The following is a 144,179-nucleotide window of genomic DNA, read 5'->3' on the forward strand; positions in this document are numbered from 1 at the left end:
TGATGATCGAATGAAAACTGGTCATATGTGTCTTTGTTTTCTTCTCTGACGTCGCTCTTCCGTCGTCGCTGTTTCTCTTCTTCTTCTGACGTAGCTTTCAAATGAGGCATATTTATTATAAAATGTCACAACACATGAATGTTCCAAGCACCTGATTGGCTGGTCTGTCAATATGATGGATGAATTTTGCTAAAACTCTTTGAGACTGTTAGACTGTAAACCAAATTGTTGTCCCAGATGTCCATCCATAAAGTAATCAATATCCCGAGGCATCGGCTAAGTCTCCTTTTCCCAGGCTGTCAAACCATTTTAGCACTATGCTCTGAACAACTATTATAAAAGTAAGGTGTAAGGGAAGAGGAAATGCCTTTTTATTATAATGCCTCCTACATCTGAATTCATCTTGTTGAGATTGAGCAAAATATAATACAAATATAGAGAATAATTTATAGATTTTATACGTCATAACAACACTATTGACACAGGAAGTGCTTCTTTTACTCGGGGAACAAGCCAATCATGCAACATGTTGCTCCCTTACACTAATCATGACTAATGCTGGTGCATTCTGCACAGATGCTACACTCAGTCCCCGAAAGGCAGGTATCAAATAGGCAAGTAGCCTTTGCACTTCCTTCAGACAAGAAGATACGTTCTACAAAAATAAGTTACTTTTCTTATGTAACCTTACCATGGAAATTTCTCTTGGGGATCCCCTTCTCAGACTAATGCATGCATGTACAACTTTAAACTAAAACGATCCACACTTTTCTCCTTGCTAACACCTTTATGACGGGGTACTCACAGTGTCCTCCAGCTTGCCTGACCTGGAGGCATGCACTACCCGTCGCCAGGGCCGTACCTCACTTAACTACTGAAGGTAAAGTTAAAATCCTTGCAGAAATGCATCCTCACACTTTGAAAATTAAAACATGTTTTTCTTTTTGTTAGGTAAAGTCGACTTTTGTTTAAATTGGTAATGCATAGCTTACATTACCAATGTAGATTTCCACATGCATGTATGTTGGAGAGGTTTCTTATCTGGGACTAAATCCTAGCATGAGTCTGCCACTGTCACTAAGAACTCCAGTTCTCCTCAGCCTTCAGCAATGAAAAGAACATATTTATAAAATCCAGAAAACAATGTTTAAAATTTTACTAGTATTTTTCATCATCACTCCAACAAATATACAGAAAAACTAATGAATAGTCTTTAAAAGATAAAAGAATGCTAGGCTAAATAATAACGTATACATGTTGCGGGGCCAGGTTTTGTTTGTTGCACTTTATTTTTCAAAGGAGTTCAAGGCAAAATGGCCATTGCCATATTGGTTAATTATAACATTTTACAGAATTTTATTCGATAGCTTTTATTTTTGCACAATACTTTTATTTTATTTTGCACAAAACTTTACTTCAGTGACAATAAACAGTTTAATGCCAAGGTCTGTGTGATAGCTATAAGAAATGCTTTAGTGTAAATGTGTGTGTGTGTGAGGGTGATCTACTTTTGACTGCTGTCCTGTCATGAGCTATTGCACTGAGATCGCTGCTAACCCTAACCCTAACCCTAACCCACTAAACTTCAGTACTCCTGTAAAATTATAAGTCTGTTGATATATACAGTAATTATTGGTGACTTTTATGTTTTTTTTTTGTTTTTTGTTTTTTTTTTTATTAATACAATCAATACATAGCAATCAAGTTTTTACAAAAAAAAGAATTATGCTAAGAACAGATCGATCCCCACCCTTGAGAGAGAGAGCAAGCCAAACGGTGTAAAATTTAAGGCTTTTAAAAATACCTAAATCAACAAATTCTCTGTGCTTTATAAAATCATTTCAAAATATTACTGATTAGATCCTGCCATGTTTTGAAAAAAGTCTGCACAGATCCTCTAACTGAGTATTTGATTTTTTCCAATTTTAAATAATATAACACATCAGTTTCCCACTGACTTAAAAGAGGAGAGTTTGGGTTCTTCCAGTTTATCAGAATAAGTCTGCGTGCCAACAGTGTAGTGAATGCAATCACAATTTGTTTGTCTTTCTCCACTTTAAGACCCTCTGGAAGAACCCCAAACACAGCTGTTAATGGGTTAGGAGGGATTGTGAGTCCAAGACTGTCTGAGAGGTAATTAAAAATTTTTGTCCAGAATAATGTTAATTTGGAGCAGGCCCAGAACATGTGACCTAGTGAGGCTGGGGCTTGGTTGCAACGCTCGCAGGTTGGATCATGCCCTGGAAACATTTTGGAGAGTTTTAGTCGAGACAGATGTGCTCGATATATAATTTTGAGTTGTATAATTGTATGCTTTGCGCATATGGAGCTCGAGTGAATTCTCTGCATTGCTACTTTCCACTCCTTTTCTGATATATTAATTGAGAGGTCATTTTCCCAGTGTCCTCTTGGATCTTTGAAAGGAAGGGATTGTAAAAGGATTTTATATATTGTAGAGATGGAGTCTAACTCCTTGAAATTGAGCAATAATTTTTCCAGCGTGGATGAGGGTGCAAGATGAGGAAAATCTGGAAGGTTCTGTTTAACAAAGTTCCTGATTTGAAGATAGTGAAAGAAATTTGTAGCTGGAATGTTAAATTTGGAATGTAATTGTTCATAGGATGCAAAGACGTTGTCTATATAAAGATCTCTAAGCAAGTTAATTCCAAATTTTTCCAGATATTAAAACTGCATATGTTTGTGAGGGTTGAAAGAGGTGGTTCTTTGCAGGTGCCACAGAAAGAAGCTTCTCCGTCTTAAAATGCTTTCTACATTGGTTCCAGATTCTAAGTGAGTGGAGCACAATTGTTATTAGTGTATTGCCGATAACGTGTGTTTATTGGAGCACAAAGCAAGGAATACAAAGAAGTACTGCAGGATTTTACTTCTATTGCGGTCCATGCCTGTGTATGTTCTTCTATTTGTGTCCAGGTTCTTATCGACTGTATATTTGCCGCCCAGTAATAAAACTGGAAGTTAGGTAGAGCCATGCCGCCTTCTGCCTTTTGTCTTTGTAGGGTCGCTCTTTTGATGCGTGGATGTTTAGAATTCCAAATAAATGAGGTTATTGTTGAATCTAATTGCTTAAAGAACGATTTATTAATGTATATTGGTATGTTTTGAAATAAAAAGGAGCTTAGGAAGAATATTCATCTTAACAGTGTTAATTCTTCCAGCTAGTGTGAGATGAAGGGTTGACCATCTATGCAAGTCTTGTTTAATTTTTTCCATACAGACGACGAAATTTTGTTGATAAAGAGCTTTATGTTTACTTGTGATGTTTACCCCTAGGTATTTAAACTGTTCTGCAATGATAAAAGGAAGGGTGTCTAATCTAATATTATATGCTTGCGAATTCACCGGAAAGAGTACACTTTTATTCAGATTAATTCTGAGACCAGAGAGCTTTTGAAATTCTGTGAGTGCTGCTAAGACTGCAGGCACAGAATTTTCTGGGTCCGATATATACAGTACCATGTCATCTGCATATAATGAGATTTTCTGTTCCAGTCCTTCTCTGCTAATCCCCTTTATCTGATCAGTATTTCGACAATGTATTGCCAGTGGTTCAATGGCAATTGCAAACAGCAGTGGTGACAAAGGGCATCCTTGTCTTGTGCCACGTTCTAGTTTAAAGTAGTCTGAGCAAATGTTATTGATGCAAACTGAAGCTTCTGGGTTAGTATACAGTAATTTAATCCATGCACAAATGTTCGGGCCAAACCCAAACTTCTCCAAAATAGTAAAAAGGTATTTCCATTCAATCATGTCGAATGCTTTTTCTGCATCCAATGATAATAATATTTCTGGGGTGTTTGATTTAGTTGGTGAGTATATTACATTAAACAGGCGTCGAAGATTTGAAGATAAGTGTCGGCCCCTAATAAATCCAGTTTGGTCTTGTGATATTACTGAGGGGAGCACTTTCTCCATCCTTCTAGCTATGATTTTAGAGAGTATTTTAACGTCGTTATTCAGAAGTGAAATTGGACTTTTATGTTTTTTAACAATGACGTCTGGATAATTTCATTGTGTTCTGATATAGGCTGTAAAGGGAAAAACTGACTCACGTTACCTTTTAAATACAACAAAATTTCCAGAAGTAAATGCTTTGTTATTCAATCTGAATATACAAATGAACAAAACCTCTTTTTTAATCATGTAGGTTTTGCAAATAAATACAAAATTGAATAAGTTAAAATTGTATTGAACAATATTCAAATAGATAAATAAAAAATGTTGAAATGCTCAGCACAAATTCATCTCAAATGGACACAACCTTCTTAGTATCTAAGGGGTCAGGAGACTGCCCAGGACTCCCATACATTGCACTCTTAAATAATCTGCCAATACAGTATTTTTACTTACATGGCCAAAGCATTCTATACAAACAAAAATTCTAGTAAACAGTTGTTTCCTCAAAATAAAATTTCACAAATTTGTAAATGTACCAACAGTGACTTTATTTGTACTAAAGTTAATTATGTTTTTATCTATAACAAAAAAAGCATAGAAAAATCATTAACCACAAGGGAAGGAGGAAGCTGCTTTTTCATTAATAATAGAATATTCAGTAAGAATCACTTTTTGGAGAACATTTTGCAGTATGGGGCAATTATTCAGAAAGATCACTGAAAAAGAAATAATTATGACTAGCAGGATAAAAGACTACATAATGTGTGAAGGGCAGAGGTACTGGCAGATGAATATCAAGGTGTTTAATGGATACATGATCCCTCTGGGGTAGGTCATAAAAACTTTAAACTGAAATCCATATTCCTGGCTAGTAGCACATATTTTGATTCGAACATACAGTTTGTTAAAACACTACTGTATATGTAAATGTTACAACAAAATGTTTGTGAAGTCAAAGAGCAATACTGTGTTTAGTAACAAGTTTAAAAGATTAATGGAAACAGCACCATATAACAATTGTCTATAAGCTACTAAGAGATTATATACCTTTGGAAAGATTACAGCGTTTAATATTGGGTAAGTTCTTTTATAAGTATACCAAATTCAAATTACTTTAGTCTGCTGTTTAATTAGGACTGTTTGAAAGCTGCTCATTTTAAAATGTTTTGCTTTTTTTAAAGTTTCTTGACATCAGTTGAGAATCACACATGGAATGCAATTACCTGACTTAGGTATATAACTACCACCCATTAATACACGGCCTTTACCATTTTGAGATGTTCAAATACACAAGTTCATTCTGCAAAAAAAAAAAAATTGTGAAAGTTGTTCCAAAACACATTAGCTTTTTTCTACACTTCTACTGCATGTTTTATTTTTTGTCGAAGAACGACAAAAGATGGCATGTTAATGACTGTATGACATTGTCATCCCTATATAATTCACAATGCGGAAATTCATTTTTGCCTACTACTCACACACATATGCAAGCATGCAGTCAAGTAGAACAGTAGAATAGTTTCTTGATCTAATCAGTTCTAGTGCCTATAAGAAATTATGCATTAGATTTTTTTTACATTTTATTATTAAGCAGCATTGAATCACAGTAGCTTGCATTTGGCTTTTTTCATATTGATCACAAATCTCTGAGAAATCATCTAAATTAATTACAAATACAAAACAAATTACTGATTTACTGAGAACCTCATTATTTAGTAGATTCACTTTTGGCAACCGTTAAAGACTTAAGTCTGTATGCACAAGTCTCTGTCATTTTTGCTCATCTGGACATTATAGTTTTTTTCACAGTTTTTTGCAAAACTGATTAAGCTCTCAGGTTCTGTGGGAACTAGATGCAGACACTCCAGGGGCCTCATGTATAACGCCGTGCATAGAATTCGCACTATAACATGGCGTAAGCACAAAAGCCGAAATGTGCTTACGCACAGAAAAATCCAGATGCCGGAATCTGTGCGTACTCCAACTTCCATGTTCTTCCGCTAAATAAATCCTGATCAGCGTGAAAAGTAACGCTCGTGCACGAGCTTTATGTAATGCCCCAACCCAATACCCAATATGCAAATCAATATAAATCACCCTTAAGCTCCGCCTTTTGTGAAAAGACAATGGGAAAAGCACGGGGGAAAATATATGAATTTCAGCGAATACCAAGTGGAGGCAAAGGAAAAACATACTATTTGTTTAATTAAACTGTGGTATAATCAACAAAAGGAAGTTGATCGAGTGACATAGCATGTTGGAGAAACTTGAAAGCTCACGTTCACAAAGGCGCACAGTGGCGGAAATAAAAAACAACTTGTCAGATATCAAAGTCGCCGTGAAAAGGGTACAGAGAAAAAAAAGGCACACAGTGGGGAAAAAGCACGAAATGTCAACTTCAATCTCGAAATTTCCACTTTAATCATGTAGTTTATTTTGTCATTAAAGTAGAACATCATAAACTTCATCTTAAAATCGTTTAATTAACCAGTTTTTTCAGATCACATCGTAATTAAAGTAGCACGTTAAATGCTTTATTTTGTATGTGATCTTCTATGTACTCTATGTATGTGTGTGAATCACTACTTGCTTCTTAAACAGGCTCTCTTCCTCCGACTGGACACAGAATCCATTACATTCATGATATTACAGCTCTGAATAACTAAAATACTGAGATGTATACGTGATATCATTTTCATGATGATAGGAGTTAAAGCATGTTATTAAACATGCAGTGATTGTGTGCGACCTTCGATGAAATTATTTATTGCAGCAGTACTCAGGGGAGGCTCTAGGCTTGTGGCTGCCCTGGGCAGAAAAAAAATCGGTGGCTTCTTCGCCCGGCAATGTCAATATGGTATCTTATGCACGGTGGATGGACACATCCGTTGCGGACACTGCATAGCCGCCTCGTGCTCATGACACAAGCATTTAACTTTTGCCGAAATTTGTCGCTGCGTTTTTAGCTGTGGTGCTATTTTCTCTTTCTGTTTTATATTCAATATATATTGGCTTAGCCACCCCTGCAGTCCTTGCTTTTCTTTCTCCAAGTAACCAATCGCCGCACAATCAGCTCTGTAATAGACGTTAAGCCATCTGTAAGCTTAGAGCGCCGATTCTTCAAAACTTTTAAGGAACATTAAAATATCTTCGTAGTACATGTTTAATTATTCTATCCTTCACGACAGTCCCAGTGAAGAATATAGATTATTTAAATGAAGTTAAAGTTTTATCTGTATAATATAATAAACATATTTTGTTGCATTTCATCTTAAAAATGATACTGTCATATGTAAATACACGCTTTATAAAGTGGCTCGGGTTGTGTAATATTATAACTGTAGTGCAAGTTTATAGTGGGGTAATTGTACTTATAAGTACAGACAGTTCTACAAGGAGCACTTGATTGAGTACGTTTAAAGTTCTTGGGATGAACCTGTTTCTGAACCACGAGGTCCGTGCAGGAAAGGCTTTGAAACGTTTTGCCGTGGCTGAAGCAGTGTGTGCTTGATGCTGTATACCGATAATTCTCTTTCCTATCAGCTGCTGCTGTGATTCACACTCAGATACAGTGATATAAATACTCCGAGGGGTGCAGTGAGAGTAATATGGAAAAAGATGATCCACTGTGGCAACTCCTAGAGCAGCTGAAAGAAGAAGAAGGTGCAGTGAGAGTAACAACGCTAAAGCAGTTATGGTATTTGGAATACTATGGCTATTCCCTGGACCATTATATTGTTACAAGTTAATTACAATCAGATGCATTACACTAATAAACAATATGTGGTTAGTTTCAGTGTATTTATAAAGCCGCGTCAGGAAAATAAGGAGTAACCACACGGGAACAGTAGCACTGCTTTGACGCTGGGTGCCACCAGTCTGCAACACCGAGCTGAGAACTTGTGTACAACAAGGTATGAGGTACCGTGGAAAAGTGCGTGGCTTTACGCCAAGTGTAGGTTTTATACATCACGATTTGAACATGGAAAAGTTTTTATGCAATATTTCTGTGCATACGCACCGTTTATACATGAGGCCCCAGGGCATTAACACTTTTTGTGTGGCTTTCTCTTTATGCTTAGGAGTCATTGTTATGATGGAAAAAAATCCTCCCCCAGACCACAGGTTTCTTGTGAACTATAGGCTTTCCTTCATGATTTCCCGGCATTTTTCTACATGAGGAAATTAGATTCAGATATGCTAGCGTACAAGTCCCCAATTTGTACATGAACTTGCTATTAGCACGTTGTCCAAACTGTGACATTGTTCTAAATGACTATGCACATATCTAACTCAAATGGTAATTTAAACAATGCTATTAAACCAGTCCAGACCTGTTGTAACTGGTCTACAGACATGCTGCACTCCCCTCCACAACAATTTGTGTGTAATCTGATCTCTTACTCTCCTGCTATATCACAGTTCCGGGAACTTTTTGATTGCCCCTCGATTATTTGGCTGATGGCTTTATCCAAGGTGGCTCACAACATTTGACAGATACAATTTGTTACATTTGTTTTATTTTTGTCCAGTTGGAGCACAGGTAGGTGAAGTGTCATGCTAATTTACTCAGTAACAGGATTTGAATCCACATTCTCAGGAGTGTGTGTCCAGCGGCTTCACCACTACCATTTAGTTTTAAGACACTCATTTATTTGAATATTATATTGTTATGTCCTGATTTAAGAACATTTTAAGTGCATCCATCCATAAGAGCTGATATTCCTACATTATGTTTGTGCCAGTCAAAGTGAACTCTTATCTTATCCCACCATATTTTATGCTGTTTTCGTAAACCAGCTTAATCTAGTTTGGAGCCAAGATGAGGCTGAAGTGTATCCTACTGGGTGCAGGACAGGGACTAGCAATTGACAGGGAATCAGTCCATTTGCAGGATCCACTAACCTAACCAGCATATAAGTTCTATAAGACATAGGCATTTTGCTACCATAAATAAAAGTTCAAAAGATCAAAAGTTATTATATTCTTTAAATGCTTGTGTGTTAAAAATTCAGAAAAAATGTAACTAATCATTTCTTCTATTATTCTGTTTGTGTTTGTGTATACAGCATTGTTAACTGGCAGACTTGTAGTATTAATTCTGTTTTTTATACATAAGACCACCTTGGATACCACAATCTCTGCCTACGGTATATCTCAGTGTACCACTTTCAATCCATGTGCCATTGTCACGAGCACACAATCATTAGCAGTTGTTCTTGAGTAAGTCCAGAGAGTTCCCAAGTGCTCCCAAGCTACATAAGAGATTTTCTTTCCATTTTTTGACTTGCTGTAGGTCTTCATCCAGCGGTTAATAGTTATGACATCACTGTTTTACTATTTTGAGTCTGCATGTGTTTCAATAAACAAAATGCACTTAGACAATGGTGCTTTATTTTTGTACTTGAAATGTAGCTAAAGATTGTGTTCAAAATATGTGTTTGTGTGTACACACACACTTTCATTTGCACATCATTTACACATCTCCTTTATAATTGCAATAGTTTAAAAATGAATGTTGTTTAGTTTAGCTATTTATGTTATTTGTTGTGATGCTGTATTCTGTTATAAACAGCTTCAAAGCTACCAAGTTAAATTGTTGTACATTAACTACTGACAAATAAAAGTAATTCTAATTCTGACTTAAAGTCACTAAAATCTAAAATTAAGGTTGTTTGTTTGCTTGTTTCACTGCTAATCATGTGCTTCTTGCAAGTATTTTTTTTTATTCTTGTGTAAATTAGGAGTTTCCATCCTTGGAAACAAATTGATGCTTTTCAAATCAATCCAACAAAAGGATCTTCAGTAATACTGCATTTTGGATGGTAAAGAAGAGGACATAATTTTTTCACTCAATAAATATAACAAAGGAACAATTCATTGTTTTCTGATGTCCATTGTTGCATATCTGTCACAATTCTTTAAGAACCAACATCCATCAAAGCCATTAAACCAAGATTTTTACATCTTTGTTACAGCCTTCTTTGATTGCTCTAAACCACTGGAATAACATCAATTGCCTATAAATTGTTTACTTTTCATAGGAATAACTGTTACACTGCTCCAAATACAGTTTCATTTTTGATCCTCTTTGATATCTTTAATTTCTTCATGTGTTGTTTAGAAAAACATGGAATTTTTAATCTTGTGTTTACTTGGCACACAAGATTAGAAGAAGTTTCTTTTTTCAAATTTAGCTAAAGTGTCATGGGTTCAATTTGATCATAAATGAAAATATTCTGCTTTGCATCTTAGCTTTATAACAAATTTTGTAAAAAAGCTAATTACATAAATTACATGTTACATATATTTAGATTTTTGGTAATCTATTCTTTCTTTAAGTAATTAAACTTATTTCAAAAGTCACAGACCGAAGAGGACCACTGTTATACCTGACATTTTTTTTCAAATACAACAAAAAAATGTTCAAGAAATGGAAGTCTGATTATAAAGCAAAAGAAGTAGATTGATATGCTGCAGTAGACCATACTGAGTGATTTTCTTGAGTATTCATTTCTAGCTGAATTAGTTTTGTGTTTCCAAATGCAAAATTTCCTGCTGGCTTATACCTTTTTCAAAATTTTTCACTAACCTATCTGACTTCAATGTGTATTTATTTTATATGTTACTGTTATATATTACTTTTTGTAAACTGTCATTTTGAATGCATGTCACATGAGGTAGACCTCTAAGGACTCTCTTTTGAGGAGGCCTTGTTAGGTTTCTCTTTTATTTGATGGCAAAGAGAAATTTCAGTTCATTTTGGCCTGTTTCAAGAACAACATAAAACATTAAATCAGTTTGGAAAATGTTATGATATAAAAAATGAAGTAGTAAAAGTATGGTCCACTGATTTAATATTTACATAACAAACTACAAATATTACACTATAGACTATGGGATGAGAATTAAATTGCTGCCTTTTTAAATTACACATCCTTTTACCATTTACCACTGTAATTTTTATTTTTTTATATTTTGGCAATGCATATGATAACATTTTTAGATAAACTCCCCACGTATGGATATTTAAAAGGAAGTGATATTGCAGTTCCATACTTAATACCCTAATTTAACTATACATACAAAATAAATGTACATACTGTATAATAAATATTAAACAATGACAAAATTATATCAGTTTATGTCATGTTTCAGCTGAAGAAATAACAAACTGCACCTGCTCTACATTAAAGATGCCTTCAAACATTAAAGATGCCTTTAAACATAAACTACTAGTACCTTTAGGCAAATCTGACCACAACTTGATTCATCTTATTTCCAGCTACAAGCCTGTAAATAGATGGTAACCTGTTAAAACCAAAATAGTGAGAGAGTGGAGCCTGAAGCCTGGTAACAAGCTTCCAGGTAACAAACTGGGAAATGATGTGTGAGTCACATGAGGATACTATTAAGGGACTCCGTCACTGCATCATAGACTATATTAGCGTTTGCTTCAACACTTTATTAAACTCAAAGATAGTACATTGATTTCCAAACAACAAACCCTGGATTACTAAGAAACTAAAATGTCTCCAGAATGAGGAAAAGAGCATTGAAATCTGCTGACAAAGAGGCTCTGAAGGACTCATAGCAAGTGCTGAAGTTAAAAGCTGAGTAAAGCAAAGGAAACTTGCAGCTGTAAAATAAAAAAAAAAAAACCCTAAAAGGACCAGATGGTGTCCGTCCTTGAGTACTGTGCTGCCCAGCTTTGTATTGCCCTCTGTTACATGTTCAGTCTGTCCCAAAGGCTCCAGAAAGTGCTGCTGCTGTGAAAAAAAGCCTATATTGCCTTTGTTCCAAAGAAGGCAGTTACCTCTGCATAATGACTACATACCAGTAGTTCTTACATCTCACATCATTAAAACCTTTGAGAGACTGGTCCTGACTACATGAATCCTCTTGTGGTAGACTGCTGACTGCAATTTGATGATCAGACAAAGATTAGAGTGAAGGATGCAATTATCTCTTTGCTCCAATACTAGGGTGTTATACTGTGTTAGCCGTTATGGATGTAATACGAAGTCAAGCAAAATGACACCTTTTATTGGCTAACTAAAAAGATTACAATATGCAAGTTTTCAAGGCAACTCTGACCCCTTCTTCAGGCAAGATGTAATATCTTCTCTTTGCTCCACAAAGCTTATTCTCCACCTGGACAAATCTGTCAGCACTGTGAGGATTTTCTAATAACATGGAGGAACTATATAAGAAAGGACAGAAACTCTTAAGAGACTGTGTTCATTTTATATGGCCAATGACATTCTTCACATCTTCTACAACACTGTGATAGCTAGTGTGATTTTGCATACTGCAGTGTACAGGGCTGGGAATATCAAATAAAGAGAAGCTTGCTGAATCAACAAACTACATAAAATGCAGTCTTAGTTATGGGATGTACTGAGGACCCTCTGGAGACAGGGGCAAAGAAGAGAATTTAAACAGAACTGTGTCATTATGAACATTGTTGCACATCGTCTGTTTGTACAGAAAAACACGGTGTAAAGGATAACCAGTAGTGAAAGCACTAACAGCAATATGCCTGCATAATGCCACACTGCAATAGAGAGTGTCAGATATTTTTCCTTCTTTTTAATTTTCTTCCTTTTTGTCATTGTGGTGTGCGTTCAGACCTTAGTGTGTGTGTGTGTATATATTACAATACGTGATTCACTGTCTTGCACTCCAAAACACAAGGCTGAGTCTCAGTACTTTAGCAAAACCAGCTTTATTCTAATTGAAACAGCACAGTTATTTATTGTAGCAGGGTCTACCACTCACCTATACATAGACACAGCAAACGTGCAGGGTCGGGAACGGTCAGTGGCCAAGTAATACTGTTCACTGCATTTATAATGTTCCTTGCATCACCCATCAACCGCAACCGGCTCGTAGTTTCTTCCTCATTGTTCTGTGCTGTTGTGCTGCTGTGCTGCAAACCTGCCGTTACCTCGGCAACAGATAAGCAACCCTGCACAGACATGCCAATCGTGCTTCGACGTGTCGTCCTGTTGGGGGGGATGGGGTCCCAAAAGAATTCAGGAACCTTTATTTTATATTTCTTTTTTAAAAAGCTTTTGTAAAAAAAATTTATTTATATATTTGTCAAAATGCAACATTAAAATGCTAAATTTAGACCTAAATTGACTTAAATACATTTTGAGAATGTTATGTAGCTAAGCTTAAAAAAAGAACTCCAAAGGCCAAAGCACATCTTTTTAACACTAGTATTACCAGAGCCGATGAAAAAACTCATAGATCCATCCCACCTTAAATCGCTTTGCACTTCTACGTCATCATTTTTTGTCCTGTAAATGTGTGGATAAGCAGCAAACAGCAAGTAGCCTGCTATCACATCCCCCACCCCGCACAGTTTTCTCAGCTGAAGTCTGTTTACCTGTGTGTCAGTTGCTTAGAGTTGTATAGAGTGAGAAGTCAAGCAAAATGACACCTTTTATTAATACTATATCGTTATTTGGAAAACTTGCATTTCATGTGTGTTCCGTGTCTACAACGATCTATGTAAACACATCGTTAAAACAGAAACGTTTTTCATGTTTTAGTTATAAGTTTATAATGTGTGAAGCCTGAATTCCAAATATCAAAGAAACACTTTTACAAAAGGTACACATATAACAGAACAAGAGCGTTTTTATTCAAAAATATATTTCTGCAGTTATATTTTTGAATAAAAACGCACTTGTTCAGTTATATTTGTACCTTTTTTTATTTATGGCTCCCCTTTCCTGGTCAATTCTATGTCATTTCTTTTTTCTTTTTCCTTGTCAGTGGAAGAACAGGTTCTAAAATGCTCAGAATTTAGATTATTTACAGCAGAAGAAATTAAGACTTTTTCTATTACCAAAGATAGCAAGACCTTAGGAATCTCTGTTGTTATCAAGGTAAATAGGATTTGCCATAATTGAAGGTTGAGGAAAAAGAAGAACAGATTGAAGATGAAAGTATTTTATACAATAGATAGATACAATAGAATTTATTGTCTTATATCATCCATGGATAATTCCTTAGAATCTTTTAAAAAGAATTTATAAATACTACCTGTATCATCATCAAAACTAGCTAGTGCTGCTTCAAATGCATTCACTGATGGATAGTACAGGAGGTCAAGTAGGTTACTTTTGACAAAGTTTTTAATTTTATATTTAAGACATACAGTGAACCCTCGTTTATCACGGTTAATCCGTTCCAGACTCTACCGTGATAAATGAATTTTCGCGAAGTAGGATTCTTTATTTATAAATCGAATATTTTTGCAGTTAGAGTATAGAAAACCTGTTTACGACCTTCTAAATACATTTTTTAACATTATTAGAGCCCTCTAGACATAAAATAACACACTTCAGTCACCATTACACTCGTATTACCCAAAATATTAGACCAAATAAGAGAAAATAAGACAGACGTTACAAATATCATATTATTACTAGACTCACCCGCCTTTTAAGGCGACCGACTTTTATCCTCAATTTGTGTGCGCTTCATGTGTACATCAGGCATGTAAGTGTAGAGAATGAGAACATTAAAGTGCCCATTCATAACATCTCCCGAAAACCTAAATTTTTTTATCCCCTCAAGTGCCTGTCCAGTGTCGTAAAATGTCAGCCCGAATCTGTACTGCTAAAGACGGAGTTTCATACACTAAATAAGCTATAGATGAGAATTAGCAAGCACCATCTCCCCTTATATTTACTACGCGGTAAGGCATTTGTACTCCATCAACATAAATTATTTCCAGAGACATCATTTTGTCTATTTTTCCAGCGCATCGCGCACAAAAGCAAGGTAACGATGGGAGCACCAGAACTCTGCTCACATCGCGTTGCTTTGCACCGCAAGTAGTAAGTGTGATAAGCGGAATATCGCTATACTTTGCACTCACGGGACGGAAAGACAATCCCGACCGCTTTTATATAGTAGATTATTGTACTGTACATTTAATTACACACACACGCAGTTCTTACACACAACCACTAACCTATGAAGGCACAACCTCAGTAGGAGAGTCTTCAGGTGGTGCAGTATCTTCAGCAGGTGCATCGTTGTCTTCTTCCGCTGAAGGAGTACTAAGAGTAGGCAGTGGGTATCTGGGTGCGCGGCTGAAGAACATCTTGATAGGCAGTTGCTGGCGCTGTCTTTTCATATGCGTAAGGAGGCTTTTGTAGGGTATGGCCATCTTTGATCATATCCAAGAGTTTCACCTCCTCCTGGATAGTAAGCATCTTCCTCCAGCATTTAATTTTATTGTCAGAAGGCTTAGAAAAAGCAGCACGTTTAGGAGCCATCGTGGGGCTTAGATAAAAGTTCTCAGAAAGCGCATGCGTAGTGATGTAAGCGTGTATGAGAAAAAATCGCGATAGAGTGAAGTATAGTTTAAAAGATACTGTACATATGGATTATAAATCTATAAAGTTTTGGAAACATGGCAAATTCCATAAATTAATTATAGTAATGTTAGGCCTGAAGAAAGGCATGGCCTTAAATGTAAAAAGTATTACAAAAAGCAAAAAAGAAAAACAAGTTCAAAGCAACCATACATCTTATACAGTTATCCCAATATTTAAATAACCATAGTGCTGCAGTGCCTGCAGCCAAATAAGTCATGAAGTAAGTTTCAAATAATGAAAAAGATTAATCAAACCATAAAAAAGCTATGTCAAAAAGAAAATTATCTCATCAAAAAGAGCAAAATATAACAGTTAAACAGCTTTAAAATGTAGAGAATTGTCAACATACATAGGATAAACAGGGCTGGCGAGTCTTCTGCCTTAGAAATCAGAGGTCAGCGTCAACAGGTGGCATTAGCCTAATTTAGGATTCTGCGGGTAAGGACCACAAAACAACTAAAACAGTGGGTTTATAGGAATGCAGCATATGCTCTGAGACAAGATGTCACTGTAGCTGCTTCTTTGCATGTGTAGGGGCTCATCTTCTGGCTGGGATCTCTTACCTCAAAAGTGCCCATTCAAGTAAGATAGCATGTTTTGATTAAGCAACACCAGATTAAGATATCTGGAAGACAGATCGAATGAGAGAGCCTCCTGTAATGCTACAAGTGTGGATACAGCTGCCAGACCAAAAAGTGGATTTTAGAGGTCCGCAGGCTGCCTTCACCTGAAAATTAAACTGCTGCTGCTGACTCATTGAAGATTTCAGTCTAACTTTGTCAACAAAGTCCCCAATTGAATTAGATTTCTCCGGAAGCACGTACTTTAAAACATCTAGTACCTCTCATTCTAATGCAGTCGTGAGATGAATAGCCTAGCCTATTCCGTAGCCCGCGCTCATTAATAGTTTTACTAGCTGTAACCATGGTCTTAACCACCAGGGCATGTACAGCTGCCCTAACCTGACACCGACAGACAGAGACACAAGTGCGGCACACAACACACTTTTATTTCCATGGGGAAGCGCTTTTCCCCCACTTGCCACAGCAGCACAATACAAATAAGCATCAAAGCACAGTCCATTTCTTCTCTTCATCTCTGTCTGTCTCTGCCTCCACTCCTTTCCCAGCAAGCTTCGTCCACCTCCACCCGACTCTGACTCTTTTAATGGAGTGAGGCGGCCCCTTTTATGTTGCTCATTAGCATTACCTGGAATCATTCCCAGGTATGATGGACGTTCAAGATAAGGCACTGCAGTTACCCCTGGTGGTCCCCAAGGAACCCAACAGGGCTGCACCAGAGTTCAACTACCAGCATTCTCTGCAGGAATCCATCGTGTTAGAGCAACCCAGAAGGGCTGTCCTCTAGCATCCCAGGGGAGGCAGTGCTTCACAGATTCTCTCTCCCCTGGTCCTTCCATCCAGCTGGCTTTCCCAGCAGGTGATGGCCGTGGGCGCCCATCACACAACTAACCAGATAGCAAGTAACTATAACTGTGAGTGTAGAAAATTCATATTGCAAAGGTAAATATGGTTCTATTGCACTACGATTTCTGAAATTTGTAGTTGACAAAAAAGTTTGAAAGTCACATTCATGCCAATTATAGTTTTCAAAAACTCTCTTAAAATTAAATATTAGTTGTAGATATGGGGTTCTAAAGATGATTGACAACAATGTTTTTGCATTTTCTTATCATATGTTATCTTTTTGTTATGTTTCTTGCCAATGTCACATTGCTTCTAAAGACCTTAGGCTAATAATAAAGTACTCATAATGATGCTATACATTTAAAGTTATCATATACTGTCTCGAATTTCTGTGTCACTGTATTTTTTTGCACCTCCACAACAGCATCAGAATGCAAATAATTTTTATTATTAACATCTTTCTTCCCTTAACTCACAACACAGCAAAAACATTGTTTCACCCCGTGATGATTTCTCACACTGATACCTGGTGGATTCCTCCAGATTTACTTAAACTACGTGCACAAGTATAATCAGTACATAGCTTACTAGCAGCATCCTCCAGCTTATGCGTCACATAGTATTAAGTATATCCGCGACTTAAGGGCTAGCATATCCAGTGAATAGAGGTTTCAAATTGCATAATGCATTTGAAGGAGACAGACTTATCATTGTGTCTGTTTAAAAAATGGGTTATTCTACTATGCTAGTTTAGAATAGCATATTAAACAATAATTATTGAACTGCTGCTAAATGCAATGCCAAGTTTAACAAGTTTTCTGAATACACAAAAATAATGCATGAAATTCAAAGTGAATAATGATTTAAGCTGGCAATATTGCACATATTAACAATGCTCAAAAAGGTTTAACAAGTTAAAATATACAGTATAATAATCTGCTAAATAATGATACTACTTGGCATTCTCTGCTCTGTCAAATTCATATAATGTATGCACATGGTAAATAATGGTATTATATTTTTGTCATTTCATGAGGTGGCATTTGAAATAAATATAACGATTTTCAAAAATGAAATGTACATCTTAGGCCCTCTGCTTTTGCATTTTGACATGACACAGTAGGTGCATAAATGACAGTGCAACATATGAAAAACTAAGACAAGTGTTATGATTGATTTGTCATATGCAAAAGTTAGTTTTCAAGCTTTAGAAGTAGATATTTGCTTTGGGTACTGTAAATCATTAAACAGGATAATTTGTGTCTAAATATGAAGGGTAAATGTTTTATACTCTTTGGTGAATGTAAGTGTTCAAAAATTTAAAACATGTATTTAACATTACTAGTTGTAAAAAGTTTTTAAAACAAACTTTACAATTACTAGATAACTGTTATAAAGTTTTGATTTTTTTTTCTAAATGGCTTAATGTAATATTTATTTTTTCTATGTTAACTGCTGTAACACTGCTACATATCCTTAGGATCAATGCAGTATCTATCTGTCTACCTCTCTATTTATATATCTATCTGGCTGTGTATATTTCAGAAATGCATTTTAAAGACATTATTTTTACATCAAGCAAGTGCACAGATTCCTTAAGGTGCACTGGAATTTATTAGTTCTACGTTTACAGAATTTTGCATACTGTCCTGTGGTAAGTTAATGTTTTAATTTTAATATATGATCATTTGTGAATGTTATGTTAAGTGTGACCTACGGTGTAGTTTAAATGCTGTCCCGGTCTCCACATGGGTTTCTCCAGATGCCCTGTTTATCCTGCACCCCTGAAATATGTTTGCTTGTTCTAATTGGCTCAGTTTAAACATGTTACAGACACTCAGAATGGAAAATAATGGCAAGAAACACAGCCAAGATATGACTTTTAAGACCAGAAATAAGTTCAGAGTGAGCGGGGGTCAAAACCAGGAACAAAAAATTGATACAGATTGTACATACAGTGACCATTTTAGAACATTGTCATTGTTCACTTCTTCAGCAATCAAACATCAGTATTTCTCACAATAAATAAAGGAAGAAATTCAGCTAGAAGTGAATGCTTGCAATATACTCTAAAAAGTGATACTCCCCATAAGCAAATAAATTGCACATGTCATAAACATACTGATTTGGGACATTCGTTAATTTTCCTAAACCAGTTATGTAAATACAGAGGGTGTCTGAATCTTTGTATTGGGAGCAAATCTATTTCAGCAGCTCTGAGTGAGGTATAGGACCTGGCTCTGGCGGAGCGCAATACTATACACATGTACTGAAGCAATTTAAAGACACCAGCGCAGCTTTTTGGATATGGTTCTGTTTCTAGCTCATTTCTCCATATCCCTGGCTTGTAATCTTGACTCACACATGCACTTTGTGTGTACAATTTTCAGGTTCTCTCTGTGGGCTTTCTTCTGTTTTTCCCTTCTTTTAAAAGAAGCCCTTAACCTGACTGGTGACTTTAAACTGATCCCTTGTAAATCCTAGCATGTGTCCTGCAATTGGCTTGCTTTCTGTTTAGGGCTCACCTACTGCTGTCCACCACATCAAATTGTGTTATAGGAGTTAATAAAATAAACGTTTGAGTAACAGTACAAGATGCTTCATGAAAAAAGCAAGAGGCATTGTGACATTGCATGAAGTTCACAATAACAGGCCGAGTGTGTAACAACTATGAACACTCATACAGACCTGAACACTTCAGTAATGAGTCTCTTTAGAACAGAAGTGACAACAAAATGAAGCTCCCTAACCCCCATGTAATTAGCTATCTCTGAACCACACTTTACTTATTTTTTAATGTAATTTTTTCCTTGTGCTTACGAGTTTCATGTATGAGATATGCGTACAATTTACACCTCTCAGCTTTTTCTGTTTTGGCAAACAGAAAATAAATCAAAATGATATTTATAATGATTGCATTTTCTGTTGTCCATGCCATGAGGATATAGCAATGGCAACAAAGAAGTATTTGATTGATATTTCAATAAACAAATGGGCTGTGTTTATATATTATAAATCTACATTCTGCACACCCTCTGGTGTTGCTCACACTTATTAGGTCTAATAAAAAAGACTGAAAATGACAAGTGATGTGTTACACATGAGGAGTGACAAGTAAACATGAGAAGTACTAATGATTGATACCTGATGAGCAAACACTGAGTTCTGAGGACTGATGCACGATGAATGATAAGTAAGTACTGAAGAATGATGAGAAAGTAGTGATGAGTAATTAGCAACTATTTAGTAGTGACAAATTATGCGTTATGAATGATTTCATGATACACAGCAATACTGATGTTTGATGACTACAGAAGGAGAAAATAATGATGTTCTAAAATAAACACCGTACAAGAAAACTGTAATCATATGGACAAGAAATCATGGTTCAAAGTCAAAAAGGAAGTCGTACCAAAATTCAAAAAAATTCTTCTGCTAGGCTAGCTTGGAAAATGAAACTAACTGTCATTAAAATTTTCAAAAATGTCTATATCCCTCAGTGGATAATCTAACAAGTATTTAGGTCACCATATTTATATTTATATGACAAAATTCAAAATGGCATTGCAGTTAACAAAAAATAAAATAGTAACAAAAGTCAACTTTTTTGTTTTCAAAGGTAATCAAAAACTAATGTCAAATTTTGAATCTACACATATTAAAAAGTCTATTAATAAGCAAAAATATATGTGTAGAATAGCATTTCCTAACCTTTTTTCTGTGGAGGCACTGTTTTTGTAACCAGAAACCTCCCAAGACACACCATTATTCTACTAACCACAAAAACATACACATGCTCAACTGTCTGAAGGGGTCAAACTAACAGAGAAGTTGGTAAAAAAAGCAGTTCTGAGATCAGTGTTTACAGCTTCATCCCTTTGCCTGTGTCTCTGAGGCAATTCGTATGCCCATCATCCACTGGGTCTGTGATATTTGCTGGTGACCACACACTCAGGCAGATGGACAGCCAGGAGATGTGTCCGAAGTGCAGTGTTTGCAACATATCAATTGTAGAGCTACTTTTATGACAGATTTACAATATCTAAAAAGATTGTGTCCACTCCCAATCATTCAGCATTTTTCTTGCAGTTTTCTAATGGCAGAGTAGAAGTATTTGATTGATATTTCAATAAACCAATGGGCCATGTTTATAAATTATAAATCGACATTCTGCACTTTCCACTCTGGTGTGACAGTAGTTTTTTCATCCATATTTTCTATAAAGGAAAATGAGCATGGATTGTAAATGTGTATATGTAATTGTGTCATGTTGTGCAGGCGAAGCAGCATAAATTGCAGCTATTGAAGCCTGGACTATCTGAAAACAGGTTCTTTTTTAACAAAGACACAGCAAAAAATGAGAGACTGTACTATATTTCCTTTAAAGAATACACTTTGCAGCTGCAGTTCCCAAATTAGGGATGTCAATCAACTAGGATTGCATATTTATAAGAATCGCTATACAAAAAGATCACTCAAGCTTTGATGGTTTTTAGAATCTCCACAAAATACCATCTTGACTAACTTGAAATTTAACTGAGCTTCTGCTGCATTTTTTTTTACTTTAGTTTGGTACAGTTTGTGATCTTGATGGCAGGAATACATTTTCCACTTTGAATGTAATCAGAGAAAATGGGAAGAGAGTCAGAGAGGTATGAACTGAAATGTATAAAATGTACAGTTTCTATTGCATGTTTATGAGATAATTAAAGTGTACACAGCACATATACATAATATCAGCATATTTTGCGGCATGTATAACAATTACTACTGCTTATTTTGGATATCTGCTTTTGTTTGTTAGTGTTTCTGTGGCCCATGCTTTGCATGATAATGTGATGTTGCCACTGTCATGCACAGCAGCCACTTTAGCTGAGTCTGTGGCCACTCTATCCAGTCCTAAGACTTGACCAAGGATCCAAATCTTCCTTTGAAACAGGTCACATTTTTTAAGATGAAGACATAGACGATCACGGTGAATAGCCATGAACACCTTGTACAAGTCTTTAAATATTAAAACATGAAAAAAACCCTTATTCATGTAGGCTATAAACTGATTACAGAATTTGCCAACCACATCCTTCTCCATTAAATGCATACATATTGAGAGTGCTGTAGTGCTGAACCATCCACAGCCCTCTTCTAGCAACAATGCCATGTTCACTTTGAACCTAACTCTACCTAGTTGCTTTTAAAGGTCTCTGCGAACTCCTCCCACATCTGGGTTTTTGCTTCCCTGACCACAATGGCCACAGACCTTTTGACCTGCTGTTTTGGGAGTTTCCTATGCTAACCATGCATGAAAGGTTTCATTTTTCGGACTGAAGGCATCCTTCACATCTTTTGTCCACCATTTGGTCCTTGGGTTGCAGTTATGATCCACTGATCTGTAGTGGTGAAGAAGGATATGAGCCAGAAGGCAAAGCTCTTAATTTACCAGTCGATTAACACCCCTTCTTAACACCTATGGCCATAATGTTTGGTTAATGACCAAAAGGATGAGATCGCAGGAACTTTCTCTGGAGGATGGCTGGGTTGTCTGTTAGAGATAGGGTGCTTCCCAGATGCCTCCCTGTACAGGCACGACCAGCTGGGAGGAGACCCTGGGGAAGACTCTGGGAATGCCACGGGATTTGAAAGCATGAGTTGGCAATTCTGGATGGTTAAGGGACATATTTCACAAACTGCTAAGACTGCTGCCCCTGCAACCTGGTCCCAGATAAGCAGTGGAAAATTAATTCATGAATGCCTAGCATCAAATTCAAAAGAAAGGCTTTTTAACATGCACAGGCCCCAAATAGGGCACAGGCTTTTAAATAATAAAATCTCAAAATGCCCCAAAATATAAAGAAAAGGAAAATCATGGCACCTCTGATCCAAGCCAAACCAAAGCAAGTTTCTTTATATTTAGAGATTTTTTTTAGGACTGAAGAGGATCACAAAAAATAAGTTGAGACAAAAAGGAACAGAAGTGTGTATACTTTTTCTGACTTTTTTATCCCAGTCTGGTGCCATTTGAGATTATTTTTAACAGCCTCGTTAAGACAAAACAGGTTTTATATAATTTACAGTAACATTAGAAAGATAAAGCAGAAGAGCCTCTGCCAAATTAAATATACAAAAGTTGAAATTAGAACAGTTTTTCTAGCTGAAACATCCAGTGAATGCTCTGTCATATTTTATGTCATTTAACAGGGGGGTATTATTTTGCTTAGACATAAAGTATATCTGTCCAAAAGCAAGTCACAAAATCAGCAAGAAATCATAACTAAAGAAAGGAAAATATCTTATCAAGCATAAATGGCATACTTAAAAGTGAAGTGCAAAATGCTTATGCAGCTGGCCGGAGTCTCGTTCATCCCGTTGCCTTTGAAATCAGTAAAGTGATGTACAGTGGTAAATGTGTTCCTCCAGCTTGAAAAAAAAATCCACTTTCTGTGATGGTTGTAGGGCACAATAATGACCTGACACAATACATTAAAGGTCAGTTAAATGATCTAGTCTTGCACAATTAAAAACATTGAGCTCCAGGTAGATGAATCATCTGCTAGAAGTGGGTCTGCTTGGCCATTTGTATTTGTGACACACTGCTTTTAATACATTTAATTTCATATAAATGTTAAAAGAAACAACTATGGAATGGTAGGAGGCACCAGTTACGACAATGTTACAAGGGAACATGGGAAAAATGATGATAGATTTCCTAAAATAAGTTATATGTATTTATTTATACCTTACGCCAGGGGTGGGCAAAGTCAGTCCTGGAGGGCCACAGTGCCTGCAGGTTTTTGTTCCAGCCCAGTTGCTTAATTAGAAAACAATCCTTGCCAATAATTTAATTTCATGGCTTGTTAATACTTTAAGTCTGACATGTTAGGTCATCCTTGTATCCTAGATTTTTTTTATTCCTTTCTAAGGATATCATCCAAATGATTTGAAGTCTAAAATGAATGAATATTTCTCAGTCCTTCACTTTTTTCTCTTCACTTTCCTTCCAAGTATTTATCCATCCATCCATTATCCAACCTGCTATATCCTAACTACAGGGCCACGGGGGTCTGCTGGAGCCAATCCCAGCCAACACAGGGCACAAGGCAGGAAACAAACCCTGGGTAAGGCGCCAGCCCACTGCAGGGCAGGGCACATACACACACACACCCGGGACAATTTAGGATCGCCAATGCACCAACCTGCATGTCTTTGGACTGTGGGAGGAAGCCGGAGCACCTGGAGGAAACCCACGCAGACACAGGGAGAACATGCAAACTCCACGCAGGGAGGACCTGGGAAGTGAGCCCAGGTGTCCTAACTGTGAGGCAGCACCACTGTGCCACCTCCAAGTATTTAATTAATCCAAATAGTATGTGATAAATACACACAAGTATAAATAGAAATAAGCTAAATCTGTTGTCATTTGTATCTTATTGCTAATAATGAACCATTAAAAACCAAGAATACAGCTGTTTAAGGCTAAAATAAGTAATAAGAGTTTAAAATCTTAAAGAGTGAGTCAACTAAAATAAAGCAGAAGTGTTACTTGAGCAGTAATTGCTTCTTATTAAGTAGTTGGGTTGGAACAAAAACCTGATGCCACTGCAGCCCTCCAGGAACGACTTTGCCCACCCCTGCCATACTGCAAGCTGCTTCATTCTTCCTCCTTCAGCGATTTTTATTATTTATTTTGTTGGTTTTTCTTGATGAATTTTCAAAAAGCATGTATCAAGTTGAACAGTATAATTTAATATTTGCATTTTACAGAGATTTGAAAAAGTAAAAAGTAATTACCAATTTGGTGCAATGCTATTATTTATTTAGTTACGAGTGTCACCATTTTTGGAACAATCACATTTCTGTTGCCATGGCAATCTATCCCAGAATGCCAGAGAATACAGGACATGTAATGTTACTGTATTGACCGCATAAAGAGTATAAAGAGTGAAGCATTTGTCCCTTGTCTTTCCAAGTTTTGGATCAGAATAGTAAGGGGGGAAATTATAATTCTTGTTAAAAAGACTTCCTGGTATTCAGATTGCTTAGTTTCTTTTGAATTTTGATTTTGCCATGAGCTTTGAACTTGACAATTGATTGTTTTGACCCTGGCATGAGCTACTGACTACGTTCTAATATGCTGATCCCTTTCATTAAAATTTCACTGTCAAGTTCTGATTTAGCACAAAAATTCAGATCATAAAATATGGAATTCTGAGAAGAAATTAATTTCTAAAATAAAAGTAATTAATTTAGCACAACAAACTGTGAAAAAGCTTGTGACTGAACTGACTTCTAATTGCTGTAATGTATGTTTCATGTGATAATCTCTCTGGGTAGGAGATATAAAGCAGCTTAAAGAAACACAGGGCATTGGGGAATGTATTAAAGAAAGGAAATCTTCTATTAGTATTTGGAAGAAGGCTTTGAACAATCAATCTTTATTTAAGAATTTATTCATGGTGCCAATAGCGATAAATGAGCACAATATGACTGGATTAACTGATTCATAAGCCACAGAAAATTTTATTAGCACCTTTCTTCTTCACTAACTAACAATAAGACAATGTCCTCTCTGGTTTAGTCCTCAAACACTCTAAATTAATGAGAACCCCATTAAGTACTGGAATTTGCCTCACCACCACTTTCAGGTATATACCTACACATCCCATATATATCTTATCATTGTCATCCCTGTTTTTCTGAGTTTTGCTTTCATTGGCCATGTTTTACTTCCATACAGCATACTTCTCTTCAGACTGCTTATTAAATTTTACCAGTCAATGGCAGGGGGCCTTCTCCCAGAATTTCTGCCATGCACCTCTTACCCAGGTGTTGTGGTGTGAAATTTTGTATATAAGTTGATAAATATTTTTTATGTCTTTATTTGTAACTTAGACAAAGTAGTGTAATATTAGTGTTTCATTGGTGAGAAGCTTTCATGTTTAAAGAACCCCCCCACTTCCCCCAGTCTTTAGGACTGAGTGAGGAATTTTATGACAGAGTCAGGGTAAGTGCCTGAAACCAGTTTGGCAAGTAATTCTCTGCAGGACTTTCTCAATCAATCCCCCAAAGGAAAGCCAGACTACCTAGCTGGCCAGTATCAGCTCAACAAATGGTTTTGGGGGAAGGTGTGAAAAGTTCCCATTGGTCTGAAGTATGGCTGTTTGAGATTGGTTTGAATCAGAGGCCATCCTGTAGCACGACACCCCATTGGTGTAAGAATGTGGACAAAGAATGTATAAATTTTTTTTTTAACCCTCCCTCTTTCTCTCACACCATCATGATAAAGGAGCATCTCACACACCATGGACTGAACAGAAGACCACATGAGAAGCACAACTCAGCAGTCATATTGAGAAGAAAGCTGGCCAAAAATGATGACTGAACTAGAGACATTTTAAGTAACTAACAAGCCTGTGTGCCACCTGAAACTACAAATCAGCATTTATCAGGTTGTATGGTTGCCAATATTCAAATGTATTTTGCTTATTGTTATTATTTCATGAATATTATCAATATTACATTGTTTAAAGTTGTAACTTTACTCCTGTTTGTGTTTTACTTATGTAATTGCCTGAGGTTACAGATGTAGATGGAAAGGTGGGGAGAAGTTATAAAATACAATACCTAATTAACAGTGGTAAGTCTATGGGATTTGAGGCATTCTGATAAAGGCTACATATTAAAGAATACGAAAGGAGAAAGCAGACTAGAATAGAGCTCTACCAAGACTAACCACCAGGCTACCACTGCTGTGTCTCAATATTTCATCTAAATAGCAGAACTTTACTAACTTCACCAAAAACAATGCCATTAGCATTCTGCAACTCTCTCACATACTTTCTACAAGCAAAATTTGTACTTGCTGCCTGCAGTAGAAGTATCTTGTGTTATTGTTTTTGTTTAATATGTTTCAGAAGTCTTTTTTTGTAAATTCTGATTCCTGAATCCAGTTTGTCAATTATATAACCACACAGTTACATAATAGGTAAAAATAAACATTATTGTGTTTCTGACTTGAGTACAAACAGGTTGATTATGAGAGTGTGCCATCTGTAATATCATAATAAGAAGTATATATTGTTATGCTATTTTCAGATAACGTATAGTTGTTTCTGAATTTTATATACAGTATATTTGAGGTTTATATCATTTGTTGTTAATTTTGCGTTACTTTGTTTTGATGGTACATTAATCTTTCAATAGTATGCATTAACAGTATGTGATTTTCAATTACAGGACAGTATTAATGGCAATTTTTTTTTTTTGCTTTTGAACTTACTGCTGTAATATTTGAACATAAACACATATACACAATTTTGCTGCATGATAAACTTTTTCTTTAGAGTCTTAAAATTCAGGCGAGGAAAAATAATTGTAGACTGCTATCGGTGAAGGAAACAATGTGCTGTGGTCAAAGTCACTTGTTTCACTGCTTGTTGTTACAAAAATAAAGGCAGTGGCACTTGCTCAGTTCTTTGATCCTTCCATCTGTAAAGACTTTTTTTATCCTTACCTTCCATTATATATCTGAAACATTTTGGATCATCCACTCTCAAGACATGGCAAAAATACCAAAAAGGACTCAACAAACAGCAATGAACTATCTTGGATTGTATTAAAACATTTTTTAGTCTTATTTGGTGCTTATTTTCAATGACAAGCCTTGTTTTTTGATAAAGGCAGATGTTATTTATACTGAGTGATCCATTTCACTTTAACTCGCATTTTTGTGCTGGTGTCTTATTCATTAAATGAGTCATATCAACTTTAAAATAGTCATAGACTGCCTTGCACCCTGTGTTGGCTGAGATTGGCTCTGGCAGACCCTTCTAACCCTGTGTTATGATATAGCGGGTTGGATAATGACTGAGCTGACTGACTTTTCGCCAAGCATTAATTATCATCTTTCCTAAGAAAAATAAGGACTTATTGGAGTGTGCATCATACAGACCAATCTCTCTTCTGAATAATGATAATAAGATACTCTGCAAAGTTCTAGCCTGAAAGATAGAGAAAGTGCTTCCTTCTGTAATATCACAAGATCAAACCAGACTTATTAAAAGCAGACACTTAACTACTAACATTCAACGTTTGTTTAATATACTATATTCAACCCATTAAGTCTAACACCCTAGAGATCTTATTATCTTCAGATGCAGAAAAAACATTTGAGTTTGTGTTAACAACATTATTTCTGACTTATGTGATACTCAATAAGGATGCCAATTATCACCTTTGCTCTTTGTAATCACCATTGAACCGCTGGCTGTCTACTTTTGAAATGCACCAGAGATAAATGGGATTTTCAGAGAAGGACTTGAACAGAAAATATCACTATGTGCAGATGATATGGTACTGCATATATCTGACCCACCAAATTCTATGCCAACAATCCTAAAAGCATTAGCAGATTTTCAAAAATTATCTGGACTCAAAATCAATTTGAATAAAAGTGTACTCTTTCCAGTGAATTCTGTTGTTCACATTGTTGGACTGGATTCTTTCCCATTTATTTTAGCAAATCAGTTTAAATATCTAAAGGTAAACATCACAAGCAAATATAAAGTTCTTTTTCAACAAAAGTTTGTTGTCTGCATGTAAAAAAATAGGCGAAATGTGAATAGATGGTCTACCCTCCATCTTACATTAGCAGAGAGAATCAACATTGTTAAGATGGCCATCTTTCAAAAGATTATCTTCCTATTTCAAACCATCCCCATTAACAAATAATTTTTTAAGACATTAGACTCAATCATAACTCAATCGTGGAATTCAAAACATCGATACATCCAAAGGGCGACTCTACAACGACCTAAAGCAGAAGGTGGCATGGTACTTCCCAACTTTCAATTCTATTACTGGGCGACAAATACACTAGCTATAAAGAGCTGGACATCAACACAAATCGATGAATTTTCACAAGCCTAGTATGCAACAGAAATAAAATCTATTCCTGCTCTATGCCCCAGTTAATACAAATTACCATTAATGCAATAATAATCCAATTGCCCTTCATTCTCTCAGAATATGGAACCAATTTAGGAAGCACTTCAAGACAGAGAAGCTTTTATGTGTTGCACCTCTACATGACAACCACCTTTTTCCACCCTCTCAAACGTATACACTACTAGCAGAATACCCGCGCTTTGCAGCGGAGAAGTAGTGTGTTAAAGAAGGTATGAAAAAGAAAAGGAAAAATTTTAAAAATAACGTAACATGATTTTTAATGTAATTGTTTTGTCATTGATATGAGTGTTGTTCTCATATCTATCTATATATATATATATATATATATATGTATATATCTATATATATATATATATTGTGAACCCGGCCCGGACACAGACAGGCGGACATTTTGTTTTTCAAACCACCACACTTTTATTTACAAATATTTACAAGTATAATGGGTCACACAGACCCCAGTCAATGGTCACTCAGACCCAGTCACGTGCACAAAAACCCCAAATTAGTCCTGGCCACACAATGCCTTGTCTTCGGGCCGCCTCCACAGCTCTCCTGAGCTTCATCCTTCCTCCTCCTGACTCTAGCCTCGAATGAAGGGAGACGGCCCCTTTTATATATGACCCGGATGAGCCCCAGGTGTTCCCGGCATTCCTCCTCTAGCCACGCCCCAGCGTGGCGGAAGTGGCAGCTGTCCTCCCGCAGCTCTCCAGGCGCCGCCCTATTTTCCCCCAGCACTTCCTGGTGTGGCGGAAGTGCTGGGGTAACAGGTCCCCAAGGCATTGGGGCGCCTCCTGGCGATGACCACGGGCCCCTACAGGGTGGAGCTTCCATGCCCTGTACCCGTGGCCCCCAGAGTAACCAGGAAGGCAGCTCCCACGTGATCCAGGGTGGGCGCAGAACCACATCCGGTCCCTCATGGCTTCCCGGCCGGGTCATGGCCCCTGGCATCCCTGACACTGCCCCACAGCCAGCGAAGACCACTCGGGGGGAAGAGCGACCCGTCCCGCAAGGGCAGCGCAGCCCCGAAGCGGGTCCTACTCCAGGATAGTCGGGGTCCGGCCCCGCTCTCCAAGCAGGGACAGGGGCGGAAACACGGCCTGAGCACCACCACTTGGTGCTCCCCTGCGCCGCACAGGTTGCGCTCCCCGCCTTACCGCACCCCGGGCCTCCTCATTCGCACCCGCCGAGGCTTCCGCTTCCTTTGGTCGGAGTCACTCGCTCCCTTGCAGCCTCCTCCAGCCGTGGTGGCAACCGTGCACCAGCAGAGAGATCCTTCCGCAGACGGTCCGACATCAGAGGGCAGGTCCCCAATGAAGGGGGTCGTACTGCTCGCCCGGGGTCCGTCCCTACAAAAGAGAACAACACGGGCAGAACCGCTGCCAAGGCACCCTTCCTGTGCCACGCACTGGCAGCGTTCCTCCCTCCAATCGGCACCCCGGCACTTGCCTGTTCGGCACCCTCTTCGCAGCTTCCGTGTCCCTCTTGGTGGAACTGCTGGCTTCGCCTGCGCTCTCTCCGCCGGCCTCAGGGATTCCCTCTGCCCCTGCAGAGGGCGGCCAGCACCCGGACGCGTGCACCCAGCACCGCATCCCAACCTATCGGAGGTATCGGCACCCAGCCTCTTATTCCTCCCTTCACTCTGAGACGCCATGACGGTTTGAGACTCCTTATGGAAAAGAAGGCGCCTCTTTCCCGTCTGCGTCCCTACAGTGCGGCGCGAGACTGCAGCCGACTCGGGGCGGAGGGTGCTAGGACCCGGGGCACTTAGCAGCCCATGTCCATTCAGCGTCCTCTCGGACTCCCCCCTCGCATACAGCCCGCGGCGCCGCACCTCCTGTCGGAGGGCTGCTTACTCGAAGCTGATCCTTGGCATCACAGCCATGTTCAGCAGACCCTCCTGCATGCTGTACGGAGTCGGTTGTACTCACTGTCTCCGCCGTACCTCCCCGGCTGGAGATTCCAGCGTCGCGCCGTCTCGTTGTCACTAACGTCTTCAGCGCCGCGAGCGCCTTCCTCTCCAGTACCAGCCCATCAGCCTGGAGGGCACGTAGCATCTGTAATAAACGCTGCTCCGCGGGCTGAAGGCATGCCTCCAGCTCCGCCAGAGCAGCCGGCAAAGACAGGAAGTTAACCGACCTGGAGCCTACCTGTCTGTCAGCCTCCGACGCCGGCCACTTCCTGTGGGTCTTCTCCTCCATCCCAATCGGGTCTCCCCCCTGCCCGTGATGGACATTCCTTGGTCCCGTCTCTCTGCAGTCATCGGCGGGCACACAAGACACGGGCCCCTACAGGGTGGAGCTTCCATGCCCCCAGAGCAACCAGGAAGGTGGCCCCCACGTGATCCAGGGTGGGCGCAGACCCACATACGGTCCCTCATGGCTTCCCGGCTGGGTCATGGCCCCTGGCATCCCTGACAATATATATATAGCAAAATACGCACGCTTGGCAGCGGAGAAATAGTGTGTTAAAGAAGGAAAGAGAAACAAAAGGAAACATTTTGAAAATAACGTAACATGATTGTCAATGTAATTGTTTTGTCACTGTTATGAGTGTCGCTGTGATATATATATATATATAGCAAAATACCAAGGCCGCAGCGATGTCGTGTGTTAAAGAAGTTATGAAATAGAAAAGGAAACATTTTAAAAATAATGTAACATGATTGTCAAAGTAATTGCTTTGTGTATTTGGCAGCAGCGTCACGAAGTTGTTTTCGTCTAGCTGCATCAGAAAATGTACCACGACGTCTGACACGCCTCCTTTTTACTGTTTTCTCACAACTTGGATTGCTGCTGTCATAATGGGTTTGAGTCTACATATATATATATATATATATATATATTGTCACACACGCGCGCATGGGAGGCAGCTAAAGGGCTTGAGTGAAGGCAGTTCAAGGGCATGCCGGGGTGTGGCAGAGTGCACTGACTCTTTTCTCCCTTGCCTGTAGACCATCCCCGGGATTTCACCTGGATCTCCTGACATCACTTCGGGACTGAGCCAATGGAAGTCGGCCACACCAGCTCCAGTCCCTCTGATGTCACCTCCGCTCTGAGCCAATGGTGGAAGACCACGTGCCAGATCCATACGACCTCACTTCCTGTCTCCCCCTTTAAAACCTGCCCCTTTTCCTTTGTTTCTTTAGTCTTGTTTTGGACTCGGTTGTGTGCACTTCAGTGCTCTGTATTTTGTTAAAGAAAAACGACTTTTGCAGCCAGGATACCACAATATACGGGTGGCTGCTCCAACTCTTTATCTGTCAATGTCTCGTTCTTGTGACAGTGGCGTAGCGGCAGGATGGAGAAGTCCCGGAGGAGAAGGGGACAGGACCTGCAATATACCCAGGTGGGAGCGCATGCGGGCCGAGTATTCAGGCGGGGAGGGTGCCCGTGGTTCGGCGTGACCCGGTGCGGGCTCCGCTCCCGGCACTCATAACTAGCCCATCTGGAGTGGCCAGGGAGGGTGCGGGGGGGGCTCACAGAATTGGGCTGCCCTGGAGGGGGGAGGCAAAAGGGACTCAGTATGCTCTCTTGGGGGAGAGTGCCTGCCTCCCTGCAAAACCAAAGCCCCATTTACCACCTAGGGGTGCCCCAGACTGGCAGGTGAATAAAATAAAACATGGAGGTTGGACCCTGAACGCCAACCAACAAACAAGCCTGGTCCTTATGGGCAATGGTAGGGCATTGGCTACGCCATTTGAAAACACGCCCTACCAAATAATAGAGCAGGTAGCTTGCTATCTGCTCCTGGAAGCGCTTCCCCGTGGCTTCACCCAGCCGGTTTGGGGCGAGCGGTTCAAGAACATGGCTGAGCTCATAGAGCTTATGGAGACGCAGAGGGCGGCCTCACACTCTAGGGGAGCAGAACCGTCCTCATGTCAAACTCAGCCGGGTATGCGTCCAAGACCTAGCCCCACCCTGTACAATCCGGAGCTCGATTGGCGTCCGCTGGGCGGGCGCAAAACCGCTTGGGGCAAGGAGGAATGCAGGTGGAGGGTGAGGAGGGTTGGTGTGCTCTGGCTAATCCGCTGGCGGTCCCACATACTGGCGTGGGATCGCCAACGGACACAAGACCACAGGTTTGTTCGACCGCAGCAACATTTCATTGTTGCCCGCCGCTTTGTGCAACCGCAACAGTGGCTAAATTTAAGACCGGTATAACCTGTGTCCACGGAGACATCCGCTGGTACAGGTCCGCCGCTGTGTCATCAGTTACGGAGGGTCAGTTCGTAAGCTCACCGTAGCGTCCTACCTGATCCTCCACACCCGGTGATACTAGGGCGGACTGGTCTAAAATCAAAAGCGTGAGACACATACCACTCCCGGGTTAATTTGGGCCTCGTTATGGACGGAGATAACCCGTCTCAAGCTGCCTCCACGCCTGTAATCAGCCGGCAGAGAGAGACGAAGCAGTCGCCCTGACTGACGTGGCAACTCCCGGGCCGTCGCGGGCTAACACGTCATCCACCAACGCCGCGGCGGAGCGGAGGAAAACCACGCCCATTGAGGTCGACGCTGACCCTCTCTCCGTGTTGCGGTTCCAATTTAAAGAAACGCCGCTTCTTTTAGAAGGGAGCAATGGAATGATGACTCCCTGAAGTTTGTAAAAAATGCAGTGGTCCTTGTCAATGGCCAGCGCACTAATCAGTCGATGCCACAGGGCCCCTACTTTGTGCTAGATAATGACCTCCTTTACCGTGTAGCAATGCATGACGGGCAGGAGACGAGGCTGCTGCTAGTGCCGCGCACCTTCCGCGGCAGGTCTGTGAGCTAGCACACGCCCACCTCCTAGGTGGCCACCTGGGCACCGAAAAACTCTGGAGCGGATCAAGCTCCGCTTCTACTGGCCAGGAATTAATGAGGAGGTTCGCCGCTTTGGCGCTTCCTGCCCGGAGTGTCAACTGCGACAAATTCCTAGGAGGGACCGTGTTCCTCTCATTCCTATTCCACTGATTGACGCTCCTTCCACAGAATCGGGTCGACCTGGTGGGACCCTGGAGCCCTCAGCCCGAGGACACAAGTACATTTTAGTCCTCGTGGATTACGCTACACGATACCCGAAGCTGTTCCGTTGCGCCAGCTACCTCTAAAGCCATCGCACGGGAATTACTAGGGTATTCGCGTGGGGATCCCCAAAGAAGTCTTGACAGACCAGGGGACCCCCTTCACCTCGGAAACGTTCAAGGAGACTGCCAGATTACTGAAAATAAAGCATTTAAAGACCTCGTGTATCATCCTCAAACCGACGGATTAGTAGAGAGGTTTAATCAAACTCTCAAGCAAATGCTGCGTAAGGTGGTCAGCGAGGATGGAAGGAACTGGGATCAGCTCCTCCCCTCGTCCTTTTGCCTATCGGAAGTCCCACAAGCCTCCACGGGTTCTCCCCTTTGAACTACTATACGGGCGACAACCTCGGGCATATTAGATATTTTGAAAGAAGGCTGGGAAGAAGAGGCTCTTCCCTCCACAAACATACTGGAATATATCGCGCAGTTACGCGATAGATTTGGAAAAATTCGGCCTGTCCTTAAAAGTCACATGGAGGAGGCTCAAGCAGCGCAGGCCCGGTACTACAACCGCGGCACGTCTCTTCGGGAGTTCCGCCCGGAGATCGGGTCATGGTCCTAGTGCCTACCTCCCACTCTAAATTGCTTGCCCACTGGCAGGGCCCCTACGGTTAAGGAGAGGAAGGGACTGGTCGACTATTTGGTGAGTCAACCCAATCGCCGGCCAAAGGAGCGGGTTTATCATGTGAACCTGCTGAAACCGTGGAAGGACAGGGACCCCGATCCCTCCTCCCGCCAGCCCCGCCACTCTTCGCCACACACACGACCTTAACTTCGCACGGACTTAAGTCCCAGACAGCGGCAGGAGCTGGAAACAGTTATCCGGACCGCTCGGGAGGTAGTCAGTGAGAACCCGGAAGGACCTCTCTGATTGAGCACAACATCGTGACAGAGCCCGGGTTGTTGTCCGAGAACGCCGTATCGCCTTCCCGAGGCAAAAAGGCTGAAGTGGAGCTTGAGATCAAGCGCATGCTGGAGCTAGGTGTGATTGAGGAAAGTTATAGTCCCTGGTCCAGCCCCATTGTGCTCGTCGGTAAGCCTGACGGAAGTTGGAGGTTCTGCAATGACTTCCGTCGGCTTAATCAAGTCTCCCAATTTGATGCTTATCCAATGCCACGCGTGGACGACCTCCTCGAGAGGCTTGGACAGGCTCAATACCTGACCACACTTGACATGACGAAAGGGTACTGGCAGGTTCCTTTAACGGACTCCGAAGGTAAAACCGCGTTTAGTACCCCTAGCGGACACTGGCAGTATCGTGTCCTTCCATTTGGGTTACACGGGCTCCAGCAACCTTTCAGCGTCTGGTGGACAAAGTGCTTCGGCCTCATAACTCATACAGTGCTGCCTACCTGGATGACGTGGTCATCTATTCCAGCACATGGAAGGAACACCTACAGCATGTCCAAGCGGTATTACGGACACTTGGTGAGGCGGGCTCGGATTAATCCCAAGAAATGCTTCTTGGATTAAGCGAGCCAAATATTTAGGCTACCTGGTGGGTCGGGTACCGTAAGGCCACAGTGCTCCAAAATTGATGCCATTCTGAAATGGCCCCGTCCGCGAACCAAGCGGCAAGTCCAAGCCTTTCTCGGGTTAGCCGGGTACTACCGCCGGTTTGTACCCGGTTTTGGAGAGAGCGCGCTTGACTGATTTAACAAAGAAGAGGGCCCCAACATTGTGGTATGGACTGAAAAACAGGCGCTGCATTTGGTGACTTAAAGCAGGCCCTTACGTCCACACCTGTTTTGATGGCACCTAACTTTTCTTTGCCTTTCATCCTCCAGACGGACGCTTCGGACACAGGCCTGGGCGCCGTGCTGAGCCAAAGCGTCGATGGTGTGGAGCACCCCATCATGTTCCTGAGCCGGAAACTGTTGGACCGGGAGACCAGGTATGCTGCGGTGGAGAGGGAGGCTCTGGCGATTAAATGGGCGATTACTCAGCTGAGGTACTACCTGTTGGGCCGGGAATTCACCCTTGTCACGGACCATGCACCCCTACAGTGGATGGCCCTCCACAAGGAGTCGAATCCGCGGGTCACCCGGTGGTTTCTTGACCTGCAGCCGCATAAGTTTTCGCCGTTCATCGCCGGGCGCTCTCCACGCCAACGCTGATGCTCTTCTCGGGTTCACGACCTCTCGGTTAGGTCGCCCACCCGCCGGGTCTGGGCTAAGGGGGCCTTGTCACACACGCGCATGGGAGGCAGCTAAAGGGCTTGAGTGAAGGCAGTTCGGAGGCATGCCGGGGTGTGGCAGAGTGCACTGACTCTTTTTCTCCCTTGCCTGTAGACCATCCCCGGGGGATTTCACCTGGATCTCCTGACATCACTTCGGGACTGAGCCAATGGAAGTCGGCCACACCAGCTCCAGTCCCTCTGATGTCACCTCCGCTACTGAGCCAATGGTGGAAGACCACGTGCCAGATCCATACGACCTCACTTCCTGTCTCCCCCTTTAAAACCTGCCCCTTTTCCTTTGTTTCTTTAGTCTTGTTTTGGACTCGGTTGTGTGCACTTCAGTGCTCTGTATTTTGTTAAAGAAAACGACTTTTGCAGCCAGGATACCACAATATACGGGTGGCTGCCCCAACTCTTTATCTGTCAATGTCTCGTTCTTGTGACAATATATATATATATATATATATACATACATATATACATATATATACACATACATATCTTCATATCTATATACATATATACATATCTATATACATATCTACATATAGACATATATATATATATACATACCTATCTACATAATATATACACACACATACATACATACACACACACAAATTATATATATGTGTGTGTGTGCATGTATGTATGTATGTATGTGTGTGTGTGTATATATATATATATATATATATATATATATATAATGTAGATAGGTGTGTGTGTGTATATATACACATATATACAAACATACACAAAGGTATATATATGTGTATACATATGTATGTGTCTATATGTGTGTGTATAGCTTTGGTCACTGAGTGCAAGGGAAAATAATAAAATATAGTCTATAAGTTATTAAACAGTAAAACATTAACGTTTTAAGAAGTACAGGTACATTGAGCACTACTGGAGTGGTTGCAGGTAAACTACATTTTAAAGACTGTGTAACACAACAGGTAAGTAGTACTAACAGCAGTTAAAATGTATATGGATCATCTCTCAGTAGTTGATCCCTTTTGAAAGGCGCTACATGACGGCTGTGGTATACAAATGACATTTTCTATGTGAACGTTCAAATTTCTGCCTCTGGTAATGTGCCTTACTGGCATTACCAGCAATTAAAGAAAATTAGTTTTGTGTTCTCTGCAGTGTTAAGAGAGAAAGACTTTGGTTTGGGATAAAAGGAAAAAAGGTGTAAAGAAAGGAAAGTTGCCTTTTTCTTTTATATAGTATAGATAGATGTGTTCACTGACGATATGAGCGCCTTTTGGGGACAGTCGCGGTGGGTCTTGTGTAGACTGGTGAGACGTCCCTGCTATTAATCGGCTGTGATGGCACTGTCAGTCCTCCACTCCTGTGCGTGTCTTCATAATCCGAGCTGACGACCTCATAATCGTATGCGTGCAAAAGAAAGTGCGAATCGCCTTAATATTAGTTTGCCGCTGTGTAGAAAAGGGGTCCCGTGTTTGCACTTGTCTGGGCTATAGCTCAGGGGGAGGATGAAAAAAATTAAAAGTGCTCACTTTGACTGAAGGCAGAAGCGCAGTCAGCGTCTCAAAGGCCGGCACAGCTATGCACGCGTGCTGGCTGCTCGACTTTTGCTGGGCAGGAGACCCCAGTTTTTGCAGACACGTTCAAAAGTCTCAGTGCTCTTTGGAGGTCATTCATATATATATATATATATACTGCTCAAAAGAATTAAAGGAACACTTTTCAATCAGAGTATAGCATAAAGTCAATGAAACTTATGGGATATTAATCTGGTCAGTTAAGTAGCAGAGGGGGTTGTTAATCAGTTTCAGCTGCTGTGGTGTTAATGAAATTAACAACAGATGCACTAGAGGGGCAACAATGAGATGACCCCCAAAACAGGAATGGTTTAACAGGTGGCCGCCACTGAAATTTTTCCCTCCTCATCTTTTCTGACTGTTTCTTCACTAGTTTTGCATTTGGCTACAGTCAGTGTCACTACTGGTAGCATGAGGCGATACCTGGACCCTACAGAGGTTGCACAGGTAGTCCAACTTCTCCAGGATGGCACATCAATACGTGTCATTGCCAGAAGGTTTGCTGTGTCTCCCTGCACAGTCTCAAGGGCATGGAGGAGATTCTAGGAGAAAAGCAGTTACTCTAGGAGAGCTGGAGAGGGCCATAGAAGGTCCATAACCCATCAGCAGGACCAGTATCTGCTCCTTTGGGCAAAGAGGAACAGGATAAGCACTGCCAGAGCCCTACAAAATGACCTCCAGCAGGCCACTGGTGTGAATGTCTCTGACCAAACAACCAGAAAGACTTCATGAGGGTGACCCAAGGGCCCCATGTCCTCTAATGGGCCCTGAGCTCACTGCCCAGCAGCATGCAGCTCGACTGGCATTCGCCATAGAATACCAGAATTGGCAGATGCACCACTGGTGCCCTGTGCTTTTTACAGATGAGAGCAGGTTTACCCTGAGCACGTGATAGAAGTGAAAGGGTCTGGAGAAGCCATGGAGAACATTATGCTGCCTGTAACATCATTCAGCATGAGCAGTTTGGTGGTGAGTTAATGATTGTCTGGGGAGGCATATCCATGGAGGGTCACACAGACCGCTACAGGCTTGACAAAGGCACCTTGGCTGCCATTAGGTATCAGGATGAAATCCTTGGACCCATTGTCAGACCCTATGCTGGTACAGTGGCTCCTGGTGCACGACAATTCCTGGCCTCATGTGGTGAGAGTATGCAGGCAGTTCCTGGAGGATGACGGAATTGATACCATTGACTGGCCACCACACTTTCCTGACCTAAATCCAATAGAACACCTCTGGGACATTATGTTTTGGTCCATCCAATGCCACCAGGTTGCACCTCAGACTGTCCAGGAGCTCAGTGATGCCCTGGTCCAGATCTGGGAGGAGATCCCCCACAACACCATCTGTCATCTCATTAGAAGCATGCACCGATGTTGTCAGGCATGTATACAAGAACACAGGGGCCATACAAAGTGCTGCGTACAATTTTGAGTTGCTGCAATTAAATTTTGTCAAAATGGACTAGCCTGCCACATAATTTTTCACTCTGATTTTTGGGCGTCTTTGAATTCAGGGCTCTGTAGGTTGATCATTTTCATTTCCATCAAACGATGTGGCATCCTTTCGTTCCTAACACATTACCCAGTCTATATCAGTATAGATATCTAGGAGGATTTCTTTTTCCCATTGAGATCTGATGTGTTTTCAAAGTGTTCCTTTAATTTTTGAGCAGTTTATATATATATATATATATATATATATATATATATATATATATATATATATATATATATATAAATATACCATACCAAGAAAGGAGAAGTAGTGTGTTAAAGAAGTAATGAAAAAGAAAAGGAAACATTTTAATAATAGTGTAACATGATTCACATTGTCATGAGTGTTGCTGTCATATATATGCCTGCCTAAATAAGTCACCGTCGCTTCGCTCTTACTTTTTTACTGTTCATTTAATCATGGCTAGTGGCGGAAAAATTATAAAATGTAAGGAGGATTACACTGAGTATGGCTTTACCAAAACAATTATTAATGGCGAATCGATTATTTATAAAGCTTGAAATGGTGATCTGTTTTTCTGTGTTAACCTCATATTTTTTCATACTTCTTCTCAAACCAAGGTGGTGCGAGGGTAAAATAAATCGGGATGTGCTGATCAATGTAATCCGTGTACCAGGAAATCATGCATTGACAAAAGTTCCCCTTTGCTTGTAATGCAAAGTGTGATTAAATGCATTATTTTTGAACGCATTATGGAGCACATGCATCGAAGCTTCTCAGCTGTGCTTGTGCTAAGAAAAGGAAAGATTTTTAAAATAACGTAGCACGATTGTCAATGTAACCTTTTGTAAGTAGTGCCTGGAGGATTCAGTGTGGAGAAACTCTAGAGACAGCGTGTGTATTAACTTGTGGATTTTTCTGTGAGTATTTGGTGCCAGTGTGACGAAGTTGCTTCGAAAGCTCAGCTCAGAGCAAAATGAGGTAAATTGGAGGGGAGATGATGTGACTCCCCCACCCGCCTTAACTGTCAATCCCCCACAAACACAGTCTCTCGGAATTTGCATAAGCACACCCCTTCACCTGCAATTTTAACTTAGTTACAAAGTGATCAAAACTCGCTTATATCCTGCGTTCTCTCATTAAACTTGTATCCCGCATTACCTGTGGGCATGTGAAACGCCAGCGGTAGCCTGTCTATGAACTTAATTTAAAGTTTAGGTTTACACCGTGCTTTCTTTCCGAAGTAGCAGCACTCATGAATATGGTAGTATATGTCACTCGCTCGCTTCTTATGCTTCTTATACTCGCTGCATTCTCAATTATATAATGCATGTTTTCTTCAGTGCTTTTTGGAGGTCTTCCTGGTTTTCTACGCACTGCGTTGACTGAGCCTGCCAAATTTCAGCCTTCTACCCACACGGGAACTTGGAGAATTAGTGATGAGTTAGTGAGTGAGTCAGTCAGTCAGTGAGGGCTTTGCCTTTTATTAGTATAGATTTAATGTCTGGAAAATGTCTGGGATTAAAACACTTAAAGACTTGTATATAGATGATGTCTTCACATCCTACAAAAAATTACGCTTCAGACTCAACCCCTCATCAACACATTTTTTCTTTTTCTTTCAAACTGGAAACTTTGCTATTCAGCTAGTTTTCGCAATACTCATCCCAGAACCTTTTGCAGCACTGTGTCAAAAGCCTTCTCCAGACATACAAATACATAATGTGTTTTCTTATCCTATACCCGGGTTTTTTCCTTAATTTGTCTTAGAGAAAATGTCACAACTATTGTTTCCTTCTCCCACATGAAACCAAACTTTCATTTGATCCCTGATTGTTTTCTCCTATTCTCTTCCAATCACCTTTATTACCTGCTCCAAAAGTTTAATTAGTTTTGCTTGGTTTGACTCATAATCCACTGAATCAGCCTTTCCTTTGCATACTAGAATGAGCACACTGTTTTTTTAATTGTAAGAAATCCTCCCTTCATACACAATCATCATTCACAGGTCCGTTAACCAATCACATAGAGAACCTTCCACTGCCTTCAACATTTCATGCACCACTCCAGTTGGAGTTTTCTGTGCTTTAGTGACCTAATATTTCCAGCTTCATCATTTTGCTTTGTCACAATTAACATTATACCATTATTTCTTTTCATTTAGCAACTTCTCCATTCACTTCTTCTTGAATCTTTAATCCAATTACTGTACCTTGAGTCAAAATACGAATTCTAATTATTTCAAATTTCCCGTGCATTTTGTAAAAATTCTTGAACCCATAGCCATTCATCTTCACATGCAGTCAAAGGAAACTGGGTGCCAGAAAGGAGCTGTGTTTTCAGTTTGATGGTGTTTTTTGTTTCTTTTTCAACACATTGTACTTACTACATTACTGTGTTAGCTGCACAATATTTTTTGATGAAACTCTGTGTTATATTGTGTGTTTATTTTTATTAATAAAAAAGAAAGGAAAACTTTATTTGAAATGAATCTATATTTAACTCCATTAAAATCTTAATTCTAATTTAATCTATTATGGTCTGTTAAAGACACTTTGAAGGCACTGGGGACAGTGTGTTTGTCAGTAATGATTAAAACATGGGCTGCAACTTAGAACTTTTTCAATAATCTGTCTAAACTTGGGTCTGTGCAATAGGTGTTTGGTGTTATATTAGAAATTAGTGTTAGAATTTCATGCTGTTATTGAGTGAAAAATGTTAAGGTGTTGCTTGCATGAAGTGACATACTTTGTTTCTCCATTGTTAGCTTTTGAAATAAAAAAATATCTGGCAGAATTTCATAGGATGATCAGGGGATTTTCTCATTCTGAGAATGAAAATTTTCGTTAGCATTAACATTTTATCAGGTTTATATATATTTCATTAAATGTAGGGCCCCAGGATGGTTACATTATTTGAATTTATATTGTCAAAGCTATAAAAAGTATAAAAGTAATTAGACAAATATTAAATGTGGTTTAAAATAAATGTCACATTATAATCTTGCATTTCAAGCACTTATTTGTCTTTTATCACCAATAGGTAGTAGATGAATAATATCACATTATTATTACTGCTCATTAGTTTTACAAAATTATTTAATATGATAGTTACTTATGTTTTTGCAAACATAATTGCAAATTTAAGAGCAGGAAATTGAACATTTGAAAAGATAAAGTAAGCTATACAGCAACTATGTTTTGGGTACTGCAGTTTAATATACATAATTTGGTATATTGCAAAAAATATCTTAATGAACATTAATGAGATAATTAACTATTTTTTTCTGTCCAGAATTCTAAAATTATTATCAGACTATCATCCATCTCGTCTGCATCTGGCTCCACAAATTCGGCACTGCTTTACAATCTGCAGAAAACATTGATAATTGCTACATACAACCAATGACTTTAATACATTGTGTCAATAGGAGTGACATGTAATGGGTGCCAACTTTCTATCACCTCCATATGGGTGCAGTCTGAGTGTTATATGGATGTACTTTGTGACTATACACAGCCCCGCCACGTTACGCGTCCTGCTTCAACAGTGCCTTCGCAGCCCTGCCACACAGTAGAGCATCAATCGGCCATAGAAAACTCATCACCGCAACAACGAGTTCATTCAAACCTTTCCAAGAAGAATGTATTTTGGCCAGGGACCGATCACCGACTCGGGGGATATTTTATTTAATGACGTGACCCACTTTCTCTTTATCCCCTCTCCTCCAAGACAATTCAATCCCAATCATGGATCCGCAGCTGCAGGACCAACCTGAGGAGGAGGATAATCAGTGCCTGGTCTAAAGGATGGAGCTGAGGCATAATTACTAATGAAGTCACTGCTTGCATGTTGTGTTTTTGTTTAATAGAGTGGTAGCTCCTGCCTCAATAAAACTTCTTCCTTTTCCTGTTTGAGGTTGTTCATAAAGCTGATTGTTCTGAAGATTGTGACTCAGCCTCGTATTTTTTGGGTTGTAAGACAGTGACTCACGCGTCACAACTTGTAAATCCATATCTACAGTATACAACATGGTATAAAATCATGTGGCACGTAAAAAAACAAAAAATTTCTATGGTGCTATCCTGTATGTGCCAATCTATGTGTGTTGGCTGTAGATGGTTAGAGAACAAAAACAATTAACTAATTAGAAATGCACAAGAATTAAAGTTTTATTGTTTCATAGATATTTTTGCTGCTCTTGACTAGTTTCAGCAATGTTATATCCTTCTGTACAGCATGAGAGAAATCCTAGCATAACAAGTATCAGTTCTGAGAGATTTGAAGTTCACTTTTGATGAGTGTTGTGCTGTATCTGTTCTAGAAGTAAAAAGTTCTCTTCACAATTGAATTTGAGTCTATCAAATGATAACAAATGTCTCAGTTAAAAACATCTCAAGTTCAATTTTGCTGTTTTTGAAAAGACGACCAAGCTACATGAAGAGATAGCCATTGTATGCAAACATGTGTGATGGCCATACTTATTCTTAAGGAATTTCCACAATTAGCATATACTGCCACACACTCACTCCACAGTTCTTCTGTCTTATTCGGTTTTATATCCTGGGCAATGGTTACTTGGCCAATCTCATTATGCAAATGCCCAAACAAACCAATCAGGTAAAACATTGCAGCATCTACCTCATGTTCTCTATTCCGAGGTGGATTCACTCTATAACTTTAACTTCTCTGTTGTGTGTACAAGCGTGTAGGCGACTGATTCCCCTTTCAGGTAAATTTCCTGAACTTTTTTATAGCACCTTACAGCTTTTGAAACTAGTTTTTTCAGAAATTCATACTAACTTAAGAGGATGTAATGCAGCCATGGAGTAATGCCAGAATGTTGGCACTTTGGCGCTCCAGGTACATGTAGGTCGATATGCTTACTCAAACCTGCAAGACTGGCAGACTGCACCTCCATCTAAAGCGCAATTTTGTGAAGACAGAAGAATGTACTTTACACTGTACTAAAACATGGCTGGGGTCTAGCTAAAATTAAATAGTTCTTATGTTTAAAGGCACACTTTTCAAGAGACAAAATAAATGTTTAGTGAAAATTTGTTATAGATTATTATCAATGATTGTGAATCTGGTTGGAAAAAAACCTGCAGCCACAGTAAGTTCCTAGGACCGAGTTTGGGAATCACTGCTCTAAGGGACAGCAAAATACCTAATAGAGCAATGTAATGGGCAGGGATCAATGGGATGTTACAAGTGAAAATGGCACGACTGGCAGACTGCGCCTCCATCTAAAGCACAATTGTGTATTGCTGCAAAGCCATCTCTTCACTGAGGCATTTCATGCACTACCTCATAAACACAAGGTGAATGCACTGTATAACTAATTATAAAAAAAAATAGACCTATAGATAGTTGTAAAACATATCAAAATCAGTCCCTGTGATATGGCCTATCACAATGTGGTGCTAAATTTCTTGACGTTTAATGCCAACAGAATCAAAATAATCTTGACAGTTCTCTCTTCCTGAAGTATATCTTGAGAAGTGTTTAAAATCCTTTCAAACCACTGATCCTCTAATCACATGGTTGCAGGTGTTATGATTATGTGACATTGGCATTTTGCTTGAGATTGTGATTGTGCAACATGCTTCAACTGGTAAATTGAGTAGTGTTTTCCAAAATTAGGATTCAATTAGAATTATCTACTGCATAAGCTGCGATATGCACAATATCTATTATGTACTTTTCAAGACAGTTCACAATAATTCAGTGCTTTCCATTTGCCATGTCATCACTTTCTTAAAAGTCAAGTAGATTGCATTGTATTTCATCAGACGTAAGTATCTGAGGCAAACTTAAAGCATCATTTTATTGTTTGAGGCATCAGTGACAACTGAAAAATAGACAGGCGCACCAAAATTTCCTTTAGAATCTTTGGCCCAAGAAAATTCATAACAATCATCTCTGATTTCATTCTTCCCATATGCATTTTCTTCATAATCATGTAACATAGCACTAAATTTAACAAGGAAGTCAGTGCTGTTTTAGCGCAGTCCACATTCAATAGTATGACACACACACAAAGTCTCACAATGTTGTTGTTCTTGAAGATGTCACAAAAAATGTATTAATGATACTTAGACCTTCATATGGCATTATCTTCTTGTGTATCCTTATAGAAGCATGTTGTGCTGGGTTGTTCTGTCCTCCTAGCTAGTTAAAAACTCACAATAGCAAAAGGTATAGAAAGCTTTCATTGGATCTCCAATGATGAGATAAACACACATATTTTTTTTCTTAGAATCGCTTGGTATAGATAAACTGTTCTTTTTGGCAGATCCACACAAAAAACAGCCGGTGCATACGTAGAATCTAACTTTGCTATTTCTCATAAATAATCATTTATGTCACTCATAAGTAGTCTTGCTGAATCCAGACATACTGTATAACATATAAATTTGGAGACAACCATAAGTGAATTTTGGGTGGAAAAATTAGACGGTTTACTGAGTGCAACGCCTCTTGAAGTTGGCGATTAAAGTAGAGGTGGTGCATTTTGAACTGCAGAGAGCAGCAGTGCTCTTGTTTAACTGGTCTATCAGAAATAAAAGGTTTTGATTAAAATGAATAAAGCCTCCTAAAAACCCTGGTAGACATAAACAATTGTGTTGAGTGTGCAGAAAGCACATTGTTCAATTTAAAAACAAACAACCTGTTTTAAAAATAAACATAACCTAAAGCAAGGAAAAAAAAAATCTGGTAGCATCAAATTTTAACTTTACATTGGAATTCAACTGCATCAATGGACTGGTGAATGTGAACAATATGTTGTCGCAGGTGCTGAGTGTGCTCTCTGTTCTTAAGTGTTACAACGATAGTGTATGAGTCAATGTAAGGTTGAAACAAAGTAAAAGCACTAAGAAGCACCACAGCCACAATAAACACAAGTAACTCAACAATCACAATTTTCTCTCCTCCACAGCTCCCAGCAAGTGTTTTCCACCTCTTCCCGACTCTGGTTCGCTTGCTGGGTCTTTAGCAGTCCTTTATATAGTGCCCGACGTGGAAGTGCTTCTGTTCTTCTTCCCATATGACTTGCCAACACTTCTGGGTCAGATGGAGAACTCAAGTTCTTCAGTCAGCCCAGAAGTACTTCGGGGCTCCTGTCTGTGTGATCCATTAGTACTTCCGGGCAATAGGGAAAGTATGACTCCCCAGGTCCTTCAAGAGCTCCCCCTGGCGGCATCCACGGCACCCAACAGGGCTGAGAAACCAAACTACATGTCCCAGTATGTCTTGCGGGAATTGGGGGTACTGCTATACTCCAGGGGAGCTGCCCTCTAGCATCTTGTGGGAGGCAGTGTCCAAACGGTTTTGCCTTCCCCCAGCCTTTCATTCTTGCGGGGTCCCAGCCGGGTTGAGCTGCTGGCTGTCCATCACAACATCTAAACAGTGAAGACAGAAGAATGTACTTTACACTGTACTAAAACGTGGCTGGGGTCTAGCTAAAATTAAATAGTTCTTATGTTTAAAGGCACACTTTTCAAGAGACAAAATAAATGCTTAGTGAAAATTTGTTATAGATTATTATCAATGATTGTGAATCTGGTTGGAAAAAAAACCTGCAGCCACAGTAAGTTCCCAGGGCCGAGTTTGGGAATCACTGCTCTAAGGGACAGCAAAATACCTAATAGGGCAATGTAATGGGCAGGGATCCATGGGATGTTACAAGTAAAAATGGCAATGAACTACATTGATATTAGAACCGGGACAAGGAAAACACTCACAAAGACTCAGAATGCACTTGATGTGAGTTACTGGAGAGTCTTGTGGCTGAGGCCCAGGATCTGGAATGCTGGTTGCAGGATTAGTACATAAAGTAACACAGCTTCTCCAGTATTGCTTCTCGATTTGCTAAAATCACCCTCAGTGTGTGGTCATTGTCAGGGCTTTGAAAAGGACTAGTCTGGATCAGTTTGCTGAGCAGGGGAAAGTGTGGGAGATCGTTTTGCCAGCGACCAGATGTGAGCAGTGTGATGTAGAGCCAAAATGATTTCATGTGTGTTACGTTTCTACAGTAATCTGTGTAAACACATTGTTAAAACAAAAACTTTTTAAGTTTTAGTAATAAATATTACAAAAAGTAGACATAAACTATAGAATGTGTGAAGCCTGAAGTCCAAAAATCAAATAAACACTTTCACAAAAGGTTAAAAAAATGACACAACAGCTTCCGTGGCGTAGCAGTAAGATTTGCTGACTTGTAATCAAGGGGCCACCGGTTCAATCCCCACTGCCTCTTATGTTTGCCATTTTCTGCTCACACAGAATTAGTATGTGCCTTATGGTGTATGATGTCAAAAAAAAAAAACACAGCCGTAGATATATGTGACATTTTGAAGAAATCATTTTATGACCTGAATAGTACCAATCACAAAACATCATGGCACTAATGCAATATTATTTGAAAACAAACAGAGTCAGATCAGGTGTGAATTTACGCTTGCGCTGTTACTTTGAGTCAGATCAGGAGAGGCAGATGTGAGTGACAGTGAGATACGAAGAAGGCAGATTCACCATGCGTTTCTGTGTCAGCTTTTATCCCTAGAGATCAGAGAATGTCCAGCTCCATTGCCTCAAAACACCACTCACATCTACAGTTATTCCCAGTTTCAAATAAAAACTAACAGCGTCAGATCCCTATGGCGGTAGTATGTATCGTGATTGTGAGAGTATAAAAGTGAAAAAAAAGGTAACTTTTACAAGTACAGTACTATAAATGTACACGGTCTGTTACAGACGCAAACCAAATGTATGTGTGTACTGTATAATATTAACAATAACAGCAGCGCACTACTGAAAATGGCAAATATAGGAGGCAGTGGGAATCAAACCAGTGGCCCCTTGATTACAAGTCAGCAAATTTGACCGCTACGCTACGAAAGCTGTTGTATTGTTCTTAAACCTTTTGTGAAACTGTTTCTTTGATCTTTGGACTTCAGGCTTCACACATTCTATAGTTTATGCCTACATTTTGTAACATTTATTACTTAAATATGAAAAAGGTTCTGTTTTAACAATGTGTTTACACAGATTACTGTAGAAACGAAACACACATGAAATGCATGTTTTCCAAATAACGATATAGTATTTATAAAAGGTGTCATTTTTTTTGTCTTCTCACTCTATACAACTCTAAGCAACTGACACGCAGGTAAACAGACTTGAACTAAGAAAACTGCGCGGGGTGGGGGATGTGATAACAGGCTACTTGCTGTTTGCTGCTTATCAACATATTTAAAGGACAAAAGACATTGATGGAAAGGTGCGAAGCACTTTAAGGTGGGATGGATCTACGAGTTTTTTCGTAGGCTCTGGTAATTCTAGTGTTAAGCTGAGATCTGGACCTGGAATACTGAGTGCAGCATCAGTTCAGGAAACAACACAGCCAAGAGACCATGACATCAGCAGCTCCATACAAGGATGTTCACTTACTCACATACAATGGCCAGATCACTGTAAACTAACTAACTATTAACTTAATACACTGTAGATATAAATACAGCAAAACTAAGTAAAATTCCCTGCACTCATACCCTTGTCTTAGTTAACTGATTAAACTAAATGACACTAACAGATAAACATTCAAATTATATCTTAAAGTTCCACAAGATAATGTTGCACATGTGCAATATAATAATGATATTAAACTAATCAATCATAGAACAATATACATTGTAGATAACTAACATAAATAACTAAAATAAAAAGCAAACAAGTACAAAATTAAAATGATAATTAAATCAGATAATAACTTGATGAAGTACTTGAAATTCAGGGCATATAAGTGACACTAATATGACAGGTATAAAGTATTACATTCATTATAGTATTCTGAGATTTAGCATAGCTGCTAACAATGCCATTTCATACAATGGTTTTAAACTTGTGTACATAGCATCTACAATGCCTAATTTCTTAAAATGAACTAAGTTTGCAAAATGATGTTATATATGAAGAAATGTTGTACTTATTTTTGTTCATTATGTCTGACAGAGTTTTTATATTTTTATACATTTTTCTTGCAATGGTAGTTTATGATGAATAATGATGATAAATCAAACACAATAAAATTGATTAAAAATGTTTCACCCTCTCTGGAAATAATTATAAAATAAAGATTTTTTTTAAAAAATGTTGCATACTGATCTGTAAATTTTATATTCTCTAACCCATTTAAAGATTGCATCTGCTGATGCAATTAGACACATTACCAATGATGTTGCCTGCGACCATTGGGTGTTATGGGCCTTTAAATATCAGACCCCCTCACCCAGATGACCCATTTCTCATTGAACAGGCCAAAGTTTGAGTCTAAGTAGCAGATGCCCATGAATTGCTCCTTTTATCCCATAGCTACCTAGAGGCCCTCTCTGCACTTTCTGTTATATACTACTATTATTGGTTATCTATTGTGTTCTCCTGTGATACCTAGGAAATTAAATGACTTGCAGAGGAAGGTGACAGTCAGTAGTTTGTAGCCCATTCAGTGGGCTGCCATGACTACTCTTGGCTCTTTTCAATATAAACATAATAATGTTTTATGTTTATATTTTACATAACTTGGTGTATCAAGTAGACAGCCAGCATTGTTGAATATTGAACGATCGATGCAGTATGGGGTTTGACTAAATACAAGGCATTGTTTCGGGAAAAAAAAATCAGTTAATTTAAATAAGCTTACATGAAAATATTGGTGCATGTATTGAACCACATATAGCCATAATGACCACACAAACAACAAAGAGGCTGGTGTGCCGAATACGTCAGATCTAGCAACTGCTGTCGGTAAGAGAGAGATGCTCTGTCACTTGAAGTGTAGCGTGATGCTGGCCTAATTTGCAGCGTAACCTAATGCAGAAATAAGAAAACTGTTTAGCTATATTTATACATTTTTTGTTTTCATCACAAATCTATGCTAAATAAAACAACTTAATGATAATAAATGTAAAAAAACCTGTTTACTGATATTTACAACTAAAGTCTTGGCTGCATGTGATCCTGTAATTGAAAGAAACTGGATGGATAAAATGTGTTACTTAAAATAAATAATAAATGCATGCATAAATAATTAAAAAAGTAAAATCCTCTTTACCAACAAGAACAAGAATGGCCACTCATTTGTCTAAAAAGAATTTATCCAAACATTGGTTTATATGTCAACAGCAGAGGAAACATTTTATCTTATTAAAATATTTTTAGACATTTTTCTGCACATACAAAAGGAGATACTATTTTTATATTAATTAATGTAATGTGCCTCTTAATTACATAAACTATGTGTGTCTTTCAAAGTAAAATCTAACATAGTAATAAGTGGCTTTTTCAGTAGGCATCAAACAGGCATCCCAGAATAAAATGTTTAATAAAAGTTTCAAAGTTATGAATCTGTATCTTTATATAGTTATCTAAACATAACAAATTAAATCTACTTTTTTATCACTAAAAATGAATGGCTTTTCAGCATTACATATTTACTATTTGAATATATGCAGTGCCTTTTTCACTTTATATATATTGCTGCAGTATTTCCGTGGTTAGTTTTAAGAAGCTACATTAATATTTGCTGCCCAATATATTAAAGGCGTATACTGTATATGTAAAAGTTAACCTTGCTCATATTTTCAATGCAGATTATATTATTTTATACTTACAATCTGAATATACTATCTTCAATTAGTTACAATGTATCCTTGATTAAAATTCTACAAGAGGTATTCATAACTGACTAGTGGTTTAAGTTCATACTAAGTATGCTTTAGTGACACATGCAGTAGTTCCTATATAGGTTTATTTGTAATGTCAGAGAAGACTCATAATAATTTCTGTGCAATATACAGTATAATCAACTACTTTCATCGAAACTAGTACGTTAAAAAAAACAATAATTTGGCTTTGAGTAATGATTCTCCTAATGGCTATATATCTTCTGTTCAGTGCACTCATCAATGGAAAGACTGTAAGCTAAATCCATTTGTTTTATGTTACTGTATGCAATACAATATTATCTAATATCCACTAATCATTACATTCTCTGGGCTATTTTTTCATTATATGACATTCTTTTTTTGTTATATTACACATAATGCTGCATAAACCTGCATGAAACTAAGTCATTAAAATCATAGAAGAGTACAGAAAAACAAATATCAACATTTTTTTTGTTATAACTGAAGGTGTCTTAACATAACCCAAGGAAAAGAGTTTCAGAGTACTAGCCGCAAAGCTTAACTTATGTGCTCTAAAGATTGTTCTGACTTGATCAGCCCATGATTTATTGGACTTTTTTTGATATGTTGCTATTTTTTCATCTAGTCTTGTCTGTTATGCCTTAGAATTTCAATTTCAGTTGTCCGTTAACATTACACCGCCTTGGCAAACAGTCAAATGTATGTATTGTATATTGATTTGACTCTTTTCATGTTTGTCTTCATCTCTCATCTCATAGACAATGACACAATAAATGTGGCTATGTACATCTGTCTGTGGTATTTCTGTGACCATTTTCTTCTATAAAACCAGATAAAATGATGTGTGATTTTTTTTATATACATATTGTGATATATGGCCGGCCATTCATCCCGGCCAATATGCCCAGGCCGCCAGATGGAGCCCTCCCTGTAGCATGGAGGGGCCCCGAATTCCAGCAGGGCATCATGGATATTGGAGTGTTTATTCACAGCCCTGCTGGATACCATGGGGGCCGCCAGAGGACGCTGCAGGGAGGATCAAGGACTATTTGCCTTACACCCTGGAAGTACGTCTGAGTCACATGGACAAGAGGAATGACGTGCATTCGGGTTGAAGAAAAAGACTTTTTATCTGACCCGGAAGTGTTCCTAGTCACATGGACAGAGAGAGTGAAACTCTTCCGCGTCGAGGACCTTTGTTTTTTTCAGATGCTTATACTGTGCTTTACAGAACAATTTTATTTTTGCAAAGCGCTATGTGACACCTGTAGTACTGCACACTGTTGATTACCAAAACTATTATAATAAATTGCTTTAACATGCCTATGGCATTATGGTGTCAGATGCTTCACCCTTTTAAAAACATTTTTGCATTATTTTAAATACTTATAAATAATAATTTTTGCTTCATTTGTTGGCAATGCAGTGGCTGCAGGATGGGATCATATAGTCTTTGTTGCCATTTTGGCACAGTATATATGTAACACTTAATGTGCAATCAGACCATTAGCATTTATTTTGAAGCACTCACTTTATTTCTCCCTGAGATTTTTCATGTTAATTTTTTAGGATTTTTTTGTTTTGTCCCGGAATGTCGTTGGTTTGTTTAGAATTTTTTCATTTATTTTTTCAACAGTATGCTGTTTTTATGATTATTTATTACCTAGCTAAAATAGAAGTGGCACCACACTGAATGTACAGTCTGATAAGAAGAAACCAATTTTTGCAAGGTTTCAATTTGGTGGTAGGTCCTGTTAGGAGTTTTGTACCATATATTGTCTTCTGATCTAACACTGTCTGTCACTGTTTAAAATAAAATGACTCAGTCTATGAAAACTTTTTGTTTTTTTTCATTTGCTTGTGACACATGGTCATGTTGGATGTAACAGTGTGTGATTTCACAAGCATTTAATTTGTTTTTCGATTGCCAAAGAAAACAAACTAAAGAAAAAATAATAAAAACAGATTGTTTAATTTCTAGTTCACTGTCATTGATTAAGTAGAAGCAGGGTAAAAATTTCACTGCAGGACTTGTTGGTTCTGTTTCTCAAGCATTCCACCTGGGTGCTGTTTTGTTTGCTTTTTTGCTGAATAGCTTTTCTGTTTAATTTGAATTTTCTTCATTGACAATATATTTTTGATTTTGTAGATATAACCTCTTCATCTCTGGTGCTTGAAATAAAAAACACATCAGCCAGTACAATTTAGTCAGTATATTGGAAAAATAAGGAAGTCGATACATTTTTTTGCTTACTGACTATAGTGAGAAAAGTGGGCAGTGAGAAGTCTTGAATCACACAAGTACACAAGCTTCATCACCAGACACCAAATTCTGTTTGTATGCTTTTTCTGACTGATTTTGATTACAAAGAAGAAAAACACTTTGAACTCTTTTGGTGTCATTAATGTTTGGTGATATAAGTGATGTCTATTGGTAAATATAACAAAGAAAAACAGTGTTTTGAAAAAACAGAGAAAACGAGCAAAGGAAAATATGTATTTCTATGGTAAGAAACACAGGAAATGTTAAACATTTATGATTTTTGTACAAGAAAATTGAAAAATAAGGAAACAGAGGAAAGTATTCTGGGAAAAATTAGCAATAAAGAAATGCAGTGATGTAATTGACATTTGAATGATTCTAGTACGCTTAACAGAGTTGTGGGAATGTTAACACCATTAACTTCAAGTAGACAAGAAGATTAATAATAAAGTCTTGTAAAGGAAAACCATGTAGTCACTGTGAGTGGGCTCCAGTGCAGCTGTCCCACCTGAACTGTCTATAGTTATAGAACTAGACAAATGTTATTGTTCAGGGGAAAAAAATAAATAGGTTTAAAGGGAAAAGCAGAGTTCTGCTTCAGTACAGATTTCAGTATGTGAAAGATTTGCATATTCAGATATACTGTATTTAGCTCAAATGAATCGTTCTGGGTGGATACCTAGAATTATTTAACGTGAGAAAAAAGAAGAAAGAAAATTAAAATTGCATGTTCGAGAAAACATATTTGAGCAAATAAATCACTTTGAATTTGACCTTACTGTCCTGATCTTAAACTGGAATAGCATAAGACACTGGCGTGGAAAATTAAAATAAAATGATCAACACAGCAATAGGACTGCATTTGCAGGTTTTGAATGTATTGGTCAATGCTGATATAATTTAAAATATAAACCTTCCTCTAATGGGTTTACGTTAAAACTTCACAAATACTGTTCTCTGTTGTTCACCATCAGATATGAAGTGGCTGATTGCATTCTTTACAATCGCTACTGTCATGCCAAAAAATGTCTCCATAGTTGATCTCTCACAGGGAAAGCACTAACATCATCATTGATATCTCGTTATTCACATATATTAGCAAATAAGAGTCATAGAAAAATGTTCATTATACTTTGATTTACTGTATATGCTTACGTATAAGTTGGGTCTTGAAACCTAAAAAATCAATCATAAAATCAGACCCTGACTTATACGCCCGTTCAAAAATGCGACAATTTTTTTTTACATCTTCTTGCCTCCTCCAATCTCGCATTAGTCTCTCAGACTCATCAAGCTTTGTTGCAGCAGCACAGTTAAAAATTTCTTTCAGTATTTCAACGACGTTTAATTTAAAACCAGCATCATATTTTCTTCTGATTGAACGCTCCATTGTAGATAAGGGATGCTCTTACTATAAAGGTGTATGAGGGTGTGAGATACAAAAAACAAAAATTAGTGCAAATGTTGCTTCAGAATAGTTCGGGTATTACCGTGTTGTCAAGTAGGCACAATAGAGACAGAGAGAGGTTAAAAGCACACACTGATACAGCACATAGCCACACCCACAGAAAAAAAGGCAGTGTGCTCCGTGGTTACTCTCTCAGGTGTACGTTAGCATATCATAATCCCTTGTACCAATAGCGTGAGTTTTCCGCTTTCGACTTATACGACCGACATTATAAAATACCAGAAATTATGCTGTAAAATCAAGTCCCAACTTATCTGCGGGAGAACTTATCCACGAGTGTATACGGTAATCGGATTTTGTGATCAAATTAAGCTCATTTTTTGGAGACCCAAATCAAATTTATACAGTATATAGGGGATGCCTTGGTAAGAATATAATTGTGATGTCAAAACTGTTTAGGCTGATAGGTTAAACAGTGAGCTACCTGTTGTGATGATGTTAACATTGCTGTTTAGAGACTGTAACATGCTAGGGGTCTCTGTTGCCCCTTTCAACCCAATAGACAGACACACTGAGCACAGGGTAAAATCACCAACAAGGTTTTTAATTATTTTTTTTCTAGTTGTCATGCCCTGAAGCACCTCCGCCACCATAAACAGGCAATACAATAATAATGACTACAATAAACCAAGGCAAATCTGTCCTCCACACCTCCCAACAAGCTCTGTCCTACACCTCCTGACTCCAGCTCGCTTGGTGGGTCTCCAGCAGTCCTTTATATAGTCCTTGACCCGGAGGTGCTTCTATCCTTCTGTTCACGTGATTTGCCAGCATTTCCGGGTCAGATGGAGAACTTGTTTTTTCTTCAGCTCAGAAGTACTTTGGGGGCTTCCATCCATGTGACTTTGGAGTACTTCCAGGCTATGCGGACAGTAAAAATTCCCCGGTCTTCCTGTAGCATCTCCTGGTGGCACCCACAGTACCCAGCAGGTCTGTGAAGCCAAATTCCAGATCCTAGGATGCCCTGCGGGAAGTTGCCATCTAGCGTCCTGGCCATCCAACACAAGACATGTAAAATACAAAAAAAAAAAAAAAGAAAAGAAAAGAAAAGAAAAGTGAAAATCTTCCACAGTGGCTCCTCTCTCATGTCCACAGGTTTTATGTAAACATCCAACAGTGATGATTTTACTAAATGCATCTTTAAGTACTTGCCATTGTCAGCTGACACATTTGCAGATGGTCCCGCACTGTAAAGTATTTGAAGTCAGCATGTCAGTATATAGCTGGTGTTGTTTATATTTGTCTATAAGACCCCTTCAATCTGATGAATTCATTTTGATTCATTCTGCAAATCCAGGATAGATATCAAATTTGAATTGTTTGCAAAATTAAATTGAACAATAAAAAGGGAAAATTGAACATAAGTAAAAAATCGGAACCAACTCAGTTTTAATTGCTGTCTTATTATATGTTTAGTAGCCTGCAGCCACATATAGGCTTAGATGCAGCACATATGGACTTTTCAACTAATTTTTTACTATTGCAAATTTTCTCTACCATTCCTCCAAAACTGAAAGATCAATTGCAAGAGCAGTTTTACAGATTGTGGGTAACTAATATCTACAAGTAAATCTGGTTAAAGTTAATATTACTGAAGATGGAATAATCAATCATTAGCTGTTGTGTTGTTTTCTTATATTGGTATGTTATTCATACTTCACAGAGCACTGAAAACAAATGTAATTTTGCAAAGTTAGTTTTCTGAGTTACGGAATAAAGATTTTTTATAAAACTGCTGCTATTATGACTTAATTTAACTTTTAAAAACTCAGTTTTATGATATTATGTTATGTTATTTTGGATTTTGTAGTTTTGTATAGGGCGGCACGGTGGCGCAGTAGTAGCGCTGCTGCCTCGCAGTTAGGATACCCGGGTTTGTTTCCCAGGTCCTCCCTGCGTGGAGTTTGCATGTTCTCCCCGTGTCTGTGTGGGTTTCCTCCCACACTCCAAAGACATGCTGGTTAGGTGGATTGGTAATTCTAAATTGGCCCTAGTGTGTGCTTGGTGTGTGGGTGTGTTTGTGTGTGTCCCTGGCGGGTTGGCACCCTGCCCAGGATTGGTTCCTGCCTTGTGCCCTGTGTTGGCTGGGATTGGCTCCAGCAGACCCCCGTGACCCTGTGTTCGGATTCAGCGGGTTGGAAAATGGATGGATGGATAGTTTTGTATATTGCTGAACACTACTCTGTTTGTAGATTCAGACTGTTTTCTTATGAAATTAAAATTCTTTACCATCTTAGCATGTCACTATCATTGTTTACCTATGTATTTGGCCATTTTTATGACTCCTTTCATTTATGGTTGTCAGGGTGTTATTATGCAAGGAGTGTGTGTCAGGAAAGTCCTTGTTATGCACAACTGCGGAAATAAAATCTCTTACACATACAGATATGTGCATTGATTCTCAGTTCCACCTATCAATAAAGAGCATTTCTGCTATGAATTCTTGACCATAACTTTGGTTACTTTTAGGGCTTTGATGAAAGATAAGATTGACTTTTTGTTATTGATATTTGGATTGTTAGTCTGACTAAGTCTCATTTTTAGGTCCTTTCCATCTCATTTTCTGCCTCTTCCTCCTGAGGCATAACAGCTGCATTGCACTTTAAGATATAGTTTAACATATTTTTGCCCCCGTGTTATGAGTCAGACATTTAGATCCACAGTTTCAAATAAAATGTTAATTTTACCTAAGGTAATCAAGTGCAAGGCTTAGATGGGAAGCCCAGTTCTTTAGGATTGCTTGTTGGGCACCTTTAAATTTTACCTGGATTGTAGCTTGAGCTCTATAAACAAGCCTTGTAAACTGTAACCACACTATTCATTTATACATTATAAAGCATTGTATATTGAATACCACTTGATCTACAGTTAATATGATGTATTATCTGTGGTATTTTATATGCATATTCCATAAGAAATTAATTTCCACATACCATTTAGCTGCAACAAATGCAGAATCAACTTAAAGATTTCAGCAAGGAAATTGCATTCACCTGTGTAAGGGTTATTTCCATCCTTGTTTGTTCCTTTTATTTTAGCATTTATCAAAATCAAACATTTTTACACCTCTTAGAACTTTCAAAACTCTAGCAAGCAATTTAGAGCCTACCATCAACATGCAGTATTGCCTGGCACATAACATTAAGAAAAAGATCAAATAAATACTCAACATTAGCAAATGGATAATTAAAATGGATGTGTCCACCAAAAATGCAACCAACATTCGAATTTATATATTTTGTACTTTTTTTGTAAAATACTAAATAGGTGATCCAGAAAAGTCAGCATGCTGTTTTAGTTCATTTAAACTTAAAAGATCTGTGTGTAATGTACCGAGTATATTATGGGGTGGGCCAGAAGATGTTAAATGTATCTTTAGTTACATCTTTAACTTTTTAATGTAACTGTGCAAATATTTTCTTTGTGTCTTAACAGAATAATATAATTATTACAAAAAAGCAAAATAGCCAGATCTCATACAGAATTTCTTAAAAGCTGTGTGTATCAATTTTAATTGTTAATGCTATTTAATAGCATTTAAACAAACAATATTGTGGTTTCAATAGAATTCAACATGCTGTATTAAATTGTATTTAATAAAAAGAAAAGAATGGAGTCAATTAGATAATAACATTTATTACAACCTTATGCTGTTTTGTTAAGGTCATTTATCTGTGAATCAAATGTGATATGTGATCACTACAGAGAATTTAACTCAAAGTACAACTTCTGAGATCTAAAGATGTACATCAGTGTCAAAGCACAAGCCACCTAAACAAGTACTGCAGTTGAATTTAAAATGTGTTTATTGATATTAGATGCTTTTCCTAGTTCAGTATGTAAGAAATGTGTGATGATAAATCTGAAAAGCTAAAGTATTATTTTAAAGGAGTTATGATTTGAGTGTATGCAATTTCCAAACAAATACATTTTACATAAATTCCAGAAAAGTAATGTTTCAGGACAGAGAAAGTGTTGACATGTTTAAAATTGACTTGCAATTAAGCACAGTTGTGGGCTTTCAAAAATCAACATGACTGCTTTTTTCTTTGTTAACTTGTATTTAACAGTTGATGCTCCATTCTTTAGCCTTTTTTATCCAATAAAATGTTGGTTTTTACATTTTTCGTATCTTCAAAATCTGTATTAAAGATCACTGTTGAATACATACACCCTAGTTGTGTAAAATGATAGTAATATTAAACAAAACACTTCATTTCATAATTAAAACGGTGTCTTGTGACCTGTTAACAGGCAACAATAATTTTAACGTTAAGGCAATATACCTTTTACATAGTCCAACTAAAATAAAATATAATAAAGACTGAGATTTTTTTCTTATTGATTGGTAGATCATTTACTTTATTTTAGATGACAGATGTTAAGTATCCAATTACTGGACAAAACTGCAATCAATAAACAATTTGGGTGGCAACAAGTACTTTGTAGTTCTTCAAAAACACAGTCTTTTATTGGAGGACAACCATAATTTTTAGTCAGAGTTCATATCCTGTAAATCCTTTGCAACCAAAGTGTTTCAGTGTAGGGAAACTGAGATCTCTCTAAGTGGATGGGTCAGTAACAAAGCCAGGTAGTCAGAGTGGAACCTTCTTATTTACTCAAATGATTTTTTTACAAATATTCAAAAAGTCCCTTTTACCGAACTCCAAAATAATAAATACAGATAGTGTTGTGCTATCATTTCTTTTTGATGCTTAGCACATCTGAACAAACTATTCCCTGCACAGCCTTTACTTTCTTATCCAGACTCTTTTCCTTTGTAGTTCCTAGTTGGTGGAACGAGCTGACCACCTCCAGCTGAACTGCTGATTCTCTCAGTGTATTTAAGAAGCAAACCCATCTGTTCTGTGAATATCTGTCAAAATGACTGGAAAAAAAACCTTTGCTCTGTGATCTTTCATACTGCAGGTTGATTTATTCTGCCAATAAGGTTAATTGCTTTATTGATTGTTAATCTATATTTGTAAAATTATTAGTTACTACATCTTTTCACTTGTGGCAATCAAATTTTGTTACCTGTCCTACTACACTTTCTGAACAAACCGCCCCTAGCCTAATGTTACTTGATTATGTTTACCTCTTTTGTAAATCACTCTGGATAAAAGTGGCTGCGAAACAAATAAATGTAAATGTAAGTGTGATTTATTTCAGACAGAAGTCCTTATTCATCTTCCTTTTAAAAACAGAAATTTCTCTGAGAAGCATTTCCCTTCAAAGATCTATATGTATAGAGTTACCAAATGTTCGTCAAAAGGAGGACATTCTTTTGCCTCATGTCCTCTGTCCGGCACATATTGCTATAAGCCTCTGGGTTTTAAGTACAATCCATTGAGTAATAGCGATACTTTTTTTGCACCAACACTGCATGTTTTAGCAGCATGGTCAAATCTGCAAGGAGAACCTCTTCCCTCTCTCTATTCAATATAAAGTGGGTATCTCAGAAACATTGACTGTACTAGAGGATCCCCTATTCCTCCTGCTGTTAGGAGACTCCCATCAGTTAAATTTTAATGTGTCCTCCTTTGTACTCCATTTCAGTCTTTGGTACCCTACTTTGACTATTCTCTTATCTAGCAACCTGATCCAAGTAGCATTTTTTGCCAGAATAGTGCGTATTATGTAAAGCTCCAATTACAGCAATTTATGATTTAATTGACATTTGATATACTAAACTCCAAAACAAAAACAAAATATAGACTAAAATTAACACTAAATCTATCAATATATCAATAGTGTGTCTGTATGTATATATATTTTTATATTTATATATATATATTTATATATATACTAGCAAAATACCTGTGCTTCGCAGCGGAGAAGTAGTGTGTTAAAGAAGTTATGAAAAAGAAAAGGAAACATTTTAAAAATAACATAACCTGACTGTCAATGTAATTGTTTTGTCACTGTTATGAGTGTTGCTGTCATCAAGGATTTGATTATCATTATTTCTTTCAATCAGGTTTGTATTTGGAGGACATGTTGTTATGAAGTTACATTCCGTGTTTGTTAACCGTTGTAAAGATAACAGATTTCATTCATCGAAGTGTTCACTACGCAAATTGGTACTCGTGAATGTAAGATGTTTAACAGGCATTCCTGGTATTAACTTGTGCAAAACGTACCATGGTGTGACGTAAGGGGAGCTGACTGTAAAAAGGCAAGGAGGCGTGTATTTTGAATGAAAAGGGAGAAGACAGCGAAGGAGCGGAAAAGTGAGAAGGAAAACTGTTTAAATAAAGAGCTAGGAAGGTGAATAGAAAGAAGTAGCCAGTGGTAAAGCAAGGAAGACTTCGTAATAAGGGCGGTTTGGTGCACATTGAAGGTGTAACAATAAGATTGTTAAGCCTTATGATAATGTTCCCACACGGAGAATTTAGAGAGACGCACTGGGAGATGTATAATCTGAACCTCTCTACAGTGTTGTTTATTTTCAGGTTGTAATGTTCATCAATTTTACGTATCATCTAGTCCAGTGGCGAACTGTGCATCTCACACCTATGCCTTCAGTAGTACAGTATATGAAAGAAAGTAGGTTCCAGTTATGACCGTTATGTAGAATTTCGAAATGAAACCTGCCTAACTTTTGTAAGTAAGCTGTAAGGAATGAGCCTGACAAATTTCAGCCTTCTACCTATACGGGAAGTTGGAGAATTAGTGATGAGAGAGTCAGCGAGTGAGTCAGTCAGTCAGTCAGTCAGTGAGGGCTTTGCCTTTTATTAGTATAGATATATATAAATAATACTGCGGTGGGCTGGCGCCCTGCCCGGGGTTTGTTTCCTGCCTTGCACCCTGTGTTAGCTGGGATTGGCTCCAGCAGACCCCCGTGACCCTGTAGTTAGTATATAACGGGTTGGATAATGGATGGATGGATGGATATATATAATATATATCTCTATTATAAAAGGAAATTCTGAGATGAGACTTTCTCTGAGATAATTTCAGCTCCATAAGAGATAATTTCAGGCCCTGTGAGACATGACTTTTTGCCAAGAGATTTTAACACGTCACGCCCTCCTCTCAAACATTTACAACCATGCCCATGGTCCACTTACTTCTCATTCATGTGAATGCTATTATCAGACACAATTCCTGTACTCTCAGCTGCAACCGGGGTCGAAAATAAAAGACAAAGTAGAACGTCATAAACAGGTTCAAAAAACGGCGAAATATAGATGCAGAGCAGTTTAGAGATTATGAAAGTACTAAAATTTGAAAGTCTCAAAAACTGATAGTAAAGATCGCATTAGCACTAACAAATGGAAATTATTACTCGGTGAAATAATGGAACAGCAAAAAGAGATCAAATATATAGACATAGATGATATGACAGAAGTATCTAGATATTGGTTGTCTAATTCATGTTGCCATCAGGGAAAAGTAATGTTTCTTTCCAATGAAGAGGCATATCCACTAGAATTAAAAGATTTGTTGTTTGGTGAAAGTGAAATCCACATACACAAGCAGCCCGTGGGTTGGTGAGCAAAGCGAGAAGGGGGCAGAGCTCCCTAGTGAGTATATATATATATATATATATATATATATATATATATATATATATATATATATAGGCAAAGGTTTGCACAATAATAGCTAGAAATCCACAAAGGGAGAAAATGACTGACATATCTTAAAATAATCTTGTATTCCTGAGCTTTCAACACCTATCAGTTGTCATCATCATTGGAAAATGATTAGACATACAGGAATCAAAGGCAATATATAGCAAATGAGGAGAGTGATGGTTTTAAAGTCTTTTTTATTATTTTAATGTTCCTCTTTATAAGCCTACATATGCTGGGTTCAAGTCCAAGTGTTTGATAATGGCATTTTCATTTGATAGCCATGAAACAGCTAGCTCTCTGACACGCTTAGTATTTGCCCTGAATCTTATTTGCCCTGTAGCCCAGTCAAAACTGTGTCTGGTTGAGTTGATATGTGCATAATCAGAAACTGTGGGTTCTTCCTTCTGACAGCATTGCGATGTTCTTGTATACATGTTGCAAATACTTTACCTATTGGGTATTTTTTTTTTCAACCTGAGGTTTAAAATCTTTGCCGCATTTTCTTTACAGAGCATGTTAAGGGACAATTTTTTGTTGAATACATATTGTACAAATTTATTTACATTTTACTGATGGTATTACGTCTGTTAAACCAGAGAGCAATGCAGTTATGGAAGCTGTCTGTAAGACAACAATAACATTGCTTTCGAAGCATTCTTTCCACATACCCCAAACCTAATTCTATTATACCAATCATAGCAATCATATACATCTCCATCATTAACACTAGAATTACCAGAGCCTACGAAAAAACTCGTAATTCTGTCCCACCTTAAATCGGCTTCTTAAAATGTTTCACAGCTCTCCATCAGCGTCTTTTGTCATCTAAATGTGCTGATAAAAATCAGGCTGCAAGCAGCCGCTATTCGATCCCCAGCGACTTAGAACGTGCACAAACTTCTCCCAGCTCATGCCTTGATTGATAATCTAGGAGTGAAGTGGAGTTTTAGAGTGGAAAGAATAGATTATTATTTGGAATACACGCATTTCCGCGTGTGTTCCGTTTCTATAATCCGTGTAAACACATTTTTAAAACAGAAACGTTTTTCATATTGTAGTAGTAAATGACAAAATGTAAGCATAAACTATATAATGTATGAAGCCTGAAGTCCAAATATCAAACACTTTCACAAAAGGTACACATATAACAGAACAAGTATGCTGTTATTCAAAAATATAACTGCAGAAAAAAGCCACCTTAGCATGCCATATTGACCGCAATACTGCAGCTGACACAGTAGCATAATGGTATCAGCCGCTTACTGGTATCCAAAAGCTCATGAGTTCGATCCCACATGGGTCAGTTTTGAGAAGTAAACTGCTCTTATTCTTACTATTTTAGAATAAAAACATGCATTTGATTTCAGTGTGTAACAGCCAGTAATTTATGATACTTGGAAAGGTTAGTTTTTTTTTTTAATTCACTTTTCATTCTCAGTCTCAGTCGTGTTCAGGATCCTTCCCTACCCCCCATCTGAAAATGCTGTTTTCACATAAAGATGCGCGTGGCTCTGCAGCGTACTTGTGACTGCATTCTCGTACCAATCCTTGCGAACTGAAGTGCCTGCGTGAACTTTTGTGGCATTACCGTCTATTTTTTTGAGCATGCCCATGTCGCTCAAACACAGGAACATATGTTGGTGTACAAGTATAACAAAACAAGTACACTTTTATTCTAGACTATAAGTGAAGAAAAAATAAAGCAAGTTACAGTAGGTTTGATGACAGCTTGCGTGGTGCAATGCTAAGAACTGCTGATTTCCGATCCGTGCTATATAAAATCATCACATTCAAATATTAACAATTTCCACACACCCTTCCTACATTCACGACATGTGTAATAGTTGCAGTGTACACATCTCTCTGGGCTATGGTTCCTATTACACTGAATGAGCACCTGACATTGTACTTTCTTCCCTATATAAATAACATTCCAGTATAGCGCGTCTCCAAATAAATCACATTTGAGTTATAGCGCGTCTCAGATTAGGGGAGATTTTGGGGGCTGGGATCGTGAATGCGATTGAGAGAATGGAACTGAATAAAAAAAAAGACTGAAATCAAATGTATGTTTTTATTCTAAAATAGTTAAGTACATGCAATATTATTTGAAAGCGAACAGCGTCAGATCGGGTTTTGAATACGCTCTGACGCTGAACTCCCTGTCTATCTACATAGTAATAACAGTAATTTTATTATTATATAGGAGCTTCCCTGTCTGCCTATCATATAGTGCCTTTCCTTCCTACCTATCTATATATCTATCCCCTTAGCTGTTTTTTATATATCTATTATACAGTGCCTTCCCTGTTTATTTATATATCTAGTGCCTTCTCTGCCTGTTTGTCTGTCTGATTGCATATAGCGCTGAACTTACTGCTCTGTACTTTTCTGTCCTCTACGTGTCCTGGAGTACAAAAGAAACAGCACCATACAGCAACATGTGCGAACTGGCAAGATCGGGGAAAAAACACACGGTCACTGATTACAAACCGCCAAGATGAATGAAAGAGACAATATATGTAAAACATCATCGCACTAATGCAATATTATTTGAAAACGAACAGCGTCAGATCGGGTTTGAATATGCGCCCGATCTGGCGCTGTTCGTTTTCAATAATATAATACATAAACTAACTATTTTAGAATAAAACATACATTTGATTTCAGTCTTTTTTATTCAGTTCCATTCTCTCAGTCGCGTTCTCGATAACCCCCCAGCCAATCTGACAATGCTGTTTTCACATAAAGACCCGCTATAACTCAAATGTGATTTATTTGAGGCAGCTTATACTCGAATGTTATTTATATAGGGAAGAAAGTACAATGTCAGGTGCTCATTCAGTGTAATAGGAACCATAGCCCAGAGAGATGTGTACACTGCAACAAGTACACATGTAGGTGAATGTAGGAAGGTGTGTGGAAATTGTTAATATTTGAATGTGATGATTTTATATAGCACGGATCGGAAATCAGCAGTTCTTAGCATTGCACCAAGCAAGCTGTCGTATCAACCGCCTACTGTAACTTGCTTTATTTTCTTCTTCACTTATAGTCTAGAATAAAAGTGTACTTGTTTTGTTATACTTGTACACAAACATATGTTCCTGTGTTTGAGCGACATGGGCAGGGCATCTCAAAAATAGGCGATGTAATGCCACGCGAAAAGTGCCGCACGCAGGCACTTCAGTTAGCAAGGATTGAGTACGAGAATGCAGTCACAAATGCACGCTGCAGAGCCGCGCATCTTTATGTGAAAACAGCATTCTCAGATGGGGGGGGAAGGATCCTGGATCACGACTGAGACTGAGAATGAAAAGTGAATAAAAAAACTAACCTTTCCAAGTATCATAAATTACTGGCTGTTACACACTGAAATCAAATGCATGTTTTTATTCTAAAATAGTAAGAAAAAGAGCAGTTTACTTCTCAAAACTGAACCATGTGGGATCGAACTCATGAGCTTTTGGATACCAGTAAACGGCTGATACCATTATGCTGCTGTGTCAGCTGCAGCATCGTACGTGTCAATATGGCATGCTAAGGTGGCTTTTTCTGCAGTTATATTTTTGAATAAAAGCATACTTGTTCTGTTATATGTGTACCTTTTGTGAAAGTGTTTGATATTTGGACTTTAGGCTTCATACATTATATAGTTTATGCTTACATTTTGTCATTTACTACTACAATATGAAAAACGTTTCTGTTTTAAAAATGTGTTTACACGGATTACTAGTAAGCGGAACACCATTAAATGCGCGGTATTCCAAATAATAATCTATTCTTTCCACTCTAAAACTCCACTTCACTCCTAGATAATCAATCAAGGCATGAGCTGGGAGAAGTTTGTGCACGTTCTAAGTCGGTGGGGGGATGGAATAGCCGGCTGCTTGCAGCCTGATTTTTATCAGCACATTTAGATGACAAAAGACGCTGGTGGAGAGCTGTGAACGATTTTAAGAAGCGATTTAAGGTGGGACGGAATTACGAGTTTTTTCGAGAGGCTCTGGTAATTCTAGTGTTAATGAATGCCCCCCATCAACTCCTCTGTGCACGTCCAACCACCAACAGTAACTTTCCCATTCAGATACAATCCCTAATCTCATCAGCTCAGAATTGGGGAGGGACTCAATTAATAAATAGCACTGCGTATTCGGCTTCTTTCTAAAAACAATCCAATATTGCAAAGAAAATCTGTGCTCAGATGGCCTTAAACATCATTTTAGAAGAGAGAGAAGACAGCATGGAGGGAATACTCACTTTAGAAGATGAAAAATTTGGAGGATATAAGGATCATGTTTCATGTTTTTGTCAGTTGGGAGTCTGGAAGTGAGTTTGTGAAAAGGATAGAACTGACTCCCAGACAAACAGAGAAATATGGATGTCAAAGAATTATTAAACTGAATGGTATTCTTATCCACAGAAAAGAGCAACCATGCCGTGCTGCTAATGTGATAAAGATGCAACCAGGGCCAACATGGATGGCAGTCTCGTATGCACATGACATCATGTCTTCCTATGAACTTTTTATTCCAGACACAATCAAGAAAATCATTCTGGAATGCACTAATTTGGGGGGGAGGTTTGTTTTTGGAGAGAGGTGGAAGAAGCCAATTTACATGCATTACATGAACTACTTATACTTGCTGGTGTTTTCAGATCCAATGGTGAGTCCACCGAATCCCTGTGGAATACAGAAACTGGCGAGAACTGTTTTTGTGCAACAGTATCTATGAAAGACTTTCACAATATTTCCAGGATTATCCGCTTTGATAACTGACACACCCGACCAGCTTGATGACAGAGAGACAAGCTAGCTGCAATTAGGTCAGTGTGGGACAAGTGGCTGTAACTCCTTCAGCAATGCTACAACCCAACCCTAGGCCCAGCATTACTGTTGATGAGCAGCTTATACCATTACGAGGCCACTGTCCATTCAGGAACTACATACCATCTAAATCTGCCAAATACGGAATCAAGATCTGGGATACCTGTGATGCTACTTTAACTTATACATGGAACATGCAAGTATACACTGGAAAGCCTGAGGGAGGAGCCCCTGTGAAAATCCAAGGGATGACGGTTGTTCCAGACATCTGTGGATATATATATATATATATATATATATATATATATATATATATATATATATATACATATACATATTGTCACCTGCGATGCGAGTAGGAGGCAGTCAAAGAGCCTAAAGGTGAGTGAAATCTCATGAGACAAGGGTTTATCACGTGGTACTTACCTGAATCTCTTTCTATCTACAGAAAACCGGAAGAAAAATAAAACACTTTCCAGTTTAAATCCAAAATGGCGCGATGACGTCACTTCCGGTTCCAGTCTGATGAGCGTCATTTCGGTTCCACACTCGATTATTCTGGTCTACTCTTGGTGACGTTGGTTCCATGGTCCCGCCTCCAATCGTCACTTCCTGACAACCATTTCCTTTCCCATCATCCCATCTGTTATAAAAACGCCATCTTGTTGCAGTCATGTATTCACTTTGTACTGAAAAGTCATTTTGAATCAACTTTTTCATTCTCTGTCTGGACGACAATATATGGGGACATACCCCAAACCTTTTCTAGTTTGAAAAGACTCTTGATTTATTACAATTGGCGTAGTCGGCAAGGATATTGTTCATCATGAGCGAAGAACAGGACCTCAATACGGTACTTCACACCATCATGGGAGATCTCCAAACATTGAAGATACAGATGGGAGAAACCAGGACTCAACTGGCAGAGTCCGAGGCTCGCTTCGTGCTGGTACGCGGCGAGGTGGTTCGCCACAGCCAATCCAGTTAACTCCTTTGACTGAAGAAGATGACATCGAGTCTTACTTTTTGATTTTTGGCGTGCGCTAAGCGGAACGCAGCGTGTAAGTCGAGTGGGCATACCTACTGGCTCCCTATTTGAAGGAACGGCGAGAGGGCTTATTACGATTTAACCGAGGAGGCGGCCAATTATGGCGCTCTGAAAACGGAGGTGTTCAAGCGCACGGCGTTTCAGCAGAACAACAGGCGAGAGAGAGTGGAGGGAGTGGCAATTCGATCCAGAAAGGCCGCTAAGAACTCAGGGCTTTGAAGCTTGGGGTAAGGTGTGTCGCTGGCTACGGCCCGATATAAATTCCTCCCACAAAATGGCTGAGCTCCTGGCATGCGAAACCTTCGTGAATGCCCTCCCTGACCACATCGCCCAACAAATAAGAAAGCACACGTTAGGGATATGGACACCCTAATACAAATAGCAGAGCGTCATTGGGCAGCCTATAAATCGAGGCGTCGGAACGGTCTCGCCGAACCCAACAGATCGTGGAGCAGCCCTTGAGCCCCGACAAACTCCGAACCTGCCGTCCGTAGAAGGGACAGACTAGCCGGTCCCCCTCGCTGTTTCAAGTGCGGGGAGATTGGACATCTGTCCCCGAGCTGTGCCTCTGAGCCTATGGATTGCTCGATAGTGAAGGGAGAAAGGTACTGTGCGCAGTGAATAACCCTCTGTCTCTTCCATATACAGGTGCAGTTATAATAAATGGTAGAAAGGTAAGGGCAATGTTTGATTCGGGAGTAACATTTCCATTGTTGCTGCCCGTTACGTATTACGCGACAGTGGACTAAGGGAAAACTAGTCTAAAATGTATTCATGGGGATATTAAATATTACAGAACTGCCAGGTGTGTAATATCGCTAGAACATAAAATAACCAGTATGGCTATGGCAGTGTTACCCGATCCCCCTTTTCCAGTCATTTTAGGAAGAGATTGGAATAACATCAACAGCGGTAAGAACGTAACTGCATCTAAAAGAATTTAGGCTTAGTAATGGAGAATAATGCTCCGACTGCCTCCACGCCGTGTCCCTCAGTAGCACGGATCCATACGGGTACCCAGTCTGCGAAAATTTTGATGTCCCATCGTCCTCTGCGGGAACTGATACAGTCGGCGCCGAAGGCGTAGAGGCGATAGCCCCTCCCATTGAACTTCGAAAGAGACCCTATTCAAAACTTAGCAACTCAATTTGGTTAACCCCATCATCATTCAAAGAGAACAATGGAATGATGATTCATTAAAAATGCAAAAATGCAATAGTATCTACCGATGGTTATACAAACCTAGATCCCATGCCACCGATGCGTTCTTTGTAATTAAAAATGAATTATTATATAGAGTGGCAGAACACGAGGGTGAGGTGCGGGCTTTGCTGTTAATTCCCGTGCGCTTTGCAAAGCGTATGTGAATTAGCACATGCCCACCTTCTAGGAGCTCATCTAGGCTCGAAAAACTTTGGAGAGAATAAAACTCAGATTTTTGGCGGGAGTTAATGAGGAGGTCAGGCGATTTTGCTTCATGTCCGAGTGTCAATCGCCAGATACCCAGACGGTCTAAAGCTCCTCTTATTCCCCTTCCCTTGTTGACATCCCGTTTGAGCAGTAGGTATAGATCTCGTTGGTCCATTAGAACCCTCGTTAAAAGGTTTTAAATATATTTTAGTTCTAGTAGATTATGCCACTTTCGCTTTCCAGAGGCTGTTCCTTTGCGCGCAGCAAATTCAAAAATATCGCGGGAATTAGTAGGGATATTCGCGCGTGTTGGGATCCCCAAAGAGGTCTTAACAGATCAAGGGACTCCTTTCACTTCAGAAACGTTCAGGAAAGTGGCCAAATTACTCAGGATAAAACATCTAAAACATCAGTTTATCATCCTCAAACTGATGGACTGGTTGAACGTTTTAATCAGGCGTTAAAACAGATGTTACGAAGGTAGTTAGCGAGGACGGAGAAACTGGGATCAGTTGCTTCCCTCGTTTTGTTTGCCTACAGGGAAGTCCCTCAAACCTCAACAGGGTTTTCTCCTTTTGAATTATTATATGGAAGACAACCCAGGGGGATTTTGGACATGTTAAAAGAAGGTTGGGAGGAGGAGGTACTCCCTACCTCAAATATTCTTGAATATATCAGCGCAGTTAGCGATAGGCTAGAGAAAATCCGACCTATCCTAAAAGATAATTTAGAAAAGCGCAAGCAGCACAGTCACGTTATTATAATAGAAACACCACCATTCGGGAATTTGTCCCGGGTGATGTGTTATGGTATTAGTCCCAACCTCCCATTATAAATTATTAGCTCATTGGCAAGGACCTTATGAAATTAAAGAAAGAAGGTCTCTGCCGACTATTTAGTTAAACAACCTAATGTCGATCGAGTGAAAGAGTATATCATATTAACTTGCTGAAACCGTGGAAGGAAAGGGAGCCTGATCCCTCCTCCGGACAGCCTAGTTCACTTTTTATGTCCTGTGCCAAACTTAATTTTGGTCCCGATTTGACACCCGAACAGAGACAAGATCTCGAAAAAGCTATCTTGTCTGTACCTGAGGTGGTGGACGAATTACCTGGGCGTACTGCGTTGATTGCACATGATATTATTACGGACCCTGGGTGATTGTCAGGGAGAGACCTTACAGACTCCGGAGGCAAAGCGGAAGTGGAGTTAGAAATTAGGCGAATGCTGGATTTAGGGGTTATCGAAGAAAGCTATAGCCCTTGGTCTAGTCCAATTGTTCTAGTTTCTAAACCCGATGGGTCTTGGAGGTTCTGTAATGACTTCCGGCGACTCAATCAGGTCTCTAAATTTGATGCGATCCGATGCAGCGTGTAGATGACCTGCTCGATCGGCTAGGAAAGCTCAATTCTAACTACCCTTGACATGACAAAAGGGTATTGGCAAATTCCCTTAACGGATTCTGCAAAGAAAAACCGCGTTTAGCACTCCCAGTGGACATTGGCAGTATAGGGTCCTTCCATTTGGTTTGCACGGGGCGCCAGCTACTTTCCAGCGTCTGGTAGACACACTGCTACGGGCCCCACAATTCCTTTTGCCGCCTACCTAGATGCGTTGTCATCTATTCCAGCACATGGAAGGATCATGTATGCGGCAGGTGAAAGCGGTGCTTTCCACACTGGCAGCAGCAGGGCTGCGTATTAATCAAAGAAATGTTTCTTTGGATTGAAAGAAGCCAAATATTTGGGCTACCTAGTGGGGGAGGTGTGTGAAGCCACAATGTCTTAAAATTGATGCCATCATTAATTGGCCCGTCCGATAAATAGCGGCAAGTACAAGCATTTTGGGATTAGCTGGATACTATGCGTTTTGTACCTCATTTCTCAGAAATTGCTACGCCCTTATCCAATTTGACAAAGGCGAGCACCTGTTAAAGTGGTATGGGATGATAAAGTAGATAAAGCATTTGGTGACTTAAAATTGGCCCTTACGTCAGCACCTGTATTAAAATCTCCTGATTTTTCTCTTCCTTTTGTTCTCCAGACCGATGCATCGGCCACAGGATTGGGTGCCGTGTTGAGCCAATGTATCGACGGTGCTGAACACCCCATTATGTATCTGAGCCGGAAACTGCTGGACGGAGATGAAGTATGCTGCGGTGGAGCGTGAGGCTCTGATTAAGTGGGCTATTACATCATTAAGGTACTACCTATTGGGGCGAGAGTTCACTCTGATAACGGATCATGCCGCTTTACAGTGGATGTCCCTTCATCGGGAGTCGAATCCTCGTGTCACTAGGTGGTTTTTGGATCTTCAACCATACCGTTTTGCGTTACTTATCGTAGGGGTTCCTTACAGGCCAACGCGATGCTCTCTCCGGGTCCACGACCTCGGTGCAGATCGCCCGACGGATGGGTCTGGGCTGAGGGGGTCATGTCACACTGCGTGCGGTAGGAGGCAGTCAAAGAGCCTAAAGGTGAGTGAAATCTGCGAGACAAGGGTTTATCACGTGGTACTTACCTGAATCTCTTTCTATCTACAGAAAACCGGAAGAAAAATAAAACACTTTCCAGTTTAAATCCAAAATGGCGCGATGGCGTCACTTCCGGTTCCAGTCTGATGGCGTCATTTCGGTTCCACACTCGATTATTCTGGTCTACTCTTGGTGCGTTGGTTCCATGGTCCGCCTCCAATCGTCACTTCCTGACAACCATTTCCTTTCCCATCATCCCATCTGTTATAAAAACGCCATCTTGTTGCAGTCATGTATTCACTTTGTACTGAAAAGTCATTTTGAATCAACTTTTTCATTCTCTGTCTGGACGACAATATATGGGGACATACCCCAAACCTTTTCTAGTGTGAAAAAGACTCTTGATTTATTACAATATATATATATATATATATATATATATTATGAGGGGCCGTTCAGGAAAAAAAGATTGGTTTGTAAATATATACATTGGTTCAGATATTTATATCGGTTCAGATACATTGGTTTGAATATATACATTGGTTTTAATACATCCATTCAGATATATATTTCGGTTCAAATATATACATTGGTTGGGATGTATTGGTTGAGATATATACATCGGTTTGAATACATCCGTTCAGATATATACATTGGTTGAGATATATATATTGGTTGATATACATTGGTTTAAATATATATATTGGTTAAAATAGATTGGTTTAGATATATACATGGTTCAGATACATCCGTTCTGATATATATATTGGTTCAGATAGATCGGTTCAGATATATACATTGGTTGGGATTTATGGGCAGGCACAACGCGTCACCCATGTTTAGCATCTCCCTTTTGCTTCATCATTGCTTCAACACTGTTGTAATTATTGTGAACATTTTATACAAGCAGCATACGCTTGTCTGTCGTTTGTTTAGTAAGCCCTATTTGTTGGGGTCCTCGATTTTTCCTTTCATTATTTAAAACACTCGCGCAGATACCGCCTCTTCTCCGCCGTCCCGCCCGCTCATTGTACCCACCTTACTCGCTCCCTCTTGTCCCTCCCATGACAGATTCTTCTCAAAAGCAGAGTTACTAGAAAGCATTAATCGCAACGTACAGTACCTCCCATATTTCACCTCATGAGGCGCTGGTTTATCATTGGTGGAAAGCTGCGTGATATCTGTTATTCAAGTATTGGCAGCATTTCATTAAAGAGATCTGCTTCAGCAAGGAACTTAGTCCTGTTTGCTGAAAGAATGTTATGGAGGAAAACACTGGTTGCTCTCTTTCTTTAAATGTTGATCAGGGATCAAAATGACCAGAATATTCCGCATCACAAATAACTGATGTTTAACTGATGTTTTTATAGTAAAACGAACAAAACCACACACACTCACAAACTCACAAATCATGGGTCGTGCATCGTATCTACTAATTAATCTGTCAAGGCGCATTATTTTTCACCCCATAAAACAGATTCTTCTCAAAAGCTGAATTACCAGGAAGCATTGATCGCAACCGCAGTACCTCCCATTTTTTTCACCTCAACAGACGCTGGTTTATCATTGACCGAAAGCCGCCTGGTGATTTATGTTATTCCGTAGGCCTATTGGCAGCATTTCATTAAAGGCGATCTGGTTCAGCAAGGAACTTAGTCCTGTTAGCTGAAAGGATGTTATGGATGTAAACACTGGAATAGCACTGTTTCTTCTGAATGTTTATCAGTGATCAGGGACCAGATTGATCAGAATATTCCTGCTTCACAAATAACTGATGTCTATTTTATTGTAAAACTGAGAAAACCAAACACGCTGCTGCAGTACACAACACAAATACTCAAACTCACACATTGTGGGTCGCACATACTGCTGATTAAGTGTATCTGTCACGGACGATCATTTTTTTTACCTAATAAAACTTTAGTTCGTCAAATTTAGAAAGCAGCGAGGTGATTTCTATTATTCCTTATTGGCAGCATTTAATTTAAAGATGATTCACGTCAGCGAGGTGAAAGAGTCTCTTATTTTGACAGGGCGATCGTTTTAAGGCTTAAGCATTTTGATTGACTTACAAAAGAAAATAGCTATTACTTACCCGTAGTGCTCAAAATTATAATGCGTATCTAAAAGGAAGAGGTGGTGGTAAGATTGCTGACTCGCAGTTAAATGATCACTGGTTTGTGTCCGGGGGGCTTCCTTTCTGTTATTTTATTTATTTACCTATTTATTTTTACAAATTGCTTTGAGTAGTAAGAAAGGTGCTATAAAAACGTAAGGAATTAATAACAATTGTATTATTATTATTATTATAATGTGTGAATGCATGATCAAATTCAGCCGCGTAGTAGTGGGGTAAGAATAGGGACAATACCACGAGTTCATTGAAATAATTACACAGCAAGGTGCACGCAATGCAAACATAATGTGTATATTATTGAAGTAAAGGTTCATATAAATTAATTATATACAACTTTTTAACAAGTTGAGAGATGTCAACTGGTTAAAATGCACGAAATTATACATGATTGCTTTACAGTTCACACATAGTGTATGTATATTGTTAAAATAATGATATAAAAATCCTATAAAATGTATATAGAATCTGCGTCGTAGACTTATTTTGTGTCAAATTTCTTCAAAGAAGTTTTTAATTAGTTTGCTTTAAAAAAATCTTACGGCAAACATGTGAACCGTAGAAAATCGCTGATCTTTATCAATTTGTTTTAATGCATGCTCCGTGCAAAATGCTGTCATATCTGTTAGTAAACATGCACGCAGCAGCGATGTCCTGATGTCTGCGTTCTAAGGCTGCAGGTAAATTAAACGCTATTGACGTTTTACCGGGGTGCTTTGTGATTGAGGGCGGACAGTAAACTTTGTTAAAATGATATCGAAAAATACCAGTCGTCAGTTGTGGTTTTTTAGTCGTTTTGGCGTGTTTACTGTTCTGTTACCAAAAAATCTTCAACGGGGATCATCAACAAAGAAACGTGGATAGTAAGATTTAGTAAAATATCAGTAATAATAATACATTGCTCGACGCCTAGTAACACTTTACAAAGACATTTAAAAGACAGCTCGTTAAAATAAATGTAGCAGTCCATTGTCACGCTATAAGTGACAGCTTGCTCTTAAACATTTACACAGGTGTTTTTCCTGGGAATAAAAAGGGGAAAAATCCACGGGAAATGTTTTGTTTTGAACTCAAATTTCACCTCAAGCCATGTGAGTCATTAAAACTATTGGAATGAAAACGCATGTCTCATCCACTGGTCGGTGCTCATTTTCCATGGCTGCTGTAGAGCTGTAAAATGTGTGCCCTCTGACTGCTGATTATACAATGAATACCGGATAGTTAAAAATATGTAAAATTGATTTTAAAAGGTTGTAGATATAGTTTTCTATATAATCTTCTCCACTATGTGTTTGCATCCTATTCCCTACAGGCAACACTCATTTCCATGGCTAGAGCAGATCCATGGGCTTGTGTGCACCCTGTCTGCCTCTTTCAAAATGAACCCTGGATAACTAATATTGTCTGAAATCCATGGTAAAAGATTGTTGAAAGTCATCTATATAACTTTCAAGTCTACTGTGTCCCATTATCCTCTCCACTCAAAGGGACACTCACTTCTACAGCTAAGCTTTTCGTCAGAGTTGTGAGCTTCAACTGTTGCTTGCAGAATGAACATTAGACAATTTTTATTGGATTGGCTGGTTTTTTCATTATATTAATATTAATTTATTTATTTCATTCAGCCTCTGTTAAAAAAGAAACACATTTTCCCTTAGAGTACAAGTTCTATCTAATCTATCTATCTATCTATCTAAAATATACATGAGACTTGGAAAAATTCATATTATTTGTCAAATGAAGTACCAAATATCCACATTTGTAGGACAAGTCAATTAAAGAGTCCGACAAACAGCAACTGAGATATTAAAACATTTTATTGAATCTGTTCTGACAATTATAGTCTTTTAATTAAAATAATGATTATAATTATCAGAAAACGTAGCCATTTTAATGTCAGCATAAAACCAGGCCAGTAACATTTTTTTGAAATAATTTCAGCAGTTTTATAAATTCCAGAATGTACACCAATAGCACTGGCATGAACTTCCTTACAAGTATCCTTTGTCTCCTAAACTCAACAAATAACTTTCATATTCCTCCTGTTGCTCTGCTTGTCTTTTTTGACAATAGTAAAGGTCATCCTCTTGAAAAAATTATATTCAGCAGCAATTAAAAATATGGTTATAATGTAAAACACTTCAAACAAGCCTGTAAAATGTACATTTTCTTTGTTTAAGTTGACTTCTTCAATGGATCTAACACTTACACCATGGGGCACTACAACACACATACACAAATATCTTTTAGTATTGTTTTAATATAGCCTTGAAAATTGTTGGTATCTGTCCTCTATCCAAGCCACCCATTTACAAAAGAGATTTACAGGCTTGGGCCACAGGACAAAAAATGAGACGGAAAGAAATGCCAAACTAGTGCTTACCACACTGACGCTTGCTCATACTACTACAGTTTAAAAGTGCCACCCAACCTGATGCCAACTCTTTCAGATGGGTAGTGAAACCAAGAAAATGTATTAATGGACACAGGAAAAAAGTTAAAAGACTTATTCTGACAGTGACCATGTTGGGGATTGTTGATCTGTGAAGTGGCAGTAAAAATAAAAAAAAAAAATTTAAAAACCTGATTACAAAATATATTAAGAAAACTCAAAAGGTTTGATTAATTTATGAAAACTCCATAGAATACTTTCTAATACATGTTTTTCCTTCAACAGTCATGCTAATGTCAGAATTTGTGTGTTTTATCACTTATACTTTGTGCACATATTGATGCTGTTTTATGGAAAGCATAAAACGAGTAAATAATTATCAGCGGTTACAATTTAAATGTATATTTGCAGTATATACTGTACTGTATCCTGAAATGCCAAATTAGAAATGAGAAGATGATGAAAAGTTATATTTTGTTTAATATACTTTAAACAAACTGATCACAAAATGTCCTAATCAGTTTGACTTTGTTGGTACCCTAGAGTGGCACATATCCTGGAAGAAGTCCTATCAGGTTTATTTGGATTTAAAAAAACAAAATAATAATAATAATAATATTACATTTATATAGCATTTTTCTGGCTACTCACAGCGATTTTCATAGACATACTTAAAAAGACAGTGTAAGCGATTTTTTTAATTAGTGGATGAGTAAGGACATAGTAAACAAAAAGTGATATAGAAGACTTCCTTCAATCTCTTTAAATAAACTATGGACAGTTTTGTAATTCCAGTGTTAATTTACAAGCAGAAGGGGGCACGCGTTTCTACAGCATAGACCAAGCTGTGGAAATAAGTGTCTCCTCTGCTAGAAGGGATTAAGAGACACACTCGATACGAAAACGTTATAAAAGACTGTCTAATAGACTATTAAAGAAACTGTGCACAATTGTAACTGCCTGGTGTTCATTTTGTAATGGGCCACAGCAGATATGAATGCCACAGGCTGCTAAAAGCCTTTTTAAATACATTTGATGAGTTTTAATCTCCATGAAAAGTTCGTGCAGAGAACTCCTATGTGTTTTATAAGTTTTTTTGCACCTGCTGTGAAAATGAGATTACTCTCCAACGTACAGGAGGTGAAAGGGTGGGTGTGATAGGAAATTTATTTATTTATTTATATAGAACTACTGTATATTTCATTCCAATAGTTTTAATGGCTCATATGGCGGAGGTGAAATTTGAGTTCAACAAAACCTTTCCCGTGATTTTTTTCCCTTTTTATTCCCAGGAAAACCACCTGTGTAAATGTTGAGCAAGCTGTCACTTATAGCATGACAAATGGATTGCCACATTTATTTTAACGAGCTCATCATTTACCAAAGTTTACCGTCCGCCTCAATCACAGAGCACCCCAGTAAAACGCCAGCGCTTAATTTACCTGCAGCCTTAGAACGCAGACATCAGGACATCGCTGTATGTTTATTAACAGATATGACAGCATTTTTGCACGTGAGCATGCAAAACAATTGATTAAGATCAGCGATTTTCAACGTTCACATGTTTAAGCCGTGAAGATTTTTTAAGCAAAACTAATTAAAAACTTCTTTGAAGAAATTGACACAACATAAGTCTACGATGCAGATTCTATACCATTTTATGTGGAATTTTACATCATTATTTTAATAATATACATACACTATGTGGACTATAAAGCAATACATGTATAATTTCGTGCATTTTAACCAGTAGACATCTCTCAACTTGTTAAAAAGTTGTATATAAATAATTTATATGAACCTTTACTCAATAATATACACATTATGTTTGTATCATGCACCTTGCTGTGTAATTATTTCAATGAACTCGTGGTATTGTCCTTATTCATGGAATTCCCCACCACGCAGCGGCTGAATTTGGATCATGCATTCACACGTATAATAATAATAATAATAATCATATTAATAATAATAATAATACTATTATTATTATTGTTATTAATTCCTTACATTTACTACTCAGCAATTTGTAAAAATAAATAAGTAAATAAATAAAATAACAGAAAGGAAGTTCTGACACAAACTAGTGATCATTTAACTGCCATCTTACCACCACCTCTTCCTTTAGATAATGCCAGCATTATAATTTTGAGCACTACGGGTAAGTAATAGCTTATTTTTTGTAAAAACAATCAAAAATGCTTAAGCCTAAAAAAGATCGCCTTATCAAAATAAGAGACTCTTTCAATTTGTTGAAGCGAATCACTTTAAATTAAATGTCAATAAGGAATAATAGAAATCACCACGCTGCTTTCTAACATTGATTTAACTAAAGTTTCATTGGGTGAAAAATGATCGTCCGTGACAGATACATCCTTAATCAGCAGTAGTATGTGCTATTCACGTATGTGTGAGTTTGAGACATTTGTGTTGTGTACGCTGCAGTGTTTGGTTTTCTCCGTTTTACAATAAAACAGACCCTGTTATTTGTGAAGCAGGAATATCTGATCATTCTGGTCCCTGATCACTGATAAATATTCAGAAGAAACAGTGCTATTCCAGTGTTTTCCTCCATAACATCCTTCAGCAACAGACTAAGTTCTTTGCTAACCAGGATCTCTTTAATGAAATGCTGCCACACGTGGAATAACAGAAATCACGTGGGGCTTTCGGCCAATGATAAACCAGCGTCTGCTTGAGGAAACGGGAGGTACTATGTGGTTGCATTCAATGCTTCCTGGTAACTCAGCTTTTGAGAAGAATCTGTTTTATGGGGTGAAAATAATCATTCTTGACAGATACGCTTAATCAGTAGCACGTATGCACTCCATGATTTGTGAGTTTGTGAGTGTGTGGTTTTATTCATGTACTATAAAACATCAGCAACATCGTTATTTGTGAAGCGGGAATATTCAGTCATTTTGATCCTGATCAACATTTAAAGAAAGAGAGCAACTCCAGTGTTTCCTCCATAACATTCTCTTTTCAGCAAACAGGACTAAGTTCCTTGCTGAAGCAGACTGCTCTTTAATGAAAATGCCGCTAATACGGAATAACAGATATCACCGGGCGGCTTTCCACCAATGATAAACCAGGCCTCATGAGGTGAAAATGGGAGGCGCAAGTGGCTTAATGCTTTCAGTAACTCTGCTTTTGAGAAGAATCTGTCGCGGAGGGACAAGAGGGAGCGAGTCAGGCGGGTACAATGAGCCGGGCGGACGGAGCGAGGCGAAGAGGCGGTATCTGTAATGAAAGTTTTAAATAATGAAAGGAAAAATCGAGGACCCCCAAATAAATAGGGCTTACGTAAACAAACGACAGACAAGCGATGCTGCTTGTATAAAATGTTCACAATAATTACAACAGTGTTGAACAATGATGAAGCGAAAGGGAGATGCTAAACATGGGTGACCACAGCTCTGCCCATAAATCCTAAACCAATGTATATATATCTGAACCGATCTATCTGAACCAATATATATATCAGAATGGATGTATCTGAACCGATGTATATATTCAAACCAATCTATTTTAACCAATATATATATTTAAACCAATGTATATCAAACCAATATATATATCTCAAATCCAATGTGTATATATTTGAACGGATGTATTCAAACCAATGTATAAATCTGAACGGATGGTCTCAAATCCCAATGTATATATATCAGAACGGATCTATGCTAACCAATTCTATATATATTTCAACCAATGTATCTAAACCAATGTATATCAGAACGGGATGTATTCAAACCGATGTATGGAGATGTCTTCAACCAATACATCCCAACCAATGTATATATTTGAACCGGGAATATATCTGAATGGATGTATTAAAACCAATGTATATATTCAAACCAATGTATCTGAACCGATATATAAATATCTGAAACCAATGTATATATTTACAAACTAATTCTTTTTTTTTTCCTGAACGCCCTCATAATATATATATATATATATATATATATATATATATATATATATATATATATATATATATATATATATATTTATACTAATAAAAGGCAAAGCCCTCATTCACTCACTCACCACTCACCACTGACTCATCACCACCTCCAACTTCCCGTAGGTGGAAGGCCGAAATTTGGCAGGTTCATTCCCTTACAGCCTTTATAAAAGTTGGGTGGTTTTATATCGAATTCTACGCGAATGGTCAGAATTCAGAAGAAGTTTTCTCCATTTACTGTAATGGAGTTGTTTCAACGCTTGTAAAGTGAGTTTGCAGACATCATCACGCCTCCCACATAATCACGCAGTACATCGAAAACCAGGAAGACCTCAAAAGCGCCAAGAAAAACATGCATTATACACTGAGAAGGCAGCTAAAACAATAAGAAGCGAGCGAGTGACATATAAACCATATTCATGAGTTCTGCTACTGGAAAACAAAGCACGGCGTAAACTCTACACTTTAAATTATGTTCATACAGGCCATACGCTGATGCTTGTAATTTAGCGCTCGCCCATAAGGTCAGTCCGCCGCCGCAATCCAACAGCAACCGCCACGGGTAAATATTCACGGGTGGCTGACTGTGCTTATGGAGAGGAAGATGAGATGGTCAGGGTGGTGTTTGACACAAACTCACGAAACTGCGAGAAAGTTTTAAGTGCTGTGAATAAGGTAATACAACAAAGCTAGCGGACAGACGAGATGGCACCAGCACAGCTGGGAACCTTCATGCAAGTAATAATCGAAAGTGGCTCACGTGAACTGGACGTAGCACAGATAAAAAGCAACAGTTCCAAAGAGCGGCTGAACAAAACCGAATTACACAATTGAAAAGGCAAAAATATGAAGCGCCTGATAAGCATATTCATAAATGCAGCTACTGTGGAAACAAAGCACACGGTGGAAAAAAGTCACTGTCCCGCTAAAGGAAGACAGTGTAACAAAACCCGTGCATGCAGTGTGTCAGGTCTCAGATAAAGAAGAAGACTTAGCTGTTTATTGATGCAGTAAGAAACTAATCGATGAATGAAAACCTGTCATCTTTTACAACGACACAAACACGGATGTAACTTGTGGAACACAACACATCCTACAAATACGAACCTGATCGAAAGAAATAATGATAACTGAAATCCTTGATGACAGCAACACTAGTAACACTACAAAACAAATACTGTATATTGACAGTCATGTTAATGCTATTTTTAAAATGTTCCCTTTTCTTTTCTACCTTTTTTAACACACTATCTCACTATGAGCACGCTGGTATAAGATAGTATATATATATCCCGCTTCATACATCAATAATGGACATTATTCATCAATGATTGTTTTGGTAAAGCCACACTGGTGTATTCATGATGAACGCAAAAGTAAGAGCGAGGAGGATGACTCATTGAGGCATGCAGGCTGTAAAAAGGCCAACCTATCTTAATTATGCCGACTACATTTTGGAAAAATATATCTTTCTCAAATTTTATTTAGTCCGGTCATTCATGTTTTGTCAGTTGGGAGTCTGAAGTGGTTGGAAAAGGATAGGACTCGACAAACAGAGAAATATGGATGTCAAAGAATTATTAAACTGAATGGTATTCTTATCCACAGAAAGAGCAACCATGCCGTGCTGCTAATGTGATAAAGATGCAACCAGGGCCAACATGGATGGCAGTCTCGTATGCACATGACATCATGTCTTCCTATGAACTTTTATTCCAGACACAATCAGAAAAATCATTCTGGAATGCACTAATTTGGGGGAGGTTTGTTTTGGAGAGGTGGAAGAAGCCAATTTACATGCATTACATGAGCTACTTATACTTGCTGGTGTTTTCAGATCCAATGGTGAGTCCACGAATCCCTGTGGAATACAGAAACGGCGAGAACTGTTTTGTGCAACAGTATCTATGAAAGACTTTCACAATATTTCCAGGATTATCCGCATGATAACTGACACACCGACCAGCTTGATGACAGAGAGACAAGCTAGCTGCAATTAGGTCAGTGTGGGACAAGTGGCTGTAACTCCTTCAGCAATGCTACAACCCAACCCCTAGGCCCAGCATTACTGTTGATGAGCAGCTTATACCATTACGAGGCACTGTCCATTCAGGAACTACATACCATCTAAATCTGCCAAATCAGAATCAAGATCTGGGATACCTGTGATGCTACTTTAACTTATACATGGAACATGCAAGTATACACTGAAAGCCTGAGGGAGGAGCCCTGTGAAAATCCAAGGGATGAGGTTGTTCCAGACATCTGTGGATATATATATATATATATATATATATATATATATATATATATATATATATATATACATATACATATTGTCACATACGTTGAGTAGGAGGCAGTCAAAGAGCCTAAAGGTGAGTGAAATCTCGGAGACAAGGGTTTATCACGTGGTACTTACCTGAATCTCTTCTATCTACAGAAAACCGGAAGAGAAATAAAACACTTTCCAGTTTAAATCCAAAATGGCGCTGATGACGCTACTTCCGGTTCCAGTCTGATAGCGTCATTTCCGGTTCCACACTCGATCATTCTGGTCTACTCTTGGTGACGTTGGTTCCATGGTCCCGCCTCAATCGTCACTTCCTGACAACCATTTCCTTTCCCATCATCCCATCTGTTATAAAGCGCATCTTTTGCAGTCATGTATTCACTTTGTACTGAAAAGTCATTTTGAATCAACTTTTTCATTCTCTGTCTGGACGACAATATTGGGGACATTCCCAAACCTTTTTCTAGTTTGAAAAGACTCTTGATTTATTACAATTGGCTAGTCGGCAGGATATTGTTCATCATGGTAAGAACAGGACCTCAATACGGTACTTCACACCATCATGGAGATCTCCAAACATTGAAGATACAGATGGGAGAAACCAGGACTCAACTGGCAGAGTCCGAGGCTGTCTCGTGCTGGTACACGGCGCGGAGGTGGTTCGGCCACAGCCAATCCAGTTAACCCCTTTGACTGAAGAAGATGACATCGAGTCTTACTTTTGATTTTTGGCTACGCTAAGCGGAACGCGCGGCGAAGTCGGTGGGCATACCTACTGGCTCCCTATTTGAAGGAGCGCGCAGAGGGCTTATTACGATTTAACCGAGGACAGGCGGCCAATTGCGCTCTGCGGAGGTGTTCAAGGGCCATGCGTTCAGCAGAACAACAGGCGAGAGAGTGGAGGGGTGGCATCGATCCAGAAAGGCGCTAAGAACTCAGGGCTTTGAAGCTTGGGGTAAGGTGTGTGCTGGCTACGGCCCGATATAAATTCCTCCCACAAAATGGCTGAGCTCCTGGCATGCGAAACTTCCGTGAATGCCCTCCTGACCACATCGCCCAACAAATAAGAAGCACACGTTCGAGGATATGGACACCCTAATACAAATAGCAGAGCGTCATTGGGCAGCCTATAAATCAGGCGATCGAGACGGTCTTCGCCGAACCCAACAGATACGTGGAGCAGCCTTGAGCCCCCGACAAACTCCGAACCTGCGTCCGTGAAGGACAGACTAGCCGGTCCCCTCGCTGTTTCAAGTGCGGGAGATTGGACATCTGTCCCGAGCTGTGCCTCTGAGCCTATGGATTGCTCGATAGTGAAGGGAGAAAGGTACTGTGCCGCAGTGAATAACCCTCTGTCTCTTCCATATACAGGTGCAGTTATAATAAATGGTAGAAAGGTAAGGGCAATGTTGATTCCGGGAGTAACATTTCATTGTTGCTGCCGTTGCACGTGATCACGACAGTGGACTAAGGGAAAACTAGTCTAAATGTATTCATGGGATATTAAATATTACAGAACTGCCAGGTGTGTAATATCGCTAGAACATAAAATAACCAGTATGGCTATGGCAGTGTTACCCGATCCCCTTTTCCAGTCATTTTAGGAAGAGATTGGAATAACATCAACAGCGGTAAGAACGTAACTGCATCTAAAAAGAATTTAGGCTTAGTAATGAAGAATAATGCTCCGACTGCCTCCAGCGCGTGTCCCTCAGTAGCACGGATCCATACGGTACCCAGTGCGGAAAATTTTGATGTCCCATCGTCCTCTGCGGGAACTGATACAGTCGAGCGCGAAGCGTAAGGCGATATGCCCCTCCCATTGAACTCGAAGAGACCTATTCAAAACTTAGCAACTCAATTTCGAGTTAACCCCATCATCATTCAAAAGAGAACAATGGAATGATGATTCATTAAAATCAAGAAATGCAATAGTATCTACCGATGGTTATACAAACCTAGATCCCATGCCACCGATGCCGCTTCTTTGTAATTAAAAATGAATTATTATATAGAGTGGCAGAACACGAGGGTGAAGTGCGGGCTTTGCTGTTAATTCCACGTACGTTTCGGCGAAACGTATGTGAATTAGCACATGCCCACCTTCTAGGAGCTCATCTAGGCTCCGAAAAAACTTTGGAGAGAATAAACTCAGATTTTTGGCGGGAGTTAATGAGGAGGTCAGCGATTTTGCCTATGTCCGGAGTGTCAACTTCGCCAGATACCCAGACGGTCTAAAAGCTCCTCTTATTCCCTTCCCTTGTTGACATCCCGTTGAAGCAGTAGGTATAGATCTCGTTGGTCCATTAGAACCCTCGTTAAAAGGTTTAAATATATTTTAGTTCTAGTAGATTATGCCACTTTCGCTTTCCAGAGGCTGTTCCTTTGCGCTCAGCAAATTCAAAAATATCGCACGGGAATTAGTAGGGATATTAGGCGTGTTGGGATCCCAAAGAGGTCTTAACAGATCAGGGACCCTTTCACTTCAGAAACGTTCAGGAAGTGGCCAAATTACTCAGGATAAAACATCTAAAACATCAGTTTATCATCCTCAAACTGACGGACTGGTTGAACGTTTAATCAGACGTTAAAACAGATGTTACGCAAGGTAGTTAGCGAGGGACGGAGAAACTGGGATCAGTTGCTTCCCTCGTTTTGTTTGCCTACAGGAAGTCCCTCAAACCTCAACAGGGTTTCTCTTTTGAATTATTATATGGAAGACAACCCAGGGGGATTTTGGACATGTTAAAAGAAGGTTGGGAGGAGGAGGTACTCCCTACCTCAAATATTCTTGAATATATGCGCAGTTAGCGATAGGCTAGAAAACCCGACCTATCCTAAAAGATAATTTAGAAAAGCGCAAGCGCATACAGTCGTTATTACAATAGAAACACCACCATTGGAATTTGTCCGGTGATCATGTTATGGTATTAGTCCCAACCTCCCATTATAAATTATTAGCTCATTGGCAAGGACCTTATGAAATTAAAGAAAGAAAAGGTCTTCGACTATTTAGTTAAACAACCTAATCGTCGACCGGTGAAAAGTATATCATATTAACTTTGCTGAAACCGTGGAAGGAAAGGGAGCCTGATCCCTCCTCCGGACAGCCTAGTTCACTTTTATGTCCTATGCCAAACTTAATTTTGGTCCCGATTTGACACCGAACAGAGACAAGATCTCGAAAAGCTATCTTGTCTGTACCTGAGGTGGTGGACGAATTACCTGGCGTACTCGTTGATTGCACATGATATTATTACGGACCCTGGGTGATTGTCAGGAGAGACCTACAGACTCGGAGGCAAAGAAAGCGAAGTGGAGTTAGAAATAGGCGAATGCTGGATTTAGGGGTTATCGAAGAAGCTATAGCCCTTGGTCTAGTCCAATTGTTCTAGTTTCTAAACCCGATGGGTCTTGAGGTTCTGTAATGACTTCGACGACTCAATCAGGTCTCTAAATTTGATGCGTATCCGATGCGCGGTAGATGACCGCTCGATCGGCTAGAAACGCTCAATTCTAACTACCCTTGACATGACAAAAGGGTATTGGCAAATTCCATACGATTCTGCAAAAGAAAAACCGCGTTTAGCACTCCCAGTGGACATTGGCAGTATAGGGTCCTTCCATTTGGTTTGCAGGGCGCCAGCTACTTTCCAGCGTCTGGTAGACACACTGCTACGCCCCACAATTCCTTTTGTGCGCCTACCTAGATGGCGTTGTCATCTATTCCAGCACATGGAAGGATCATGTACTGCAAGGTGAAAACGGTGCTTTCCACACTGGCAGCAGCAGGGCTTGCGTATTAATCAAAGAAATGTTTCTTTGGATTGAAAGAAAGCCAAATATTTGGGCTACCTAGTGGGGGAGGTGGTGAAGCCACAATGTCTTAAAATTGATGCCATCATTAATTGGCCCCCGTCCGATAAATAAGCGGCAAGTACAAGCATTTTGGGATTAGCTGGATACTATGCGTTTTGTACCTCATTTCTCAGAAATTGCTACGCCCTTATCCAATTTGACAAAGCGAGCACCTGTTAAAGTGGTATGGGATGATAAAGTAGATAAAGCATTTGGTGACTTAAAATTGGCCCTTACGTCAGCACCTGTATTAAAATCTCCTGATTTTTCTCTTCCTTTGTTCTCCAGACGATGGCATCGGCCACAGGATTGGGTGCCGTGTTGAGCCAATGTATACGGTGCTGAACACCCCATTATGTATCTGAGCGGAAACTGCTGGACCGGAGATGAAGTATGCTGCGGTGGAGCGTGAGGCTCTGGCGATTAATGGGCTATTACATCATTAAGGTACTACCTATTGGGCGAGAGTTCACTCTGATAACGGATCATGCCGCTTTACAGTGGATGTCCCTTCATCGAGTCAAATCCTCGTGTCACTAGGTGGTTTTGGATCTTCAACCATACCGTTTTAGCGTTACTTATCGTAGGGGTTCCTACAGGCCAGCGCAGATGCTCTCTCCCGGGTCCACGACCTCGGTGCAGATCGCCCGACCGGATGGGTCTGGGCTGAGGGTCATGTCACACTGCGTGCAGTGAGCAGTCAAAGAGCCTGAAGGTGAGTGAAATCTCAGAGACAAGGGTTTATCACGTGGTACTTACCTGAATCTCTTTCTATCTACAGAAAACGGAAGAAATAAAACACTTTCAGTTTAAATCCAAAATGGCGCGATGACGTCACTTCGGTTCCAGTCTGATGGCGCTCATTTCCGGTTCACTCGATCATTCTGGTCTACTCTTGGTGCGTTGGTTCCATGGTCCGCCTCAATCGTCACTTCCTGACAACATTCCTTTCCCATCATCCCATCTGTTATAAAAACGCCATCTTGTTGCAGTCATGTATTCACTTTGTACTGAAAAGTCATTTGAATCAACTTTTCATTCTCTGTCTGACGACAATATATGAGGACATTCCCCAAACCTTTTTCTAGTTTGAAAAGACTCTTGATTTATTACAATATATATATATATATATATATATATATTATGAGAAGCCGTTCAGGAAAAAAAAGATTGGTTTGTAAAATATGTAGAATTTATGGTTAATACATTGGTTTGAATATTACAGTTTTAATATCCTCGATATATTTCGGTTCAAATACATTGGTTGTATTGGTATACGGTTTAAACCCCTTAGATATATTTGGTTTTTTTTAAAAAAAAATTGGGTTTTTTTTTAAATTTTGAAAAATGCAAGTTATTGCGAAGCTAGAGTTATTGCGCACTGAGTTTGCACAGCGCTTTGGTGACTTTGAAGAACAAAAAAAGTCAGTCTACATGCGGCTCGAACCTTGTGCATGTTTGGTAGCACATATCTGTGTGAGAAGCTCTTCTCAGTGATAAAGACTAACAAAACAGCACACAGGAGTCGCCTCACTGATGAGCACCTGCAATCCATCCTGAGAATCTCCACAACACAGAACCTCACACCAAACAGAAACGAACTTGTGGCCAAAAAAAGATGCCAGGCGTCCAGCTCTAAAATGACATATAAGCAAAGACAACTTAATGATTTGATTAGTTATTGCAACGTAAGAGCGAGTCAACCCGTTTTAACAAACAGCGTATTGCACTGATACAGAAATAGCTGTGTGTGTATATATGTAGATATGTATGTATATGTATATATATGTTTATATATGTGTGTGTGTATGTATGTATATATATATTGTCACAAGAGCGAGACATGGACAGATAAAGAGTTGGGGCAGCCACCCGTATATTGTGGTATCCTGGCTGCAAAAGTCGTTTTCTTATAAATACAGAGCACTGAAGTGCATACAACCGAGTCCAAAACAAGACTGAGAAACAAAGGAAAAGGGGCAGGTTTTAAAGGGGGAGACAGGAAGTGAGGTCATATGGATCTGGCACGTGGTCTTCCACCATTGGCTCGTAGCCGGAGGTGACATCAGAGGGACTGGAGCTGGTGTGGCCGACTTCCATTGGCTCAGTCCCGGAAGTGATGTCAGGAGATCCAGGTGAAATCCCCCGGGGATGGTCTACAGGCAAGGGAGAAAAAGAGTCAGTGCACTCTGCCACACCCGGCATGCCTCGAACTGCCTTCACTCAAGCCCTTTAGCTGCCTCCCATGCGCGCGTGTGTGACAAGGCCCCCTTAGACCCGGCGGGTCGGGCGACCTAACCGAGAGGTCGTGAACCCGAGAAGAGCATCAGCGTTGGCGTGGAGAGCGCCCGGCGATGAGCAGCGAAAACTTATGCGGCTGCAGGTCAAGAAACCACCGGGTGACCCGCGGATTCGACTCCTTGTGGAGGGCCATCCACTGTAGGGTGCATGGTCCGTGACAAGGGTGAATTCCGCCCAACAGGTAGTACCTCAGCTGAGTAATCGCCCATTTAATCGCCAGAGCCTCCCTCTCCACCCCGCATACCTGGTCTCCCGGTCCAACAGTTTCCGGCTCAGGAACATGATGGGGTGCTCCACACCATCGACGCTTTGGCTCAGCACGGCGCCCAGGCCTGTGTCCGAAGCGTCCGTCTGGAGGATGAAAGGCAAAGAAAAGTTAGGTGCCATCAAAACAGGTGTGGGCGTAAGGGCCTGCTTTAAGTCACCAAATGCAGCGCCTGTTTTTCAGTCCATACCACAATGTTCGGGGCCCTCTTCTTTGTTAAATCAGTCAAGGGCGCCGCTCTCTCCGAAAACCGAGGTACAAACCGGCGGTAGTACCCCGCTAACCGAAAGGCTTGGACCTGCCGCTTGGTTGCGAGGGGCCATTTCAGAATGGCATCAATTTTGGAGCACTCTGGCCTTACGGTACCCCGACCCACCAGGTAGCCTAAATATTTGGCCTCGCTTAATCCAAAGAAGCATTTCCTGGGATTAATCCGGAGCCCGGCCTCACCAAGTGTCCGTAATACCGCTTGGACATGCTGTAGGTGTTCCTTCCATGTGCTGGAATAGATGACCACGTCATCCAGGTAGGCAGCACTGTATGAGTTATGAGGCCGAAGCACTTTGTCCACCAGGCGCTGAAAGGTTGCTGGAGCCCGTGTAACCCAAATGGAAGGACACGATACTGCCAGTGTCCGCTAGGGGTACTAAGCGGTTTTTCCTTGGAGTCCGTTAAAGGAACCCTGCCAGTACCCTTTCGTCATGTCAAGTGTGGTCAGGTATTGAGCCTGTCCAAGCCTCTCGAGGAGGTCGTCCGCAGCGTGGCATTGGATAAGCATCAAATTGGGAGACTTGATTAAGCCGACGGAAGTCATTGCAGAACCTCCAACTTCCGTCAGGCTTACCGGCGAGCACAATGGGGCTGGACCAGGGACTATAACTTTCCTCAATCACACCTAGCTCCAGCATGCGCTTGATCTCAAGCTCCACTTCAGCCTTTTTGCCTCGGGAAGGCGATCACGGGTTCTCGGACAACAACCCGGGCTCTGTCACGATGTTGTGCTCAATCAGAGAGGTCCTTCCGGGGTTCTCACTGACTACCTCCCGAGCGGTCCGGATAACTGTTTCCAGCTCCTGCCGCTGTCTGGGACTTAAGTCCGTGCGAAGTTAAGGTGGTGTGTGTGGCGAAGAGTGAGCGGGGCTGGCGGAGGAGGGATCGGGGTCCCTGTCCTTCCACGGTTTCAGCAGGTTCACATGATAAACCGCTCCTTTGGCCGGCGATTGGGTTGACTCACCAAATAGTCGACCAGTCCCTTCCTCTCCTTAACCGTAGGGGCCCTGCCAGTGGGCAAGCAATTTAGAGTGGGAGGTAGGCACTAGGACCATGACCCGATCTCCGGGCGGAACTCCCGAAGAGGCGTGCGCGGTTGTAGTACCGGGCCTGTGCTGCTTGAGCCTCCTCCATGTGACTTTTAAGGACAGGCGAATCTTTCCAAATCTATCGCGTAACTGCGATATACTCCAGTATGTTTGTGGAGGGAAGAGCCTCTTCTTCCCAGCCTTCTTTCAAAATATCTAATATGCCCGAGGTTGTCGCCCGTACAGTAGTTCAAAGGGGAGAACCCGTGGAGGCTTGTGGGACTTCCGATAGGCAAAAGGGACGAGGGGAGGAGCTGATCCCAGTTCCTTCCATCCTCGCTGACCACTCGCAGCATTTGCTTGAGAGTTTGATTAAACCTCTCTACTAATCCGTCGGTTTGAGGATGATACACGAGGTCTTTAAATGCTTTATTTTCAGTAATCTGGCAGTCTCCTTGAGCGTTTCCGAGGTGAAGGGGTCCCCTGGTCTGTCAAGACTTCTTTGGGGATCCCCACGCGTAATACCCTAGTAATTCCGTGCGATGGCTTTAGAGGTAGCTGGCGCGGAACAGCTTCGGGTATCGTGTAGCGTAATCCACGAGGACTAAAATGTACTTGTGTCCTCGGGCTGAGGGCTCCAGGGGTCCCACCAGGTGACCCGATTCTGTGGAAGGGCGTCAATCAGTGGAATAGGAAACAGAGGAACGGTCCCTCCTAGGAATTTGTCGCAGTTGACACTCCGGGCAGGAAGCGCCAAAGCGGCGAACCTCCTCATTAATTCCTGGCCAGTAGAAACGGGCTTGATCCGCTCCAGAGTTTTTCGGTGCCCAGGTGGCCACCTAGGAGGTGGGCGTGTGCTAGCTCACAGACCTGCCGCGGAAGGTGCGCGGCACTAGCAGCAGCCTCGTCTCCTGCCCGTCATGCATTGCTACAGCGGTAAGGAGGTCATTATCTAGCACAAAGTAGGGGCCCTGTGGCATCGACTGATTAGTGCGCTGGCCATTGACAAGGACCACTGCATTTTTTACAAACTTCAGGGAGTCATCATTCCATTGCTCCCTTCTAAAAGAAGCCGGCGTTTCTTTAAATTGGAACCGCAACACGGAGAGAGGGTCAGCGTCGACCTCAATGGGCGTGGTTTCCTCCCGCTCCGCGCGCGTTGGTGGATGGCGTGTTAGCCGCTGACGGCCCGGAGTTGCCCGCTCAGTCAGGGCGACTGCCGTCTCTCTGCCGGCTGATTACACGGCGTGGAGGCAGCAGGCGGGTTATCTCCGTCCATAGAGGCCCAAATTAACCCGGGGTGGTATGTGTCTCACCGCTTTTGATTTTAGACCAGTCCCGCCCTAGTATCACCGGGTGTGGAGGATCAGGTAGGACCTACGGTGAGTTTACAACTGACCCTCCGTAACTGATGACACAGCGGCGGACCTGTACCAGCGGATGTCTCCGTGGACACAGGTTATACCGGTCTTAAATTTTAGCCACTGTTGCGGTTGCACAAAGCGGCGGGCAACAATGGAAATGTTGCTGCGGTCGAACAAACCTGTGGTCTTGTGTCCGTTGGCGATCCTGCGCCAGTATGTGGGACCATGGCAGATTAGCCAGACACACAACCCCTCCTCGCCCTCCACCTGCATTCCTCCTTGCCCCAAGCGGTTTGCGAGCCAGCGGCACTCGCGGGCGCCATCTGACTCCGGATTGTACAAGGAGGGGCTAGGTCTTGGGCATACCCGGCGGGTTTGACATGAGGACGGTTCTGCTCCCCCAGAGTGTGAGGCCGCCCTCTGCGTCTCCATAAGCTCTATGAGCTCAGACATGTTCTTAAACCGCTCGCCCCAAACCGGCTGGGTGAAGCCACGGGGAAGCGCTTCCAGGAGCAGATAGCAAGCTACCTGCTCTATTATTTGGTAGGCGTGTTTTCAAATGGCGTAGCCAATGCCCTACCATTGCCCATAAGGAGCAGGCTTGTTGTTGGTGGCCGCTCAGGGTCCAACCTCCATTTTTTTATTTTATTCACCTGCCAGTCTGGGGCACCCCTAGGTGGTAAATGGGGCTTTGGTTTCGCAGGGAGGCAGGCACTCTCCCCCAAGAGAGCATACTGAGTCCCTTTTGCCTCCCCCCTCCAGGGCAGCCCAATTCTGTGAGCCCCACCCGCACACTCCCTGGCCTCTCCAGATGGCCTAGTTATGAGTGCCGGGAGCGGAGCCCGCACCGGGTCACGCCGAACCACGGGGCACCCTCCCCGCCTGAAGACTCGGCCCCGGTACGCTCCCACCTGGGTATATTGCAGGTCCTGTCCCCTTCTCTCTGGGACTTCTCCATCCTGCCGACTACGCCACTGTCACAAGAGTTCCAGAGACATGGACAGATAAAGAGTTGGGGCAGCCACCCGTATATTGTGGTATCCTGGCTGCAAAGTCGTTTTTCTTATTGAAATACAGAGCACTGAAGTGCATACAACCGAGTCCAAAACAAGACTGAGGAAACAAAGGAAAAGGGGCAGGTTTTAAAGGGGAGACAGGAAGTGAGGTCGTATGGATCAAGTGCGTGGTCTTCCACCATTGGCTCGTAGCCGGAGGTGACATCAGAGGGACTGGAGCTGGTGTGGCCGACTTCCATTGGCTCAGTCCCGGAAGTGATGTCAGGAGATCCAGGTGAAATCCCCCGGGGATGGTCTACAGGCAAGGGAGAAAAGAGTCAGTGCACTCTGCCACACCCGGCATGCCTCTGAACTGCCTTCACTCAAGCCCTTTAGCTGCCTCCCATGCGCACGTGTGTGACAATATATATATGTATTTGTGTGTATATATGTGTGTGTATATATGTAGATATATATGTATAGATATGTATATATATATATGTTTATGTGTGTGTGTGTAAATATATATATATATATATATATATATATATATATATATATATATATATATATATATATATATATATATATATACATACAATAGACAACATCACTCATCACTCACAACAGTGACAAAACAATTACATTGACAATCAGTGCGATTATTTTCAAAATGTTTCCTTTTCTTTTCATTGCTTCTTTAACACACTACTTCTCCGCTGCAAAGCGGGTATTTTAGTATATATATATATTGTGAACAGTGCGGGGCACTCTGCTCCCTTGAACCCCTGTCCACGACTCCAGACACCAGGTAAAAGTCCTCAAGTTGACTTTATTTTTCTCCCACAGTGCACAAAGCACACTCTTCTCCACAATACTCATATAATTACAATACTACACAATAATAAACAATAAATCAATCCTCCAGCTCCCAGACGCAATTGCCACCATTCCACCCAGCTCAGCTCGTTGTCTGGGAGTTCCCATAGTCCTTTTATACTCCCTGACCCGAAAGTGTTTCTCCCCAATAGTCCACAAGTCCTTTTCCCTTCCGGGTCAGGGTAAATAGTCCCTTTCTTCAACCCGAAGTCCGTCGCTCTTCCTGTGACGAACCTCGGTCCTCCCTGCAGCTCCCTCCTGTGGCCCCCACGGCATCCAGCAGGGCTTTGCATAAAAACTCCAATGTCCATGATGCCCTGCTGGTCTTCTGGGGACCTCCTCGCTGCAAGGAGGGCTTCACCTGGAGGCTTGGGGGTATTGGCCGGGATAAATGGCGGCCATCCATTACATAATAATATATATATATATATATATATATATATATATATATATATATATATATATATATATATATATATATATAAGCTTGGGTCACAGAGTTGCTCAGGAGACTGGAAAAGGGATCAGATTTCCAAGGTACAAAATTTTTATTGCTGAACTAGCAGGTATAAACATAAGATCTTATTCAGAAGGGGTTTGTTAACAGCAGAAAAGCACACAGATTGCAGCTGTCAAATGTGGTGGTCCAGCTCCCTCTCCAGTTCAAAAAGAACACAAAGTTCTCCCTCATCAAGCGGGTTCAACAGCTTGGAAACAGTGACTGGAGCAGACGCAGTCTGAGGGACAGAGGACAGAAGAGTGAGTCATTAGGTTGGTCAGGGCTCGACCTTTTAAATGTTCTAAACTTCGTGTGAGAGGTATATTACATGGCAAGCCTAAAGCTGATCCTGCAAAGGGGATGGGTAGTAGTGTATTTGCTTCTCTTTAAAATACTGTTTAAGAGGGAGTTTCTGAAGGGCAGCTGTGTTTCAACAGAGTGGTGACAGCGGACAGCGGTAACTTTCACATTTAGTTAAAAAGCTGACAGGACTGTACATATAGGCCAGTAGGTAAACTACTTTGATGGATTTGAAGTTTGGTATCATTATACAAAAGTAAATTTAGCTGTCCCATCACTATTTATTTGTCCATATTTGTCAAGAAAATTAATAATGTATTAAGCACACTTTGTAACCTGGTTTTTTGCAAGGGCAAAAATGCTCTTTTAATAATGAAGAAACTTCATTATTAGAAGAAGTTATGATGTAATTTCAAGGACATTTTTATCTGTACCCAAAATTAATATATATTCCAAAAACAATTAAAAAAAGAAAATGGTCTGAATGGGTTAATATATAATGTATAAACAGAATTAAACACAAAACACTTAAAAGATCATTCTACCATAAAATTAACAGAGAATGAAATAATCAGAGGAATAATCTTATGAATACATGAAATTAGAACTGGGGATGAAAAAATGCTTGCACGTTTGAAGAGAAACAGAAAAGATGTGATGGTAATATATTGAAGGATAAACTGTTTTCTGTCTTTTATATAATATATAAAGTTCATACATGAATAGAACCATGAATATAACTACAGTTTATATAAGCATGAACATTTCAAGTATCTAAAATCAAATTAGATGCATATTTCAGTACCTCTCCTGATGATTCTGGTTAAACAGATGCTTTTCAAGAGTTACATCATAATCTTCCCACAATTATGATATTAACTGTAAAATCATACTCATTTGATTTTTAAATAGATTTATTATTCATCTGATTAAGCTGCTTGCCAGAAACTAACATCTTTAATGTAAACCTCACACTACAAATTAATGCATCATGTTTATTGGAAATCAAGTTTATTTAGTCTTTAAAGATTAACTTCATGTGCCAAAATAAATTGTTTCAGGTAAACGCACCATTATATTTGGAACAAAAATTAAAGATAACTGGTTAGAAGCAGGTGGAACCTAACCAAATTTCAAAACTCTATTGACTTAAATAACTGAATAGTTCCTTTTTTCAAGCATTACAATAATTAGACGCATATTACAAGAAGACTAAAATGTACTCAATTCCATTTATCCATCTACTGAATCTGTCTTGTGCATTACAGTGTTTTGGGAAATGCATAATCTATCACAAAGTACAGACAGAAACAGAATCTGAGTACAACAAAGTCATTGGTCCCCTTAACAGACTTTTCTTTAGGGCAGTGGAAGGAAGCAGAAATACCAAACGAACTTTCCTCCAGTCATGAGAAGAAGTAAAAAACTACAAAGAAACAAACAACTTTTGCTAATGCTATTTTTGTATGTTACTTGTAGTGATGACTGAGAAAAAAAAATACTTTCAGGTTTTTATGGAGAAGGAACATAATGTAACAAGGTTTCTCTATTAAGATGGTTGGAATCCTTTTTGGGAACAAAAGAACTGGATGGAGGCAAATTTCTGTTTAAAAAATTGTATTGTCTGCAGCTGCTAGCACATGGTCAGGCCAAATCAAAACAAAACAATCTTACTTCCTCTCACATATTCTCCCAGATCTTGAATGCTAAACTTTATAAACACAACTTTCTAACACATTACAACGTAGCAGGGGAAATGAACATTGCAAATCCAAATGTAGGTATATTCTTATTCCTATCCCCATTCTAATATAATGAACATTTACTTCTCTAATTTAATCTTTAAGTGACAATATAACTTTACAATAGCAACATTTCTGTTAGAATAGGGTGTATGGTGACTAACACAGGACAACAACAAAGAAACCACATCTCTCCTTCCTTTACTTATCAAGAGTCCTGCCTTCAATTCCAAAGTGCAATGCCATGTGAACAGAATGCTTTTGGAATACTTTCACTTAACAGAGGTATTTATTTCATAATATTTTAGCAAAAATGTGTTTTCTTAATGTGAGCATACAACAGGATAAGCTTGATAAGTGGATTATGCAAAACAAGTAATAAAAGATTTGTCCATGGATGATTAATGAAGATGTGTCCATGGATGTTTTTGATATTGTTTGCTGTTGTCCGGTGTTGATCACCATAGGCAACACAGACATTTGCCTTAAATGTTGAAACATTCTTTGAAACTCTGTAACATCCATCCATCCATCCATTATCCAACCCGCTTATATCCTAACTACAGGGTCATGGGGTTGTGCCGGAGCCAATCCCAGCCAACACAGGGCACAAGGTAGGAAACAAACCCCGGGCAAGGGCGCCAGCCCAACACCAGGGTGCGCACACACACATGCAGCACACACTAGGGACAATTTAGAATCGCCAATCCACCTATCCTGCATGTCTTTGGCCTGTGGGAGGAAACCAGAGCACCTGGAGGAAACCCACACAGACACAGGAGAACAGGCAAACTAAATGCAGGATGGACCTGGGAAGCAAACCGGGTCTCCTAACTGCGAGGCAGCAGCACTACTCACTGCACCACTGTGCCACCCCACTCTATAACATATGATTTGCAAAATGGATAACTCTGAGTAACACTTCCGGGGAATAGTACAGAAGCACTGGCAACAGTGGTTATCACTTCTCAAAAAGTAAGCATTTTACATTTTTATGAGCACTAATAATATTTTTGTACTTGCTGCTTTATTAATCCTTGAGCGCAGTGCCAATCAAAGTCCATTTGGAGCCCTAGGCAGGGTGGATGGGCGTCACCCCTCGGAGTCCATAGCACAGGTAGTTGGGCTAATTATACTCCTAGATGACCCTGGGGGTGGCTACCCTCGTGTTGAGTAAGTATATACCATGGACTTTAAGGAGCACAAGACCCTTGGTATGTGGAGCGTATTAACTTTTACTTTTAATAATCTTTACCCAACAGGTATAGCGAACACCACTGCAGTATCAAAGTCCAACAAAAGTGGGGAGGGAGGGTTCCTTGGTGTCCAAAGTGCACCCCTTTCTGTATATATCTCAGTGTAATTCCTAGTAAATGGCAGGTACAGGTGATGGTACCCTATTTCACCTCTGTGTTTCCTAATGGTTTGACTGACTCCACTTTAACATCTTAGCTAAATAATTTGATTATTACAAACAGTTTGCTATGTGGAACTGGAATCCAGAACTTCCATTTTTGGGGGTACATTACTAAGATTCTATATACCGTATAGTCTACGTGACATCTTCTGTATACAGATTAATTCAATAAACATTTTAATATTCAGAAATTAGTAAAAGAAGTCAAGCAAAATGACACCTTTTATTACAATAACATAAAAGATTACAATATGGCTTTCAAGGCAACTTCGGATCCCTTCCTCAGGTAAGAAAATTAAAAGTTTCAGGTTATTTGAAAAATATGGCCAAATGTGAAGTGCTAAGTAAACAACAGAAATAAATGCTGTCCCTGTGAAGACACATTTTATAAATTTTGTCTGAGAGCTTGGCTAAGAAAGTTGTCACCAGCTTTTATTTGTCCAATATAATACTTTGTAAAAAAGTAACTATGAGTACTGATTATTTAACTTTATCCATTTTGTTGACTTGAAAAATAGTTATGCAAAAATCAAAGATATATTACTTGTGAGTTACTTCGATCTTTCAAACATTGTGACTGACCAGTTGTTTTTTAAACAAAACCTACACTTTGATTTATATTAGTGTTCTCTGTAATGGCTAAGTATCCATAGTGAATCTAAATGTCATTATAGTTCTTAAATCTATAGTAGGAGGACTTTGTGCAAAATTGCCTTTTAGGAAAAACATAATATCATAAATAATGAAAAGCCCATTCAATATCTAAAAGTCATGTTTATAACTAAAGGACAAAGCGCTATGTATTGTATAATATTTTTTAAATGATTTTACACTTCAAAAAATATTTTTATTATACATATCTAAAATATTATTGTATAGTAAATGAAAAAATCTAAATGAGAATGCTACAGAAATTCAATATGTATACTAATTAATCAGAAAAACAGGAAGGGTTGATAAGTGTTTTAAAATGGGACTGACAACCTTTAAACATTTCTCGCTTGGTTAAACATGCAAGGCATCAAAATCTGCTGGCTTAAAGGAACAAAGAATAAACGATATGTGACTAAATATGCACAGCATTAAAATTGCTAGCTCAGAGGAAATAAAGGGCAAACTATATGTTGTCATGCTTCTTTAGCTCAAAAGATTATGAATTAACAGGGTACAGCTAAGGGGTGAGCTAGAAGAAGAGTGACTGAAGAATGTCTAGCAACGGTGAATGTTTGGAGTAAATTAAAAGCTTTTGCTTAAAAGCAGAAATATGTAACATTACACAAAAACATGCTTTATGAGTATATCTATCAATTGTAAAAGCTTGTATGTATTATTTTGTGGGGAAAAAATCAACATATTTGTTCTCTACTTTGTTCAGCAGCTGTGCACAGGCCACTTCCAGTCACTTCTTACTTTTTTCTGGCAGTCTGCCTTTAAAACACTTGGATTTCTCTGTAGCCTCTGTTAAAAATGTCGTTATTTGTTCTATAGACTGCCTGTGTCATCCTCCTAAATACAAAAATAGCTATAAGTTTGTTTGTGTTTGCTTTTTTGACAATGCAGGAAGAAACATTCAGGACTTAACTTCCCCCAGTGTTTATAAATTTTTGCCTACATTCTGACAAAGGAAAAGTGTTCAGTATCTAAAATCAAATTAGATGCATATTTCAGTACCTCTCCTGATGATTCTGGTTAAACAGATGCTTTTCAAGAGTTACATCATAATCTTCCCACAATTATGATATTAACTGTAAAATCATACTCATTTGATTTTTAAATAGATTTATTATTCATCTGATTAAGCTGCTTGCCAGAAACTAACATCTTTAATGTAAACCTCACACTACAAATTAATGCATCATGTTTATTGGAAATCAAGTTTATTTAGTCTTTAAAGATTAACTTCATGTGCCAAAATAAATTGTTTCAGGTAAACGCACCATTATATTTGGAACAAAATTAAAGATAACTGGTTAAGAAGCAGGTGGAACCTAACCAAATTTCAAAACTCTATTGACTTAAATAACTGAATAGTTCCTTTTTTCAAGCATTACAATAATTAGACGCATATTACAAGAAGACTAAAATGTACTCAATTCCATTTATCCATCTACTGAATCTGTCTTGTGCATTACAGTGTTTTGGGAAATGCATAATCTATCACAAAGTACAGACAGAAACAGAATCTGAGTACAACAAAGTCATTGGTCCCCTTAACAGACTTTTCTTTAGGGCAGTGGAAGGAAGCAGAAATACCAAACGAACTTTCCTCCAGTCATGAGAAGAAGTAAAAAACTACAAAGAAACAAACAACTTTTGCTAATGCTATTTTTGTATGTTACTTGTAGTGATGACTGAAAAAAAAATACTTTCAGGTTTTTATGGAGAAGGAACATAATGTAACAAGGTTTCTCTATTAAGATGGTTGGAATCCTTTTTGGGAACAAAAGAACTGGATGGAGGCAAATTTCTGTTTAAAAAATTGTATTGTCTGCAGCTGCTAGCACATGGTCAGGCCAAATCAAAACAAAACAATCTTACTTCCTCTCACATATTCTCCCAGATCTTGAATGCTAAACTTTATAAACACAACTTTCTAACACATTACAACGTAGCAGGGAAATGAACATTGCAAATCCAAATGTAGGTATATTCTTATTCCTATCCCCATTCTAATATAATGAACATTTACTTCTCTAATTTAATCTTTAAGTGACAATATAACTTTACAATAGCAACATTTCTGTTAGAATAGGAGTGTATGGTGACTAACACAGGACAACAACAAAGAAACCACATCTCTCCTTCCTTTACTTATCAAGAGTCCTGCCTTCAATTCCAAAGTGCAATGCCATGTGAACAGAATGCTTTTGGAATACTTTCACTTAACAGAGGTATTTATTTCATAATATTTTAGCAAAAAATGTGTTTTTCTTAATGTGAGCATACAACAGGATGGCTTGATAAGTGGATTATGCAAAACAAGTAATAAAAGATTTGTCCATGGATGATTAATGAAGATGTGTCCATGGATGTTTTTGATATTGTTTGCTGTTGTCCGGTGTTGATCACCATAGGCAACACAGACATTTGCCTTAAATGTTGAAACATTCTTTGAAACTCTGTAACATCCATCCATCCATCCATTATCCAACCCGCTATATCCTAACTACAGGGTCATGGGGTTGTGCCGGAGCCAATCCCAGCCAACACAGGGCACAAGGTAGGAAACAAACCCCGGGCAAGGGCGCCAGCCCAACACCAGGGTGCGCACACACACATGCAGCACACACTAGGGACAATTTAGAATCGCCAATCCACCTATCCTGCATGTCTTTGGCCTGTGGGAGGAAACCAGAGCACCTGGAGGAAACCCACACAGACACAGGGAGAACAGGCAAACTAAATGCAGGATGGACCTGGGAAGCAAACCCGGGTCTCCTAACTGCGAGGCAGCAGCACTACTCACTGCACCACTGTGCCACCCCACTCTATAACATATGATTTGCAAAATGGATAACTCTGAGTAACACTTCCGGGGAATAGTACAGAAGCACTGGCAACAGTGGTTATCACTTCTCAAAAAGTAAGCATTTTACATTTTTATGAGCACTAATAATATTTTTGTACTTGCTGCTTTATTAATCCTTGAGCGCAGTGCCAATCAAAGTCCATTTGGAGCCCTAGGCAGGGTGGATGGACGTCACTCCTCGGAGTCCATAGCACAGGTAGTTGGGTTAATTATACCTAGATGACCCTGGGGGGTGGCTACCCCCTCGGTGTTCGGAGTAAGTATATACCATGGACTTTAAGGAGCACAAGACCCTTGGTATGTGGAGCGTATTAACTTTTACTTTAATAATCTTTACCCAACAGGTAGCAACGACCACTCGGTATTATCAAAGTCCAACAAAAGTGGGGAGGGAGGGTTCCCTTGGTGTCCAAAGTGCACCCCTTTCTGTATATATCTCAGTGTACTCCTAGTAAATGGCACAGGTGATGGTACCCTATTTGGCCGCCTGTGTTTCCTAATGGTTTGACTGACTCCACTTTAACATCTTAGCTAAATAATTTGATTATTACAAACAGTTTGCTATGTGGAACTGGAATCCAGAACTTCCATTTTTGGGGGTGCATTACTAAGATTCTATATACTGTATAGTCTACGTACATCTTCTGTATACAGATTAATTCAATAAACATTTTAATATTCAGAAATTAGTAAGAAGTCAAGCAAAATGACACCTTTTATTGGCTAACATAAAAGATTACAATATGGCGGCTTTCAAGGCAACTCGGATCCCTTCCTCAGGCAAGAAAATTAAAAGTTTCAGGTTATTTGAAAAATATGGCCAAATGTGAAGTGCTGCTAAACAACAGAAATAAATGCTGTCCCTGTGAAGACACATTTTATAAATTTTGTCTGAGAGCTATTAAGAAAGTTGTCACCAGCTTTTATTTGTCCAATATAATACTTTGTAAAAAAGTAACTATGAGTACTGATTATTTAACTTTATCCATTTTGTTGACTTGAAAAATAGTTATGCAAAAATCAAAGATATATTACTTGTGAGTTACTGATCTTTCAAACATTGTGTGACCAGTTGTTTTTTAAACAAACCTACACTTTGATTTATATTAGTGTTCTCTGTAATGGCCATATCCATAGTGAATCTAAATGTCATTATAGTTCTTAAATCTATAGTAGGAGGACTTTAGCAAAAATTGCCTTTTAGGAAAAACATTAGATTACAAATAATGAAAAGCCCATTCAATATCTAAAAGTCATGTTTATAACAAAAGGACAAAACGCTATGTATTGTATAATATTTTTTAAATGATTTTACACTTCAAAAAATATTTTTATTATACATATCTAAAATATTATTGTATAGTAATGAAAAAAATCTAAATGAGAATGCTACAGAAATTCAATATGTGTACTAATTAATCAGAAAAACAGGAAGGGTTGATAAGGCGTGTTTTAAAAATGGGACTGACAACCTTTAAACATTTCTCGCTTGGTTAAACATGCAAGGCATCAAAATCTGCTGGCTTAAAGGAACAAAAGAATAAACGATATGTGACTAAATATGCACAGCATTAAAAATTGCTAGCTCAGAGGAAATAAAGGGCAAACTATATGTTGTCATGCTTCATTTAGCTCAAAAGATTATGAATTAACAGGGTACAGCTAAGGGATGAGCTAGAAGAAGAGTGACGAAGAATGTCTAGCAACGGTGAATGTTTGAGTAAATTAAAAGCTTTTGCTTAAAAGCAGAAATATGTAACATTACACAAAAACATGCTTTATGAGTATATCTATCAATTGTAAAAGCTTGTATGTATTATTTGTGGGAAAATATCCAACATATTTGTTCTCTACTTTGTTCAGCAGCTGTGCACAGGCTACTTCCAGTCACTTCTTACTTTTGCTGGCAGTCTGCCTCTGACACACTTGGATTTCTCTGTAGCCTCTGTTAAAAAAATGTCGATTATTTGTTCTATAGACTGCCTGTGTCATCCTCCTAAATACAAAAATAGCTATAAGTTTGTTTGTGTTGCTTTGTTGACAATGCAGGAAGAAACATTCAGGACTTGACTTCCTCAGTGTTTATAAATTTTTGCCCTGCCATATCTGACAAAGGAAAGTGTTCAAAAAAGAAATGTAGTGAGGTCCCATAAGACAATAGAAACTGTAAGAGGTTCTCCTTTCTGTATTTTACACACATTAGTACACACTAAACCTAAAGTAAACCCCTAAACATTTTATTAGAAGCTACAGTCTGAATCAGTTATATTAAAGTCGCTAAATCTATAGTACACAGCCATAATGAGTTTAGCAACATTGACTTTTGTGACATATGTTTTAGTGGTCATGAAAATTGTACATATCCTTCAATAATAAGAGCCACATGGTATAGTAATATTCCATATTAGTATACTTTTACTATGACATGTGCAGGAGTAAAGAACACAACACAATGGGTTTTGTAAGAAAACCCACTTTTATGTTCTTCTCCTTATATTGGCAGTCTTCCTCCTATACCTCCAGCATGTGAACCTCAGAAAAAACACTAAATAAAAAACCTGCACTTATGCTCTCATTTAACTCTCTTCAAACAATTTTTTCCTTACTTTTGCTCATTTTGTTGCCACCCCCTTCTGTGCAAGTTTTGCAATTCCTACTCATCTATGAAGGTGTATGAATCAGAAAGACTAATTTTATTGACCTCCATGATGCCACCAGTAGGGACAAGATGCTCTCCTTAATGTGACTGGTATGTCACATCCCCCCATCCTCGGCCCCTTGCCCCCAAGAAGAATACATTAAAGACTTGATATCATTTTTGTTGCCTTTCTGGTTTATTCCTAAAGGCTGGTACCCACCTCAGATCCACTTGTCCTCCTCATGGGTTCAGCCTTTCACTCAGTTGGCAGCTATTCTGTTATCTTCTGGTTTTGCTCTGTCTCTGGGCATCCTTCTGACTCCAGAGACACAAGCTTCACTGGTTCATTGATTTAGGACTGATGCCGGTCCATAGTTGTGCTGATGTAGCAGTTATGTTTGTTCAAAATTAGTTTATGGAGGTTTTTGATAGGTGTGACCTAAACTTCCAATTGTGTTTTGTCCTCTTTACTTGAAGGTTGGTGCAGGTACCCTGTCAAAGACACCATTTCTTTTGTTTCATTAGTAGACAATACAATTTATTTTTTGTATAGCCCAAAATCACACAAGAAGTGCTGCAATGGGCTTTAACAGGCCCTGCCTCTTAGACAGACAGATAGATAGATAGATAGATAGATAGATAGATAGATAGATAGATAGATAGATAGATAGATAGATAGATAGATAGATAGATAGATAGATACTTTATTAATCCCAAGGGGAAATTCACACTCTTGACAGCCCCCCAACCTTGACTCTCTAAGAAGGCATGAAAAAACTCTCAAAAAACAAAAAACCCTAGTAGGAAAAAAATGGAAGAAACCTTGGTAAAGCCAGTTCAAAGAGAGACCCCTTACCATGTAGGTTGGGCATGTAGTGGGTGTCAAAGAGAAGGAGGTCAATACAATACACAGAACAGAATACAAATAATCCTCAATACAGTATAACAGTAAAATAATTAATATATCACAAGTACAGAGCAGATGATACCACATAATATGATTTGACCAGTTATGATGGGTGGCCAGTTAACCCAAGCATTACCACGATTTCAGTAGCATCCTGTCAGGTGTGGGCATGGTAAATGTAACCATTAAGTAGTCATCTTTCCATATCCTCACTGTCCTCATAACTATAAGTTCTTTCTGTACTGGACAGAATCATTGGATGTGGCCTAATGTCTTGCATTTCTAATATATTGGTGGTTTCATTGTACTGGTAGCATTCTTGCTTTTGGTGAGTTGAGTGTGACAAGTGATGTGGTCAGCTTCATAATGTACATTGCTTCTCCCCACATTAGCATTTGTTCCAATTACATGGTCTCTTGCTAGGGCTTTCTTAAGTGTTGCTGACCTAACTATTGCAACAGAGAAAGTGATGTGAGACCCCTCAAAACATACTAAGCTCCCTAGAAAATCTGTACACTTTTGCTCAGGTTGTTCCCTCTACAAAAATCCCTTCAGTTTAGCCATACTTTGCTGGTTTGTGGCTGCTAAATTATTTATTGGAAGCTTAGTCAGAATGTCAATTTGTCAAAGTTTCTCTACTGCACCTTTTCAAAGTTCCTGCTTGCTATTAGGCTTAGTCAATTTTTCCCTTTACCAAGGTGGATGCTAACTAACATCCTTTTACCATGCACATATAAGAATTCTTCCATCCTCTAAAATGTATTTATGTTTCACAATCAGAAATACAGGCATCCCTTATTCTTTGAGGATTAACCAAAATAGTCTGGGCCTTGGAGGCACGTGAAGAATCCATTCATGTAAATAATTTTTCCTTAGGTTGTCTTCAAATAGCCAAGAATTTATTATCAGCCAGTGAATGAGACAGTTAGGGACATTTCAGTTTATTATCACACACATAATTACATAAGGTTTTCACTGTCATTTAAAATGCTTTAAAAAGTTTGACTTTTTCAAAAAAGTTATTAAAATTATAAAAAAAGTCCTTCTTTATTGAAAAGGGATTGAGCAGGTAAGTTAAGTGCCAGATGAAGAATAACTCGCACAAGCTGGCACCTGACATATCAGAGAAAAATGTCTGTTCAACTGCCAGCAGAGATAAACTTAGTTGATTTGTAATTCTCCTAAACTCAAAGGAGCGATGAAAATGAATTCTATCATTGCATGACTGTCATTCATATTTCGAGATTGACACCATTCAAATTTCATTCAGAGTAACTTAACTGTTTATGTAGGATTCATTTTATGACAGATAATAATGAACTCATTTTGTTTTTTACAGGCACACTGTTCACTTGCAGGTATCTTTTATGCTAAATTTTCAAAAAGGAAAATAATATTTACAGTCTCCTATAGTGTTAATAACACAAAGAGAAAAATGGTCTGTATTATTGTGCATTCAACTAAAGGAATGTCATCAGCAAATCTCCCATCTATATTTAATGTTCAAAAATTCTGTTTTTAGGATAATGCAAGGTTTGGCCTTTTCTAATAACACATTAAAAGGATACAATTCCAACTTTTATCTTCATAGAGAAGTTGGCTCCTCAGCAAATTCATAAGTCCAATAAGCACATTTGAATTTAAAGATGCATTTCACTCAGATGAGACCTGCACTATTCCCTCAATCTCCCACTCTATAAAATGAGAAACACACTAATAGGATTGAATATACGCTATGACTGGATTGATCTGTATCTCTGTAAGTTTTAAAGACGCTTTTTTTGAAATAACTTCAATGTATTAATATGTTATTAACCAGAAATTAAACTTGCTCAGAATAAAAAGTAAATGAAGCAGAGAATGTCAGAACCCCTGCATGAAATAAACCTATCAAATAATTATTTTGCAACAGAATTGCATATAGCAAAAATGAAAATGTATTATTTACAAGGATTACATTTCACAAACACACTAATGAAGAAATACCATGATTATAAATATGATAAATGAGGGCTAATAGATTAGTGTAACTTAGCCAGACTGTAAATGTAATGTGACATGTGCACAACATTGTGCCTTTGTTGGGTAAAGTGAACTTTGTACTCAGAAATGAAACTAATTTTATTTCAAGACCAACTACTCAAGAAACAGCAGAATGCAAAAGATATGTGGGCTCTTAAATAATAAATAAAAAAGTTAAGGTAGTTTTAGTAATCTTAACTCAAATTTGAATAATGATATCAGTGTAATGCAAGTCTTCGTGGATGTTGGACTTTTTAGAGGATGGCTTGAAGGAGCCAGTCTTCTATGAGGGCTACATCTCCAGGAAATTCTAGCTGATCCAGCATATCGACCTCAAAGTCGCTGAATTGGATGAGGAGTTGGAGAATTGGCGGACCTGACGCAAGTGTCCTTTAGGAAGATACTGTGCACCCCTAAGGCGTAATGGAAGGACTCCAGACCAAACAGGTAGAGATAAGCGAGTCACAGTCACAAGGTCCAAGGTAAAGGGCGCACACTCTACAGGGCATCAACCCCAGAACTGGAAGCGTATAAGCAGATCCTGAGGTGGAAGGCAGACGTAAGGAGCCCCAACAGGACACCTCAAAAACAGTTCCCAGAAAGAGAGAGTAGTGATAGTTGGTGACTCAATCATAAGGGGGATTGAAGCACAGGTTCGTTACAGAGGCAGAAAGTCTTGCACAGTGTGTTGCTTTCTGGGTGCACAGGTGGGAGACTTCCCTGGAAGGGGTGATAGGCTCTTGGCCAGAGTGAGGGAGGATCAGATTTAATGAGGTGTTTGGCTGAAGAGCAGAACTGACAAATTAGTCTTCTCTGAAATTCTGCCTGTGCCACACAACAGTCCAGGTAAGATTGAGAAGGCTTAATGCATACCTCAAATCTTGGTGTTGGATATAAGAGTATATGTTTATGGTGCATTCGGACTCCCTTTGGAACAGATGGGACCTGTTCTGCTGTGACTGGTTACATTTTAACAGGAGGGGCACCAATGAGTTGGGAAGGCATATACAGTGGTGTGAAAAACTATTTGCCCCCTTCCTGATTTCTTATTCTTTTGCATGTTTGTCACACAAAATGTTTCTGATCATCAAACACATTTAACCATTAGTCAAATATAACACAAGTAAACACAAAAGCAGTTTTTAAATGATGGTTTTTATTATTTAGGGAGAAAAAAAATCCAAACCTACATGGCCCTGTGTGAAAAAGTAATTGCCCCCTTGTTAAAAACTGTGGTGTATCACACCTGAGTTCAATTTCCGTAGCCACCCCCAGGCCTGATTACTGCCACACCTGTTTCAATCAAGAAATCACTTAAATAGGAGCTGCCTGACACAGAGAAGTAGACCAAAAGCACCTCAAAAGCTAGACATCATGCCAAGATCCAAAGAAATTCAGGAACAAATGAGAACAGAAGTAATTGAGATCTATCAGTCTGGTAAAGGTTATAAAGCCATTTCTAAAGCTTTGGAACTCCAGCGAACCACAGTGAGAGCCATTATCCACAAATGGCAAAAACATGGAACAGTGGTGAACCTTCCCAGGAGTGGCCGGTCGACCAAAATTACCCCAAGAGCGCAGAGACGACTCATCCGAGAGGTCACAAAAGACCCCAGGACAACATCTAAAGAACTGCAGGCCTCATTTGCCTCAATTAAGGTCAGTGTTCATGACTCCACCATAAGAAAGAGACTGGGCAAAAACGGCCTTCATGGCAGATTTCCAAGACGCAAACCACTGTTAAGCAAAAGAACATTAGGGCTCGTCTCAATTTTGCTAAGAAACATCTCAATGATTGCCAAGACTTTTGGGAAAATACCTTGTGGACTGATGAGACAAAAGTTGAACTTTTTGGAAGGCAAATGTCCCGTTACATCTGGCGTAAAAGGAACACAGCATTTCAGAAAAAGAACATCATACCAACAGTAAAATATGGTGGTGGTAGTGTGATGGTCTGGGGTTGTTTTGCTGCTTCAGGACCTGGAAGGCTTGCTGTGATAGATGGAACCATGAATTCTACTGTCTACCAAAAATCCTGAAGGAGAATGTCCGGCCATCTGTTCGTCAACTCAAGCTGAAGCGATCTTGGGTGCTGCAACAGGACAATGACCCAAAACACACCAGCAAATCCACCCCTGAATGGCTGAAGAAAAACAAAATGAAGACTTTGGAGTGGCCTAGTCAAAGTCCTGACCTAAATCCAATTGAGATGCTATGGCATGACCTTAAAAAGGCGGTTCATGCTAGAAAACCCTCAAATAAAGCTGAATTACAACAATTCTGCAAAGATGAGTGGGCCAAAACTCCTCCAGAGCGCTGTAAAAGACTCATTGCAAGTTATCGCAAACGCTTGATTGCAGTTATTGCTGCTAAGGGTGGCCCAACCAGTTATTAGGTTCAGGGGGCAATTACTTTTTCACACAGGGCCATGTAGGTTTGGATTTTTTTCTCCCTAAATAATAAAAGCCATCATTTAAAAACTGCATTTTGTGTTTACTTGTGTTATATTTGACTAATGGTTAAATGTTTTTGATGATCAGAAACATCTTGTGTGACAAACATGCAAAAGAATAAGAAATCAGGAAGGAAGCAAATAGTTTTTCACACCACTGTAAGTAGATTAGTCAAGCATAGTTTAAACAAGAAAATGGGGGGCCGGGAGTTTAGGACAGGCCAGATTTAGAACTGCACATTGAGAAACAATCAATAGTGTAAAAATAAAAATATATAGTAATGTATATTCAAATGCAAAGTTTAAATGTAAAGGTAAAATGACTAACACGGTAAAAATAGCTTGCCTGAATGGTAGAAGTACTGTATCAAAAATAAAACAAGTGAGTTGCCATTGTTGGAGTTATTTTAGGAGTGTATTATAGGCCACCCAATGGAGACAGCAATTTCAACATACATCTTTTTAGACGTCTTTTTTAAATAGTGGAACACAAGAACAGAAGTTTTTGAAATAATCAGTGACTGTTTTTGAACACAGTATGTTAAAGCACCAATGCGGGGTGAAGCCCATCTAGATTTAGTATTTTGAATTAAGGGTGTTGTGGTGATTGAACCTCTAGGGAAAAGTGACCATAATATAATGCATGTCTCAGTGTTTTGGAAGAGTGTGGATACAATGACTGTTAAGTTTCACTTTGGTAGGGCAAATTTTGAGCAGATGCAGCAAAGTCTAAGGAGAACAGACTTTGATAAGCTTTTAAACGTGGTGTTGAGGAGCAGTGGAACAGGTTTAAAAATGTTTTACATGTAATACAGGACAGGTGCATACCTAAATTTGGAATTAGTGGGACATTTTAAGAAACTCCACAGTGGCTTAATAAAGAGTTAAAAAAGTAGCTACAAAGGAAAAAAAAACAGCTGAATAAAGTTTAAAAGATTAATGACTACAATTTGAATTGTAGGCCATATGAGAACACAAGGGCAATAATTATATTAGGGAGGGTAAAAGACAGGTGAATTTAATGGAGAAGGCGAAAGAAGACCCAAAGAGATTATTTCAGTATTTTAGTAGTAAAAGAACAGTCAAGGAGGAGGTGAAGTTTTCAAAAGTGAGGAAGTAGATAACCTCCCAGTGGCAAAAGGGAATACTAAGGAGGCACTGAGTGATTTAGAAATGGTAGAGGGGGAAGTACTGCTTGGATTAAATAGACTGAAATCAAATAAATAGCCAGGACCAGATAATATGTACGCTCTAGTTCTTAAGGAAATTAGCGAGTACATATGTAAAACCTAAATTTATATTTTTAGATCACTGCATCGGGGAAATTCTGAAGGACTGGAAAATAGAAAATATTATTCCATTATTTAAAAAGGGTTACCGGGCAAATCCAAGCAAATATGGGCCAATAAGCTTAACATGCATCACAGGTAAATTAAGGGAAGGAATTATTAAGGATAATATTCAGCAACACATGGCAAGAACAGGAGTTTTATTGAACAGTCAGCATGGGTTCAGGAGAGGGAGGTCATGTTTTGCTAACATGCTGGAATTTTATGAGAAAGCAACACTATGATCATAGTGAAGCATAAGATTTTACTTATCTGGACTTTCAGAAAGCATTTGATGAGGTTTCACATGAGAGGTTAGGCATCAAACTAAAGTGGGAGTCTAGGGTGCTGTTTGTAGATAAATGCAAAACTGGCACAAACACAAGAAGCAGAGGGTTATGGTGTAAGGGACCTGATTAGAATTTCCTGATGTTAAAAGTGGTGTTCCACTGGGGTCAGTGCTAAAGCCGCTGTTATTTTTAATATATGTAAATTATTTGGACAGGAATATAAGTAACAAGCTCGTTAAGTTTGACGATGATACCAAAAGAAGTGGATTCGCAGATAATCTATAATCTATTGAATCATAACAGAGGGACTTGGATAGCATACGGGCTCGGGCAGATTTGTGTCATATGAAACATAATGTCAGTAAATGTAAAGTATAAAGTATGAATTAAAAATGTTAGGTGTGAATACACAATGGGTAGTCTGAAAATTGAAAGTGCACCTTCTGAGAAGGATTTAGGAGTTGTAGTGGACTCTACGCTATCAGCTATCAGACAGTGTTCAGAAGCCTTTAACGAGGTTAATAGAACGTTAAGCTATTTAGCACGATGTGTAGAGTACAAGTCCAAGGAGGTTCTGCTCAAGCTTTATAATGTAATGGTGAGGCAGTACTCCAGGAATCAAAAAGGACATAGCAGTGCTAGAAAAAGTCTTGAGAAGACAGACTAGGCTGATTCCAAAGGACTTTAGGGACTTTTAAAACTAGACTTAATGTTTTTTTAGAAGAGTTGAGTGGATAGGACTGACGAGCTTGTTAGGCTGAATGGCCTGTCTTCATTTAGATTGTTCGAATGTTCTAATGTTTACTTGTTATTTCAAATTCTAATTTATCTTCCATCCATCCATCCATTTTCTAACCCGCTGAATCCGAACACAGGGTCACGGGGGTCTGCTGGAGTAGGGCTGGGCGATTTGGCCTAAAATCAAAATCTTGATTAATTGAACATTTTAACTCGATTACAATTAATGAACGATTATTTGATAATTTTTTTTTTTTTGCCCTCATAGTTCACTGACAAGTTTTGTACAGTAAATATGCTCACATATTACAAGTGAGAGATTTTTGAATGAAGGGTGCATTACTTGATTTTAAAATAATTGAAGGAAACACACTATCTACTATCTGTGATTATTTATTGAACATTAATGTTGAAAAACTGAAATTAAAGCACACATTGCCTAAAACAAACAGTCACTTTGTTCTTATAAAAAAAGTAAAAATAAATAACTTGCATTTTTGGAAACAAAATAAATTATTTTCAATGTTTTTCTTATTAAAAGTAGAAAATAAGCAGTATCTCTTCTAAATAAAATAACTCTTATATATCCTGTAAATAATATTTTAAACAGTGCATTTCTTGCATCTTCTGTAAACAAATATTTTAATGTGCAATGTATCAATGTAAACAACAGATTGTTGTAATGAAAATAGAACTCTCTAAACACTGTTGCATGAGGTGATCTTAGCGACCTTGTCATGTGACTATATGAACATGAATTTACTCTAAGTTCTTACTAAGAAACACGAGCATGTTTTATGTTTTAGAGATATTTGTTTGCTACCTTACTTAGAGTGGGAATGTGTACATGATGCTTCCTCCACCAGTCCAGTGGATTTGCCTTACTATCCAGCATGGGGGACACCAAATAGCTGCTCATCTCTGCACCGTTGTGTGTCGTAATGGCTGAAAGTTTTTCTTCCGCCAGGTCCCATTCAGAAAGCATATCTTACAGACCTTGCGCAATCATATCTGCCATGTGATCGGCTGGAAAATATGCCGTCACAAGGCATCTCTGGCGCAGCTTCCAATCGTCGTCAATGTAGTGCAAAGTAAGGCTCAAGAATGGGTCCATCGTCCTACTTGACCAGAGATCAGATGTGGCTGCAAAGTGTTGAACATTTTTCAGTTCAGCAGCTACATTTTTACAACATGTCTTGTACATGTCTGGCAGCGCAGTTTTAGAAAAATGTGATCGTGATGGCACAGTGTATCTTCTGTCGAGAGTTTTAACGAGGTGTTTAAACCCGCTTCGCTCCACTGTAGCCAAGGGAGTCATATCCTTTGCGATGTAATAACAAATAGCGTCAGTTAATTCTTTCCATCTTCTTGAACTCTTCTCCTACTGTGTGGCATTTGTGAACGCTTGTGTTATCGACATCTGCTTTGCGGAGGCATTTTGCTCGATGTCATCCTTACTGAAGCCAAATTGTGCCCAAATGACGGAGACTGCATTTTTCTTTGGTACAAGCTGCTCTTGTTGCTCAGTTGTGTCAGTGTTTAAGCTCTCCATGCTCGACATGTCAGCGGAATAACGTAACGTAACGGAGCGGAGTCACGTGACTCCACACGTGGTAGTGTTTTTAAAGGTAAAGTAATTGAAATAATCGACCTGGAAAAATTTGATCGATTATAGGTTCTGAATGTCGATTTCGATTACTGTTCGATTAATCGCTCAGCCCTATGCTGGAGCCAATCCCAGCCAACACAGGGCACAAGGCAGGAACCAATCCTGGGCAGGGTGCCAACCCACCGCAGTCTAATTTATCTTGTCACAGATAAATAGCTTTATGTTACTAAGTCTTTATGGATAACGTCTGATATTGTGCGGAGTTGTTGCTCCGGGTTCAGGTGGGGGATTGTTGGTGTATTGGACATGTATATCATTCTCTTTGCTGCATGATCATTGTTAGTGATGTGCTGCTGCTTCCTCAGCTTGCCTTCTGCAGTTTTTTTCCACTTTATAGGAAAAGGTATTAGTCATTGTGGCCCAAGAGTTTAAATGCTGAAGTTCCCTTCTTGAACTAATGGCTTCTCAGCCTTGTCAGACTATTAGCATACAGCTTTAGCTTGATAGACTGGGTCTCTACTTCAGGTTCACAAACAGAAGAGTTAGATTCGGCTCTGCACGGATGACTGGCTCATAACTTCTTTGGTTTCAGAGACCAGGTTTCAAAAGGTCATTTTGCATATTTTCCCCTCAGAGAATCTCAGAGAGGGTGCCCTAAGAGAATCCTCGGGGAGTTCAATGAGTGTTGTGTTAGAAATATAACATCTTATTAAAGAAAGAAACATCCTCTAACAGGACAATTCAGTAATCAGGCAGGAGAAAAGGTGTTCATTGTATCTTTTCATTACTCCTCAGCAAAATGCCGTAGAGGGAGCATTCTTCAAAAGTAGTCCATTACAGCATGGTCAGAATAATCAGAATGGTTAGAGAAACAAACAATAGAGGCTCATTTTATAAACTGTTGAATTTACGTACAGTTTCAATCAATGGATACGTTTTACATAAAATAAAATTCTATTATATTATTCTGGTTTTTCTTATACCTTTTGAGATGACCACCCCTGAAATCTCTGTGCATATAACAGCTGCCCATTCTCATTTATAGGACATCTGCTGATTTCTTAATCATCTATTAGTCATCCTTCAGTACATTTTGTATATTACATCAACCTTTCTTCTGGTACATCATTTACTTGACTATCTCAGTAGTTTTCCTAAACCAATTGTTATATTTCAGTTTAATTGTTCACTTGACCTTTATCTGGTTTCTTGGTGTGCCTGATCAGGCTCCTGACATTTATTAACCCTTTATGCTATTTGTTTAAGATGAATGCTATGCTGCTCTAAAATTATTCTTCCACAGCGTCCAGCAAATATCTCAGCTTCTTCCTTTCACCTACTTTTAGAGATGGGGTGCATGTGATTTTAAAGGAAGGCTGCACCTTCTCCTGATTGGGTTAAAGTCACTTCCAGTTATACAATCAGTATATTTTAATAGGCAAGTTTATCTGTCCATATTAGTTGTCATCCCTTGAATTATAGGTCTTCATCCTTGCCTGAGTCCATTTCGCACCATTTTTCTCAAGAGGTATTTAGATGAGCCTCTGGAGAGATGTCAGTGCAACTCTGATTTATATTTTTGTTATCTAAATGAAGTCCAGGCAGATCCTGATATTAGCTGGAGTTCTGTCTCTTAGTTTGGAATGCAAGTGGGGGAAGGAACAGCTTGATGCCTGCATCCCTGTTAAATCTGCTTTCTTAAAAGGCTTGGTGTGCCACTAAAGCCCACTTTGTCCTACACAAGAGAGCTTTTTCAAGATCAAATGCATGATTTTTAATGATGTTTATGGTATAGTCTGTGTTGATTACATTCCTCAAAAGACCAATGAAAATGGTGAGTATTGTAATTGTTTGCTTTGGTGTTTGTAGCAACAAACTCTACTACCATCTTTTATCTGCCTCACTACAATACCCTTCTCACACTGTTCAGGTTGCAAAAACCACTCTGTAAAATTGTGAATCTGAATACATTTTACTCACCCATATCTAGTCTGCAGTTCTGAAGCCATGTAACTGTGCAATCTCAAGAGCTACTGTAGTCCAGTAGGGTGTACAATCCTGAAGAAAAACATGTCAAGTCCGGTAGGGAAGAGTGGTTGCACCAGCATGACGAAACAGTTCATCTGAGGAGCATGAAGTGCGTTTTATGTGGATTGTTTTAAAGCAAACAAAATTTGTTTGGTTTTATTGGTGTTTCTCTTAAAGGTCAGGCTCAAAACCTTTTGATCACTCCTTAAATACTCAAATAAAAAACAGGATAAAGAGTATACATTTTTAAAAATCTGGAAAGTTCATAAAAATATTAGAATAAATATACATATTATACATCTATGCTGAAAAAAAGGGAATGAACGCCAATTCATATTGTTTTAAATCATAATACTGACATGGTTTGAGATCTAATTTCTTCTAGAAATAATATTTTTAATTTTGGATTTGTTTTTTTTTTTATTCCCCAGGAAGTTTGGATGTAACTTCAGGTGCATTATAATATTCATAACCTAGGAAAAATGTTTGTCCATGATTGCCAATTACATTAGATTATCAGAAAAGGCAACACACACTCTTTACTGCACATATACTTTAATTTTCACATACAAGACAGAAGATCAATGTGGTATTGTGCCTTACTGGCATTACCAGCAATTAAATAAAATTAGTTAAGTGTCCTCTGCAGTGTTAAGAGAGAAGCATTTCTTTGGGAAAAAAGGACAAAATAGTATAAAGAAAGGAAACTTGCCATTTTCTTATATAGTGCAGAGAGATGTCTTTGCTGACCATATTAGCGCCTTTTGGGGAGCGTCGCGGAGGGTCTCGTGTAGACTGGAGAGACGGCCCTGCCATTGACCGGCCGGGATTGCATTGTCGGTCTTCCACTCCTGCGACCTCGTAACTCTATAAGAGCAAAAGAAAGTGTGAAGTGCCTTAATACTAGTTTACCATGGTTTAGAAGAGGGATCCCATGTTTGCAGTTGTCTGGGCAGTAGCTCAGGGAAGGAGGAAAAAAATTAAAAGTGCTTACTTTCACTTAAGGCAGAAGGGCAGTCTACGTCTCAAAGGCCAGTTCAGCTACATGCGCGTGCCCTGGCTGCTCGAACTTTCATAGTAATTGTGTGGGAAATGATACACCACCTTTCGCAGACGTGTTCATGTCATCACGTTTCCACGTAGGGTTGATGTAGAGCAGTTTAATTGGTCGGCGCAGGGGCGTCGAATACAAAAGGGAATTACGGCCTCTAGAGATGGTCTTCTGGCTAGGTCTTGCTAACAGAAAGGTACTTGGTAGAACTCCGCTTTGACTTCACCAAGCACTACGGCTTATGCCTTTATTATTGTAAATATTTTTTTCATATATATATATATATATATAGATAAATATCTCTGAATTAATTTTAGTGGAGGTATTTATTGGGTTGTAGTTATTGGTTCACTGTTTTGTTTTTTTTTGTATATACAGTAATCCCTCCTCGATCGCGGGGGTTGCATTCCAGAACCCCTGCGATAGAGCGAAAATCCGCGAAGTAGAAACCATATGTTTGTGTAGTTATTTTTATATATTTTAAGCCCTTATAAACTCTCCCACACTGTTAACATTATTAGAGCCCTCTAGACATGAAATAACACCCTTTGGTCAAAAGTTTAAACTGTCGTCTATGACAAGACAGAGATGACAGTTCTTTCTCACAATTAAAAGAATGCAAATAGATCTTCTCTTCAGGAGCAGAGAATTTCAGAGGGAGAGAGAGATCGCTCGCAAAGAAAAGCAAACAATCAAAAAATCAATACTTGTGCTTTTAAGTTTGCCGCGGCATTTTTAGAGGAGCGTTAGTATTTTCTAAGCAAACAGCCTCTGTGCAAACAGCCCCTCTGCTCACATCTCCTCCGTCAGGCAGAGAACGTCAGAGAGAGAGAGCGAGATTAAAGTAACAATCAAAAAATCAATACGTGTGCTTTTGTGCTTTTAAATATGCCGAGCACCGCAATAAAGCAGCATTTTTTAGAGGAGCGTCAGTATCTTTTAAGCAAACAGCACCTCTGCTCACACCCCCTCCGTCAGGCGCAGAGAATGTCAGAGAGGGTGAGAGAGAGGCAGAGACAAGCAAACAATCAAGCTCTGCGCGGGATGCATATCTTATAGCATTGAGGAGTTTTAGTTAATATGTAATACATGCTCTGATTGGGTAGCTTCTAAGCCATCCGCCAATAGCGTCCCTTGTATGAAATCAACAGGGCAAACAAACTGAGGAAGCGTGTAGCATAAATTAAAAGACCCACTGTCTGCAGAAATCCGCGAACCAGCGAAAAATCTGTGATATATATTTAGATGTGATTACATTTAAAATCCGCGATAGAGTGAAACCGCGAAAGTCAAAGCGCGATATAACGAGGGATTACTGTACTCTTTTTCTGTATTTTGAATATTTTTGTTTTTGGTGAATCCTGTACTATACACTGTTTGAAGGAGCAGCTTACTCACTTGGAGCAATGTGGAGGAAGACAGCTTCATATTGGTTTGTGTATATACAGGTATGTGTTTCACTAGTTTGTGTGCATTATTCTTTTTCATTTGGGACTTTCAGTCAGCACTATAAATACTGTATGTAGTATTACATTATATTTGGGCTACATTTAATTACTGTTTTTGTGTGTCCTTTGCGGTATTGGGCTGTGTATTAATATATAAATTCCACAGGACATTATTTTTGTTTTTCTTTAAGTGCACCTGTAAATAAAACCTCACTTTATTTTTTAAAAAAACCCAACCCTTCTTGTGTCCGTGTCTCCCTGTCTTACACCATCATCCTGGTCACTCTCGGTCCCACATATTAGACACCTAGAATGTAGGCTGGCGATCCCAATTCAAACTACACGGGGTGTCACAAACAAATTAAAGAATTCCCATCTATTTACATAGAATACTGCATGCACTTTCTTTCTATATTTTCTCTTCATAAAGTGTCTATTGTGACTCAGAAACCACTAGATTACTGGTACTATATATAACCATTCTGTTTTTGTGTATTAGACTTTCAGTAAGGTAAAATTGTTTATGATCCAGGACCCAGAATTGCCATATAAAATTATTCTACATGTAAAGATCTCTATGTAATAAAATCAAAACAAAAATAATAATACTCTTTCAGTTTCTGTTCAGTGTCAGATTTTTATTAAGGTCTCTCTGTAACAAAACAAAAACAATATTCTTTTCCTTTCTGGGTGTTGTCAGATTTTGGATTTTATAAAAATTCTTCCATTTGAATCTCCAGTTTTGATAGATTGCAAGGACTTTCTCTTTGTGAATAGTGTTATCTTACTACAGTATATCGACATAAGCAGAACGTCACAGAGACATTCTTGTCCACACAGGCTTCTATGTTTGGATTTAACCAAACTGAGCTTGGGAAAACTTTGGTCAGTTGCTGTTGATACAAGCAATGTGGCTTAAATTTTCAGCACCTTAATTTTCAAACTCTTTGAAAATACCTAAAATTGCTTGGGCACAATTCTTTGGGCAGTTGTATGAACAAGGAAAAATTCTCAGCTCTGTTACTAGGCCTGACTCAACTGAGCTCAACTTGTTTTGCCACATATGAAACCTGATCCCAAATTCAGTTCCTCTCTTTGGAATTCACACAGAAGCCTGCAGTTTTACCCAGCTTTTCTTGGATGCAATATACTTGTGTTTATAGGTGCCAAAATTAGGAACCTCAATCATTACAAAAAGGTTAAGTGAGGCCTCCAAAAGACCCATAAAGCAGACCAGAACCTTTGCAGGCCTTCCCAGAAGAAGCACAATCCAAGACAACAAGTCACCAGATTGGTACCTGCATGCTGCAGCCTACACAGACCTAAAAATGGGGAGTTTGCTTTCAAAGTTCAAAAATACGATGAAAGTCACAAAATAAAAATAAATAAATAAACAATCAAAAGAATATCCCAGTAACATGTCATGGGGTGCATCACTCAGAGGACCTTTAGTTCATTTCATAATGGTTTATTTGTATTTTTCTATGTGTTGTCCTATCAGATTTGGGTTTTTTTTGGCACTCATGTGTAGCTAGCTGTTTTGTTTGACAGGACACAATCTCCTGGTGGGGGCAGTGGCTGGACTGGTAGTTTGATTCAATATTTTTCAAGTTGGTCTGTATGGTGCATGTTGGTGTCCAGCGCCAATTAAAATAAGGATGCTTGTGAGGAAATGCCATAATTTAAAACATGAATGTGCATATGTCCTGGGGCCTCATGTAGAAACAGTGCATACACCCGTTTCCACTCTCACTTCGAGATGTATAAGAATTATACTTGGCATAAAGTCACGCACATTTTCACAGCAGCCTCAGACCATGCGTATGCACATTTCTGCTCCCAGCACCCAGTGTCAAAGTGGTGCTACTGTTTCTGTTTAGTCTCCCTTGGTCTTTTTTAGATTCACAACCATGATGAGGGCTTTATCAAATACAACAAAATTAATTTTGTATTGTTTACAAATTTTAATTCACTTGATTCTAATCATTTCATAACAATATAATGGTGCTGGAATGGCCAAACTATTCCAACTACCATGGCTGCTTTAGCGTTGTTAGAAGACATTTCAAATCATAATACTGATGATTATTGATGATACCTAGTTACAGATCATATGGATTCCCAGTCCCATTATGTTGACTGACTTCTAAGTCAATTTAGATTTCCAAAAGCTATCCTCTGGAAGCTGTGTGCTGTTAGAATACTAGGATGTGTAATTGATATAATTTTTATGTCAAAATGCCTTAAAGTATGTATATTTCATCTTACAGATAAATTATTAACTTTGTTAAGTAATGTATACTGCTAAAATTAAACACGTGGATACACAGTGGAGCAGCAGAGACGCTGTTGCCTCACAGTAAGGGGGTCATGTCCCAGGTGTCCCCTGATTGGAGTTTGTATGTTTTTGTGAGTTTCCTCTGCGTGCTTCAGTTTCCTTTCAAAGCATTGCAGGTTAGGGGATTTGGTGATGCTTAAATTGATGTTACTAGTGTATGTGTGTGCTTATATTCATCCTGTGATGAGATAACGCCCCATCCATGGATTGTTCCTCCCTTGTGTTCGATGCATGCTGGGATTGGCATGACCCTGGATGGATGGAATGAATAAACATGTATAACAAAGATTTTCCAAAGTTCCTTAAAGGTTTGAAGAATCTGCACTCTAAGTTTACAGCTGGTTTTACATCTGTTACAACCCTATTGTGTGGCAATTGGTTACATGGAGAAACAAAACGGAAGGACAGGAATTACAGATTGGTATGTTTGACAGAGACAGTACTGCTGCAATAAATTATTCCATCCAGGGTCATGCCCCTCCTGGCAAGCATTGTGCGCGAGACAGGAACAATCCCGGGATTGTGTGCCTGCTTATCGCTGATGCTACTCTACCATGCCCCACATGTTTTATACATGCTTTAATGCATTTCATCATGAAAATGATATCAAGTATACATCTCAGAATTGTAAAATGTTCAGTGAGCTGTAATATCATGAATATAATGTATTGTGTGTGGCGACCACTGCTTGTATGCTCCTGTAGGTGTAAGAAAATGTCCTTTTAAAAATTATGTAGCGATTAACAAGTGGGTGGGGGAACACTTATATGAAGTGAATATGAAGCATTTAACATGCTACTTTAGTTATGATGGGGTTTGAAAACCTCTAGTAAATTAAACATCAATATTTTGCTGACATTTCTAACGTTTTACTTTAAAGACAAAGTAAACTGTGAGATAAAAGTGGAAATGTTGAGATTAAAGTTGACATTTTGACTTTAAAGTCGACAAAGACCATTTTTTCAGACGGTGGGCTGTGACTCACATTTTCACAGTGACTTTAATATCTGACTAATTCATTTTTATATGAGGTAGTATGTGACTTTCTGAACTTGAATCAACTCCATCAATTGCCTTTTGTTGCTTACACCACTACTTAAAGCCATCAAATAGTATGTTTTTCCTTACCTACACTCCGCTGACCAGGACCTTCATTTCAAATTTGCTGAAATCCTTCTTTTTACACATGCTTTTGGCATTGTCTTTAAGCAAAACACTGAATGGTAGGGGCTATTTAAATGGATTTGCATATTCAAATAGGTGTATGCATGTGCATTAAAATTCACTTTGATTGGGATTTATAAAGGGGAAGTGCATGGAACCTTGCTTAGGCACAGTTTTATGCATCCAAATTTTTTTGTCTGTACGCCATGTTCTAGTGTGAATTCTATGCACAGTGCTATACATGAGGCCTCTGCTGCAACACTCCAGCAACAGCTGATATGCGGGCAGACCTTTTAAAAGACGGCCTAGTGCTTGAGGGGGAATTGAACAGAGCTGCTGGAAGCTAGTGTGCTATGGGACAGAAAAGTTCATTTACACTCTCTGAATATTTAGAAAAAGTAGACAGTAGGACAATTTAGTGAACAGGGCTATTGATTGAGTTAGAGCTCATTTTTTAAGAAGTTTCTTCTTACACTTTGATTGTCTGTGTGAGCAATATTTATTTTGGATACTTTTTTTGTTTCTTCTTATTATTTATAGCCAACCCGTGGCGTACCATACACCGCATAATCAGGCTGGTTTTTTAATGATTTTTAAGCACAGGGAGAAAATTAACATTTGAAAAATCGGTAATGTAATAAATCAGCAAGAAAAGCAACATTGTATCAATGCAAGGAACGAACCAACACACAATCGTCCATGACTGAAAACCGTCCGCACCCTGCCTGCTCATGTGCCCACCTCCAACTCGTCACTTGAGTCGTTGTCGTCTTTGCACAGTCCACATGTACCTGTAATTCACGTAGACTTTTCATTGCTCTGTTCGGTTTTGGCTGCTTTTCTATATATAATCCACCAAGACACCCGACCACGGTAGTAGCGCAAATTGCTGTATGTAGCATGTAAAACAGTTTGCTATGGTGCACGCTGTCGTGCGTCGTAACAGAAAACTCGGTTTTTAAAGACTACTTACTTCATTGTGTTTTAACCTCAGTTGTAAAGGATTGTTTTAAGGATCCCATGGGATATCTCCGTTTTACACGCTGCATATGGCGATTCACCTACGCGAGAAACATGCCTCTATGAACAGTCAACGTGGCTTGGAGCTGCATGTGGCCTCTACGACAGACGAATATAAATGACGCCGTTTTTTCTGTGTCGTTGCGTCCGAGTTGGTGGGCGTGGCTCTGCGAGTTGTCGTCGTATCCAATGGTCTTGGAGTTGGTGGGCGTGGCTCCTTCCTGCATGCGCCATAGGTGTCTTACTTGTCGGCGGCTTAGTGAATCCACGCCCCTTCCGGCGTGCTTTCCATGGGTGTCTTGCCTTTGTGAATTATATATATAGATTGTTTTAAGTTTTTTAAGGAACAGTGTGTTACCATTTTAATAACATGTATATATTGTTGCACTTATTTATTGAATTTTAACACTTAATATTCAGTCAGTCAGTCATTTCTGGAAGAATATGAAAAACTCCAAACAGAGATAACCCAGGACGCAAACCCTGGCCACACTTAATATAATTTTTAATTTTTTATTGTTTTATGTGATTAAAGTACATTTTTGCAATAGTGTCTCTTCTGTCTGCTTCTCTTATTATCCTGCTGGTTCCTGGTCCCTTAACATATGCCCTTAGGTCCTGAAATGCCTTTTTGGATTTAAAAGAGGCATGCATTTCCACCCTGAAGTGCTCAATTAAGTCCTAATGGGAGAAAAAGGCACAAGGGCCATTGAGGGAAAAGAAACAGGCCATTGTACCCACCCCTCTGCACAAATCTCTACACATAAATATTTAGAATTAGCTATTCCTATCATAAAATGAAAACAAAACAATTTGTCTTGGACTTAACAACTCTGAAATCCAGAACAAATTTCAACTCATCTTTTTAAAGCAATAAAGGTACTGCATTGGATATTCTCTTTGAAAAAGAATAAAAATATCCAAGGATGAACTAAAGTATGTTTTCATTTGTTAATGAAAAAGGTACAAATGTTCAGTCTTGTATTTATAATCACTGCATAAGTGCTTATTTATGTTTTATATCCTTGTCAAGCAATACATACATGTACGTACATACAGTATTTCCATTAATAAATGAGAAAATGAAAGCATCATAATGCTTTGAGTAGGTGGTGGTGGCGCAGGCCGCCACCACAAAGAAACCGGAAAAAAAAACAGAAGAGAGAGTAGGGGTCAGTACGGATTTTGGAGCCACTGTGAATAGTTATTATGAAGAATTGAACATACAGAGTATCAGTATTAAGTTAAAGTGAAGTTATAAAAAGGCCATGTTAAAGTAATGTGTTTTCAGCAGTGTTTTAAAGTGCTCCACTGTATTTGCCTGGCGAATTCCTATTGGCAGGCTATTCCAGATTTTAGGTGCATAACAGCAGAAGGCCGCCTCGCCACTTCTTTTAAGTTTAGCTTTTGGAATTCTAAGGAGACACTCATTTGAGGATCTAAGGTTACGATTTGGAATATAACGTGTCAGGCATTCCGATATATAAGATGGAGCAAGATTATTTAAGGCTTTATAAACCATAAGCAATATTTAGTAGTGCAAACTGATGGTGCAGGTGCTTACATGCAAATGGCTGTAACAGATTTTACAGTTTAATGGCCTGCAGATAAAGATATTAGCTAGTCTGCTGATATAGGACTGAATTTAACCATATTGTTTGCTCAATGTTTGAGAGGGAAACTGTTTATTACTGGGAGTGTGTCACTTTCTTCAGGTATCTGTTTTCAAAAACATCTAGTATGGAAGGGATGGAATTCCACTAATGACCCTGGCCATGTTAACCACCTATTACAGTTTTTTGCAGGTCCACCACAGTGCAGTTCTTTGTGATGCATATTTTCTCTATTGTGAATCTCTTGAATCCTGTCTGTTGGGGATTCAGTGAGACAGATTGACTTTGCCCAGCCTTCTCAGAAAATTAAAGGCATAATATAGCTTACATACAGTATGTGTATTTGCGAAACCGTGCTACATCCAAAGTAAGGTGGACCTCTAAAAACTTAATACTAATCATTCTTGTGTCAGGCACTATTATCTGCTGTAAACAGGAAAGACAGCAACGAAGAGAGCAGTCAGCCCTGGAGTACTGTTAGATGATACTGTTAGATGTTGTCCTGACTCAGCAGGAAAACAGAAGAACTGATTTTGCAAGTAAACTGGGAGAAGTGGGCAAAGTGCAAAACAAAAGAAAATAAAAATATATCGTAGTGACCATAACTCAGATGAAAGGCAAAATCAAGGTCAATTAACAGGCAAAAAGTCAAAACAAGGCAATACAAGAAGAGAAAACACACAATAGATCAAAATTAAATTAATGATTTTATCCACATATTGGATGAGGTTCTTAGAGAAAGGCCGACTTTTTATGCAGGTTGTTGATTAATTCAAGATCACAGCCGCAGAGACTCCACCCCTAGAAACAAGGGACATGACCCTGACAATAGTTCACAATATGGCTTCTCTTAAAGAAAAAGGCTACATAGCATCAGTTTTAAGCCTATATCATGACAGATGTACATTATTCCTGTCTGAAAGTCTGACATCTGCACAGTTAGAAAGGATCCAGTTGTACAGAGTGGTGTTCAGTCCAAGAGTGTTGTGTTTTTGTCAGGGGTTTTTCCCTAGCTTTGAATTATTATGTTTCAGGTAATTTCTATTATGTTTGTCCATGATTCGGTAATTATGTAATGTTACTTTAAGTACTGCCCTTCCACGTACTTTGTGGGTGGAGCCCACCCTGACATCACTGCTGTTGGTCTCCTCCTCTGGCAAGTAGGAAGGCGTAATTTGCGAGTACTGTTTTATTTGTGAATTTACTGTTTTTTCTGACATTTTCTGGCCTGTCTTTGGATTTTTGATATCAGATTGGATGTTGGGACTTGTTTGCTTTGGATTGCCTTCAGGCAACTGCCTTTTGCCTTTTTGAACATGTTTCTTATATTTTCTATTTTATAAATAAATATTCTTAATTTTTAAAGGTTCTTTGTTTGACTTATTTCTAAAAGACAGAGATTACTTGTACTCTTTCTTGTAAGACATTTTGATATACAGTATGTTTTGGACATTTCTTGTATTTTGTACTTGTAAAACCAGGTCCTCTTTATTTGTGCCTGTGTAAAGCCGAAGCCAGCATGTATCATTTGTGAACAGGCTAATTTCAGGTGAGCCTGTTCTGGACAGGTTAGCAAAGGTTGGCCTGCATCATGGGCATTTTGAAGGCCCCACAAACTGTTTTGCTATGTTTCTGACTGCGTGTTAGAACAAAGAGGCATGCCCTGTAAATTGTGTTTGAAGATTTATAATTTCTAAGTGATCCCAAACTTATGTAACTGTCTATTCTGTTGGGTTAACATGTCAAATGTCAGCCACAGAAGGATTAATAGCATTTTTCAGCCTATCTTCCAGAACATTGAAGCAGCACTACATGGGGATTATTCAGCCACAGTGTACACCTCACTAATTTTAGCATTGCAGAAGATGTGACATTATGCAGCTTTTAAAAAAAATTCTATATTTTATTTTATTTATGGTGATGAGAGCTGAAAGAAAGAAGAGGATACTGTACTGGTAATAGTTCAAGAACTGCTTACAGTATGTTGTATCATAATCATGGTTAAGCGTGTGTGCTTCCACTTAATTTACCTGCCTTTGATAAACTGATATCCTGTCCATTATTGTTTGGTATCCTGCCCATTTCTGTTGCACTTAAGTAAATAGCTACATGTTTTTGTGAGTTTCAAAAAAGGTAATTTTTGATTTTATGGAGCCCTGCTGGATGAAATGCAAGGGGCTTAATTAGTTGAGTTAAATGATCAGTTATTTTGTATGACTAAAATCTAACACTTGTGGCTTTGCCTGAGAGGAACTGAGTCGAGTCTCCTTTAAAGTGGTTTCTTGTATATTTTTCCCATTTTAATATCTATTGTCTTTTCAAAAAAACAGGTTTATATTTAATATAGCTGTGCTTTTCCCAACAAAAAAATTATCTGTGAATAATGCACAGGTTCTCCTTGGCAGTGCATTTCAGCCAACTGCTGACAGCAAAACAAATTATCAGCACTATAATTAACTTAATATGCCACAGTCCTAGAAAGTATCTCTTTTTACAGATGATATGGTGCTTCATGTTATATATCCATATTCTTCATTACCAAGCATAATAGGTATTTTGGAACAATTCCACAGAGTTTTTAGTTTAACGTTAACCTGAATAAGAGCATATTACATCAGTTTGAATTTAAAAAGTTTAAATATCTAGGAATCGCATACCTATTTAAAATTATTTTTTTCAAGTATTGTTAGATAATAGGGTGGCACGGTGGGTAGCGCTGCTGCCTCACAGTTAGGAGACCCAGATTCGCTTCCTGCGTGGAGTTTGCATGTTCTCCCCGTGTCTTCATGGGTTTCCTCCGGGTACTCCGGTTTCCTCCCACAGTCCAAAGACATGCAGGTTAGGTGCATTGGCAATTCTAAATTGTACCTAGTGTGTGCTTGGTGTGTGTGCCCTGCGGTGGGCTGGCGCCCTGCCTGGGGTTTGTTTCCTGCCTTGCGCCCTGTGTTGGCTGGGATTGGCTCCAACAGATCCACGTTACCCTGTAGTTAGGATATAGCTGGTTGGATAATGGATGGCTGGATGTTAGATAATAATAGATATACTGTATATTAATTAATACTTTATTGTTAATTCTGAATGTAATGAGGCTACAGATTAAAAAATTAATATTTTCCACCTTTCTTTTTTTCAACAGAGGCTATTTTGCCATTAGGGCATATTGATGCAAAAGTTGTCTCTAGGCTCTCACTGGAAAACTACTAATGCCTTTTCTCGAAGCAGGGTCTTGAGTTGCCTTGAAAGCTTGCATATTGTAATCTTTTTATTTACAGTAGCCAATAAAAGGTGTCATTTTGCTTGACTTCTCATTACTCTCTTTCCAGAAATTTTTCTTTTTAATATGACTTTTTGGAAACTCTTGGCAATGTGAGTTAACAAAGTTCATTGTCCCTGCATTGACAAATGTTCAGAAATAAGACAGCTGGCCTATGCATAGATGCCATTTGGTCTTCACTGCAGTTCTACTCCTTATCATATTATCTCTTTGCCAAGGGTGGTGCTGCTCCTCACTTGTCGGGGTTCACACAAACTGATTTTATCTTCATTTAGAGCTCTGAACTCTATAAGATTAGTTAGATGTTTAGACAAATTATGGGGGAAAGTGGATTTATTTAGTCTATTTACATGCTGAAAACAATATTTCTTTAAGATGTTGTCTATTTTGTGTCCTTTAATAAAGATTTGACCAAAAAAGAAATTTGACAGCAACAAGATCTAAAGTGTAGTAGTGGCATGATAGATTTTAACTATCAGTTTGACTACAATGTCTTGAATATGAGTATTTTAAACTTAACTAGAATAATCAATTAGCCTGTTCTTTGCCCTATTTGTAAGAATTGATTTAAATAACTAAAATAAAGAAGTCACTCAACTTCACAGACACATTACTCACCCACACTCTTCATCTATAGATATAGGGAAAGGACATTCTGTGATGCATATACAAATATAGTCAAAAGGTCAGTCAGTCAGTCAAAAGGTTGTTTTTATAAAATTCCAATGAACATACAACCTAAACAGGTTTTAATTTAGTTTGTGTTTCAACAATTTGAAATTAAATAAGTCATAAATATAATAGCTGAATGGATATAACATACATACCAACAAATGTCTGTGATGCCCCATATCTACCACATACTTTACAATGGTTCGACCGTGGGGCTTTGGGTAGTCATACCAAAGATGAACATGTTTGAGTGAGAATAACACAGACAAGATGATAAAAAAATAATCAGCTCTTATTAAAAGCAAGTTGGCAACACCAAAAGTTCAAGGAAAAAAATCACGCTAATAAGTCCATCTGTTCACAGTTCAAATATATGGATAAATATAAAATAAAATGAAAAACATTCCAAAAACTCAGTTACTGTAGTCCCATTCCCTTTTCTCTTGTCCTAGCTGCTCAAAGGGAGCACCAAGGACTTTCTGAAATCCAAAACAAAAACACCAGAATATCCCAGCCCTTCATCTTTTTTCAGGCTTCACCAGGCCGTAGGCCTTCTTCCAAAAAGAAAAAAAGAAACACTCATCAAAAGAAAGTAAAGACCTGGCTCACCATATTTTCCCCCCTTCTCATCGCTGTAGGGGAAAATAAAGAGTATGTACACCATCTCCTCTCCTTGTTCAGGCTTCTCAGGAATACTGAAGTGCGCTCTCCATTAACAGACTCTGAAACAACACCAAGATGGCCTTTGACATGTACTTTAATCTCTAACTTTCTTAGATTGGAGGCCTCCTTAAATCCTGATTTGTGCTGTAGCGCTGCACCGCTTGCATCTGCTGCACGGCTGCTGACAAGCACACCCTCCCCACCGTTAATCACTATCAGAGTTCTCTCAGTGGCATCACCTTAAAACGCACAACTTAAGTGCCCTATTTAAAGTAAACTATAGTTACACTCCGATATGTACATCATCTTAGCACAACTTACCACAATGCCACAGAGTAAACCATCAGTCACTTTGATTTTTCACTAACATGTTGTAATGCTATGAAGTTGCACCAAAAGCATTTGATCAGAGAGATGCATATGATATTGCAAGAGCCAAACTTAAAATTCTAAGATTGTTACTTTTACTTGCCTAATGGAAGGTTTTGTTTATCCGTTTTAAGCAAAAATGTTAATGGAGCATTCTCAGTAATCTGTATTGCTTGCTTAAAAATGTAAAGTTATAGAGGCATCCAGTTTTCTAACCATATTGTTTACAGGGCCAGCAGTAACATTTAGGTGGAATTTTTATAAGCATTATGGACTCAGACTTACAAAACTCAGATACAAATTTAAGGTTGCACGTACCCCACCAGGATTATGTAGTATGTATCTCTTACAGCTATGTCAAGGGCAGGCCTCATCGTCATATAAACAAAAAAAGCCTAAATGAACAAAACAGTACAGCATGTGTACAAGATTAATGTTGGCATCATACTGACAATAGCCAAGGGGTGAAGTTGGGGAGGGGTTGAGTAAGTTACACCAGAATTCCCTCAGTAACCTGCTCCTTGACTGCTTGCTCGGTACAGTTGAGGTTAAAAGTATAGAATTCACATGCTTAGTACACCTTTCCCTTGAACGCTTTAATGAATTATAAGAAAAATGTAATGTGTGAGTCAATGTCTTGCACCCCAAAACACAAGGCTGAGTCTCAGTACTTTAGCAAAACCAACTTTATTCAGCTTGAAATAGGAACAGCATCGTTATTTATTGTAGCAGGATCTACCACTCTCCTATACACAGACACAGTGATCAGGCAGGACCTTGGCAAGGTCAATGGCCAAGTAATACTGTTCCCTGCAGTTATAATGTTCTTTGCATCACCCATCGATGGCAGGTGCTCATAGCGTGACCATGATCTTTTTGGATTTGTTTTCGCAGCAAACTGCCACAGTGGTGGAAGCTTGCTGTTGCCCTGGGAACCGACAGGTTATCTTCCATAAACATGGCGATCGCATTTTGGGACATTCTTCGGCATATCATTCCATTGGGTGGAGCCCCAAATGTGTTTAGAAACCTTACAAAATGATTAGTACACCTTTTACTTCAACACTTTAATAAATCATAAGAAAAGAAGTGCATTACATGTACAGTTTCGCCTTTGGAACCTCAGTTAATCAGGGCACTGATAATTCAGGTTCTTCTATATCAACTTTTAGGGCAATATTACATGCATTCTTGTAAGAGCTGATGTACAAAAATGGGGGAATTAAGTTATCTTCGGTACAAAAACTCTGTGCAATGGTAATAATGAACTCATTCGTATAGGAAAAACAGGATAATGTAAGTCAATAGTTCTTGCATAAGCAGATTTACCAACAGACATATAGAGATCTGTTGCTCAATTTTTTATGGCAAGCCTACTAAATATAGAAAAGACATTGAAGAGACATCTATAGCATTCAAATGTAAAGAGGGTTAATTTGGTAAAAAATGTAAAAGTAGAAATTCAATTCTTCACCTCTTTCTTTCAGTTAACTTCTGCCATGGAGAAAGAAGTGAAAATATAAAAGTGGGAGGAGGGTATGGATGTGGAAAGACAGAAACTGACTGGATTGGTAGAAGGATAGAGAAGATGCAGTGGCTGATCATTAGAAAATATACATAATAACTCTAAAAGAATCGGTAAGTAATTAGAAACTGGCATTCTTTGTGAATGGGTTAAACTTGTGGTATTTTCTTTGATATGGGTCTTTATAATAATTTGGCAGAACACAAATATCTGTAGATCAAGGTGGATGTGAACAAGAAAACTTAGAGATATGGTGGGAATGGGTGTGTGTGAGTAGAATCGACTGATGTTACTTCGTAATATTTAACTAAATATTAGTTTTGCTTTTGGCAATGCCTGTAAATATTAGATAATTCAATAATATTCCTAATTTATTTTTTATTGCTTTTCACTATGAGTTGGATTTCCAGTCATTAGACTTGCATCAAGGTAACTGAAGCACTCTACTTTTAAGAAGCAGACTAATGCAATATATCAATGTATACAAGGATTATAGAAATATGGTAACTGCTTATATATCATCTTTAAAGATGGGACACATGAAAGATGCGGCAAATGTGTAACACAGAAGAGGCTGTCTATTCTTAGTTTTTTATAGGTTCTTCTTCTTCATCCTCCATCCTTCTTCTATGCTTTTACAGCATCAGGGCCTTGCTAAACTACCTTTGGTATTCTTTCCCCATGTTTTGCCAAAATAGTTACTTTGTTCATTATGTTACTCCTTCTCATAATAGTTTTCTCTGTTTTATAACTACTATACATCTTCCTTGGTCTTCCTCTCTTCCTTCCTTCTTTTGTTCTCTTTTCCGGCACTCTTCCACGTGTTCTATCATCATCCATTCTTAACACATGACCAAGTCATCTTAGATGTTTTTTCTTCTCACTGTACAGTGGGGTTATCTTTATGTTCCTAATTCTGACCATACTTGTTTTTACTACTATTATTCATCTATAGGTTTTCTAGATGTTTTTTGGGTTTTACAGTAGAAGATTTCTTATTGAGAAATTTACTTTTGAAAGATTAGCGTAACATAGCAGCCTGCTAGGCCTTGCTTGAATTCAAGATGAAGGATGCATTGGGTGAAAGACAGCTAAACTGTTTTATTGAGATTCAAGGCTTTTGTTTCCAGTTTTGTCAAACACTAGAAAACACACTTATTACACTGTAATATTCAAATTTAAGAAAGAAGTTCTTTAGCTGGCTGTTTTATTAGCTACTTAGAGTTACAATTTATCTTGGCACAGACAAATAGTTTACAATACCATGCTTTTAAGGATGATGTCCAGTGTTGTTTGGTGCTGTGTGTTGTTGCTCTGGGTTTAAGCAATGAACTTGCAGTGAAGGACACTCTGTTTTTTCTTCCCTAGCTTGTTCTTAGGCTTTTTGCTGTTTCTGCAAAGGAGAGAAAAAAACCATTCTTTCTTCGCAGACTAGCATACAGCTTAACTTGGAAAAGAAGATCTTAGAGCTATTTACGGGCATCCAGCTACAAGGCTCAATGGAGAGTAGCTTCCAGGCCCAATGAAAGTTTGTGAGGATTTCACTCCCTTGAGCGTGGTGGCTTCCTGCTCTCAAAGAATGGGTCATCAACTTTCAGCTCCAAAGAGACAGAAGAGATGGATGTATCTAGTTAGAGGTAGCCTGCGGTGATTGAATTAAGGTCATTTCCAGTTACAGATCCAGTATCTGCTTATGGATGGGATATTTTGTGCATCAGAATTCTGCTGGCATTTACAAGATTAAAAGCAAATGTCATTTTATGCATTTTGTAATCGGCAGCAGTGTCATCTCAACCCAGATGTATACCTTTGTTATCCCAGGAAGTACAAAGGGTCAACCAAAGTGTTAGTAGAGCTGCAGTTTACCCATTACCTTAATATTCATTCTGGAATGCATTTCTGTAACTTTGGATTTTTTAACAGACCTTTTGTGCCAATTAGAGCCTAACAAAATTGGGCAGTGTTCATCTTGTTCTGCAGCATTGAGTTTAGAGAGGTCTTTCATTTCAAAATTGTGGAAGCTATTATAAAAAAAAAAATAATGACATTGTTTCATATAAGGAAACAGCTGCATGTTTACTTCAAAAAATATTGGATACGTGATATTGAAAGGACTGTAATCGTTATAGTATTATTGGAATATTATGTTGCGAAAACTATAACAGCATTAAATAAGTAATACATTAAAAGAACATTCATCATTTAGAAAGTCCCAGAGATTAGTTTAAATGTTTTAAGTAATGATTTGCCTTTGTCAAAAAATTGCTTTTAGGTTTAATCAATCATTAATGATTTTAGTAGATACATTAAGACCATGGATTTGTATTTTTTACTTTTCACAGTTGAATAATAGCATTTGATCTTTTGTTTTTCTGGTTGGTATTCTGTCACTTTGGATGACTTATTGAATTAAGGAAGAGGACTAACTGTAAGAAGAAATATAAGAAGAAAACATGGTTCTGTATTTTATTTATCCTATACATTTTATCCTGTTGTTCATTGGCTTCTTAAAGTTCATATTTTTTCCTGACTCTTCTTTCTGTGTTTGCGCCAAGCATATTCCCAAAATGCTTTTTTCCATCAAAATGATTAATAGCATTATAAAAATGATAAATTAATGTAGCCTAATTTCTTTTATACACAGGGATGTCAAAACTACATATTTTAGGTATTGTACACCATAACCATCTTTCAAAACACACAAATTGTTCTTTTCATTGACTGTGCAACCTTGAGTGACTCACTTAACCTACCCATACTTCAGTTGAAGAAAACTGTAAAAAAAGTTGTTCTAAATACTTGTGAGAGGTAAGTTGTTTCAATTAGTAACAAATTGAATATGAAAATGTAAACTTTGTATATAGGGTTTAAATAACACGTTTTTTTCTGTAACATTTTGATAGTAGTGTCATGTACTTTACTCTTTTAATCACAAGTCATTTATATAATTCTGCTTTTATGTGCTAACACACCTGAAACCCATCTAGGCAAAGTGCAGTAAATACATGGGAGTCATAAAAAATCTTTTATGCATTGATTTTTTGGCTACACTCTGGTATCATTTTATTGAATTTAGAGCAATCATGAAGATAACGTAAAATTATATATTTTCTAACAATGCCTATTTTTCTTCTGCCTCTGCTTTATGACCGCAGAAGTTAACAAGTATTACAGTATTTTTTGGTTACTCATTACATAGTACTTGAACATGGTAAATGTTTTCCATAGCTGTTTAATAGTTCTGGACTTTTTAAATTGTAATTGTATACATACATTAATTCATTTTCCAAAATAATTCTCGTTTACAGAAGGGTTGAATGCTAGAACATATCCTTATACCATTGAGCTGAAGGCAGGAATCAACTCTGGCTCTCTCAAGGCACCCAAAAAAAATCACACTTAGTCATTCAGGGACTATTTACAATTTCCAGTGGACCTACAATGCATATATCTGAGATGTGGTATGGTAAGAAATTAGAGTTCCAAAAAAAAAAAAACCAACAAGAATTAGGCCAGGATTCAGATACTAGAAATGTGCAAACACTGCTTTCTACACAAAGATTTATAAAAGAACGTTTGATAGATGGGGTGAATGTGTGTATATTTATTGTAGCGCTGACCCAGCGTTTTGGGGGAGATGCAGCCAAACCAGCTAAATGATGTCTCACATGTGTAAAAATTTGTATCATTATTAAAATGTGCTTTGATGTGACAAAAATATTAAACCTCACAAGTGATAATTAAAATGTATATACTGTATTTTTTTTCCCGTTTGAAAGGGTCAGTTTTTTAAAATTTTTTCATTACCTTATATTGGCTACCTGTTTTCACTTCTCAGGGAACTGACCAAAAGGTCATGAATATCTGAAACAAGCTTCACTCTATCATGCCTGCTGTGCTGGAAGCCATTAACCGACCAGCAAAACATCTAGTTTTTGTATGGTGTGGGTATAAACATATAAAACATAACCTGATTTTGTCAGAATTAAAAGTCAATTTGCAGCAATGTCCAGTTCTCCTAAGGTAATGAGCTCACTTTACTACACTCATATTGCAATAAGAGCGCCTAGTGTGAGTGAAGTAGTTTTTGTTAGCCATAAGCAGTTACATGCAATAATGCACAAGCCATCTCCAATACCAAGATGAGACTGACAACAGAGGCCCGGATCAACCCATGTGTCAGTTATTTTGAGGCAAAGTAGATTTGGCAGACGTGATAATACTGTTTGTGATGGCTGGCTTGTTGATAAGGTAACTGGCTGAACCCTCAGATTTCCATTTGGCCTGTAGTATTCATTGTAACAGCCACCATGTCATTTACATGTGCCATATAATAGCAACCACCTGGTCTGACGCTGGCATCTTATGCCTTTCCATAACCCCCAGATCGCTGAAAAGAGGTGCTATAATGACACATATAATTTTGCGTGGTCAGTTGCAGAGTAAAACTAGATACTCTTGAAACTTTCGATACATGAGAAGGGAGGCTGCTTCTCCAGTCAATGAAGATCTGCAGCTTTGTGATTGCTTATGCGCACAAAGTTCACTAGCATAGTCTCTGTATGATTGTTTTAGAGTGAAAAATGACAGGGTTTAAGGTGTGTTCAAATACGTACTTTGCAAGATGATTATGATTTATAAAGATAAATTGTATAGAAATTTGCATATGCCAGGTTTTATAAATCAGATTTATTTTTGGCATACACATTTTCCTGGTTTTTTGGTGTCACAGTTTTATTAATAAGACTCCTGGTCTTTGGAAAAATGAAACAGTATGTCAATTTGCATTACTATTTATTTTAACATAGCATATTTCTGATTGACAAGATCATTGTGTTATACTGTACATATTTACAAATATACTATAGTTAACAAAATACAACATTCAATGAAAACACTCTACACTACATACATAACAAACATAATCATATACTGTATAAACAAGCATTTTTATACACTAAAGCCCTTATATTATTAGAATATTAAATACATTAAGCTAAAGTCAGGTGGCAATGGCACAAATGTGGTCTACACAAATTCCAGATAAAATAAACCTCTACGCCATTAATAAATGGTAATTCCAAGACTTTCTGACTTTAGTCAGATGGTTGCACAGCTCCTAATTGCAGGGCATTCTGCAGTGTTGAGTACTGCAGTGAAGGCTAATGTCCATCATTTTAGTGGTGTATGACAAAAGTCTCATTCTCAGGGTGTCACTGTTACTACAAATGGCTCCCATCCACTGTAAGGCCAAGATGCAATATTTTAAGAGCTTTTTAGAGTCAATCCATCTGTTACGGTATTTTACTTTAAATAAACATGCATACAACTGAAGACTTAACAATATGTGTTATTTCAATACCCAGAGAAAAGCTTTAAGATAACAAGTGTAATGGATAGAGGAAATAGGATGGAGACATTAAAAACCTGTAAAGAGCTTTGCTTTAGGTCCTTAATATGCCATGAGATGCCGATTCTTGACACCTGCTGCTAAAGTGATTCATTCTTGGCACCTTTGGAAAAGCTGGATGATTATCTTGTGAGAAAGAACAGTGAATCAGTTGTACTGAGCATGCAGTTTAAAATGACAGAAAAGTAAGAAATAAGATATTTTTTTAAAATGGATGGGCTGGATAGGGAACACATTGTTTGACTGTTACTTTCTGAGATGTTGATCCTGCTCTAAAGAGATATGGTTATGTAAGACTCAGGCACTCTATATTTCCACAGCATATACAGGTACCGTTTTTCCAACAGAGTTAAGAATTAAGGTAACTCCCCAGGGGCCAAATGAGATGCACATCAAAAGTTAAAAATACTAGGATAAAAAGGCAATTTCAAATCATTACAATGAGCAATCTACACAATTGCAGAAAATTCTTTTTTAAAGTTTAATTGCCTACAGATGTCTCTAATTGACTGCCATTTGTGATCTCAAAAGGCATAGTTCATTAGGCCTAGATAGTGTTAACACAAATAGACAAAGGAAAAAATATATCTTTAAAGAGCAAAGTGTTCCTCCAGCTTCTGGGTATGTCTTTGATTCTTGAAAGTCTGCTATTATCCAGGTGCTGAATCTCTCTGAATTTTTCTTCCTAATATCTTCTGCTTTGTGACTTCCTGAGTCATCGTCATCAGAATGCCAGCCATTATGTTGCGCCTGCTGTGAACTTTGCAACTTTGGAATGCAGTCTGATCTACTAAGTATCTAAGGTCATACCTTACTAAACTAGATTCATATAAAACTGCTGTGGACATATTAGTAATGCCTGCTTATTTTTGTCACATGTGATAAAGACATCTGCTGAGTAAATAATAATATTTTAATTTGCATCATTTGATTAACAATTATATATCGATCTAAATCTTAATAATTATATATGAATGTAAATCATTGTCTGAGCCACATTATAAGGGTCACATTCATTTCCTGGAGGGTAGAACACTCTGTAGATGTTAATTCCAGCATTATTCTTAACAAGATGCTGTAGTGTCCCTTTAAGTGAAGTCTTTGCTTAATTAAGCATCTAAAATTCTCAATTTTTGCATGTCAGTGGTTGCAAAAATACTCATCAGCCTTTGAATTTCTAATAATATGTTCCCCTTTCATGAATGCTCACACTCACTGCTGTAAGCAATTTCTTGTAGCTGGCTTGATTTCAAGTGGTTGGCTTAATTCTGCTGAAATAGTTCTAAGCAGGCAGCCAATTCATGAAAAGCAGAGGCAGATGCACATGACACCATAATAGCTACTGAATATCAGGAAGCATTACATTGTATGTATAGTATTGGGAATTGAGTGTTTTTTAAGTATTTAAAAAATAACAAATAGGTAAGGGCTATTACTTTGCTATAAAGTATTGAAAGTAGAACAGAAGGTTTGTCTCCTAACCTTTTTTTTAAATTATTTTTATCACAGGAATAATATGTAACAATTTTATTTTCTTTCTTTAAATGTACTGATGCAGTCTTTTACTGGCTCCATTTAATAAAGAATACCAAAGAGAGACAATTTGATGTTAAAATGAATGCACAAGAAGTACATTTTTCATATCCTATTTTAGGATATGAGACTAATTCAGAAAATGGATGGATAAATATGCTAATTTTAAACCTACAGAGTTCAGACACATAAAATTGGATCTGTTTAAGAAAGGACTTTAGATAGGAGGATTTGGCCTCCCATGATCGGAAATTTCAGTGCATTTCTTCAGTAAACAATTACAGAATGTGAGACAGCAGAATCATTAGACAGTTGGAGATTTAAAGGTAAAAATGCGTTAGTATATTACCTCTGAAAAAATATTTTGAAAGTCTTCAATTAATGATTTAAAGGAAAATTTTGATTATAAGCTTTATTTACACTGATAGATACTGTTTCATAAATTACATCTTGCCTGAAGAAGGGACCTGAGTTGCCTCGAAAGCTTGCATAATGTAATCTTTTTATTTAGCCAATAAAAGGTATCATTTTGCTTGACTTCTCACTATAAACTCCAAGTGAAAACTATGTTATAATGATGAATAAACCCATTCTTATCTTTTTTATTAATCATTGTGTGGCTGTTGGAGGGAATGGAATTAAATTAAATCAGGACTCTTAAATGATACAAACTGGGCACACAATTTCTTTTCTTTTCAAATGACCAGTAGAAAAACAGCATTAATATATAATGTTAATTATTTCTGTAACAACAAAGTAACTGTAGTGTCTGTACAAACCTGAAAAATTGTAAAGAAATTTCAAAGTATAAAAAGAAATGATTGGACAATCACAGTGAGAATATACTATAAAGAAAGAAAAAAAGGCACAACCTGATGCTCCATTAGGCTTTCCTAAGTCATCCCGGCTCCATAATTGCTACCAGCCACTGCTACTGTCAGTTTCTGTCTCTGAACTCCACAGACTTCAGCTGTTTTTAGTCAGATCTCCAAGGTATTGTTAAGACATGGTAAAACTCGGACATCTTTCTGAATTTTCTATTTTTTTTGTTTTAGGTAAACTTTTTCTGTTAATTTGTTGTGAGTATTATTAAAGATTTATTGATGGGGAACAAGACTGTATGTGTGTTTTTGATTAATTATTTCATTTGAGATAGATATTAATGTTTTTCTTATTTAATTTTAAGCACATTACATTGCCATTTTAGACTCTCCAAATTTTTTTGGTGAGTTACCAGGACACTACATCATGAAAACTCTGCTATGAAACTTAATTCAATGCCACAGCTCACCATCCGAGATTACAAATTTAAAACTTAAACAGTGTTAATCTTGAGCTTGTGGTTTTAGGTATTAAATACTTGTACTTTCCCATTTATATATTCATTATATCTTCTTAGCATTTTAACACAGGTAATATTCTCGTGATTTTGCTTTCAACTCCTTACAATTTTGTCTAAAACAATTCTGTTTTAGACGTATGCATTAGCCCTCTGAACTTTGATAACAATACTTCAGTACTGTAGAAAACTGTTTATGTTTCCATTTTCTGAAAATGCACATTGACCTCAGTCCTTTTTTAACAGCATCTTTGCAGTACTTCACAGTCAGTGCCACCAGACAATGTGAAGTGAATAGATGGAATTAATAAAGCAAGCAGAATAAGTTTGTAATGTATTCCAACCAATCCACTTTAAGTAACAGGTATCTTCCAGCCTCTCACTTTTGGTCAGCAGGTTTCCACTTATCCCATGTGAGATATCCTTGCTACCATCAGCCATCTGAATTGACTCGTACCATCTTTGTGCCAGTTTTCTATTGCCTCATTCACACCTACACATTTACATAATGTGGCATAGTAAATTTTTTATCTGTCAGTGTGATTTGTTTCAGTGTAGGTGGACCCTTGTTCTTTACCCTACTCATGGCAACTTCGCCATCTAAATAATCTTTTACAAATGTTTCTAGAACCAATTGCAACTTTTGACACCGATTTATTCTACATGTTTAAGAATTGTAATATAATTTTTACTTTTTTGTTGGTTGCATGAGTCGGATCATATTTGTCATTTGGTCATTTTCAGAGTGAGCCAGATTCACTTTACAGTGGTCATTCATTTTTATCTCAAGTTACCTATAGAGTTTTGTGGATATGGACTTTGTATTCTAAGCTTTATTTGGCTAAAAAAAAATTCTTCTTGTTTTATTTATCATACTTTCACTCAGTTCTATGTAATTAACTACACATTTTCTTTAAAAAATATTGTGCAGAAGAGTACCCACACTCATATAAAGACTGAATATGAATAGTCAACAGACACAAACAAAAAACAAACTAGAATTGAATTTCAGTTCAACTAATAATTCAGTAACCTACAAGAAGCATGAACAGTTTTCTATGATTTGTTCTGTACTGAAAGGAAAGGACCTAGATTTGAAATGTTCCAAGGTGTTAAAGTAGAATCAGAAGTTAGTGTAAAAAGAAGCCATTTTATATGGTGTAATAAGTCCAGTTGCATCCCAAATCTTTGTTTAAGGTCTAGACATGTTTTGAAAAGAGATTCATCATCAATGCATATTGTACAATGCTGTGATTTAAATGAAAGTGTAAATTTCACAGTGCATCTGGAATCTTTAGGAAGTTTCCAATTTCCTGGAGGTTTGAATAGAATGGGGAAGAAGAGAAGGTACTCCTTTGAAAAACAATTTAGAGCAACAATTATTAAGTATATAATAATAATAATAATAATAATAATAATAAACTCATGTGCATGTCAGAATGCATATTTATATTTAGGTTCAACATTATTGAAGGCAACAGTCACTGAATGTTTTACTGTATTGTGGAATCATCTCTTCTTATGAAATTATATTCTAGAACTAAATATACACAAATAGATTACTAAACAGGAATTTAAGTATTGAACTTGGATTGGATTAGAAGCATAGCGGAAAACCAAACATAATGTGGGTTAATAACCCTTACTATGTATTTAATTTGACAAATACTGGGGTGTAGGTTAACTAGAAGTTCTTATGTCTATTCTGTTATATCCAACTCAAATTTAAATATGCAATACTTTTTTTTAAGTACCAAGCATCCCTGACACTTTTTTAAAGGACAAGGGGATCCTAGCTTTAATTATTTTTCAACCACACTTCTCTGACATTATGTAACTCACTTCACCCAAAATGCTTTGTTTTGATGTTCTTCTCTTGTCTCCTCTAATGTAAAGGCACAATCACATACAAACATATTATTTGCAGCTTGTGTTTGTATCAGGAGTATGCCTAAAGACATATAATGGTTAATGAACAAGCTGAAAAAGTACAAGCCAATCATCTTGAAATGGGATGCAGTGAAGAGGAATTGGCATGGGTACTAAGTCACCTAGACATATGTTGGTGTGTTAAAAGACAAAGGCTTGAAAGACAGGAGAAGATGAGTGCCTAATAATTATTTTCACAAGGCAAATAAATAAAGATAAAGAATCTACTTTGGCAGAAGAGGGAAAGATTCAGATAACAGTGATTGCCTAGTATTGGTCAATCAGACACATCTTGACAAATAATCTATAGGCATCAAGAGTTTCAAGATGCAAGGAGTGAAGACCATTCTTTGAGAGCAAGACTTTGCAAGACAGTGCAGATTAAGGATCCTGACAATAATTATTTAACTGAGAAAAGACTTCCTGAATAGAGAATGGCAGCACAAAATGGCATGTTAAGGTTTCTACTTGGTGATAGAAAAGTCAGAAGTGGTTTAAATAAACAAATGTCAGTGGTATCTTATTACTAACGGTGGCAAATTCTTTGTCCTAAGTGTAGACTTGGTTGTTTATAAGGGAAACTTACAATTTGGACATTTTAAGTTGGCACATCTATGTATTTTAAGGCAAAATGATAGTTAGATAGATAGATAGATAGATAGATAGATAGATAGATAGATAGATAGATAGATACTTTATTAATCCCAAGGGGAAATTCACATTTACATGTTACTGTTTAGCATAAGCCACAGACATGTACATAAACCGGTCAAGCATACTTAGTACATAAGGTCAAAAACATTGAGAAATGTAGTACTTGTATAATAATTACAATGATAATAATATCCAAAAAATAATTTTAAAAAATTAAAGAAGAAAAGGACCAATCTGTCACAGGTTTACATTGTCATAGTTTAGATGGCATAAAGTAATTTACATGTTTTCTGCTAACTGTAATAAAATGTTTAAGTTTGATTGAAATAGTTTAATATGAGCATGTTAATACAGAAAATTGTTTTGAAAATATGTCTTTGTTAACATTTGAGTCGAATGGAAAAATAAAAGAAAACTGTAGATCGCCTGATATTCTGTGTTCTTTGATAAACTTGATGTACCACTGTTCAATGTGTGAATGAGTTAAGATGCAGCAAGTTAATTCACTGTTGATTCATATTTCGTAGTTAGAGTCATGGTGACAACATGTTCAACTGGACAGACTAAGCCACAACAGGCCCATCACCTTTTTTTCCTGCTTCTTCTCGATCATTTCCAAACACTTCCAGGCTAGACAAGTGCTTTATCGTCTTTAGCATATCCTGGCTCTACATCTGGCTCTTGTCCTAGTTGGCTTTGTATTGTACACTCCTCCCATGGGATGTATCCAGTGTTAATTCTAGCTACACATATGCCTAGACCATTTTATCTGACTCCTTTATCCAGAGAAACAACAGTTCTGCTTCTCTCTCCCATATTGCTGAACACCCCAGTCTATCATGGGGACGTAGCCCAACAACCTTGCTCAGGAACATCATTTTGGAAGTTTGTACTTACAGTACATTCTCATTTTTCCAGTCACTGAACTTTAATTGACATTACCCAGCACTCATGAACATGGGTGATTATATGGCTGTAGACTGACTAGTAAATTTAATAGCTGACAGGCTAGCTCATACTTGTTTTCAAACTGCTGTAGCACTAATTTATTTGTCAATCTCAAGATCACCTCTACCTTCATTCATGACCCCAAATTAATTAAACTGCTCAACCTGAGACAGCTGTTAACCCCTTAACTGTAGAAAACAAGCCATTATTTCCCTTCAGTTATAAGAAAGCAACTGCAGAAGAGGGCCAGGGAACCTCAAACACTTAGAGCAACTTCTTATGCCTTTGCCATATACATAAAAATGTAGGCTGGGTTGGCACAGCCTCAAATATCTGTACAATCTGACCAACACTGGCTCTGCTCTTTCAATGGCAGTGTGGAGTCCACACTGTTCCTCCTGAGTCTCAGCTATCCAGTCTATATTCCAGGAAAGTTGCATAGTATGATCTTTCAGTAACTACAATAAACTCATTTGATCTTCTTTTAACAAATGGGGGCCAGCCTTCCAGTCTAGAGGAAATCCTTAGCTTTGTGGTAGAATATGGGTATCTTTAGCAAGACTGCGCACATTGTGTACCCATCCTCTTTGATGTACACAAGGTTTGATGATATTATTGACCGTCCTTCTCAAAGCACACCCTGAAGGCTTATAAACAAACTCACCCTTTACAGATGTAATTGAAGGGATCAAAGTATAATATGACCATTTTTGCCTGAGGGGTTTACAGTATGTGCAGGACTTGTTGTGGGCTAACATGGGTTGAACTATAAAAGAGCACCTATAACATCCTGAAAAATGGGGTTTCATGCATTTATTACATTTAAATTCCCCCATGTTATTATTATTTTCTTAATAATGGTATGACAACTTTCTGTCATTTAAACATAAAGCAAGATGTTTGTTTTTTACACAAACACAACAATCTGCAATTCACTATGTGCTCTGAGTCATTACTTTCGAATTTGTTATACAAGCATTTGCAGTATACACTTATATAGACATTGTGCATACCATACAAATTTTAGCAGTACAGGGCACATGCCTGTATGCTAATTTGACTCTTTCAGTCTGTCAGAAGTGTCAGAGAATGCTCGTTACATTTAAATAGCTGCTACCTGTATTTAAAGGCTCAATCACACACAAGTGCTTTTCATGTGTTTCTATGTTTCATATGCTAGACTGAGCACACATATGCAGGTCTGAGGTGGACCCTGAGCAGCTGGCTCACAGTGGCAGAACTAACCGATGCACTACAGTCTAAGCAGCGGCTGAAGAGTATGTGCATTCGGGCAAAAAAAAAAAAAAACACAAAATCAGTGACCATACAAACTCCACAGACAGCATTAACCCAAGATTCAGTAGCTATAAGGCAACAGTGCTAATCAGCAAATCTCCTATTGAAGCATCTAAACCTATGACATTTAGTAATTTAGAATATCAAATAAACCGCACCAGATGCTCTTTTTTAAGTTTATTGTTTACAATTATTATTATAATTAATTATAATATATCCTCTTCACTATTAAAGTGAAGTCTAAAGGAATAAAAGCAATAATGGTGTTAGTGCTATTTTGGGTAATACTTTAATTTCTAAAATCCATTGACCTGCTTAGCTTGTAATGATAAATTTGGTGCAATTGCATGTGAGTCATTATCCAACCCGCTATATCTTAACACAGGGTCACAGGAGCCAATCCCAGCCAACACAACACACCTGCATGTCTTTTGGACTGTGGAACAGAGGGGACTGGGAGGTCTCTTGGTCTGGTATCCCTACAGATTTTATTTTTTTTCTCCAGCCTTTTGAGTTTTTTTTTTTGTTTTTCTGTCCACCCTGGCCATCGGACCTTACTTATTCTATGTTAATTAATGTCGACTTATGTTTATTTTTTATTGTGTCTTCTATTTTTCTATTCTTCATTTTGTAAAGCACTTTGAGCTACATTTTTTTGTATGAAAATGTGCTATATAAATAAATGTTGATTGATTGATTGATTGATTGATTGATAAGAAACCAGAACACCCAGAGGAAACCCACACAGACATGGGGAGAACATGTAAACTCCTAACAGGAAGGACCCGGGAAGCAAACCCAGATCTCCTTACTGTGAGGCAGCAGTGCTACCACTGCACCACCGTGCCACAGCAATTGCATGTTTTCTCTAATTAGTATGACCAGTGCATTTTTTCCACACTTAAAGGATCTACTTT

Source organism: Polypterus senegalus, chromosome 2, assembly GCF_016835505.1.
Source record: "Polypterus senegalus isolate Bchr_013 chromosome 2, ASM1683550v1, whole genome shotgun sequence".
NCBI lineage: Eukaryota > Metazoa > Chordata > Cladistia > Polypteriformes > Polypteridae > Polypterus > Polypterus senegalus.